The 133,220-nt window shown below is 42.0% G+C and overlaps 1 long non-coding RNA gene across 2 annotated transcripts; it reads left to right on the top strand.

Moving 5' to 3' along the window:
• The first annotated feature begins 11,757 nt into the window (after window positions 1-11,757).
• On the top strand, window positions 11,758-82,472 carry LOC124711548. Of its 2 annotated transcripts, none has more exons than XR_007005485.1 (2): window positions 11,758-12,227; window positions 82,290-82,472. It is a non-coding gene; the product is annotated as an uncharacterized LOC124711548 (long non-coding RNA). The 2 variants fall into 2 exon arrangements; XR_007005484.1 differs by lacking the exon at window positions 11,758-12,227 and adding an exon at window positions 43,243-43,577.
• Window positions 82,473-133,220: the final 50,748 nt, after the last annotated feature.

Below are 133,220 nucleotides of genomic sequence, written 5' to 3'. Positions count from 1 at the left end.
GCCCATCGTCTCCACAGAGAATTTCGTCATCCTTCTGACCCAGACACTGCCACACGCCGCTGGTGGCTCTAATGACATGTTCGCAGATACTTACAGGTTAAACGACGTCAGGATTCACACCTGACGTACACTAAACTAAACGAAACATCAATAAACTGTATGACGTACTGGAAAGCACTCCATAGGCTTCTTGGAGACAACCCCACTCCCACGTATATTATTCTACACAACAACAGACCCCTTCCTAATAACATCGGCAGAGCCAACTACTTCGCATGCTACCTAGAGAACACTCTGACCATCCCACATCTGCCCAACTTGATAAATGATTGGATCACTACATGTATGAACGTACAAACAGATATCCCAGCTTTCACGCCAAGCTTACTTACAGAGCATTTCACGAACAGGCCTAAACACCCCAGTAACAGCTGAAGATAATAAACAAACACATGCTAAGAAGAGAAACTCTGTCGTTGTCACGATACCATTACATACTCTACTACCTCAAGGAAAGTTCTCGACTCTACCACGAATCTTTTGCTATTATTTCAATACCATCCTCTACACAGGTCATTACCCAGAGCTGTGGAAAACATCCTAAATATTGCTCTTCCTGAACCTGGAAAACCATCCTGACAGACCTCATCCAATCGTCCTATTGGTCTAATATCAGTTTTCATCACAATCCTTGTAATCATCCGTACTCAACGGATCCATCAGAACCATGTAACACACGTCCCCATCTCCAGCACCCAGTCTGGCTGGCACGTAGACTTCACCTTACACAACTAACCTCCCATCAAAGAAATAAACGAGAATCCACCACATTTTTCTCCTTTCATACCCAAAAGGCTTTCGCGTTGGGGTGGTATCCGGGACTGCCCTTCAAGCTACAAATCTGTGCAGTCGCATTGAACTACGTCCACCTTATAACATCTTTCCTTCACCATCTTCCTGCATACGTCAAAACTAACCGTACATGCTCCCACATATTTCACCCCTCCGCACGTGTGCCTCAAGGCTCTGTCCTGTCCTCCCTACTTTGCATCATGTATACAGCAAACATTACCAAACCACCATCACCCACTTATCTCCTGCAACGTTTTGAGGACACTGACTACTAGTTACCCAAAACACTTACCAACTCTCCCACGCGAAAACTGGACGTAAAATACAGTTAGTAAAATCAGTATCTTTTGTAACAAATTGATTTGAGGTCTAGAAAGCAATCTAATTGCAAATACTATTTAATGAAAGCTGTGATAATGTTTCATATTAATAAAAATACTCGTCTTTTGTATTTACAAGGAGAGATTTAATATGCTGTTAACACATAATATGTTTAATATGTCATCAGCCTTTTTGTAAAGAACCTTTCGGCGCACTGACAAAACCCTTACAGTACATTCAGTGCGTTGCGAAGAATGTTGTCAACAATCAATCGCAGTTCGAAAAACAGTAGCACTTATCAACACTCGAACGAGATGTAATTTTACCGTTCAAATGGCTCTGAGCACTATGGAACTTAACATTTGAGGTCATCAGTCCCCTATAACTTAGAGCTACTTAAACCTAACTAACCTAAGGACATCTCACACATCCATGCCCGAGGCAGGATTCGAACCTGCGACCGTAGCGGTCGCGCGGTTCCAGACTGATGCACCTAGAACCGCTCGGCCACATAGGCCGGCTTACTGTTGAAAGGTGGCTACACTGAGCCACAGCGCCAGAGATTGCGCCAAAGAGTATTATTCAGCCGCCTCCACTGGCAGTGCTTATCGAGAAGTCGTGGTGGCAGTGCTTATTGAGAAGTAGCAGTAGGCAGTTCTTGTCGAAAAGTCGTGGTGGAGAGTGCTTATTGAGAAGTAGCAGTAGGCAGTGCTATTGAGATGTAGCAGTGGTGAGTCGTTGTTGAGAAGTTCCCATGGAGAGTGCTTGTTTAGAACTTGTAGTATTGTTTTGATGGGCTAGACACCAGATGTTGTTGGATTGGGGATGCTGTAATGATCAGAGTGCGACACGTGCATGGGGGCTTAATTAAATAAGGAATGCAAATACTTTTTTTAATCTTTAGTCGCTGTCTGTCCGGTTGCGCAGTCTCGTAAACGGTTGGCCCTGACTGGTATTTGTACGCAATCTGACTGCATAGCATAACAACAAAGAATGAAAGGAAATTTCCGTTAACACAATTAATTAATTAAGTCCCCAGCAACTATAAAACCTAGGAAACAATAAAGCACAAGTGTAGCTGTTCTGTGTGTGGAAGTGTGATTCAACGTACACATTTGGTATGGTTCTTCCTCAATAAGACCAGATATTTTACACACCATTTATACTGAAGTAATTAAAAAAACATAAATACTATAATTGACATATAAACCAGAAATACAGTCCAATACAAGAACACGAGCCAGATGCTTTGTTGACTGAACCTGTGACCAAGAGGCATTATTGTTTAAGACATTGAAATAATGAAAAACAAAGGATTTTTTTACCTTCATACATATTGACGAAAAGCACACTCTGACATTACAGCATCCCCAATCCAACAACATCTGGTGTCTAGCCCATCAAAACAATACTACAAGTTCCAAACAAGCACTCTCCATGGGAACTTCTCAACAACGACTCACCACTGCTACATCTCAATAGCACTGCCTACTGCTACTTCTCAATAAGCACTCTCCACCACGACTTCTCGACAAGAACTGCCTACTGCTACTTCTCAGTAAGCACTGCCACCACGACTTCTCGATAAGCACTGCCAGTGGAGGTGGCTGAATAATACTCTTTGGCGCAATCTCTGGCGCTGTGGCTCAGTGTAGCCACCTTTCATATGCCCCTCCTCCACGGGCTAGAATTTGATGGTATTTTTGCCAGCATTGGTGGTGAAAATACCACCAAATTCGTCCAAAAAATACAGACAAAAATTAAAAAGTAATATCAATAAGTAAATATCACATAACTAAATAAATTTTGGCATTGCACTGACCCTTCAAGTCCATCAGTGGCACCCAGCAATGTTGAGCAGGTGCAGACACCAACAAGTGACATTATTTCAGAAGAAGCAGTTCCATCAGTGGCACCCAGTAATGTTGAACAGGTGCAGAGACCAACAAGTGACATTTCAGTAGAAGCAGTCCATCAGTGGCACCCAGTAATGTTGAGCAGGTGCAGACACCAACAAGTGACATCATTTCAGTAGAAGCAGTCCATCAGTGGCACCCAGTAATGTTGAGCAGGTGCAGACACCAACAAGTGACATTATTTCAATAGATGCAGTCCATCAGTGACACCCAGTAATGTTGAACAGGTGCAGACACCAACAAGTGACATCATTTCAGTAGAAGCAGTCCATCAGTGGCACCCAGTAATGTTGAGCAGGTGCAGACACCAACAAGTGACATCATTTCAGTAGAAGCAGTCCATCAGTGGCACCCAGTAATGTTGAGCAGGTGCAGACACCAACAAGTGACATCATTTCAGTAGAAGCAGTCCATCAGTGGCACCCAGTAATGTTGAGCAGGTGCAGACACCAACAAGTGACATTATTTCAATAGATGCAGTCCATCAGTGGCACCCAGTAATGTTGAACAGGTGCAGACACCAACAAGTGACATCATTTCAGTAGAAGCAGTCCATCAGTGGCACCCAGTAATGTTGAGCAGGTGCAGACACCAACAAGTGACATCATTTCAGTAGAAGCAGTCCATCAGTGGCACCCAGTAATGTTGAGCAGGTGCAGACACCAACAAGTGACATTATTTCAATAGATGCAATCCATCAGTGGCACCCAGTAATTTTGAACAGGTGCAGACACCAACAAGTGACATCATTTCAGTAGAAGCAGTCCATCAGTGGCACCAGCATTGTGGAACAGGTGCAGACACCAACAAGTGACATTTCAGTAGAAGCAGTTCCATCAGTGGCACCCAGCATTGTGGAACAGGTTCAAGTAACAGCCCATAATATTCACTATCACTAATCAGACAGTTCATCAAAGTTTATCAGCAGAAATTAAATATTTCCAAGTGGCACCCAGCAATGTTGAATAGGTGCAAGCACGAACAACAGTTTGAATGCACACACAATTGCTTTTACAAAATTATTATTAATGCTCTTACACTAAACATACAAATTATAACAAACACACAAATGATATCAGATAATTGTCATATTAACTATTACAAACACACAAATATCAGTAAACCTATAATATTCATGGGTGTCAGTGCAAGGTCGGTACCAATTATTTGGGATTAGGAAAGGAAAACACCCAAAACACATTCACTCACCTTTCATCCACATTAAGTACTACTGTGTAATTGAATAGTGTTAACTGTGTAAATGCAATTCTGTCCAAAATTTTATGTTCAACTTGTGTACCAAGTAGTAGTGGCAGCAATGTATAACAGTCAATAATAGTTAGTCAACGTCATAGTCATCATGTCAAGACCAATGTTTGCCAAGCCAAATCAAAAGGTATGGTTTCTGAACAACTGTCAGTGTGCCAAGATATGCAAATGTTTTCTCTCTCCAAAAAAAAGTATATACTGCTTAGTGATTTAACAAAGTGTGTGTGTAGACAATCTTCCTTCTACTTGACTGTTCTAGTCTGCTATCTTCATCCTCCTTGTTCCATATAAACCAACAAAAAAAATATGCTCCTCACTTACTTTACCTCTTATCCACCAATACTCCAATAATCATTAGCATCACATAATCTTAATACTTCAATAATACTTCTTACATCGATACATATAAACCTTATCATCAATATCATTTACCTTACCTCTTGTCCACTAATAATCATCAGCATCACATAATCTCTATACCTCAATAATACCTCTTCAATACGTCGATACATATAAACCTTATCGCCAATATCATTTCACTTCCATAACAACTCTTTCCTCTAGTCAGTCTCCTCGAACAAGTACAGAGAAAATCCTAGTGCAAACTTCAATTCATCATCCCATACAATCCGAAGACACAACGTCCACACACAACCTCTGTGTAATCCATCTGACCCAAATCTTCTACTCATTATGAATTATAAAATACATTTTGGTTACCTTGTCCATCATTAAATAAAAGAAATGCATACATGACCTCTAACACCCTTTACTTCGAATAACTTTCAGTAAGTAAGTACGAGTACGGAGTGTTAATGATCGTAATATTTCACAGTGTGTACACCGCTTCAAGAATCATGGCAAAACAGAAGCAAACACGTGGAGTATATCTTGTGTCAAGTGTCACTTACTATTTGAGTTGCTCACGAAGAATGCAGTGTAATAACTGTCAATGGTCTAAACCTAGTGTTGGTATGTCATGTCGTTAGCTTCCTTTCTATTAGCATAAATTTATACAGCTTCCAGAAAACCTCCAGCTCATGGCAGTTCATTTTCTTATCTTAAAATATAAAGCACTGAGAGTAAGCAAAACATGCAATAGCGAGTAAATATACCAGTGGAGAACAGAATGTCAACAAGTGTGGATGCAGCACAATTCCTACAACGAGGCTCTGCCAAGTGAACAATCTATAATTAACACCATACTGTGGCCTAAACTCCATGTTCGTACACAGTATATCAGCATTTCTATATACCAAATTAAAGAGTAGTTATGACAACAAACAGCAATGTGTAAATATGCAATCCATACGCAAAGCAGCAAATATGTATCTTACATAATAAACAGGCCATTAGCATCATATCAGCATAAGCAAATAAATGTTCATATGTAATCTTAATAAGTAAACATGAGGCCGCAAGCAGATAAATCACAAAGGATAACTTACATACATAACCATATCAGCACAACTAATCAGGTGACAATTATAATTTAAATAAATAAGCACAGCAGACACATAATAAAAAAATACGACATCAGTGGAAAAGCAGTGCAGCCAAGCGATGCATAATATACACAAGTAACAACCCTGTTCATTAATCAATCACTGTCAAATCAGTTAATGTACGCAAGCACGTCGCTTCACAAGTAAATTAATAGAACATGAAATTTAGCACAAAGTATGAATCACGTAATCGCGAGCAGCAAATTACGTCTAAAGTACGTACCTAAGTGGAAATATGTTACCTGAAAAAGAAACTCAATTAATAGTTACCTTTTTAGTTTATTAGTTTCTTCTTCGAAATTACATTCTTCCTGAAAATTTCTCGATAGCAAGTCCTCTTAACGTCGGACACACAGAATTTACCTGAAGTTCCTAAATATTTTATACAATCGTATCCTGAAAAATACTGAACGTTAAAAACATAATTTATCAGGTCACTATAGCTTTATACCGAATTTAATCAGAGAAATCAGACTGTGTATTTGTTTACGGCTGTCAGTGCATTCGCACTGAGCCCTCGATCAGCTGTAGGCGCGTGACGTAGGAAGTGATTGTTTGCGGTCAACGACTGCCTTGTGCGGCGCGCAGACTTGACTGTTGCTTTGAGTATGTGCCGCCGCCAAAACACAGCGCGGTATCCTTGTATTCTCTGCATGTTTACGTATAACTGTTGGTTTCTCGAAAGTATGTCATTCCACAAAAATTTTAACATTAGATATATGATGTACTCCCTTAGAGCGCCGAGATTTAAGAGTTTCTACTTCGACAGTGTTATCATGAACAATTTTGCGAACTCTATATGGACCGTTATAAAGCAGAAAAAATTTGCGACACAAGCCTTTTCCTTTGTGAGACAAACGATGAGAATTAACACCTTTTGACCAACTGACAAGGTTTTTAAACGACCAGGATGTTTAGCTGATTTCTCTCTTCTAGCAGCCGCAAATGAAATATTTTGTAGAGCCATGTTGACTTCAGAATGCCGCAGTTTCCGTGTAGGCGGAAAAGGAACGATTTCAGAAAAATGCGATTTGTCGGTGCTTTGTTTTTTAATATCAATATAGGCGGTAAAGAAGTTGAATCATCCAGAATGTTTTGAAAAATATGAAGATACTGATCCCAAGTTCTGTGATTCTGATGACAATAAAGTCGACACAATTTATTGATTTCCTTCATCCATCTCTCTGAAGCGTTAGATTGAGGGTGAAAAAGTGAAATGAAAATTGGTTTAATCTTACGACGCTGTAGAGTACGAAGCCAAATTTTAGAACGAAACTGTGATCCATTATCTGATATAACTTTATCAACATGACCCACTTCTTTAAGAAAATGTTTGATGAAAGCATTAGATACTGAATGAGCTGTTGCTTTGCGTAACGGTGTAACACACATATTTTGATGTCAATTCCACTGTTACCAAAATGTACGCAAAACCATTAGTAAAACCACTGGACCGAACAAATCGACTGCAGCCATCTCCTTTAATTTCGCTGGAATGATAGGAAACAACGGTGCACTGTGAGAAATAGTTGGCGGCTTAGCCTTTTGACATAATTTGCATTTGGCAAGAACAGATCGGCAATAGTTTTCTGCACTACAACGCCGTTATCTTCTCACTCTTGAAGTAAGTGTGCACCTAGGCCTTTGTATGATGAGTCCGTCACCAAACAAAAATCTTTAGATAAATCCGGATGTGAAAGAAGTGGAGCAGCAACTAAAGCATCACGAAGCTGTTCAAATTCTGACTGAGCTTCCTCATCCCAACACCAATTAGATTTCTTTCCAGATAGTTCACATAAACGAGGTGTGCCCAAATTGTCCAATCTAACAAAGCGTCTAAGAAAATTACAGACACCAAGGAAACTACGAACATCACGTTTTGTAGTAGGAACAACATAATTACGAATAGCGTCTAGCTTCTCTGGATCAGGAAGAATACCTTCTGTAGAAATAATATGACCAAGAAATTTCACCTGAGAATGACCAAATTCAGATTTTTTCAAGTTCACTGTAATGCCAACTCTTGCAAAAATACGTAATAATGAATCCAAAATTTTTGTTGTGCTCACTCCAAGAACGTTTAGCAATAAGAATATCGTCAACATATGAAGTGATATTGTCTCGAAGATAAACTGGTAAAATTTCGTTTAAACTACGAATGAATGCTGCTGAAGATATACTAAGTCCAAACGGTAATTTTCGAAATCACTTTTGGGTAAAATAGTCATATCTGGTTATTCTTTACCGACTCTCTAGATAGATTGATAGTCGAAGAGTTGTTTTGATAGATGCAAAGAATAGTAAAAGAGTAGGCAGCGGTGCAGAAAACTAAAAGGGAAATAGCACCACTACAGCTCGGGGCCCTGTGCACGCTACGGCACATATTCACTTAGTGTAGTGAATCCCCTGAGGACCTAAATAGCCGCACATAAATTCTAGTTTGTGACTTAGTAGCCAATTTGGTGGAAGTGCGTACATAAATTGATCTAACCATGAACATGGATGTATGTCATTCTTAGAATTGCGAAAGATCTTAAATTTCCGAACAGTTAAGAAGTGTTTATAGTCAAAGTTTTCTCCTCGTGGCGACAAAGACCTACCGCGTCTGTCCCTGTCCCAATGTCGATTATTGTCAAGTTCGCGCGCCTGGCGCTCTCTTGTTGCATCTCGTAAATGAAACAAATTATTTTCTTCAAGCCCCTCTGCTATCTGTGATTCTAAATTTCTTCTACTGTCTTTTCCTACGATTTCGCCTTCAATTTGTTTGACTTGCTTTCGTAATGCATCAAATTTCCTTTTAATGCGTTCATTAAATTTTCCCTGTTTTTCAACATGCTTATTTATGTTCTGGTACTCTTCGGTTTCTGCAAATGGTAATGGAGCTGTATCATCCGAATCTCTGTCCCCATTTAAAGTAAGATTTGTCAATTTATCTGAAATCTCCTCAACTCTTTCCGATAAGTCACCTATTTTTTCTTTCTGTTTATTTATGTCTTTCGTAAGTGTCGCGACTCGGGTTTCAGCATTGAGACATTTAGTAGTTAATTCTTCATACCGTTGTGTTAGGTTATTTATTCTGTCATTTGGTACGGATTCCTCGATTCTTTCAAGTATTTCTTCCTTATCGTGTGCACGTTGTAAATTTAGCTCTGAAAATTTTTGTACTGTCACGCGATCTCTTTCTTCCTGTTCTCTGTCCTGTTTCTCTTGTCTAATTTCTATTGAAATTAAACTATTATTATGAGCATTCAAAATCGGTTGTACTTCTTCTCTAATTTCTTTCTTTGATTTATCTTTCGTATTTTTGAAACATGTCCCTATTCGCGAGTCTAATCGTGCTGTCAAAGTTTCCATCTTCGTTTTAATTCTTCGTATTTCTGTTTTAAATTCAGATCGTATCCGTGATCCCACTATTTTTAATTCAGATCTTAACTGTGATCCCAAATTTAATATTGCACCCATCAACTGCTCCATATCTACTGTCGTTAATCTCGTATTCTGAAAATTTTTTGATTGTGAAAAATTTTGAACTGGTTCTGGACTATTTTCCATGCTTATTAAACTGTTTTCAACTCCATTATCATCATCCTGTTCTCCTGTGTTGGCGAGTTCGCCATGTCAACAATTTCGTTATTCTGACTATTCATCATTTTTGCCTTTTTCATCGATCGCGTAATCATTTACAAAACATACAAAACTCGTCACTATACGAAAATTACACACAATGACACTTTATCACCAACAATACCATTCACACGAAATGCTTCCCGACAAACACGATTAACGAACAATTGAAATCTTCATAATTGCACAAAATTGTCAAACCCATATACAAGACAACAAAAATTAAATTCTGCCAATATACCATTAAAAGAATGACACTTACCAAATCTACACATGCAATACAGACTACATTTACTAAACTACAAATTACTACAACAATACTACTGTCTGCTATTTATACAATCAGAAGAATTCCAAGGGACGATCCGAAGCAGCGGTCGCCACGTGCATGGGGGCTTAATTAATTTTTATGCAAATACTTTTAAATTTTTAGTAGCTGACTGTCCGGTTACGCAGTCTCGTAAACGGTTGGCCCTGACTAGTATTAGTACGCAATCTGACTGCGTAGAATAATAACAAGGACTGAAAGGAAACTTCCGTTAACACATACTTAAGAAGGACAATCGATTATCGCAACTCAGTCTTTCTTTCCATATCTGAATGCTGTGTGCTGCTCTTGTGAGTAGTATGATGTGTTCTTCACCCCAATTCGATGTTAATGATGTTATTTATTATTACTGGACGTTGTGTTATTGTGGTGATATCCCTTGTTCAGTGCGCGAGCTATCCATACAAAAATGTTATTTCCATTTTTAACTTCTTACGTAATAGAAGCCAGAATGTTGTCCTCGACGCCTAGTTTTGATAAGGGACAACATATCGCCAGGTGTGTCCCAGGGAAGTGTGATAGGCCTGCTGTTACTTTCTGTATACATATGTGATTGGCGGACAGGGTGGGACGCAAACTGCGATTGTTTACCTATGATGCTGTGGTGTACAGGAGGGTGTCGAAGCTGAGTGACTGTGAGAGAATACAAGGTCTTTTAGACAACTTTGTAGTTGGTCTCGCTCCTGTTCACGATTGATCAATTAAGTTTAATCAAAAGGGTGCTGTAGCTACTGTTTGGCTGTGTTAAACATTCTACATCTACATCTAACAGTATTATGAAAATGGTACTTGCTACTCACGCTTTTGCGTTAGTGTGTGTGTGGTGTGTCTGTTGTCTATATTTGACAAAGGCCTTGTTGGCCGAAAGCTTATTGTGTGACTTTTTGTAGTGCCTATCTGCGACTCAGCATCTCCGCTATATGGTGAGTAGCAACTACCCTTTTTATAATATTGTTGCATTCCATCCTGGATTTTCCTTCATCTACATCTACCTACACACTTCACAAACCACAATACGGTGCGTGGCGGGGAGTACCCTGTACCACTATTAGTCATTTCCTTTCATGTTCCACTTCCAAATAGAGCTCCCATACAGGCACATATGACGTGTGACAATAAAGTAATGAGACTGACTTTCTTTGCAAGATGTGGCAACCCTGCAGGCTCGCGTAGGCACAATATCTTTGACCTTGGTCTATAAGCTGCTTCAGTCCAAGCGGCACATCGATACAACAGCTCAGTCGTGAATTGTGCTGTAATAAGTTAACACGTGTTTATGTCTCTCGTCACAATAATAATTCAGATCTCAGACAAATGTTGTCCAGTATCAGCAGATAGGCCAGCATTGCACTAAGCTGTGCCATTCACGAGCAGATATATAGACAGCGTTATCCCAAACCACCATGATGAGGTAAAAATTTTTTCAGTTTATTCAAATTGATTTCACAGGGCCATGGCATAGTGCTGCTTGCGTCAAAATTTATCAGTTTTCATGAGTTAAGATATTATCAGAAAAAAAATTATTTTTATTTTCATACGGGAAGGTTACAACATGCTGTTAGCCCCAGGTAGCATGCTTTATCCAGGCTTTATCCATGTCGCGTTTCTTCAAAATGTTCAAATGTGTGTGAATTCTTATGGGACTTAACTGCTAAGGTCATCAGTCCCTAAGCTGACACACTACTTAATTTAAATTATCCTAAGGACAAACATACACACCCATGCCTGAGGGAGGACTCGAACCTCCGCCGGGACCAGCGGCACAGCCCATGACTGCAGCGCCCCTGACCGCTCGGCTAATCCCGCGCGGCAGCGTTTCTTCCAGTTAACTGAATTGCTAAGTGGCTTCCTTATCGTTCCGGTTTCTCACGTAATCTCACTAGTTAAGGCGGGCTACTTGCAACTTTACAAAAGTTTCCATCTTAAGTGTCTGTAACGAACGTGCTTGAAGCTTAGGGAACGACGCGCCGACGCGGCTCTTACGTAGGGCAGCGGAGTGAACCGGGCGGCACTGCTTATATCTGCGACACGAGCGCTGCGGTTCACCTAACAGCTGGAAAACGCTCTTAGGAAACATCTGACTCCCTCCAGGAGGCCCGAGCCGCTTGCGTAATACCGGAGTCTGCCAAGCGCAGTTGGACTGCAGTCTCGTGTAACACACGCACACGAAAGCAGTGCAGATGGGCAGCAAGGTCCTCTTGTTGTTGCTGGTGGCAGTGGTCGCCGCAGAAGAGCCGAACGGGCTGGCCGCTTTCGGCTGGCCGGACATCGTCGTCAAGCAGCCGGAGGAGCTGCCGGGCGGCTACGCGGTTTCGGCATCGGCGGTCCCGGGGTCGGCGCTCGCCTTGGCCGCAGCAGCAGCCGCCGTGGTGCGCTACCTGCTGCGCGCGTAGCGCGAAGACAGAGGTCCAGGTGAGCAGCGCTCTCCCACTCGCCAGCGGTGGTGCTTGTTCACGGGGTAAAGAGGAGGGGGAATGGCGGGAGCCTACAAGCAGAGCAGGTTGGGGAAACAGGTCTCAATAAATATACACTACTGGCCATTAAAATTGCTACACCAAGAAGAAACGCAGATGATAAACGGGTATTCATTGGACAAATATATTATATTAGAATTGACATGTGATTACATTTTCACGCAATTTGGGTGCATACATCCTGAGAAATCAGTACCCAGAGCAACCACCTCTGGCCGTAATAACGGCCTTGATACGCCTGGGCATTCAGTCAAACAAGGCTTGGATGGCGTGTACAGGTACAGCTGCCCATGCAGCTTCAACACGATACCACAGTTCAACAAGAGTAGTGAGTGGCGTATTGTGACGAGCCAGTTGCTTGGCCACCATTGACCAAACGTTTTCAATTGGTGAGAGATCTGGAGAATGTCCTGGCCAGGGCAGCAGTCGAACATTTTCTGTATCCAGAAAGGCCCGTACAGGACCTGCAACATGCGGTCGCGCATTATCTTGCTGAAATGTAGGGTCTCGCAGGGATCGAATGAAGGGTAGAGCCACGGGTCGTAACACATCTGAAATGTAACGTCCACTGTTCAAAGTGCCGTCAATGGGAACAAGAGGTGACCGAGACGTGTAACCAATGGCACCCCATACCATCACGTCGGGTGATACGCCAGTATGGCGATGACGAATACACGCCTCCAATGTGCGTTCACCGCAATGTCGCCAATCACGGATGCGACCATCATTATGCTGTAAACAGGACCTGGATTCATCCGAAAAAATGACGTTTTGCCATTCGTGCACCCAGTTTCGTCGTTGAGTACACCATCGCAGGCGCTCCTGTCTGTGATGCAGCGACACGATAAACCGCAATCGTGATAGCCTACAATCCGACCTTTATCAAAGTCGGAAACGTGATGGTACGCATTTCTCCTCCTTACACGAGGCATCACAACAACGTTTCACCAGGCAACGCTGGTCAACTGCTGTTTGTGTGTGAGAAATCGGTTGGAAACTTTCCTCATGTCAGCACGTTGTAGGTGTCGCCACGGGCGCCAACCTTGTGTGAATGCTCTGAAAAGCTAATCATTTGCATATCGCAACATCTTCCTCCTGTCGGTTAAATTTCGCGTCTGTAGCACGTCATCTTCGTGGTGTAGCAATTTTAATGGCTAGTAGTGTAGAAGTGACGACGACCCGTCTGGATTGATTTAGAGAAGAATCCAGAAGTCTAGACGAGGTTTCATCGTGACTGTCACAGAATGGAAATACCTCAGTTATCAACGTAACGGAGAGAAAATACTGAGGAAAGCCGAAATACTACTGAGAACCGTATATTTCTGCGTGTGCGTGTGTATATGTGTGTGTCAGTGTGTGCATCGTCGAAGGAGGAGGGAAACGAGAGAAGAAAACAGATGCACACATTTGTTTCAGGAATGGTTCAGCAAACCGAAATGACGTTCTAGTTAAAAACTAGTGCGAAGCAGTGCACTTTATGTTGTTTCATTTTCAATCGCTTCAACCCTCGTATGAATCGAGAAATTAAAGCACTTTGTTTGATGGAACGGTGTACTTATTTTAACGGCATTCGAAAGCTCCTGAAAAGACGAATATAGTGATGTGCGTTTAAACGTTTCGCAATAGTGTTTAGTAATATGCTCAGACTGAAAGACGAGACTGCCGGAAACGGCTATTAACGGTCGACTATTACCTGTATCCTCCTTTTACTTCTCTCCCAAAATCATTTCATTAATTCACTGTTTCTTTTCTTCCTTCGTCTGTCCAGTTTTTGTCTGTTACTTGTATCGCTGAGAAGTGTTTAATTTCTTTGTTTTTTATTTTAATTCTGGATTGTTGTCTGTCTTCAATTTCTTATTCTGAAATTTTCAGTTTTACAGGTGATCTAGGGTTTCTTTCATCCAGCTGGTTATTTCCATTAACTTTTTTTAAATGAGTGTTTCTTTTGGTGAGTGTATTTCCATCCACCGCACATACGTGTCCGTAGAGCTGTAGCTATCTTTTCCTAAATTCATCTGTGACGTCTGTATGTTCGTAGAATTCCTTTGTAGGTGGTCTGACCCAAGTTCCGCTTCGGAAAACAGCGCTGTAAAATTTTCGTTCCTGTTTCTCTATGTTATGAATTTTTCACATCCCTGTAATTACTGTGGTTTGTCTCACATACAAACCTTCCGGTAGAACTATCGTGATGTAGTAGCGCATATTTTCGTTACGAGATGTTGCTCATTTTGTTGCAGTGATCAAATATCAGTTTATACACCTTTTACAGTCTGAATATTCTCTCTGTGTGGGTTGGGTGGTTTCTCCTAAGTAGTTGGGGAACAAACATTGTACCTGTGAGATTTTTCCATACGTGTTTTCAGTGGGAGTTTTCTGATTGATTTAGTGTCCATACACTGAATTTTTTCATGGGAAATTTACATTCGGTTTTACAGGAGATTTCATGTAGTTTATCTAGTTCTGCTTTGCGTTGCTTTTTAATATAGACAGGTCATCTCCACATGTCAAGGATATCACAGAGACCCCTTTTCCTTTCTCTTTTCCTATTTTGATATCTTTGACGTGTCTTGTTTGATTATTTGTTCCAACATGAGGTTGAACAAGAGTGACGATATGCTAGCTTCTTGTCGGACTCATATGTGAATTTCCAGTGAGTTTGAAATTTCTCACACGAGTTTCACTTTCCAGATAATATTTGATGGAGTACGTCTGTGATATTACAATCGACTGCTAATTCTTCTAGTCTGTTAAACAGAGTTTGTCTGTCAACAGAATCGTAAGTTCTTTTGAAATCCACAAACGTGAGTGTGGTGTCGGCATCGCTGATGTGTAGAACGGTTTTGAACTTCCACAACTCTTCAGCACAGGATCCCCCTTTTCTGAATCTCGCCTAATACGTTTGCGGCTCAAGTCGGCCCAGCAAAGCTTTAGAGAAAATTTTATAAGTTACGCGAAAAAGTGAATTCGTCTGTAATTGTTCGGAGCTGTTTTGTCATCTGTTCATCTGTTATTGATTCGTTGCATCAAGGTGCTCCTCCATTTTTTGGGGGATTTTTTTCTGTTTTTCATACTCCTGATATTATTCTGTGAATTTTTTGTGTTATGTTTTTGTGGTTCAGTTCCCATAATTCTACAATAATTCCATCTCCTCCAGGTACTCTATTGTCTTTCAGTGATTTGATTTTCACTATTTCTTCCTGTGAGGATCGAAACGAGTCAAGATTTGCTGCTAGTTTTGAAAATCGGAGTTACTCAGATGGCTTCTCGCAGTTGTGAGTTGTGGAGTGTAGAGAAATGCTTGGCTACAATTTCACACTTGCTTCTGTACTACTTTCCAGAGATCCCTCAAGTCGTTGGAAGAAAAGACTGAATGGTTAGTAGCCGGCTAAATTTTCTCTGAATGTCTTGTAAAAGTTACAGGTATTCTTGGTAAAGTCTCATGTGTGAATTTCCAAATGGCTCTGAGCACTACGGGACTTAGCATCAGAGATCATCAGTGCCCTAGAACTTAGAACAACTTAAACCTAACTAACCAAAGGACATCACACACATCCATGCCCGAGACAGGATTCGAACCTGCGATCGTAGCAGTGACGCGGTTCCGTACTGGAGCGCCTAGAACCGCTCGGCCACCATTGGCCAGCGTGAATTTCCAATGAGTCTGAGATTTCTCCCACGAATTTCACTTTACATGTCTTTCCTGGAGTACGTCTGTGATCTTCCAATCGACTCCTAATTCTTCTAGTCTGTTAAACAGCGTTTGTCTGTCAACAGAATCGTCAGTTCTTTTGAAATCCACGAATGTAAGTGTAGTGTTCCGCCATCGCTGAAGTGTTCAACCTCTTATTGGCGAAGTTGAGGTTTTACCTTCGAATGATTTCAGAGGCTGTATGTACATAAAACACGAAACAAAAAATTCCGCTTAGTTTTTATCGTTCCGTACCTCAATCGGAAAAATGGAACCCTTGTAGACTAACTTTGTCTGTCTGTCTGTCCGTCCGTTAGGACTCTTTAACAATAAAAGTTGAGATTAAATGTTTCTATTTTTGAGCGCAGTATGTTCGGGCCAGACAGATAAAGTACGATAACAGCTAAGGATGAAGGAAGACGCCATACTGCCTGTCTGGCTGAAATGATCTAGATGTCAGACTGCTCCCGTATCAGAAAACTTACAGCTTGAAAGTGCAAAGGAACTTGCAAAAGAGATGGTTAGTGAATTTTCTGCAAGCCACTGCTGGTTGAAGCGCTCAAGAGAGGAAAAAGTACAGAATCGAAATACATTTGTAGTGAAATTAACCAAGTTTACCGACTGTAACTACAGGCTGATTTGCCGTTTTGCATACAGTACTTGAATAACGTGACGCCAGAGATGTCTTCAGCACAGACGAAACAGGATTATTTCATCGCTGCGTACCCAAGAAAGTTTTCACGTGGGTCACGGGAGGGGATTACTGTAAGCATGCTGAAGTGGATGTACGAGTAGGTTGCAGTAACTGCCCAGACGTGAAGCAGCTTGTACAGGATAGACTTACGTTGAGAGTTCTACATCTACATACATGTTCCGCAAGCTACCGTAAGGTGTGTGGCGGAGGGTACTCTGTATCACAATTAGTCGTTTCCTTTCCTGTTCCACTGCCAAACAAAGCGAGGGAAATGCCTCTATATGAGACCTAATTTCTTGTACTGTATCTTCGTGGTCCCTACGCGAAATAGTATATGTTGGCGGCAGTAGGACCGTTCTGCAGTCAGCTCCAAATGTCGGTTCTCTAAATTTTCTCGGTAGTGTTCTTTCAAACGAATATCTTCTTTCCTCCAGGGTTTCCCACTTAAGCTCCCAAAACATTTCCGTAACACTTGCATACTGATCGAACCTGGCGGTAACAAATCTAGCAGCTCGCCTCTGAATTGCTTCGATGCCTACTTTCAATCCGACCTGGCGCGTATTCCAAACACTTGAGCAGTACTCAGGAATAGATCGCACTAACGTTCTGAATGCGGCCTCCTTTACAGATGAACTATTCTTTCCTAAAATTCTCCCAATAAGCCAAAGTCGATCACTCGCCTTCCCTCCCATAAACCTCACAAGCTCGTTCCATTTCAAATCGCTTCGCAACGTTACGCCCAGGTATTTAAACGATGTGAGTGTGTTAACTGGGACACTACTAATGCGGTATCCGAACATTTCGGGTTTGTTTATCCTACTCATCCGCATTAACTTACATTTTTCTGCATTAAAAGCCAGCTGCCATTCGTCACAGCAACTAGAAATTTTGTCTAGATCATCTTGTATCAACCTACAGTCACTTATCTTCGACACCTTGCTGTACGCCACAGCATTATCAGCGAACAACCGCAGATTGCTGTCCACCCTCTCTGCCGTATCAGTTACGTGTATAGCCGGCCGCGGTGGCCTAGCGGTTCTAGGCGCTCAGTCCGGAGCCGCGCGACTGCTACGGTCGCAGGTTCGAATCCTGCCTCTGGCATGGATGTGTGTGATGTCCTTAGTTAGGTTTAAGTAGTTCTCAGTTCTAGGGGACTGATGACCACAGATGTTAAGTCCCATAGTGCTAAGAGCCATTTGAACCATTTTGAAGTTATGTGTATAGAAGATAGCAACTGTCCCATCCCACTTCTCTGGGGCACTCCTGAGCTTACACCTGTCTCCGGTGAACACTTGCCGTCGAGGACAATATACTGGGTTCTATTGCTTAATAAGTCTTCGACCTAGTGACATATTTGGGAGTCGAACCCGTATGCACGTACTTTTATCAAGTCAGCAATGGGGTACCATGTCGAACGCTTTTCGGAAATATAGAAACATGGAATCTGCCTGTTGCCCTTCATCCGTATTTCTCAGCGTATCATGTGAGAAGCTAGCAAGCTGGGTTTCGCACGAGCGATGCTCTGTAAAGCCGTGCTGACTCGTGGACATGAGCTTTTCGGTCTCTAGCAAATTTATGATATTCAAACTCAGAATATGCTCTAGAATTCTGCAGTAGACCGGTGTTAAGGATATTGGTCGGTAATTCTGCGGGTCGGTTTTACTCTTCTTATATACAGGAGTCATCTGTGCTTTTTTCCAGCCGCTTGGCACATTGTGCTGGTCGAGAGATTCGCGATAAATGCAGACTAAGTAATGGGCCAATGACTTAGACTCCCCTTTATAAAACCGAATTGTGATTCCAACAGAACTGAAACACTCTTCGGACTGAAGACTGCAACAACCATTTTTCTGTAAGTACAGCGTGTAATGATTCATTCATGACCGCTAAAAATGGCTCTGAGCACCATGGGCAGGATTCGAACCTGCGACCGCCGGCCGCGGTGGCCGAGCGGGTCTAGGAGCTTCATTCAGTCTGGAACCGCGCTACCGCTACGGTCGCAGGTTCGAATCCTGCCTCGGGCATGGTTGTGTTTGATATCTTTAGGTTAGTTAGGTTTAAGTAGTCCTAAGTTCTAGGGGACTGATGACCTCAGATGTTAAGTCCCATAGTGCTCAGAACCATTTGAACCATTTGAACGTGCGACCGTAGCAGCAGCGCGGTTCCGGACTGAAGCGCCTAGAACCGCTCGTCCAGAACATTCATGACCGCATAACATGTCCACAAGTAACATTGTTTCCATAGATAAATAAACATACAAGGCGTGTTTTTTAAGTAAGTACCGTTTTGAAATTTAAAAAAGACGTGCTAAGATGTCTAAATAATTTTATTTTTACATCAAAGCCTGTACCTTAATCTATGCATTGACGCCATTACAGTCTTGATTCTTCCTTGTTTTCGTTGTTTGCTGAATGTTTAAGATGCCTCCGATAATCGTGAGTCCCACCGACTGTGAAGTACGGGCTGTTATAAGATTTCTTAGTGCCAAAGGCCTAAAGGCGATCGATATTCATCGTGAGATCTGTGCAGTTTACGGAGAAAACATTATGAGTGATGGAATGGTAAGAAAGTGGGTGAGAGCATTTAAAGATGGCAGCACAAATGTGCATGATGAACAACGGAGTGGGCGTCCTTCAGTCGTTAATGAAAGTTTGGTGCAGGAAGTGGCAATAAGATGAGAGAAAACAGACGCCTTACGATTTCCTCCTTGTGCGATGACTTTCCTAATATTTCTCGTAGTGTTTTGTATGACATTGTGACCGAGCACTTGAATTACCGAAAATTGTGCGCACGTTGGGTACCGAAAATGTTGACGGATGTGCACAAAACCAAACGTTTACATAGTGCATTGACTTTCCTTGAGCGGTACCACAACGACGGTGATGATTTCTTAAGCCAAATTGTTACGGGCGATGAAACATGGGTGGCCTACGTCACACCAGAATCAAAGCAACAGTCCATGGAAGTTGAGCAAGGGCATCATTTTGCTGCAAGACAATGCCCGTCCGCATGTGGCGAATCACACCAAAGATCTCATCACATCTTTTCGATGGGAAACTCTAGATCATTCTCCGTAGAGCTCCGATCTTGCGCCCAGTGACTACCATCTGTTCCTGCACTTTGAAGAAACACCTGGGCGTTCAGCGTCTTCAAGACGATGATGAAGTCAAAAAATGACAAATGTGTGTGAAATCTTGTGGGACTTAACTGCTAAGGTCATCAGTCCCTAAGTTTACACACTACTTAATCTAAATTATCCTAAGGACAAACACACACCCATGCCCGAGGGAGGACTCGAACCTCCGCCGGGACCAGCTGCACAGTCCATGACTGCAGCGCCCAAGACCGCGCGGCTAATCCCGCGCGGCATGACGAAGTCAAAACAGTGGTGATACAGTGGTTAACAAGTCAGGCAGCAGACGTCTGTGACTAGGGTATCCAAAAACTGGTACAACGTTATGACAAGTGCCTCAACATCGTCGGAAATTATGTAGAAAAGTAGATTAAGGTACAGGCTTTCATGTAAAAATAAATTATTGAGATATCTTAGCACGTCTTTTTTTAATTTCAAAACGATACTTACTTAAAAAACACGCCTCGTACAATAGCATTAATAATAATCACGGATTATCTGCAGCAGTACTTTCCAGGGAAGCGTCATTCTACATTTTCCTCATCGCTACGTCACTCTGTGTGAGCGCGACGACGGGCAAGAGGGGAGACAGCTAACGCGCAGCATTTAAATGACAGTGCAGTCACACTGCATGTGACCTGGTCTTACATTTCGCATTTCTCAGCAACATAGATCGCAAACCAGACAAGTTTTCAGTATTAATTAATTTTTTCCTTTTGTCACTGAAGGCAAAATATAATTTTTATCTCGTGTAAACTAGAGGCATACGCACAGATTCAGACAATTTCACAGAGTCTCGCACTCAAGTTGCCACAAGATATTTCACACAAATATGTCGATCGAAATATTACAGCGCTTTTGCAACCTCATTATGGTACTTGGAAAATCACCTCAGGAAACCAATGTAGAGGTTCCGGACAGTTTTAACGTAAAAAGATTCGCCACTGAAACTGGAAATACCTTGCAGGTCATTCAGTTACGTCCGCACATGCGCAAGGCGCTTTCAGCTGAAACAACTAACGGTCCTGAAAAAAGCTCTAGAAGACGTGTAAGAGGTCAGTGTCCTCGAAACCTTTATCAAACTATCTTTTTAATTCTTGCTAGGCCACAATGAACTCTTTAGACTTAGCGCTTTCTTTAATGGCACTGAGCTTAGGGAACTGGAATGTCTTTGTCAGAAAGTGTCCCTTCTACAGCGCGATTTTATTTTTTAAAGGCATCCCCATCAAATCAGAAAGACCTTGTAATGTTTTACTTTGGGTGGCCGGCCTGGGTGGCCGAGCGGTTCTAGGCGCTACAGTCTTGAACCGTGCGACCGCTACGATCGCAAGTTCGAATCCTGCCTCGGGCATGGATATGTGTGATGTCCTTAGCTTAGTTAGGTTTCAGTAGTTCTAAGTTCTAGGGGACTGATGACCTCAGAAGTTAAGTCCCATAGTGTTCAGAGCCATTTGAACCATTTTTTACTTTGGGCAGTGTACAGTCAGGTCAGCTTTAAATGTGAATTCTGAAATCCATTCCCGACGTTTTAATTTTAGTGCTTGCACTTCTTTTCCTTTATAAATTCAACACCAGCGAGTTTTACATCGAAAAATCGTTCCAGGCATACCTCTTGACTTAGCGAACATACTTTGCGGTAGTATATGAAGTCTCCATTGGAAACTGTGAAACGTCCCCTTAGAAAAATTAATGAATGATTGTGCTGATAAACCTCTTACATTATTTGATTTTCAAACAGCTGAGCAGAACTGAACGTACTCAGACATTTCGCTCTTTACCTATTCTGATCAACACTAAACTGACACAATATTTTTAGCGCAACGCAATCTGACTTTCAATAATCCCTACAAAAGATTGGCACTGACTAACATTAACCTATACCTGTCATGAATCACTTACCTCATAAAAATCTTCATTACTCGAACTACTGCAATACAGCGAGAGCCACTACTGCCAGCTAAATAAAAGATTCTAACTGCTGAAGGGACTAACGACTGATAGGCATAGTTAGCAAATGAAAGATTTTGATAAAGAACAAACAATGTATTTACCTTAATAGCGTTCAAAAGTCATAATATATATATATATATCAGTTCATGACATCCAGTCTTACAAATTTACTGTCTCTGATGGACAGACGTCCAGATCATCCGCTCTCAAAACTCCGCCATCTCTCTCCCCACATCCACCACTGCTAGCGGCTCACCTCCAACTGCGCAACTCTACGCGCTGTTAACAGCCAACTGCCCAACGCTACAATAGCGACTACTGCAACAATGCCGACCAGCCTCAGACTGCACACAGCACAGCCAGTGATTTTCATACCGAGCGCTACGTGGCGTTACCAATATAAAAACCTAAACAGGCTACTTACAACTGTTGCAACTGACAATAGAAGAATGGCTGCGACGTCAGGAATTTTACTATTCGTACGACCAGTTTCTTCAAGCGCTCCATACCTGCAAATTTAGTACGAAGTACTTCTTGATGTACAGAACAGTGAATCCCGCCTATCAATCGTTGCAATTTTTTGCACTTTCATTGTCATCTAAATGTATAAATTCTCCCTGCATGGTACCGTAACGTCGTTTCATAGCAAATAAGCAGTACTCGTCGATTATGCAAATTGAAAATTCTCATCTCTCACTCAAACAGCTACTGCGTCTGTGAGCATAGTTCATACCACGAACAAATAGCGAAAGATAAACAGCGCTGACACCACAATTCTCCCGAACTCAGCGAATGGAACGACCGAAAACTTTCGTACCCATTTGACATTTACTCTCCTCCTCCTATAAAGGAAACAGTGGGGGAAGGCAACTGGTGACAACGACGAACTTCAGCGCCTAAAGCCTTTGCTTAACACATGTGAATCAGTATTCGTGGAGAGCCAATACCGAATAATGGAAAGCGCCGAGTGAGTGCGCAGTCAGTTTCTTATCAGCTTTCCGGCAACAAACAGGATGGAGTGGTTGTTATCAGTACACCGACCACAACACTCATATGGTATCACTCCTAGCAAGCGCCGCTGCGGAATATTTTCGCGGAAGTCGGTTTCCTTGGATTTATATTTGCACTGCTATCTCCGGAAATGTATGAGACAGACCCTGAGTAGCTACACGGAGGTCTAGATGTCATTGGTGTAGTGCGGTGCAACTCACAGACGAGAAAATGGCTTCCAGCGTCCTGTACATTACGCTGGTGTTCCGTGCGCTGCGTCTGGTCCTAGCGGAGGACGACGAAGAATGGAGCACCTTCTTTCGCTCCCTATGGCTCAACAGTTAATCAGCTGCCAGACGGCAGGTGGATAACGATAAGTGCGGCTTCACAGCTCGGCTTTCGAGCTACAGTGATGTTCACTAGCGTGGTCTCAGCTTTTCTTTCGGGTGCTTACCGTTTTAGTGGAAATTAAACAGGAAAGCAGTACTCACTGAAAGGTACTATGTGATTGTGAGTGAGTGACTGCTCACACCTGCTCTTTTTTTTATGCTGCGCATCGCCGAGCATGTAGGAAAAGGAATTTTCTTTGAAACAACTGCAATTTATATACAGCTGCTGCGAAAATGTCCACTACAAGAAACGTGAATGAATACATCTAGAACAATGCATCAGCGCATTGTCATTGCATGTGCGAACATTACGGAAGGCGAACTAATTCCTGTTGACAGGAATGTCGTTACACGTATTGCCAAATGCATCGAGGTTGACAGACCTCATTTTGAGCCTTTATTGCATTAATGTGGTATTTACAGGTAATCACGCTGTAACAGTATGCGTTCTCAGAAATGATAAGTTCACAAAGGTACATGTATCACATTGGAACAACCGAAGTAAAATGTTCAGACGTACCTACGTTCTGTTCAAAATGCCTCGGAGCACTATGGGACTTAACATCTGAGGTCATCAGTCCCGTACAACTTAGAACTACTTAAACCTAACTAACCTAAGGACATCACACACATCCATGACCGATGCAGGATTCGAACCTGCGACCGTAGCAGTCGCGCGGTTCCGGACTGAAGCGCCTAGAACCGCTTGGCCACCACGGCCGGCCTACGTTTGTATTTTAATTTATGAAACCTACCTGTTACCAACTGTTCGCCTAAAATTGTGAGCCATATGTTTGTGCCTATTACAGCGCCATCTATCACAACGCGGAAAAAGTGGTCCAACTAAAACATTCTTTACGTACTACATGAATATGTAATATTAAATAGGGGTTACAATTTTTAAAAAAAACGCAGTTGATATCCGTTTGACACATGGCAGCGCCATCTAGCGGGCCAACCATAGCGCCATCTGGTTCCCCCCCCCCTCAGGCTAGACGAGTTTCATTCTTTGTAGTTTTTTCGTTTGATGCTTGTTTCGTGAGATATTTGGCCCGGTCACTATCAATGGACCACCCTATATGTATATATGTGTGTGAATTTCTTAGGGACCTAACTGCTAAGGTCATCGGTCCCTAGACTTACGTGTTACTTTAACTTAAACTAACTTACGCTAAAGACAGCACACACACGCATGCCCGAGGGAGGACTCGAACCTCCGGCGCGAGGGGCCGCGCAATTAGTGACATGGCGCCCCAGACCGCGCGGCTCCTCAGTGCCGCTGTAGGAGAAATGAGAAAGACAAGTAGGGATAGAGGTAAGGAGAGGTAGAGAATAATTTACGATTTGAAAATGAAAGGTGTATAACAATTGGTAAAAAAAAAAAGATATTTCAAAAAATTACCGTATTTATGTGTCTCAGGTTCATAAAAACACCGTAGAGACGGTTACGAGAACAGGTGAAGAAACATGATTACCACTAAACCACGTTAACCAAGCCTGGGAAAAATGTTGGTACTTAATGAAGAATGATAAGGATCTTGCTGGAAGCTCAGCTGGTGTACTTTTACTATCATGGTTGGTACTTTGCTGGGTGGCGCGTTGTCAGGCTGAAAGAACTTTTCGTAAAGTGCGACATTGTCTAGCGATGGAAAAGCCTCTTCTCTTTTAGGTTTTTAGTGCTCCGTACCTCAGTCTGTGAAAACGGAACCTGTCCCATTTTAGAAAGCTGACTCTTTTAGAAACAGGTAAAGTATCAAGTTGAAATTTACGTCACGTACTAAGATCTGCAGTCCCTTGGCGGTGTAGAAACTGAAGCTTGTATGTCAACGAAATCAAAAGATATGACAATTTACGGCACATATTTTGATGCTTGCAAACTCACTCATCAAAATCTACAGGGATACTCTCCGTTGCCAAGAGTCATGAAATTTAGCAAGAAGCAAGGTTTCACCGTACACCTACAGGACTAAATCCGAAATCTTTCAAATTGTAATAATGTCACACGAAACGAATATTTTCTTTGTCATTTGTTATCCAGTTTCAAAATTAGAATTAAAGCATTCTCGAAAGACTTGCAATTCGGGGGACCGATATCTTGCCAATATCAATATCGATGAAAGACAAAAATCGTCGAGATTCTAGATTCCCGGGATGGGTGAGCTGTGAATGAATGAATATGTCTAGAACATTTTCTTGTCTTTCAGTCTGTCTTTTATCAATAAAATGATTTTTCAAAAGATTCTGTATTGGAGCATGGTGAGGCCAACTTAGAATTCTGATTTGTGCAAGCAATTTATCAGGGTTATGTATGGTGAAGCAGGTTTAAAAAAAAATCTGTTGACTCGTTAAAAGTATGGTGCATATGTTTTCAACAAAGCAAACAGACTAAAGCGATTCGCAAAACGATGAGCCACATAACATTGCTAACCAAGACGATAACAACATCAGTTTCTTTCTTTCTTTATTTCTAACTGTAAGCAGTGGAGTTAAAGGTTTAATATCCTGTCCTGCAAAATGTGATTAGAGATGGAACACACGCTCGATTGTGAGAAGAATGGCGAAGGAAATCGCCTGGGTCTTTTTCGAAGAAACTATCGAGTCCACTTTGGAGATGATTCATCAAAATTTAAACAGCTGCAAACTGTCCTATGACGAGGTGCTATCACAATTTACTCCCTACTGAATTTGTACATTAATTGTTTGGTCCTTCTATTAACTATGCACGGAGTAACTAAAGTTTTACTTTGCGCGAATGATCTGTTTGAATGTAGCCCTTACGAGAGGCGTCTCAAAATGTACTGCTCGCGGTATCACCAATACTCTCAGAAGTCTAGCCGTACTCACTAACGTTAGGGCATCCGATCTCATGAGAAACCCTGCCGTCGACTCACGGGACGGCTGCTTAACGTGATTTGCGCTCACAGCGGTCGCCAGCGGCGGTTTTCGGCTTTATTTGGCTCGCAGACCACACAGTTTCTTTACGAAAACAGACGCGAGCAAAATAACTGCTTTAACTATGTTAGCAGTTACCGGGGAAGTGCAAAGAAAATCGTTAAGAGGATTCTGGACACGTCGATGGCTTTAACAGCGAATTGGTGGCAGAGGGACAGTACATGATGTTGAACAACGATCTGAGACATCTACCAGTAGAAGTTATTAGTTAAATCAATTGCATTTTCATCCCATTTTCGATTTTAAATTGAATACAGTTCACATATAGTGTCTAATGTCAGTTTGTTCGTGTATAATATCCATATTCTCGATGTTGCATAGCCTACCAACTATCTGAAATAACGTAGTTTCAAGACAGATTCGTTTCGTAATTTCATTCAAATGGAAGACGAGATTTTTCGAACCTGTTCCCCATCACTGAAAAAGATATTTACCGGTAAATATATTTTAAAGAATGTTACACAATAGCAAAATTTTCCAGTGTGTGACTTTGCGAGTGACATTGTTTACATTCATAGACTGGCAGCCACGATAAGGCTCCTGGTCACTGGGGAATCAACCACGCTCTGGCCTTTGCAACAAGAATTGCAGTAGATACATTAATAACATCAACGTTTGAGATAATATTTATATTAAATGAAAAAGGGAGATCCACAGTTTCTTTGGAAAAAGCGTACGCGAATCTGCTACCTTGCTTTTCAGAACTGAGCGCACGACGCTGTCATCTGCGCTACAACTTCGGCCTGGCACGTAGGTGGCGTACATGTATGAAGAATGTATGTACAAATGGCATTGTTTGCTATTTAATACGCAAATTGTAACCAAAAGAGGATAGATTGGTTGTTTTGGGGGAAGAGACCAAACTGCGAGGTCATCGGTCTCATCGGATTAGGGAAGGACGGGGAAGGAAGTCGGCCGTGCCCTTGCAAAGGAACCATCCCGGCATTTGCCTGGAGCGATTTAGGGAAATCACGGAAAACCTAAATCAGGACGGCCAAAAAGAGGAGCTTCTGATACATCGTCATGGTGCAGTAGCATTGAAACACATATACTTTCGTAGCACACAAGTTATAACATTAAAAATATCAAAAATAAGGGAATTTTTCGTCTACCGATGTGTAAAATGTTCAGATGTTCAAACGTGTGTGAAATCTTATGGGACTTAACTGCTAATGTCATCAGTCCATAAGCTTACACACTACTTAACCTACAATTATCCCAAGGACAAACACACACACCCATGCCCGAGGGAGGACTTGAACCTCCGCCGGGACCAGCCGCACAGTCCATGACTGCAGCGCCCAAGACCGCTCGGCTAATCCCGCGCGGCCTTAGCGATGTGTAAGTCCCTGTCATTTTATTATAACAAATCGTAGCTGAAACGACACATTTTGGAGAGAACCTCAATTTTTTATGATTTGAAATATCCTTGTATCCGTACAACGTACTCTGTGAGAAAGAAAACCCAAAAAATATGGTGTTTAACGCCACTCAATATCGTGGCTCCCTTGTTGTGCTTGTAACGTAAAACGACGTCGCTCCTCATCTGTCACGTTCCTGTCGACGGGACACAACTCTGACGCACCACAATCTTTATGTCACGCTCCGCAGTGTATGGAACGCGGAATTCCACGCTGTGACGTCCGAGCTCATCGCCCACGCACGCTTACACGTCCCGTGAGAGGACGGCTTAAGCGAATGATGTAAGGAGAACTATTGTAAATCCAATCCAAACATCACGTCAAACTTTCTTTTTTGTTAACGTAAAAAAGCAACACCATTCATATTATTCAATAACACCCTACTAGAAGAAGGCTGCAGTTTTGAGTATCTGAATGTTACCTTTGGCACAAAGGATAATACCTTAAGACGCCATTAAACACTAAGTACCCTGCAGAGATTACCAGGCAGAAAATGGGGGCCCGCAACGTTAACATTTTGCTCTACGTGTAAAATACAGTGACGTAGAATCCTTAATAAAGTATAGCGGTGGAGGACTCATAGCCGTACCACAACGAGATATTAAGAAACTGGAATGTGTCCGCAATCAACCGATGACAATAAATAACCCAAAATGTCGACATAAAAGATTTCTGGGTATGGTACCGCGTCATAATGTATAAAACTACTGCTGATGGTTTTATACATTATGACGCGGTACCATACCCAGAAAATTTTTATGTCGACTGACTCTGGCCGCGGAAGACTACGCTATTATAACCCAAAATTTTCTGTAAAATTGCTCTGTAATTTTACGAACGCCAACTGGCTAAATAAGTTGCCAAACACTGCCTGAGACACACATAAATATAACTTAGTCCTGTGAAAATAAAATTGTCTGCGTGATAATAATAAGAATAATTTTTTTTTAATTTGTAATTATATCATACAAAAATATTTCTTTTGTAATTTGTTATCCTACTTCACACTTGAAATTAAAACAGTGAAATAAGTCTTGGAATCCCTGGGAGCAATGTCTTGCCAGTATCAATGTCTGTAACAAGCAACAATCACCGAGGTCCTAGATTCCTGGAATGGATGAACTGTGTATATACATAATTAAGTTTGTACGGAACCGTAAGTGTGCCAGATTTTTATTATTAGTACAGCACACAGTGGGCCAGAATCTTCAAAACGTGGCCAAAAACGAAAAAGAATAGGTTTCTACATGGGAATTTTGGAGTATCAAATTCGCTACAGTAGTGTTGGGACTACTGAATGCCAGTTGTGCACACGATCAGCTGTTCATTTCATCCGTTATATTTCAGATGAAACGTGGCAATTCATTGTTAGCAGCACAGGCAGCAGGCCAGGCTACAGAATAGTCTTGTCGTTATTCATAAATATTTGTAAACAGTTTTTGATGTTGCTGAGCAACAGTCATACAATAATTTTTACATGAACATACCGATATTTAACTGTATTGTTGTTTATTTAGTTACGACCCAGAGTTTCGGCCTTTTATGCCATTTTCAAGTGGCTGAGTTTATGTCATTAACATATATTGCATGACATCGAGCTCAAATTTGGCCATAAACTAAGAAATATATTCGTGCCCCATGAAGTGTCAGATTTTTCTTAATTTATGACCATTTCTGAGCTTGATGTTCTGTAATATATGTTAATGACATAAACTCAGTCACTTGAAAATGGCATAAAAGGCCGAAACTTGGGTCGTAATTAAATAAACAATACAATCAAATGGCTGTGCGCTCATTTAAAAATAAACAAATAGTTGTGTTCTGTGTAAGTGAAGCAAATATTTTGAATATGAAAGGTGTTCCAAGAGGTATGTACTAATTAAAAACATTTATATCATTATTAAATCATTAATTAAACATGTTTTTTTAAAATTAACTTAATACCATAAAATGCGCTAGCAAATTATTCAGATGGCTCTGAGCACTATGGGACTTAACTTGTGAGGTCATCAGTCCCCTAGAACTTAGAACTACTTAAACCTAAATAACCTAAGGACATCACACACACCCATGCCCGAGGCAGGATTCGAACCTGCGACCGTAGCGGTCCCGCGGTTCCAGACTGTACGCCTAGAACCGCTCGGCCACACGGGTGGCTAGCAAATTGTAAAATGTGCTTAAAAATAAAGTTACGAATTCGACGACATTCCTCTTTCATTTGCTCTGCGCCTTAAGTATATATTATTGCCTTTGTAAAGTAACCTTCAAATCTTGGAAAATGATAATAAATTAATTAATTATGAGCTACATTTGTACAACTTAAATTATAATCGATGCCTATAAACATTGCAAAGAATATAATAAATCGAAAAAGGACGAAAACAACGCTCTCTCCTTCACAGTGGAATAAATAACTTAGAAAATGGCAGAGGTCGCCGCCCCACGATTACTGTTATGCAGTTTTCAAGAAATGATTGCATTCCGATTTCATCCTTTAAAATGAATATTCTCGTTATTTTTTAAAAGAAATTATTAATATTAAGTAACTTTTTCGTTAATAATTATGAAAAAGGCATACGTTTATTGAAACACCAATATTGTACGTGTTTCACAGAGATGCTTTTAAATGGATGTCTAGGCGCTTCCGTCTGGAACCGCGCGACCGCTACGGTCTCAGGTTCGAATCCTCCCTCGGGCATGGATGTGTGTGATGTCGTTAGGTTAGTTAGGTTTAAGCAGTTCTAAGTTCTAGGGGACTGATGACCTCCGATGTTGAGTCCCATAGTGCTCAGAGCCATTTTTTCTAAATGGGTGTGAAGAAATAAGTATTGAAGAAATGAATAAATGAATGAATGAATAAATAAATAAGAAGTAAATAAAGCAGGAACTAATAATTAAAATTAAAAATTTGATATGTAAATAGGTACTAAATAAAGAATTAAATTACAAACAAATTTTTGAACTCATAATCTTCATCAGCAACCTCAATAATTCCCAAAAAATTACTTTTATACTGGATACATGTTTTGGTTTTCTTTTCACTTTTTTATATCATACTCTTAATCAGAAGCTTCGTTAACCTTTACATACTAACTTTGGTAGAAATTCAGAACTCTTTATATTTTGGCCAGAGTTTTGGGATTCTTAACCAATGTGCATCATCGTAATGAATCAAGACTACCACATAATTGGTGCTATTTGACTGCAAGTGAATAACTTTTGCGTCCGAATTACAATGTGTTTTTGTTTGAATCTTATTTATATAAGAAGAAATTACTTTGCACATTTCAGTTTTCATTTATGCAACAGTGGGGTGCTGACACGTTATTACAATTTCTTCTTTCCCCTTGAGATGGATTTGCAGGTAACTGTTTGGGATACTCCGCAGCAGCATTAACTGTAAGAAACAGGTGGTGGGCAGTCTCCAGCAAGCAAGTCACAAATATTGTTTATCTCATATTTAAGGACTTACGAATCATTCGAACCTCACTTCTCAGCGACCCTTAGCTACACTGAAAAGTGTTGTAGTGAAACTGTGACAGATACTTGGTGCTTGATTAATACCTAAAATCAGCGTTTCTTCGCATTATTTTAGTTTTCAAGGTTTTCTTAAACTGGCTAATCTTAATGACGACAAGTGTCCTACTCGATCATGGATGTCTTCTTCGTGTTGTTCTCTACAGACGGAGGCTCTAGTAACGTCACTGTTAATTCAGTGTTGTTCCAAAAGAAAGTAGCCATTGGGTCAGAATACCATAAGAAGTAGTCCGGCGTCTCTGCTTAGAAGTTCATGTGCATCAAATTTATTTTAAGACAAAAAAAGGGACGCTCTATCAAGGAACTGTCAGAATGGGACGGAAAAAGGTAGATATGATGTACAAACGATTACAGTTTCAAACAAATTTGCTTATTTATTCAAGAGAAATAGCTCTACAAATTGGGCAAGCCAGTAACGCGTCAGTCCATCTCTGGCACTTGTGCAAGAAAGTATTCGTCTTGGCATTGACTGATAGAGTTGTCGGATGTCCTCCTGAGGGATATCGTGCCAAATTCTGTCCAACTAGTGCGTTATATCGTCAAAATCCCGAGAAGGTTGGAGAGCCCTGCCTGTAATGTTTCACACGTTTTCCATTGAGGAGAGATCCGACTGCCTTAGTGGCATAGGTAGGGTTTGGCAAGTACGAAGACAAGCATTAGGAACTCTCGCCATATGCGCGTGGACGTTATCTTGCTGAAATGAAAGCCCAGGACGGCTTACCATGAGGGGCAACAAGACTGGCCGTACAACGTCGTCGGCGCACCGCGGTACTGTAAGAGGACCGAGGATGCCAACCAAATGGGCACTGCTATGAAAAGAAATGGCACCCCAGACCATCACTCTTGGCTGTCGGGAGGTATGGCGGGTGACAGCCACGTTGGTATCAGACTGCTGTCCGGAGCGTCTCTAGACACGTGTTCGCTCTGGAACCTCATTGACTGGAGCAGAATTGTCTTCAGTGATCAGTCCCGCTTCGAACTGAGCCTCGATAACCAGCGAAGACATGTGGCAGTTACGGTAAACAGTAAAATATACACTGACGCGACAAAGAAACTGGTATAGGCATGCATATTCAAAAACAGGCAGAATACGGCGCTGCGGTCGGCAACGCCTATAGAAGACAACAAGTGTTGGTTGTTAGATCGGTTACTGCTGCTGCAATCTCTGGTTGTCAAGATTTAAGTGAGTCTGAACGTGGCGTTATAATCAGTACACGAGCGGTGGAATACAGCATCTCCGTATGACCATTTCACGAGTGTGCCGTAAATATCAGGAATCCGGTAAAACATCACATCTCCGACATCACTGCGTGGAAAACGATCCTGCAAGAACGGGATCAAAGACGACTGAAGAGAATAGTTCAACGGGACAGAAGTGCATACCTTCCGCAAATTGTTGCAGATTTCAGTCCTGGACCACAAACAAGTTTCAGCGTGCGAACAATTCAACGAAACATAATCGATTTGGGTTTTCGGAGCCGAAGGCCCACTCGTATACCTTTGATGACTGCTCCACACAAAGCTTTACGCCTCTCCTGGGCCCGTTAACGACGACATTGGACTGTTGATGACTGGAAACGTGTTGCCTTGTCGGACGAGTCTCGTTTGGAATTGTATCGAGAGGATGGACGTACACGGGTACGGAGACAACCTCATCAATCCATGGACCCTGCATGTCAACAAGGGATTGTTCAAGCTGGTGAGGTTCTGTAATGGTGTGGGGCGTGTGCAGTTGAACTGATATGGCATCCCGTCTGATTATCTGCACTCATTCATGTCCATTGTGGATTCCGACGGACTTGGGCAATTCCGGCAGGACAATGCGACATCCCACACGCTCAGAATTGCTACATAGTGGCTCCAGGAACACTCTTCTGACTTTAAACACTTCCGCTGGCCACCAAACTCCCCAGACGTGAACATTATTCAGCATATCTGATGTGCCTTGCAACGTGCTGTTCAGAAGAGATCTCCATCTGCTCGTACTCTTACGGATTTATGGACAGCCTACAGGATTCATGGTGTCCTCTCCAGCATTACGCGATATTTGGCAGGTGTACCAGTTTCTTTGGCTCTTCAGTGTATATATGAGACAGATGAACCGCTAAATGGGACTGAAGAGGGTTTAGAGATGACACACGTAGCGAAGGAATTCACCGCGAGATAAATGAGATGAAGTACTTAATATACAAATTGGAAAGAGTGGTAACGCTTTCTTGAACAGGTTTATTGATCTTTCTTGAGGTTAGTAGCAATACGTTACATGTGGTCAGTTCGCATAGATGACTACTGGTATATTATTCGCATACCCTGTAACATGTTTGGGATGATATAAAATCTTTTATGCCTTAGTGCAGTCAGCTGGGTCATTACACTTCTTTACAGAACCAACCACTGCACGGAAAGGCAGCTAATTGGACTTGGAAGTGTATGTAACCGCTGTTACGACTAGAGGCAATGAAGCACTCCAGCAAATGGATGGTAATATGGAAAAGCGAAACGCTGAATCAGGTGGTGCTGATTTTAAAGTAAGACGCGGCCATTGTCTTCAAATATTTTCATTTTACCACTACCTCGCGTTTTTTACGTGCGTGCATATGAAGGGTTGAACACAGAAAACCAGATGATGGTAGTTCTGCTCCTGAAGCGCGTTGCTGTGGATTTCATTCATCACATTTGCGTGTTGTATGCTTAATAACAATAACGAGGATGGAATGAATTTAATGGTGAAACGATGTATTCTCCGTCATATGCTGAACACAGTCTTGCAGGGCATACAGGATCAAGATAAAAATTCCCCCTTGTCCACTAAGAGCACAAAAACGTCTCGAACAAACCTTTCGTCCCACGTAAATTAAAAAGGTGGAAAGTGAGCGTGAAAGAATGGCGATTATATACAGCAAATATCTACATTCAGGGCAGTGTAGTAGTTAGTGCAGTAGATAGAGAGTTCTGATTTAGAATAATCGAGGTGAAGAGTTGCATTGTTGGTCTATATATAATTTTGTTTGTTTGTTAATTTCAGTGTGTGTAGTATTGTACCTGGAACCAAAATCGCTATACAAGAATTACAGTAAGTGTTACGCAAAACATGCGCTATCATTTAATACTAGCACAGACATGAGAGTACAATCGTGTTTATTATTCCGCTTTTAAAGACGTATTTTAAGTTAAAATACACTGGGACCGCTTACCACGCACTGCACTACTTCACGCTTCGCGTTCCATTGACACCACTGCTTAACTCCATTTATAGCCCCTGCAATGAAGTACAGAAAAACGGAAATATTCCACGACGCTGTATTATATGGCAGAACTGTTCCGCTGTACATACCTGAGGCAATAAACTTGCCGAACTGTCATTCTTTGACGACCATTTCTACCGATAACATACATTCAGCTAAAAAATGAAACACCCTCAGGGACAAGGCCATACTACTGAAAAGTGAGGCGAGCGGTAGTTCATCATTGTAGGAGTATATTACGAGGCCAATCTGAAAGTAAGTTTCTCTATTTTTATTAAACAAAGACAAAATAGTTACATGAAAAGCTTTATCAGCAACAGGTAGAGAGCAATATTTGAGCCCTTTTTCGACATAGTTACCAAAAGAATTGAGACATCATATCGTGGTATCAACTTCTCTATACCTGTGTGGTAGAAGTCTGTCGCCTGTGAACGGAACCATCGTGTGACAGCCGTCTTCACCTCTTTGTCGTTGTCCAAAAGCTGGCCGAAGGACAGGGATTTCTTGAGGTGCTAGAAAATATGGAGAGCAAGATCAGGATACCGCTGCAGAAATTTCAGTGCTGCACCAAAATTTTGTGCTCTGGTGACAGATTTTTCGGCACCCATTTGGCACACAATTTCTTGATTGAACAGCAGCTGATTACTGATAGTTTCATGCAACCAGAATAGCGATACCTGCGGAAAATGGCTGCTGGGATCCGTAATCGTGAAGGTTCTCCAGCACGCGCTGCCGCATCAGTTCAACAAGGTGATCATTGATGAGAGACGATCGCCCACTGCGCCCTTTATCATTGCCACTTTGAGGATCTTCTGAAAAAAGCCTACACAAGCGACGTATCGTCTGTTTGTTGGGCTATCCGCAGTCCTGACAGATCTGATGCTGAATTTCGATGGGCGCTATGTTTTTTGCATTAAGGAACTTTACCACTGACCTAACCTCACAGGCGGCGAGAGAACGAATAACAGACGCCATTTCGGTGCACTGCTGCCGCGGTACTGGCAACAGACGGGATCTGTCCGGCCGCCATTTTATTGACACGTCATAGATCTGCTACCCATGCGCAATTTTCTCGGTTGGATGTTTTGGGGAAAAGGACCAAATAGCGAGGTCATCGGTCCCATCGGAATAGGAAAGGATGGGGAAGGAAGTCAGCCGTGCCCTTTCAAAGGAACCATCCCGGAATTTGCCTGAAGCGATTTAGGGAAATCATGGAAAACCTGAATCAGGATGGCCAGATCCAATTTTCCCTGCTCAATACATCTGCTTTCGAGGAAACTATATCGGGAAACTTACTTTCTGGATGCGCCTCTATAACAGATTCAGATCAAAAGGAAAACACTGGTCACCGGAAAGAGTGCCCAAACATTACTTCGCATCAATACATACCATACCCCTGTCTGGTGGGGTAGAGCAGGCGAATATCGTCGCATGCAAACGATGGTAAAAGAGCCGAAAGGCATTCTGTGATAGATTCTCCCAAGCACTTTACACATTTTCTTGCAATTCGGCAATGGTTCTTGCAGGCTGTGAAGAACGAGTACGTTCCGGCTTTTCCATGTCCCATATAGCTTCACTTGAATAGAGATCTACACTACTGGCCATTAAAATTACTACATCACGAAGATAGACCTGCTACAGACGCCAAATTTAACCGACATGAAGAAGATGCAGTGATATGAAATGATTAGCTTTTCAGAGCACTCACACAAGGTTGGCGCCGGTGGCGACACCTACAACGTGCTGACATGAGGAAAGTTTCCAACCAATGTCTCATACACAATCAGCAGTTGACCGGCTTTTGCTGGTGAAACGTTGTTGTGATGCCTCGTGTAAGGAGGAGAAATGCGTACCATCATGTTTCCGACTTTGATAAAGGTCGGATTGTAGCCTATAGCGATTGCGGTTTACCGTATCGTGCCATTGCTGCTCGCGTTGGTCGAGATCCAATGACTGTTAGCAGAATATGGAATCGGTGGGTTCACGAGGGTAATACGGAACGCCGTGCTGGATCCCAATGGCCTCGTATCACTAGCAGTCGAGACGACAGGCATCTTATCCGCATGGCTGTAACGGATCGTGCAGACACGTCTCGATCCCTGAGTCAACAGATGGGGACGTTTGCGAGACAACAACGATCTGCACGGACAGTTCGACGACGTTTGCAGCAGCATGGACTATCAGCTGCCGGCCGAAGTGGCCGAGAGGTTCTAGGCGCTTCAGTCTGGAACCGCGCGACCGCTACGGTCGCAGGTTCGAATCCTGCCTCGGGCATGGATGTGTGTGATGTCCTTAGTTTAGTTAAGTTTAAGTAGTTCTAAGTTCTAGGGGACTGATGACCTAAGATGTTAAGTCCCATAGTGCTCAGAGCCATTTGAACCATTTGACTATCAGCTCGGAGACCATGAGACCATAACATCACAGACAGGAGGGTCAGCGGTGCTGTACTCAACGACGAACGTGGGTGCATGAATGGCAAAATGTCATTTTTTCGGATGAATCCAGGTTCTGTTTACAGCATCATGTTGGTCGCATCCGTGTTTGGCGACATCGCGGTGAACGAACACTGGAGGCGAGTATTGGTTATCGCCATACTGGCGTATCACCGGCGTGATGGAATGGGGCGCCATTGGTTACACGTCTCGGTCAACTCTTGTTCGCATTGACGGCACTTTGAACAGTGGACGTTACATTTCAGATGTGTTACGACCCGTGGCTCTACCCTTCATTCGATCCCTGCGAAACCCTACATTTCAGCAGGTTAATGCGCGACCGCATGTAGCAGGTCCTGAACGGGCCTTTCTGGATACAGAAAACGTTCGACTGCTGCTCTGGCCAGCACATTCTCCAGATCTCTCACCAATTGAAAACGTCTGGTCAATGGTGGCCGAGCAACTGGCTCATCACAATACGCCAGTCACTATTCGTGATGAACTGTGGTATCGGGGTACAGCTGCCTGGGCAGCTGTACTTGTACACGCCATCCAAGCTCTGTTTGACTCAATGCCCAGGCGTACAAGGCCGTTATTACGGCCAGAGGTGGTTGTTCTGGGTACTGATTTATTAGGATCTATGCACCCAAACTGCGTGAAAATGTAATTACATGTCAGTTCTAGTATAATATACTTGTCCAATGAATACCCGTTTATCATCTGCATTTGTTCTTGATGTAGCAATTTTGATGGCCAGTAGTGTAGTTATTTTTCTTGCCAGGACAGCTGTTGTACATCACGGAGAGAACGTTGCGTCGCAGCAGCCGTTTGTGGACGTACATTATCGTTCTCTAGAGTCACATCACCATCCTGTCAAAGAAATGGCAGTAGCACGTGGACAACATCCTGTGCATTGTAGCGGACGCCGGCTACTTTGTACTGCAGAACACCAAATGTGCCCGCGAGCTGTAACTGATGGTCCTCGACACCATGAACCCCAATAGGCCGCTCACCAGGTCCACCCCGTACTCGTGTTCGTCCATCACTCACACACAGGCTGAACCCACTCCCATCACTGGAGACAATAGAATGCCATTTCACTCTTCAGTCGCGTTTTTCACAGTACCAGAGTAGTCGTTCTTGGTTATGTCAGGGTGTCAGTGGTAGTGTGCTAGAGGCCCACGTGATGTTAGTCCTGTTCCAAGAAGACGTTTCCCAATGATCCTTAGTGGCACGTCAGGTGCAGCTTGTATTCATCTTTCGTTTCTGAATGATGTTCGGTCGGCAACTGGTTCCCTCACAATGTGTCGATTTTGATGTGCGTCTGTACTACGCTGACGTCCATAACTTGGACCACAGATATGAGAATGTTCAACAGACCACTGGTGAAAGCAGTGACAACCACCGATACATTGTGCCCAACATGTGCAGCAAACTGTCGATATGTCCACCCAGATCCAGCAGGCCAAAAATGCAACCCTGTTCAAATTTCTGAAATTATTCTACACGAGTACGTACTCGTCGGTGGGGCATGGTTGCAGCCTTGAATGAATCTTGCACACACTGCTCACCTCTAAACTCAGCGCAGTTAATGCCTGCAGAGTGAAAACAGAGGGTGCACAGAGCGCCAGCTGGTCGCCTATGACCGAGATAAATGAATCACTAGCACCACAACTCTTCCCTATGCACATAATATACTCTGGTGCCATTTTTGTATTCCTAGTAGACATGGAATTACGCACTGAATTTGTAACGTTCTAGGTTTGTGCTTCTACATTCGTAATGTTTATGTTTGCGAGTATTTATAATTATGATTGTAATGTTCTAAATGAGTTAGCAGTGTAACCTGTGGACTGTAACTTCTGTGAATGGTCTATGCTACAACGTCCTCAAATCCAATGTGACAATTTAACTCGGTACTGAACTAATACTGGACAACTTAGTACCTGTTTGCTTGTTATATGTAACATTATTACGTTGAACTGGAAACGGTAAAGGGCGATCCGTTCCCTTACTTTAATAACTGGCGATGTGAGCATGAGTACGAACTATCTGAGAAACAATTACTCAACTGTTAGCCCTACAACAATCAAGAATATGTAAGGTTATATTATAGAACAAACGAGTGCAGCTACTGATGCTACATTGAAATTTGATAGAAATAGGTAAATTTTCACTGTTTTCGCAACACAGGAAACAATGATTTTTCATGGCTCTGATCTTAATCCTGCGTAACGAACTTCTCTGCTATAGCGCCTGTAGTAAGTTACTCTGCTCCATATAGACCTGAAATAAATCAGGTTGCTTTGTCCTTGCAATCACCATTAAATAAATCACATTGAGTACAACGTGTGCGTGAAGATTAAACTAATCAGGCGGCTATGCGACGCGTATTCAGAAAGCTCATGCTTAGTGAGTTTCTAGTCAGCTAAAGGAACTTTCGAAATCCTGCATAAAGTGGATCAAGCCCTGCCTCAGATCTAAGTTATATTATAGCTCAGAAAACACTGTTATAGAATCTGAGTTACTTTTGAATGAAAACTGCGTGGCTCTTTCAGGCATTGTAGATGCCAATCACGAAGAATATAGGTGTGAAACGGAAACTGTATTGCTGCATTAAATAATATTGGCAAGACTTTATTTCTACATTAAGTGCATGTGAAAGGGTGAAGAACGGTACAACAATTTCCTGAACACATGCATCATACCCAGATAAATTTTACCTAATCATGAATTTCACTGTTTATAATAACAACTCGCGAAACGAAAATATACCTTAAGCATGTTGCGCTAATCTTAGCGATCGCAACAGAATGCTAAATTTATTACAAATGTTAGCTCACTCCATGTAAACAAACGTGGAAAGACAGCGTACCAAAATCACCAACAATACTATGACATCCCAAAAGACAAACTAACGAGCTTCTCCGACTAGGAACAAGTCAAATCATGTAGCCTGCAGACGTATATTAAGGAGAGTATTCATGACTTGAAGTCGACGTATGCCATGTCAGATGCCCAAACATTGTGGTGAAAGTGTTTTGATCAAAGGTGGCAGCTTGCGTCATTTACGGTTGTATTGCTCATTCTGATTATAGGCTGAAGTATAAAGGGATCACATTACAGTCGTCAGTGGATTCCTTTGATGAATTTTGGTTGCGTTGTTTATTTTTTCTGTAGTAGTTTTATTTCTGCCATTTGACTTTAGCTCACCTATCAGTCCAACTCAGAAAGCTCTCTGGATGAACGCTGTGGGAAGAAACATTGGAAACCGACCAAACATAGCAAACGATGTTCTCAATTTTCGCTACGTCATGAAAATGTTTACTAACATTGCACTTAAATCAAATGCTGAACAATATGGCACAATTTGTATTCCATTAAAGTTGCGTTTTTCAGAATAAATATGAAACATGATAAAATCACATTAAAATTCTGATAGTACTACAAAAATACCACCTCAGACCATGCAATATTTCCGTCATTTTGAATTTTATTTGGAGAATTTTACTTGGAACAGAGTCTGAGCTAAGACTCTCAGATTCTCGCGATTTTATTTAAGTACGAGCCGTAAACAATCCCGAAAGGGCTTTTGTATCACAACTGTAATTTTGCAAAAGATACTAGCTTAACGTCTACTTTATATCACATAAAATCGAGCCCCCACAAAAATTGCAAGATCTCCTGCTGTCCAAATCGGAATAGGACAGCACAGAGAGGATATAAACCGAACCTAACTTTCGTCAGTCCATTTTAAGGATAATGTTGGATTACGATTGCAGCGTTTTCACATTCTTCTCTTATTGGTTATTCGAAACGTATAACGGAAAGAAAGTTACATTAATGAGAAGTAATAGATTATATTACTGGGTTTAATACATATTTAAGGCAAGAGAAATGTCAGAAAATAAATTCCTTCGGGTGTATTATTGACAGAAGCACTCCAATATTTCATCCGAAATTTTACTAAATGCATTTCCTGAAAATTATTTCGAGCAGTTAGTTCATGAGCCCACGCGAATAGTGAACGGATTTGAAAACACGCTTGACCTCTTAGCAGCAAATAATCCTGAGCTATTAACAAGCATGAAAACCGGTACAGGTATTAGTGAACACAGGGTTTTCGAAGCGAGACTGGATATTGTAATCCCCAAATCCTCCAAAAATAAACGAAAAATATACCTGTTCAAAAAAGCAGACAAAAATTCACTTGACACTTTCCTGAGAGACAATCTCCACTCCTTCCAAATTAACAATGTAATTGTAGACCAGATAGGGCTTAAATTCATGCCAAATTCAAACGGACGCAAAATCACCAAGATTGGCCATCGTTTACAGAAGCTCGAAATTTAGGGCAGACTTCAATGCGAGATGCTTATAAAACTTTCCACAGCGAAACTTTGTCTCGAAACCTGGCGGAAAATCCAAAGAGATTCTGGTCGTACGTGAAGTTAGTTGTAGGAAAGAAATAATCAGTGCCTTCTCTGCGCGATAGCAATGGAAATACTATCGACGACAGTGCAGCCGAAGCAGAGTTATGAAACACAGTATTCCGAAATTCCTTCACCAAAGAAGACGAAGTCGATATTCCAGAATACGAATCAAGAACAGCTGCAAACATGTGTAACGTAGAAATAGATATCCTCGCAATAGTGAAGTAACATAAATCACTTCAAAAAAGCAAGTCTTCCGGTCCAGGCTGCATACCAATTAGGTTCCTTTAAGAGTAAGCTGATATAATAGCTCCACACTCAACAATCACATACAACCAACGCTCGATGAAAGATCCGCATCCAAAGACTGAAAGTTGCACAGATCACACCAATACTCAAAAAAAGGTAGTAGAAGAAATTCACTACATTACAGGCCCATATCATTAACGTCGATGTGGAGCAGGATTTTGGAGCATATATTGTATTCGAACATTATGCACTACCTTGAAGAGAACGGTCTATTGACACACAGTCAACATGGGTTTAGAAAACGTCGTTCTTGTGAAACACAACTAGCCCTTTACTCACACGAAGTGCTGGGTGCTATTGAGAAGGGATTTCAAATTGATTCTGTATTTCTCGATCTCCGGAAGGTTTTTGACACTGTACCACACAAGCGATTTGCAGTGAAACTGCGTTCTTATGGAATATCGACTCAGTTATGTAACTAGACAGAGAGGTCACAGTTCGCATTAATTGACGGGAAGTCATCGACTAAAACAGAAGTGAATTCTGGCGTTTCCCAAGGTAGTGTTATGGCCCTTTGCTGTTCCTTATCTACATAAACGATTTAGGAGGCAATCTAAGCAGCCGTCTTAGGTTTTTTGCACGTGATGCTGTCATTTATCGGCTAATAAAGTCATCAGAAGATCAAAAAAATTGCAAAACGATTTATAGAAGATTTTGTATGATACAAAAATTGGCAATTGACCCTAAATAACGAAAAGTGTGAGGTCATGCATCCACATGAGTGCTAAAACGAATCCGTTAATCTTCGATTACACGATAAATTAGTCAACTATAAAGGCCGTAAGTTCAACTAAATACCTAGAAATTACAATTACGAACAATTTAAATTGGAAGAACACACAGAAATTGTTGTGGGGAAGGCGTTTTATTGGCACGACCCTTAGAAAATGTAACAGATCTACTAAAGAAACTGCTTACACTACGATTGTCCGTCCTATTTTAGAATACTGGTGCGCGGTGTGGGATCATTACCAGATAGGACTGACGGAATACATCGAGATTGTTTAAAGAAGGGCAGCACGTTTTGTGTTGTCACGAAATGATGGAGAGAGTCTAACTGAAATGATACAGGGTTGGGGGTGGTTATCATTAAAACAAAGGCATTTTCCGTGCGGCGGAATCTTCTCACGAAGCTTCGATCACCAACTTTCTCCTCCGAATACGAAAATATTTTGTTGACACCGACCTAGATAGGGAGAAATGGCCATCATAATAAAATAAGGCAAATCAGAGATCGCACGGAAAGATATTACTGTTCGTTTTTTTCCGCACGCGGATTCGAATAATAGAGAATTATTGTGAAAGTGGTTCGATGAACCCTGTGTCAGGCACTTGGATTTGATTTGCAGAGCATCGATGTAGATGTAGACACAGCGTAAGTCTGTAGCAACAACCCCCGTTATTACATTCGTCATCTACATGTAACAACAGTAACTCTGGTTACGAAAGATGTATAGAACTCCTTGTGGCATAGATTACAAAAACTACTGCCACTTATCAAACAGACACCTGACAAATTTTTCTTCATTATGTATATGAATACGTAGAGTAGGTGCAGAGACCGCGGCGAGCTGGTCGCTAATACAGAAAAGCCCTGACTTTGAGAGCATTGTGCTGATTATCTGCTTTTCGGCTGTAAACAGGAAGACGCGACTTATCAGCAGGCACCACGCATTGCCCTAGCTACTGAGATACGAACAGCATGAAACGTCTGTACAGAATATTCCACGGAAGTCAAGTTCCTGGGGCTTATTTTTGCAGAGTAATCTGCGGATGTCTGTGAGATTAATTGAGATCGGTTACACCATAGCCTGGACTAGGCGCGCATAGTCCGCTCCAGTTCACAGACGGGAAAATGGCTTCCAGAATCTTGTTCGCTGCATTCATATTGTGCAACATGTCTCTGGCCGTGGCACAGGACGATGCAGGACAAGCGTCCGTTGTTGCCGACGGCACGATTGATTCACAGTGGAATGAGCTGTAGCTTGTGACTGATGGGAGCTATGCAACTGAATGTGTTTGCATCTGCTGTAGCCACAGGGGTGGCCGCGGTTTTCGTAACGGGCCGTCTGCTGTCTAAATAGTACAGGAAACTGTTGCGGCATAGACTGAAAGGTATGACTACCATATATATATATATATATATATATATATATATATATATATATATATATATATATATATATATATATGTGTGTGTGTGTGTGTGTGTGTGTGTGTGTGTGTGCTTGTGTGTTAGAGAGAGAGAGAGAGAGACAGAGGAGATGTATCAATCTTCTGATAAATCGTCTAATATTGATACTGACGATACATTGGATGTAAAATATCGTAACTTTCGATATACAGGACTTGTAATATATCAACAAGAGTATTTCTCATATGAAAATAGTTATTAAAGTGTAGGATTCTATGGCCGGAGTCTGTTAACAACGAAGTTTTCTGGGTACAGAGCAGCCTCATGTTATAAAATGTTGTTTTACAGAATGACACGACTCGGTACCCAAGGAAATTTTATGTTAATAGTTACTGAGTTCGAAACAGTAATGTTAAAAGAGAAACACTTTCCTTACGTTACGCAAATATTTACAGAACAGCACAAAATTGTATCGCTTCTAACATTATTTTCGTGATGTATCAAGCACCGACGGAGAATTCACTTAATGGCTGAAACATGAAATTTCTTTCTGAATTTGATGTAAGGTAGCCCTGCAAACGTATACGAGTTTCATCAAGAAATTTCTTTACTTTTTATTTTCATTACTCTTGAATTATACAAACCCGGTTAATTACACTAAACCCATATCAATAAAAAGAACAGACAGAAATAGAGAAATTCTAAATTTAAAATATTATTATTTGGAAACCAGCAATAGCAACATGTCGTAAAGTTCTTCTTAATATCTTACTTCAGTACTGGGTCAAAGAAATTATACTCAAAAGCGGATTCATTTACAACGCTAAATAAATTTTAATTCTGAGAGTAGGCTCACTCTTAATAAAAGGCGGAACCTATAACCAAAATTGCTCTTAATATCCAATAATTACTCTTAATAAAGTTTGGATAGGTGCGAAATCTTGTAACATAAACCTATGTCATTAGGAGGTCAATTTTTCTCCGTTGTAAAAGCGGGGTTGGATCATTAGTCATTATATCTCTTTACGTACTAAGTTAGTTTAATAGTTTTGACAAAAATATCTGAACATTTTTTATGAAACAGTACTCTATACCTCATCATTGTGACCTTCCACGAGTAGTTCAGTAAGTTTCCTGACCATGTAAAAGAATGTTTCTTTCCCAGAATTTCCAGGAATCTTCCGATTATGTGGCGATCATTTGTTTGATTGAATGTTCGTCGCACGATGTCAAATATTGTACAGTTCACTGCGTAACGTCGTAGTGTGCGCATCGTATGTTTACTTTCAGGGTATGCGATCTTCCCATGTACCGCGCCGTGACAAATTTGTGATAGTGCGGCGCAACTTACAACAGTCAGTGAAGTAACGAGTTTATTATTATTTGGCAGTACCCATCCCCCAAACACTCACCATGTTTGGTGGGAATAATGCTGAGGGTGAGAACGAGAAAGTGGTGAAGCAGAAAACCAGCTCAAGTCGACTATAAATAGTGCGCAGATATCAGAAACGCCGCTCGGCTCTGTCTTATCCACTGCAGTGGTACCACAATCGGGATAGATTCTTTAAAGGTGGCATACGACGTTGAGATAGAGCTCGATATTGACAAAGGAACAACGAACATAAAAAAAATTAGCTGAGGCAGATGAGGAAAGACGACAAATGAAAACCCCAGTGAAGACTATAGCGGAGACAAAGACAGAGCAGCTTCCTGAGCCAAGAACAGGTTGCAGGTGGGAGAAAAACAAGGCTAGAACATACCGGAAACGTCACAGCCAACTTTGACACAATGAACATCTCATAGCATTTATTGTATTGTATTGTATGTTAACCGGGGACCTAGAAACGACGGAGAGGCTCCGTCCCCGCCGCAGCCGCAGTGGTCCACAACCCCACGACGACTACTGCAGTCCACTTCACCCCTCCGCTCTCCACACCGAACACAGGGTGATTGACCGCATCTGCCCCCGGTGGACCCCCCCAGGGAACGTCTCACACCAGACAATTGTAACCCCTATGTTTGCGTGGTAGAGTAATGGTGGTGTACGCGTACGTGGAGAACTTGTTTGCGCAGCAATCGCCGACATAGTGTAACTGAGGCGGAATAAGGGGAACCAGCCCGCATTCAGCGAGGCAGATGGAAAACCGCCTAAAAACAATTCACAGACTGGCCTGCTCACCGGACCTCGACACAAATCCGCCGGGCGGATTCGTGCCGGGGACCAGGCGCTCCTTCCCGCCCGGAAACCCGTGCGTTAGACCGTACGACCAACCGGGCGGGCCCATAGCGTATACAAGAAGACAGATCTGGGCTCATAAGTGGTGTATATTGAAAGTCCCGACAGAAATGTTGGCAAACTCCACACAGTGGACGTGGGTAAACTAATCGATTCACAAGTACCGATCACGAAGAATAATATTGTGAACGTGTGTGTTATTGGCAAGAACCGTGTCAAAAGAGTTCTTACAAAAAATGAGCTACCGTATCAGTTGGTAAAGGGAAACGATCGGCAGCGGTAGATCTAACCACATCCTCTCCAGAATTGGGTACTGTACCTCAGAGAACAGTCCGTTATGAGACACTGGTATCAGATCACTTCCCAATGGAAATTAAACTAGGAATAATTACTACATCAGAGAATGAAGTACAAATAGATGGTAAATGAAGAATAAAATAAGCGCAATGGGAAGAATTCCAGACACGGACTCAGTACCTAATTTCTGACCTCGTAATATGCCACAACGTAGAGGACAATCATAAAGCATTTGACGAACTAATAAACAATCGCCGTGAAGAAAATACCGTAGAAACAAAAAAGGATCTGACCATTTCGTCAGATGCAGAATGTTCCAGAGCAGTTGTGGCAAAGAAAATGCAATGAGAGAATATCTGCAAACCAGTCACACAATAACTTCTTTCAAGACGAGAAAATAGATTCCTAAGTGAAGGATGTTTCGCTGCCGGTCGAGGTGGCCGAGCGGTTCTAGGCGCTACAGTCTGGAACCGCGCGACCGCTGCGGTCGCAGGTTCGAATCCTGCCTCGGGCATGGATGTCTTTGATGTCCTTAGGTTAGTTAGGTTTAAGTAGTTCTAAGTTCTAAGGGACTGATGACCTTAGAAGTTGAGTCCCATAGTGCTCAGGGCCATTTGAGCGATTTTGATGTTTCGCTGGAAAAAAAAAGAAAGAGACAGCTTTCTGTAGAAAATACCGTAAAAATGCTAATGTTGTAGGTATATGAAGATGTATCAAGGCTCTAGGGCATAATAATCAAGGAACTATCGCTTTGAAAAGAATGCGCGACTCATTCGCACACATCTTCCTAGATAAAACTGTGCGCTCCTCAGTGTCAACAGAACCTCTGAGCGCTGCAGGGGAAGCATCGTAATCATTTCTTATTATCTAAGTTTTAGGATGGTGCAAATGTCGATTCCCATATCCCGCACAGCGAATATAGCGCAGGGATTGGACAAGAATACTATTATTATGCAATGCTGCAGAACACATCTCAACCTCCAAAAGAATGGCTGCTGGAAATTAACAATCGAATATGTCTATGCAACTCATTTCTTGAGGACAGGACTACCCAGATAATTACAATAATTCTGAAACGGTCTGCCTCCTCCTACAGACCCATAGCACTCTCGTTGTGCATTGCGATAACATTGCAACGATTAATTAAAAATCGTTTCGAGTGGAGATTCCAACGATATACTGTCTGTCTATCAAACTGATTTTTGCAAAAAACGGTCTCATACACTGGATAATTTGGCAACACACTTTGGACATACGAAATGCATCTGGGGAAAGATACTATGTTATTTTCACGTTTGTGGATATTGAAGGAGCATACGATAATGGTATCATTCCTTTATTATCGCCAAGAGACTGAACTGCCCAACAACTTCGTTTATTTTATAAGCAACTTTCACGTTAAAATCACTGTCCTCTTACCTATGAAAAATAAAACTGCAGGTCCAAGGTATACCGTCCACAGGGATCGATATAAAGCCCACTGCTGTTTAGACATCTACATACATACTTCGAAAGCCACCGTAGATGCATGGTAAGGGGTACCCTGTACCACTACTAATCATTTCCTGTCCTGTTCCACTCGCAAATAGTGCGAGGCGGAAACGACTGTCTACATGCCTCCTTATGCGCCCTAATTTCTCGTATCTTATTTTCGTCGTCATTACGCGAAATGTATGTTGGCGACGCTAGGATCGTTCTGCAGTCAGCTTCAAATCCCGGCTCTGTCAATTTTCTCAATCGATTTCCTCGAAAAGAGCGTTGCCGTCGATCCATGGATCCCCGTTTGAGTTCCCGAAATATTTCCGTAACACACAAGTGTTGTTCGAACCTACCGGCAACAAATCTAGGAGCCTATCTCTGAATCGCTTCGACGCCTTCCTTTAATCCGGCCTGGTGCGGATCCCAAACACTCGAGTAGTACTCAAGAATTTGTCGCACTAGAGTCTGATATGCAGTCTCCTTTACAGATGAACCACACTTTCCCAAATTCTCCCAGTAAACCGAAGTCGACCATTCGCTTTGACAACCACAATCCTGGCGTGCCCGTTCCATTTTATATTGCTTTGCAACGTCACGCCCAGATGTTTAAACGACGTGACTGTGTCAAGCAGTACACTAATAACCCTGTATCTTACCATTATGGTTTTCTTTTTCCTACTCATTCGCGTTAACTTTCATTTTGGAGAACCGTGCTACCAACAACTATTCAAGTTGTTGAGTACTCTGATAAGGTATGCATAGCATACTTGTACTACTACCCTTGATGAAACAAGAAGAGTAATGAGTTTAGTAACGTCGCAGATGGAAACCTGTTTCATTTTACAAGATGGTTAGTGTTGGCTTTGGCAGGTGAACGATTTAACGTGGACTAACGCGTATGAGATTAAACGATAAGCTTTTCCCAGTGAAGGAATGGTAGTGGACTCTCATGCTCATTGACGGGGCATATTGAATATCTCATAGAGAGCACCCAGTCTTCTCTCAACGTGCTGCGCTCAGTTACAAGACAATGACGAGGATCATATTTTTCTGCTGAGGCTATTCGACGGGCGTCCAATAAGTAATACAACACATTTCTATCTCGGCCAGTTTCATCTGAAAACACGCAGAATTTTCTGTGAGACATCGTGGAATATTCCCGCTTCATCCCCTGTAGTTTCATGAAATTCCGATAGATGGTGGTGCCATACGCTGCCATCAAAATGTCGTCTGTAAAGGACGTGCTTTCCAAGTAGAGCGCTGTCATCGAGTTTCTGTCGGTGGAAAACCAGAGCATCGCAGATATTTACAGGCGCTTGCAGAATGTCTAAGGAGACTTGGTAGTGAACAAAAGCACGGTGAGTCGTTGGGTGAGGTGTCTGTCATCATCGCAACAAGGTCGCGCAAACCTGTCCGATCTCCCGCGTGCCGGTCGGCCGCACACGGCTGTGACTCCTGTAATACTGGAGCGTGTGGACACTCTCATTCGAGGTGATCGACGGAGCACAATCAATCACCTCACTGCCCAAATGTACGCCTCTGTTGGTAGTGAATGCTCCACTCAATGGTGTGTTCCGTTTGGGTTCCTCGCCGCCTAATGGAATATCATAAAGATCAGTGAAGGACCGTCTACGAGGAATTGCTTGCACGCTACGAGGCTTATTGTGGAAATTTTTTTTTTGAACATCGTTACAGGTTGTCACTTAGAACCGGAAACAAAATGGCAATGCAGGAGTGACGCCTCATTGCCCTTGCTCGTAAGAAGAAGTTCAAAGCAGCACCCTCAGCCAGTTAACTCCTGACGTAACTCTTATGCGACTCTGAAGGGGTTATTCTGTCTGATGTCCTCCATCATGGTGCAACGATCTACTCTGAAGTGTACTGTGCTACCCTCAGGGAACTGGTGAAACGACTTCAGCTTGTTCATCGCTACACGAATGGAAACGACTTAGCCTTCTCCATGACAACGTAAAGTCCCACACAAGTCTGTGCATCCGGGAGGAGCTCACAAAACTTCATTGGACTGTTCTTCCTCATCCAGCCTACAGACTTCATTAGACTGTTCTCCCTCATCCGTCCTACAGCACGGATCTCGTACCTTCCGACTACCATCGGTTTGGTCCAATGAAGGATGCACTCTGCGGGAAGCAAGAACGCGGACGATGGGGAGGTTACTGATGCAGCAAATTGCTGGCTCCGACGTCGAGAAGTGGCGTGGTACCATGCGTGCATACAGGTCCTCCCAATAAGATGACGTAAGGCTGTCGCATTCAACGGAGACTATGCTGAAAAATAGATTTTGAAGGGCATGTCTTCTGCGGTGGTTATTACAGCTGGGCTGCTAGTGATCTGGAGTGCCTTCAGCTCTCCACCAAGGCGTGGTTACAATGGTGTACCTGGTGGTTACGAGTTGGTTCATAGACGTTCCGTCATGAAAACTGCAATGGTAAGTATTACGTTCATTCGATAAGAAACTATGTCAGTGGTGGCGGTCTAGAAGACAGTAAACGTCCCTCTCTCACCTCCCCAAGGGGCAAACTGGACTGGGTGGTGACGTAAGCAAGGAGACTCCCACCGTGCGTGTGGAGTCGCCAGTGTCGGCCGTCATATTCAGCAGCGCAGCCTGGCGCGGTTATACATCTTGGTGTGGGCGCGCCCGCCGTGCAGAATCCGACTGTAGACCCCAGTGCAGGCAGCAGCGGCTCGCAGCTGTGACTTGTGCCAGCACAAGCGGCGACGGCCGGGGACAGCCTGTGTCTGTACGGGTGGTGGCGGACAGAGAAATGTGATGGCCCAGACTCGAACCGTGACATCCGTGGCCGGTGACCAACAACAGCTGGAAGTTAGCCAGCAGACGGCCCGCCGAATGGTAGGCACCAAGTCAGCATCGTTTACACTTACAAGTGGGCCATCAGACCTGTTGATGATAGATTTTAATGATTCTTAGGTATAACTCTTCAGGCTTTCCCGGCGAGATCTTGACATGTGGAACAATCGGGTCTACTGCCGGATGTTTGTGTCTCTCTGGCACAATATTTCGGCCACGTAACTCGTTGCCTTCTTCAGGGGAAGAGGCAACACATTACAAACAGCGCCAGGCGGGCGCGGACGACAAAGACAGCACTCAGCGCCCTCTGGGCATAAATACTGGACAAGATCCTCCAACACGTCAGTCTCAGGTAGCACCTGAAGAAGGCAACGAGTTACGTGGCCGAAATATTGTGCCAGAGAGACACAAACATCCGGCAGTAGACCCGATTGTTCCACATGTCAGTCTTAGGTACGTTGTAGAGAGACCGGTCCTGGGCGTATGGATGCCGGCTTTTCGTGCGACAGTCCGTAGTTTAGGAGAAAATCGATGCAGGCGTTTTACGTGTGCCTCCTGTAGCGAAATGTTAGTTCCAATTCGACTTAGTGATTGCAGCAACTAGGGGCCGTCGCATGGAAAGTCGCTAGCCAAGTACTCAGTGAAGGTCCCTCTACAACATACCTATAACTCAGCCATGATTAGCAGGTCTCTGACAGTCCCCATGATAGTGCAGACAGAAGGCCCGCAGCTAATGCAGCCAGAGTCTGGCATCGCAGGTTGTTGGCTCGTTTCGAATCGTAGACTAGCGTAAACCTCCGTTCGAATCTGACTCCTGGTGACGATTGCATGCTGCTGGTCTAGAACTGGCGGTGCACTGTACGCAAGCCTAGTCCGACCTGTTTCTACACTCCTGGAAATTGAAATAAGAACACCGGGAATTCATTGTCCCAGGAAGGGGAAACTTTATTGACACATTCCTGGGGTCAGATACATCACATGATCACACTGACAGAACCACAGGCACATAGACACAGGCAACAGAGCATGCACAATGTCGGCACTAGTACAGTGTATATCCACCTTTCGCAGCAATGCAGGCTGTTATTCTCCCATGGAGACGATCGTAGAGATGCTGGATGTAGTCCTGTGGAACGGCTTGCCATGCCATTTCCACCTGGCGCCTCACTTGGACCAGCGTTCGTGCTGGACGTGCAGACCACGTGAGACGACGCTTCATCCAGTCCCAAACATGCTCAATGGGGGACAGATCCGGAGATCTTGCTGGCCAGGGTAGTTGACTTACACCTTCTAGAGAACGTTGGGTGGCACGGGATACATGCGGACGTGCATTGTCCTGTTGGAACAGCAAGTTCCCTTGCCGGTCTAGGAATGGTAGAACGATGGGTTCGATGACGGTTTGGATGTACCGTGCACTATTCAGTGTCCCCTCGACGATCACCAGTGGTGTACGGCCAGTGTAGGAGATCGCGCCCCACACCATGATGCCGGGTGTTGGCCCTGTGTGCCTCGGTCGTATGCAGTCCTGATTGTGGCGCTCACCTGCACGGCGCCAAACACGCATACGACCATCATTGGCACCAAGGCAGAAGCGACTCTCATCGCTGAAGACGACACGTCTCCATTCGTCCCTCCATTCACGCCTGTCGCGACACCACTGGAGGCGGGCTGCACGATGTTGGGGCGTGAGCGGAAGACGGCCTAACGGTGTGCGGGACCGTAGCCCAGCTTCATGGAGACGGTTGCGAATGGTCCTCGCCGATACCCCAGGAGCAACAGTGTCCCTAATTTGCTGGGAAGTGGCGGTGCGGTCCCCTACGGCACTGCGTAGGATCCTACGGTCTTGGCGTGCATCCGTGCGTCGCTGCGGTCCGGTCCCAGGTCGACGGGCACGTGCACCTTCCGCCGACCACTGGCGACAACATCGATGTACTGTGGAGACCTCACGCCCCACGTGTTGAGCAATTCGGCGGTACGTCCACCCGGCCTCCCGCATGCCCACTATACGCCCTCGCTCAAAGTCCGTCAACTGCACATACGGTTCACGTCCACGCTGTCGCGGCATGCTACCAGTGTTAAAGACTGCGATGGAGCTCCGTATGCCACGGCAAACTGGCTGACACTGACGGCGGCGGTGCACAAATGCTGCGCAGCTAGCGCCATTCGACGGCCAACACGGCAGTTCCTAGTGTGTCCGCTGTGCCGTGCGTGTGATCATTGCTTGTACAGCCCTCTCGCAGTGTCCGGAGCAAGTATGGTGGGTCTGACACACCGGTGTCAATGTGTTCTTTTTTCCATTTCCAGGAGTGTATAAAGGTAGCGGTTGTGCCATCTAACAAGGGGATGACACGGTGCGTAAAGTTCAGAACTCATATATCAGTCAACGAAGTGTAATTCTCGAGAAAATCGAGTTTGAAATTTTCTGAACGCCTTCAGTACCCTAAAACAAGGTCAAATTTTATGAACCCAAACTGGCTCTCTTGTAGAATTTTTGTCTGCATGTTGGGGGGCTAGGGTTCGATTCCTGGCTGATGCAAAATTGTGAACAAAGGTGAATGTTCCATTTTTCTGTGAAGTATAAAATATGTACAGATGGAAAACAATCGGTAGCGCTCGAAACTGGTAAACGATGGATTTCTGATTCGAGCCTCCCTTCATTTTTTTTTATCAATTCGAATACGTACATTATTTAAAAATAAAATTCATAAAATATTTGCTTATTATCCTCTATCTAATCGTAATTTTTTACTAAAAAATGCACGTCTTCTTTTCTTTAATGACATATCACACGCACACAAATCCAGTTTTTATTGCAAATGCAAGTTCTTATTTACTGATCTTTTATAAGAGATTATTAATAAAGATTGTTTAAACATAAAAAACTGGACAAGTGCGAGTGGGACTGGCTTCGAGCGCTCCGTTCAAGCTTAACTGTGTAGGTTTAGCTATTTAATCCACCAGAGAATCGAGATTCTCCGCGCTTTTTTTTTGGTATAGATTTCGACATTGTCAAGATATCCGTCAGCGGAATTCCAAGACAATCGAGAACGTAATGACTTTTAGTTTGGGGATTAAATTTTTTAAGCGATTTCTCATTTGCTTATGTAATTTTTCACTTAATGGAATATATTAACGTGCTTTGATAATAGGCAGTTCCAGATACTACGACGTCGTCTGCTCTCGTCCCTTTAGCGATAACTGACAAGATTTGAAAGAAGTCTCCAGAGATGAAAACGGTACAGCCGGCCACAGGACTGTTGTTGTTACGGAAATGTCTGTCTGTTCTGTGGAACATGTCGATGGATATTTTATGGGATACTGGAGCCTCATTCCAATCCATGGAAGAGCAATTGTGCATCAGTTACGAGTATTACTTTGTTTTTAAACATTAGAATGATGAACGTGTCGTAAATACAGACTGTCAGGGAATGTTAAGTAGAATGAGCTGGTGTGGCCCGGGAGTCGAGCGACCTTACTACGCCTGTCATAGGTAGATGGCAAACGCATCGTTTGCAAAAGCGGCAGAGGACTTCACTTCACCGTAGCTCAGCCAGTTATTAGGAAAGACTTGTAAATTATATTCACAAAGCGTCCTCGTGTATCACTGTACCTCTTACTATATACCAGATCAAAACTCCTGCAGTAGTTCCTGAGATTTCTGGCGGATTACGAAAGCAATGTAAGTTGTAATCACAAATGAACCATTTTCGCCTATTTTCCTTTACTTGTACTTTAAAACATTGCTTCTTGTCGAATTTCATGATTCAAGATCTACGGGAAGTACCCTATAGGTTTTGATGAGTAAGTTTGCGAGCATCAAAAAAGGGACGTATCTTTTTATTGCACTGACTTAGTTAGAAACTTAAATTCTTTACGTCGCCAAGGAACCGATGACTTAGTATGTGACTCTGATATCAGCTAGATACTTCTAGCTGTTCCCAAGGAAAAAGAGTCTTAGCAGTGGGACGGACTGAGAAACGTACGAACAACGAAATGATCCTTTAAGGGTTCCTTTTTCACAGACAGATGTATGGGAACCTTAAAAATCATTAAAAATTAAATTCCTTTTATCTTTCTGTGGTTTGCGCTTCACAGAAATATTCGTAGAAGATGCACTTTTGTTTAAAAATCAGCATCGGCCCTCCCTGACAGGCAAGCATTCTACCAAAGAGCCACTCTGCATTTAGAAAATCAGTTCTTGCTTTAGGACATTGAAGACGCTCCGAAAATTTCGAAGTCGGTTTTATCAGCTATTGAGAATTGTGTGGAACTGCTCTGGAGGACTGATATTTCAGCTCTGAATTTCGAGTACCATGGACATAAAAAAATACAAAAATTCGATTGCCGTGTGGCCTCCTTGTAAGTCACAACATCGAGGCACAAGCAACAATGACATCATTGTCCCTGGTTTCCCATCGTGTCAGCAACTTCACAGCCCTGACTGTGCTCCGATGCTGTCGCAACTTCTCCTTTCCGAAGCTCTGGTGGACAACTTCTGCAATGTCAGCGCACCGAACATATCTTCTTTTGCAAGAATACATAACTATTGAGGTGTGTTGCGCCACCCTTTCTATCGTGTCTCTTTGCTGCGAGTACGCAGCTCGAGGTCTCGCGGTGGCGTTCTCGCTTCCCGCCCACGGGGTCCTGGGTTCGATTCCCTGTGGGGCCATGGATTTTTCACCTGCCTCCAGATGCCTGGGTGTTTGCGCTGTCCTCATCATCATTCATGAAAGTGGCGAGACTGGACTGAGCAAAGGTTGGGAATTTGTACGGGCGCTGACAACCGCGCAGTTGAGCGCCCCACAGGCCGAACACCATCATCATCTTTGCTGCGACGATCACGGGTGTTTGCTGCTTCGCGAGACGGGACCGCAGCGCAACAATGTTGTTCTGCAGAGCTAACATGAAATAAACTTCGAAACTAGATAGAATCTAATTCAATGGCACCAAAACATGCCTAGGAGCTTTGTGGTCCACGCCAAAAATTGAAGTGTTAACGGAAACAACGTAACTGCCTAGCGACTTACGATGTGAAATCAACACTGCCCAAAAATCAGAATTATTTTTAACATTTGTAGATTTCAAGGAAATTTCACCTCATCTCCGAAGAACGGCAACATATCCTAATTCTGATTGCTAGTACAGCGAAATAACTTCAGCAGCCAATATTTTTTACTTTCCAATAATAATTTTCGCCAGAATAGAACAATTGGTAAACGTCTGCATTGCTGATAATTTCCCAGAATATTTCGATCCCTACTCTGATATGTCCAAAACCACAGGAAACGGCAGAGTGAGATACGCGCTCTTGTGTCCAGGTAAACTTTGTAGTGAAACTCCTACATTTTCCGCAGAAGCGACAGCTATACTTGCAATTTTACGTTACTTCCACAATCTCATAGGAAAAGACACTTCGATTTTAACGGATTTTACAAGATTGCTCCTAGATATGCAGACACCACCGCTTCTCAAGAAAATTAATTCACTGGTAATGAACATTATGAAGGCTAACAAGGGAAAGGAAAAATCAGGAAGAACGTAATATTTATACGGATCAAGGAACACGCTCATGTTACATATAATGAAATAGTCGACGACTTAGCGAAGACCGCCCATCGAAACAGCACATTTAAAAACATCTTATTACCATCACCATACCTAAAGACTACATTTGAAGAACAACGAGAGGCCACTGGCAAGACGAATATCACTCATCAGTACGTAGTGAAGTATTATGGACGAATGCAGGCAACTTTGATTCCACGCAACTAAGGTGGATAAATATAATTAAATAATTCGCATGAAATTTAATCATGGAATATTCTCTACCCACTTTCACCGAACATACATTATTTACGAATGTAAACTTCATGCATACAAGCAATTTACTTCATACAACAGTTAATGAGACCTCATCAACCACTACCAAATAATACAGTAGATCACCTTTATCAACATAAGACATTAACTTCAAAAGTAATTATGAAATTCTTAAATAAATAATACCTTGCCCTGTAAAATCATGGAAAAACCCTAAAAACAGAGATTGCTGTGTGATCTTCCAGCCACAAACCAATAATAATAATAATAATAATAATAATAATAGATCAGATATTCGAGATAAGAAAACAGGAAGAAACCATTGGGAGCTAGGTGGGGAAAATAGGATGGAATAGGAACCAGGGTTCATTACAACTAACACCTTTTCGCTATTGTAGCTGGTGTTCTGTGGACTGAAACGTTAATACTGTCCCGTACGCTAATCCCAGCTGTTTTTAATCAGTTCATGTTTCAAATTATCCAGTAAGGCAGCATAATCTGAGACAGACATGTTTCTGCCAGCCTTACACATTTCTGTTTCATTCTAAGTACCGTTTGTCCATTGTACTTTTTTCTTCTCGATCTCTTTCCGTGATATAAAATGTTCGTTGGCATCCCATTTCTGTCAACAGTTGTAAATGCAACAATGTACAGTTTTTATTGCTGCATGTAATAATTATACTCGCATATGCAAGGTAACTAGAATGTCTGTACGTCACACACCGCCAAACAGTAGAAAAGCAGCTAGCTTCCTCTTCGGTTATCAATCGTTAAGCTGTCCACACATTAAAATTAAAATGACTAATTTTGATACTAAATTGGTTTTTCCCCATGCACTACATCACCACTGTCAAAGGACAGTTCATGTTGCTCCCAACAAAAATCTTCACGTTATAGTCCTCTAATACCTTGAATGTAAGTGTTACCAAAAGTGGAATTGAAGCTGGCTTCCCAAGCTGCCATTGCAATTCGATAAATCAGAAGAAGGGGAAAAATGAGGATGGATTGTAAGATATCACTGAACTAGATTTTCTTTAAGTTCTATAGAGTTTTACGTAATATTACTAGTGTCAAAGTTGTAAAGACATCTACCATGGTAGCTTTCAGTGAGTTTTTATAGATTTCCGATCTGTAATGCTTTACTTGTACAAAACCATTGCCCACTCGTTGGTGTACTAACGGCTAATGCGGGGGTCTTCAAGTTGGGAACATTATCTCTATTTCTTGGGCAATACGTATCAGGAAGTTTGACGCAGAGCTACGCTAAAACGAACTGAAGCACAAAAATCGTTTTGCAGCTACACTGAGTCCCTTCTTAACTTCTGCATCAATTGCACACATACATACCTCTTTTAGCTGCAGCTTGCACCATCAGCACACCCTTTAAGAAAACATGAGCATGTCATCATTTTCAGTACCACCATCTAGCATCACCACTTACTGTAAAGTAGGCACCAACAAATGGCTGACAAAAGCTGTGTGCCAGCTTAGACCTTAAGCCATGGGACGCAATGCAATGGTCATTCCAGCTGAGCTGTCCACACACACTGTTCCATAGCAGGTGGCTAGGTCTACGGGCTCTATCGATTAGTACGATTTTTCTCCCGAAGAAGACTACTAACTCACTCATACATCAATAATGGGACGATACTTGTAAGCTGCGTTTGAATTCTGCTCATGTGATATGAAGCAATACCGAAACTTTACACTAAGGAATGCACTATATAACGTGCCCTTTAACAATATTGCGAGTCAGAAAATGTAATTTGTATCTCTGTCTTCAAAATTGCAGTGCATATTTAGTCGTAATCAACCAGTGACTTTTTTTTCAATAAGAGCAGCCGATTTTGTAGAAAAGGTCACAATATTGTGTTTTGTTTACCTGTTCATGTAAAATTCAAATCCTTCTCCTGTTACTTTTTAGGTACACAACGTGTTTCAGACATTTGTGCCGTCATCAGTTTTACAGAGTTCAATAAAATACGAACACACTTAAGGTGTCTCAAACGTGATGAAAAATATTTTGATAAGAAGTGAAACAGAAGAGAACTGAGATTTTGTATAAACAGACAGAACCCAGAACTTCAGTTAGTAATGCGGTTCAAATCCTGAAGTATTCAGGTGACACCACGAATGCTATCCCTAATTTAATAACCGGTATTTTGAACAAGCGGGTGATGTCGCTATGGGAAGGCACCTTGATCCCATGGTGTCTTCCGTGGTGGCCAAGTATTTTATGGGAGACTTTGAGGAGAAAGCATAGCGATTGGCAACTCTGCAACCTTCCTCTTTTTACCGATATGTTGACGACACACCCGCGGTGTGGTCCATATGAATTCGCTCCATTCAAATATGGCAGCTTAGCGTTTCTGGATGTAATGGTCAGAGGTAAAGCCGAACGAATTCTTGGACACATTGTCTATCGCAAACCGTCTCGCACAGATTTATGCTTGTAGGTCAAAGTCTGTGCATAGCGCTTGCAAAGTGTTAGTGTTTCATGATACCTTGTACATAGAGCACATATGTTACTAGATTCTGACTGTCAGGTGCGCTACAAGAATGCTCTTCCAACAGAACGGTTTAACTGATAAACACATACGCAATGCGTCTATGGTTCTGGGATGTACTGGCAGGATATTTCGGTGGGATAACGGTTCCATCGGCGCCGCCTGACGATGATGAAACGGTTGTCTGCCGAAATACCGTGGATTTCCGACAATGGGATCCGGCGGTACACCTGAGAACCATTGAAGCTAGCAAAGCCTCAGATCACAGATACGTAACGATAAATGCGAATTTAGTGCATCGACGTAGTTTAAGAAGCGGAGGCACCCACTGGTATAGGCTTTATGCTGTATTTTGGAGTCATGTCTTCTGGAATCGAAATGGTCCTCAAGAACCACGACAGTAAATGCGTTTGAAGAGTTTATATTCGGTCGAAGACTACTGGTACAGGGCCCCTTTAATACGACCTTGCACAATGCATACCACAACTATTATCAGGGCGGGAAACGGGATGGCTAATCATGGCTGGTAGTCATACTTTGATTTACACAAAAAATGGCTCTGAGCACTATGGGACTTAACATCTCTGGTCATCAGTCCCCTAGAACTTAGAACTACTTAAACCTAACTAACCTAAGGACATCACACACATCCATGCCCGAGGCAGGATTCGAACCTGCGACCGTAGCAGTCGCGCGGTTCCGTACTGAGCGCCTAGAACCGCTAGACCACCGCAGCCGGCTTTGATTTACACATACTTAATTTATTAACATAATGTTGCTTCAGATAATTCCCCACAATCTTCAGTACAATGCAGCAGTTACTTAGTATAAGTTCTTATTGAAACAAGACAGTTATCAGAACCCAACAAGTATAATTACAAAATGCATATGAAATCAGTTAAGAAACAACTAGCAAACACAGGCTTCGCCACACTTAATAAAAGCTTACAAATGACAGTGTGGGCCAGCCACTTAATTGCATTTGATTACTACACGGCCCAAACAACACTGAAAATTCACGTGGTTAACCACAATTCACTAGAACGTGGATATGTAACAGAAACAAGAAAGATTGCCATGAAATAAACCCAGATTACACTTTACGTGGCTACACACTGTAACATAAATAGAGATGTGACATCGACTCAACAAGCACTACAGAGACAGATCACTGCAGTTAGTCCAAAATAACATGACAATCGATAGAGAGAATTTAATTACTTTACATCTGCTCTGTTTGCTAACGTTTACTTAGTTGCAGGTCTATCTTTATGTAACCCAAAAAAAGTTTAAACATCAGAAAATCACAATGAAATTACTAAACGCGTCTTACCCGCCTTGGCGGAAAGGAAAGATATACTATTGGTATGACGTCTTCGCGCAAACCAATCTAGCCGTGGCAGGGTTACGTAAACACAGCAGGACCTAGGCTGCGGGTTACACCTCACTCCCCGCCAAGGCGTTGGCACTTACAGCAGCTTTTGACAAACACAGGAGAATTGCAACTCTCTGAAACCCACACAAAAATACAGGGCAGAATCCTTGCACCAGACATACGTGCATCAGTCTACAAAATTTTCCGTCCACAGCAGTCATTGACCTTTAAATTGAAACCATTTAAGGACGGTTCACCGATAATAGTAATATCACTTAATACCCTTAAGGGGATACGGAATCACCTATCCCCGCAATGTTAATATATGCCTACTATAGGGAACATTTTCTCACAAACTACTGGAGACAGAGAGGTAAAAATTTTACTGTATGTGCATTTATATGTTACAACAATACTGAAACAACAGTTTATTGTCAAAGTATTTTCTTACAGAGATATTGTACATTTATTTTTAAGTAAATTTTTTCCATCGCTTTTTACTAGACTATCACCCCTAAGTCTTTTGTAAATCAAGTAATTAAAAAATCGTTGTTTCAGTATGTAATAGGGACCTATGTCACTACGTCATAAAAATTTCAGACTTCTAGGTTGACCAGTACCTGAGATAATGTTCCTAGATGAAGTAAAAAGTAAACTTACGGGAAACGGAGAAAGAAGATTAAAACATTCCTGATCCGTAGCTAATACCCCCTTCACAGTCTTCATAATCATCTTCAAGTCTTCTTTTGGCACCCCTCTGCACCTGTCTTGCTTTTTTCACTAATGTCTTGATTATATTATCAGCATGCCTTAGTCTGTGCTGATCTAAAAAGAACATAGCACGTACCGTACGGGAACCAACACACATACCCAACTTTTGAAGGACCTGGCATTTAGTTATATTTCCAAGATTGAAGGTTGCCACAGCATCATACACACCAAAATGTAGTGTATTAATTCCGACAAACACTGTTTTTGGGAGACGATGCCATATCACACTATTCAAGCACTCGTTGGGGTTCTGCGTTTTTCCGTGAAGACATTTCATCAGAAGACTTCTGTCAGCCAGATCTCTGAAAATGGGCTTTATTTCTGCCATGATGGCTGATGGTAGACTGTGGTGGTGAATGTATTTCTCTCCTGTTGTTAGTCCCCTATTGTATTTACACCAGCTGTTTTCACCTTTGGGGCACAAACCATGTTGTGGATGCTCATCCGTGGATGCGGTGTGGAAATATAAAGCCCATATAGCTCTCCTCATTTCTTCAAGATTGCCTGTATTTTGCCTGATTGCAAGGCCATAGCAGTTCTGAATGTGGTCTATTATGGAATCAGTCAATCTTCCTCTGCCATCCAAGGTTTTCCCATCATCTAGTTTTTTCCCTTTCATAACTGATTTTAACCTTCTCAGCCTGGCACCCATTCTCTTCTGCACATGTCCTATACATTCAAGTTTGCTTATATTTACACTGTTCCCGTATGGTTTGCTTTCCAAAACTTCTTTGAATGCTTTAGAGTCACCATCTCCCAGATATTTGACATAGCGAACATTATACCACTGTGAAGAGCGATGAAAAATTTTCTTCACCCCAGCAACCTCCATGCCACCACTACTACCATAATAATTAGCAATACAGTCATCACTGTGTTCATTTTTCAGCCTGCCTGTGCACCTACAGTATTTAGACATTATTGCAACATCAATAACCTTGCCAGTATCAACACTAGTTGCTGTTACAACACCACTGTTGGAGGTGTGGCCCCTTTTCTGCCACGTGCCATCAAACGCCACTGTGAGGTCACGACTGCCGTCATTTTCTTCCACTGCTTCTTCCACAGCAACCTGCATTGACTTCTGTGCTACATCTTCAACTGCAGATCCTAGTACATAATTGTAAGCTTCAAACTTTGAAGGTGCACTTGGAAGATTTAGAACACCACATAGCATATCACCAGCTGCTTTGCCCTTACCAATTGCTCGCAATCCATAAACTAACCTAATATTTACACTATAAAGTTCAGTTTTCTTGTATCCATTATTTACAGTTACTGAAACCGAACTTGGAAACTTACAGCTGTATTTACAAACACTGCATATTAAATTAAACTGGGCAGCCAGGCCAACATGGGATTCTACTTTCAGAGAAACGTTTCCATGACATTTTTTGCAGCACAAACTGTTTTCAAGAGCTTCACACAATATATTCGTATCAATGAGTTCAAAAACTTCATTCCCTCTATCAAGTAAATTATATTTCTCTTCCAAATCTCTTAGTGTTTTATGAGAAGCACTGTTTTCATTTGGTGTAAGTTCGTTCGGCAAATCAGTAATAAGTGGATTCACATTTTCCAACAGTGATGATGATGAACTGCTTTGCTTTGCTAATGAATCATTATTTCTTTTCTTTTGCCAGTTCACACGCTTTTTAAATACTTTTGCTTTAGCTCTAGGCATTTTCACTGCGAAAAATGAAGCACTAAATACGAAATAACTCAACAACAACTACTTTCTTATATCACACTGTTTACAAAACAGTCCCGCCACAAAGTCAAAGAGTAACTTGAGGAAACCAGAGAGAAACATTTTCGGGCAATTAGTGTATAAATAGTCGCTGGAAACCGGGATATTTGAATTCATGTCACTTTAAAGGTACTGCCAAAAAGTTCATGGTCAGCCACGAGAGACGTGTATAACTAAAGCGCAATACCCGATCTCACAAATATATAAAAATAAAATAGTTATAATTGTAGTAGAGCTATGTATGATACGTCATTTTAAAGAGGAAACATGGCAGAATATAATACGCCAATAAAAAAAAATTCGATTTTTTAACCCAAAATCCGATTCCGTATCCCCTTAATAGTCAATTAGAGAACAACCAGTACAGTTATAACTAAGACTTCATTGCGAAGCCAACATTTAACCCACTCACACATAGCTCATCCACATAATTTTCGATTGACGACTGTGTGAGTTCCACAATCATCTAACGAGTGAAACGCCTCTTAACACGTCTCTCAGCCACATACACTAACGGCCAACTTACTTGATGTTTACACACAGCACAACTCAGCGGCTCAAGCAGCTTAACCACTTTACTTCAGGGACCTTTCCCTTGATAGAAATCACAAAACTTGGATCTCCGAGCTGCTTCAAAACAGACTTGCCGACCAATACAATTGCGCGGTATATCACGCTGATAGGGCACAACCGGTCGCAGTCGACACTCCTTTCTCTGGAGACGTCCCAAGTCTCTCAGTGTATTTCTTTCGAAAGCTGACGGCCGACAATTGAAGCCCGCCAACCCGGAAGAAACCCACACGCTATCCAAAGATCACATATAACCTCCAAAATCGATCGCAACGATATAACGAGAGTACCCGATGCTGGCGCCAGTCCGCCACGGCTCAACTGCTTTTACCGTAAGAAACCCGGCCTGTATAGAAACCCATTACAGTCCGGGAAATCGTATATTGGGCAGACAAGTCACACCGTACAAGATCGTTGCGTTGAACACTGTATTCATAAGCGACTGAGGCGACCTTGTAAATCAGCAATCAAGCAACACTACCTGAACAAGGGGGCATTTCTTGACTGAAGTTTTATCCTCAGCATAATCGTTCAGAGACTGTTTCATTAGGGAGGCCATACATACTAAACACTGCTTGGAGCCCAGTACCGGCTAACATGAAACTAAAACGGGAAAAACTAGAGGCCCCGACTTCTGACCCTAGGCAGCGAACGATAATTCAGTGTCAACCAGAGCAGTGTCCGGTAGCACCATCACCGCTCTCTGCACAGCTGCAGAAGGCCTATCTTCGGCTCCCGGCATCAGGGACCACAACATCACTTCCGACCAACTGTGAATGATTTTCCGTGCATGCATATTTTGTGCTTGGGGCCCCGATAAATTTCGACGCCGCCTCTCAACTATCACCAGTCGCATCTTGTAGCAGTGACGACAGCAACTACCATCCCTAATGACGTCGACTAGTTGTTTTGATGAAATATTGTGTGACTTGGACAGTCTTAACCGGTGACAACGCGAGAAGTGTACTTGTGCCAATGAATTATTGCTCAATAGCACCTCAGCTGTCAAAAAAATTCATTATAACTCTCAGTACATTCAATTTGTACGCTCAGCAACGGCGGCCGAAGACTTCCGGCGTAAGAAGTCACCCTCATTCTGCCAACGGCCTTGTAAAAGAGGGGGGAAGGAGCGAACAGAGATTCAGGGCACTCTCTTGCTTTTGGGGTGCGAAACGGAAGAATCAGCAATGATCAACGGCACGAGGATGCGGACGGCAATCGAAAGCACAGCATTAAAGACACGTAATTCGTATTCACAGGATATGTGGCCTGTAGTTGAAAAGTGGCATGATGATTTCTCCATTGGCAAAAGATTCCGGAATAGTTCCCCTTCTCATCTTTAGGAGGGGACTGCCAAAGGGCGTGTGTCTATAAGAAAAAGACTGAATAGCCAACGAAGGCATAACGTTTTACTAGTCGGGGCGTGAAATGGCAGAAGTTTTAACGTGGTATGGAAGCTAGAAAGAAAATGCAAAGGCTCAATCGAGATGTAGTTGGGGTCAGTGAAGTGAAATGGGAAGAAGACAAGAATTTCTGGTCCTGTAAGTATAGCGTAATATCAACGGCAGCAGAAAATGATATTACAGGAGAAGGATTCCTTATGAATAGAAAGGTAGAGCAAGAGTGTGTTATAGCGAACAGTTCAGTGGTAGTATTGTTATCATCGGAATCGACAGCAAACCAACACCAACAACGATAGTTCAGGTATACATGCCGACGTCGCAAGGCGGACATGAAGAGAGAGAGAAATTATATGAGGATAATGATTGGGTAGTTCAGTACGTAAAGGGAGATAAAAATCTAATAGTCAAGGGGATTTGAAGGCGGTTGTAGGGGAAGGAATAGAAGAAACGGTTACGGGAGAACACGGTCTCGGTACTAGGAATGATAGAGAACAAAGACAGATTGAGTTCTGCAATAGATTTCAATAAGTAATAGCGAATACTTTGTTCAAGAATCGCAAGGGTTATAGCTGGAAAATGCCGGGAGATGCGAGAATATTTCACTTAGATTACATCATGGTGAGGCAGAGATTCGGAATTCAGGTACTGGATTGTAAGGCATACCGTGCAGAAGATACAGAATCAAATCACAATTTAGTAGTGATGAAGAGTACCCTGAAGTTCAAGAGGCTAGTCAGGAAGAATCAATGATCAAAAAGAAGTGGGATACAGAAGTACTAAGAATGAAGACATACGCTTGAAGTTCTCCAAAGTGATAGATACTGAGATAAAGAATAATTTAGTAGGCAGTTCGGTTGAAGAGGAATGGACATCTCTAAAAAGGACATCACAGAAGTTGGAAAGAGAAACGTATGTTTGAAGAAAGTAACTGCAAATGAACCATGGGTAACAGAAGAAATACTTCAGTTAATCAGTGAAAGACGGAAAGACAAAAATTTCCTGGAAGTTCAGCAATACAGAAATACAAGTCACCTAGGAGGGAAATCGATGAAATGTAAGGGAAACTAAGAAATCGAAAATGAAAATATTGATGGAAGGGCTCACTTAGGATACAGAAAAGTTAAACAACCTTCGGTGAAATTAAAAGCAATTGTGGTAGCATTAAGACTGCTACGGGAATTCCACAGTTAAATGCAGAGGAGAGAGAGCGGATAGTGGAAAGAGTACTCTTAATGCCTCTATGAGGGGGAAGATTTGTCTGATGCGATAGAACAGGGACAGCAGAGAACGCGGCACGTGTGCATGCACGCGTGCCGAGCTTTCACACGCGTGCGGATCGCTCCCTTCTGACGTCACACGTCCCCCACTACCACACCAGCTGACTGCGCGCGCATGCGCAGAACTACGAACACGCTGCACGCGACAGTGCATTCGCGTAAGGTTGGTTAAAATGGCTCTGAGCACTATGGGACTTAACTGCTGTGGTCATCAGTCCCCTAGAAATTAGAACTACTTAAACGTAACTAACCTAAGGACATCACACACATCCATGCCCGAGGCAGGATTCGAACCTGCGACCGTAGTGTCACGCGGTTCCAGACTGTAGCGCCTAGAACCGCAGGGCCACTAGGGCCGACTCGCGTAAGGAACACCGCCCTGTTAGCATGTGGCTTAGTTCCATATTACGACATTCGATAATATTAAGCTCTGTACAACACATCATGTTGAGCAATACTGAATCTTTGTTGGCTGTTCGTACACCTACAGAAAAATAACAATAACGCTGGGTTTGAAACTGCATTACACCAATAATATCGTGCTTCTCACACCGTCACTCGTAAAATTCTTACAAAATTTAAGCTGAGATATAGAAACCGACTTGAAAGTAGTCTACAGCATGCAGTATGATGTGGAATAAGTGATTCCAACTACATGTGAAACAAGCAAATTTTATATTCTGGAACTACTGTACAAAATTTGCAATAACTACAATTCTCAACAAAACATATGACAAATACAACAAAATTATCACCATTCATTTAATTATTTTTCGTTCACTGTAGACATTATAAAGAACATATACGGCACAAACTGATGGTACATGGACAAACGCAGACAGTTTCTCATATTTTCGTCACTCAGATTGCCACGTAATCCTGACTTATTTAGTTTCATAATCGTAATAAACCTTTCGCACACGTATGTCGATCGAAACACTGATATAACTTTTGCAGCCTCATTGTGGAGACAGGGAAACTCTTCCCGAGGAAAACCTTCGTAAAATTCCTGGGCACTTTTTACGTAAAAAAATTTGTGCTTTAAACGAAAATTACACTGCAGATCGATCAATTCCATTTGCAAATGCACTGGAGTACTTTCAACTGAAACGGCAAAGGGTCTAGGAAATAGTTCAAAAACAGATGGCAGACTGGCAGTGTCCTGAAAACGTTTAGAAAATTGTGCCTGTAGTTCCTCCAACACAGAAACAAATTCGTCAGAAGTTGCGTTCTCTCTCACTTTAGAGAGCGTAGGGCAATGCGCGGTATTCATTTTCATGAGTTGTTCCTTCCACAATGCGAGTTTCTTATTAAATGCCACTTTTTTCATCAGATCAGAAATAAGCTGCTACTCACCTTGCAAAGTCTTATTGAGAGCGTTCAAGAGTGCAGTCAGATCAACTAAAAAGGCGAGGTCTGCAATCCATTTTGGATCTCCTAATTTTGGCTCTGCCTTTCCTTTTTCCTTCAGGAACTCAACAATAGCGAGTCTTAAATTGAAAAATCTTTCGAGGCATGATCCTCGACTTAACCAACGTATTTCCCAGTGGTAAATAACATCTCCGTACTCTTCGTTCAGTTCCATGAGAAACTGTTGAAACTAACGGTGTACTAAGCCATGCGACTTCAAAAAATGTACAACTTCATCACGTGCTCCAAATTTGCATACTTAGCACAAAGAGCTTCTTGGTGTACAAAACAATGAATTCCGTGCAAATCTTCCGTCGATCGTCCTAGATTTTTACGCAACAATGCTACAAGCCCATTTTGAGCACCTCGAATTGCTGGCGCTCCATCTGTGGTGACTGAAACTAACATTTTCCACTTCAGGCCAACGGCTTCAACTGCCTCTTCAACTGCTTTTAGCAAGTCGGTACCCCTCGTTGTGTGTTTCATTGGTACTAAATCTAACAGTTCTTCCGTCATGTGCAAATATGTGTCGACTCCACCAACATAAATCGTTACTTGTGATGTGTCCGATATGTCAGTCGACTCGTCCAAAGCAATCGAGAATGCAATAAACTTGCAGGCACTATCAATTAACTGCCTGTAGACATCCGCTGCCATACCAGCTATGTGGCGAGCTATTGTCTGTCTGGAAAGATTAATTTCACTAAACTTCTTTACTTCCAGTGGCGTCAAGAGTTCCGCCGCCTCAACAATACATTCCTTGATAAAATCACCATCACTGAAAGGCTTATTCGCTCTTGCAATTTTGAGCGCTATTTTGTAGCTTGCTCTTAAAGACAGGTCCCCACGTTCGGTTGCAGGCTAAAAAAAGGAAACAAAAATTGAGTGTACTCTAAATTCGAATTCTAACGACAAATATGTACAAATACCAACATCAGAAACACAAAGATTTGTAAGTGGTACTCGCGTTCGGTCCGTCTCGCTGCATAACGCTACGTCTTCTTCATTCCGCCAACTTATTTGATCTATCAACCCAACTAAATCATTAAGTCCTTTGTGTGTGGTGTTATAATGTCGTTCTATTGCAAATTTGCGGTGCCTGGCGAGTATGAGACTGCGTAATAGACATTGAGAATTTTCATCCTTCTCTTCGAAAAAATATTGCAATTCCCATTCACTCTGAAGGCTCGTGACGTTGTGTTACTACCCCGCCTCTTTGTGTGCGTGTGTTCCATTGCAACAACCACTGTACAGTACTTATAGACTTCCTCTGAATCGCTAACAAATAGCGAGGAATAAACATGGCTGACACTACGAATCAACTAATACATCCTATGCCGGATGAAAAGATGTCGCATCGCACAACTAGTCTAATGTCGCGCCGTGCCGAGCAGTGTCGCGAAAGACCGAGTAAAGCCGAGTAGTGGCGAGGCGGACCAAGCCCTGGACAGCACGTGTGCAGCACATCTGTACACGCGCGGAGTTTGGCATGCCGTGTCCGTCCCTGATGTATACCCATGTAAATGACTTCTTTGGGTATCAGTTACTGCGGACGTTGTTTTTGATCTTGATATTGTGATCATGCAATTTACAGGAATGCGTCATATTAATAATTGTAAAGGATATTAATGAGTGTATGCATAGTGAAAGAGTTGTCGAAGTAGCAGTTTTCTTAGAGAGAGCTATACAGACTGTTTAATGGCTAACACCAGTTATAATCATTATAAAATGTTTTACTATCCCGAAGATATTATCTCTGTAACTCGAGTTTAATACTAAATGATCCCTTAACTTTTTGGTGAATGGAAATAACTACAATACAATAAATTCTTCACTGTTAGATCACGAATAGCTGTACTCATGGGTACTGAAAATGTACCGGAACTATTGCGTTTCAGTATGTCTGACATCTGCGTTTTTCAATGCATGCTGTGATGTAACCCCAAAAACTGAACCCTGCTGAATCCGTGTAATTCCACGTGTTTCTGTATTGTAGTTAATACATTGTGGTGTTGCAGGAGAAGCACTAAGCGTTGAGCCTTTAAATACAATCGAATATTTGGAGAAAACACCTCTGTTAACACCGAAATTTTCACAAATTTTATTGTGACTTCGAAACCACACTGGTCAAACGTCTTGCGCTTCAGGGAACGGTATCTTCTTTTGAGGTTAAGTGATGTGCCTGTATCATTGAGGCTTCGTATAATGATAGAGCAACGAACTAAGAAAAAATATCATTACAAGTGGTAAAATAATGGAAACGGAAGTCTAGTGCAGTACTTATAAACTTTCTACGAATCGCTAACAAATAGCGAGGAATAAACATGGTTGCCACTACGAATGAACTAATGCACCCTATGCCAGATGAAAAGATGTCGCATCGCACAGGAAGTCTAATGTCGCGCCATGCCGCGCAGTGCCGTGAAAGACCGTGGAAAGCCGAGTAGTGGCGAGGCGGACCGAGCCCTTGAAGGCATGCATGCAGCACATCTGTACACGCGTGGAGTTTGGCACGCCGTGGTGGTCCTGCGATAGAAGAAGAAACAGGCCTCGATGTAGAAGAGATAGGGGATCCATTATCAGAATTTAAAAGAGCTTTGAATCACTTAAGATCGAATAAGGCAGAAGGGATAGACAAAGTTCCAACAGAATTTGCAAAATAATTGGGGGAATTTGCAACAAAACGGCTATTCAAGTTGGTGTGTAGATTGTATGAGTTTGGCGCTATACCAGTTGACTTTCGGGAAAACATCATGTACACAATTTCCAAGACTGCAAGAGCCGACAAGTGCAAGACTTATTGGCCAGTCAACTTAACTGTTCACACATCCAAGTTGCTGACAAGGATAATACACAAAAGAATGGAAAAGAAAATTGAGGATGTGTTAGACGAGTCTCAGTTTGGCTTCAGGAAAGCTAAAAGCATCAGATAGGCAGTTTTGACGTTACGGTTCATAAATGAAGAAAGACTAAATAAAAATCAAGACCGTCCACAGAATTTGTCGACCTGGAAAAAGCGTTCGACAGTAGAAAATGGTGCAAGATGGTTGATAATCTGAGAAAAATAAGGGTGATTTATAACGAATGACCGGTAACATAGAACATGTACAAGAACCAAGAGAGATCACTAAGAGTGGGAGATCAAGAACGGAGTACTCAGATTAAAAAGGTTGCAAGATAGGTATGTAGTATTTCGCCCCTACTGTTCAATCTCTAAATAGAAGAAACATCGACGGAAATAAAAGAAAGATTCAAGACTGCGTTTAAAATTCAAGGCGAAAGGATAGCAATGACAACATTCGCTGATGACATTGCTATCCTTAGTGAAAATGAAGAATCATTGCAGGATTTGCAACAGTCTAATGAGCACAGAATATGTTTTGATAGTAAATCGAAGAAATATGAATGACAACAGCAAGAAATTTAACATCAGGATTGATGATGAAGTAGATGAAGTTAAGGAATTCTTCTACAGCCGGTCGGTGTGGCCATGCGGTTCTAGGCGGTTCAGTCTGGAACCGCGTGACCGCTACGGTCGCAGGTTCGAATCCTGCCTCGGGCATGGATGTGTGTGATGTCCTTAGGTTGGTTAGGTTTAAGTAGTTCTAAGTTCTAGGGGACTGATGACCTCAGATGTTAAGTCCCATAGTGCTCAGAGCCATTTGAACCAATTCTTCTACATATGCAGCAGAATCACCCATGATGGACATAGGAGGAAAGATGTAAAAAGGAGAATGGCATTGGCAAAAAGGGCATTCCCGACCAAGAGAAGTCTACTAATATCCAACATAGCCCTTGATTCGAGAAAAAAATTTCTGAGAATGTACGTTAGAAGCACAGCATTGTATGGTAGTCAAACATGCACTTTGAGAATGTGTGTTTGGAGCAGAGCATTGTGTGGTAGTCAAACATGCGCTTTGGGAAAACTGGAACAGAAGTGAATCGAAACATTTGAGATGTGGTGCGACAGAATAATGTTGAAAATTAGATGGAGTGATTGGGTAAGGAATAAGGTTCTCCGCAGAATCGGCGAGGTAAGAAAACTGTGGAAAACAGTAGCGGCATGATGGTAGGACATCTGTTAAGGCATCAGGGAATATCTTCCAAGTTACTATAGGGAGCTGTAGAGGATGAAAACTGTAGATGAAGACAGAGATTGGAATATATCTACCAAATAACTGACGACGTAGGTTTCAAGTGCTATTCTGAGATGAACAGGTTGGCACAGGAGAATAATTCATGGCGGGTTGCATCAAATCAGTGAGGAGATAGATGACTCAAAAATAAGCAAATAAATAAATTCCTACGTAACTCCTTTCAATACCAAACATTCATATATGATGTAAGGATCTAATTCTTTTCTTTCTTTCAATTGCAGTAAGTTATCAGGGTGTGTTACATTCAAATGAAGGACCTCATGAAAACACGAATTCATTTCTTAGTAAGCTTGCTTGCTTGCTTGCTGTTACCTTTAGAAACTAAACATGGCAAATGACTGAGAACACAGAAATGTCAATAAGTGGTTCGAGATTACATCATCCATTTCAATAGATTTTTCAACTTTGCTCTTAGTAATTCAAGTTTCGCACTTTTCAATTATCTCTTACGTAAGATAATAGTTCGAAGAGTATTTCGCCTCTTGTCTGGAATGCTCAGTCATAGACTTCCGTTTTCATTATTTTTATACTTCCGTTTCCATTATTTTACCACTTGTAATGATATTTTTTCTTAGTTCGTTGCTCTATCATTATACGAAGCCTCAAAGATACAGGCACATCACTTAACCTCAAAAGAAGATACCGTTCCCTGAAGCACAAGACGTTTGACCAGTGTGGTTTCGAAGTCACAATAAAATTTGTGAAAATTTCGGTGTTAACAGAAGTGTTTTCTCCAAATATTCGATTGTATTTAAAGGCTCAACGCTTAGTGCTTCTCCTGCAACACCACAATGTATTAACTACAATACAGAAACACGTGGAATTACACGGATTCAGCAGGGTTCAGTTTTTGGGGTTACATCACAGCATGCATTGAATAACGCAGATGTCAGACATACTGAAACGCAATAGTTCCGGTACATTTTCAGTACCCATGAGTACAGCTATTCGTGATCTGCCGGCCGTGGTGACCAAGCGGTTAAAGGCGCTGCAGTCTGGAACCGCGCGACCGCTACGGTCGCAGGTTCGAATCCTGCCTCGGGCATGGGTGTGTGTGATGTCCTTAGGTTAGTTAGGTTTAAGTAGTTCTAAGTTCTAGGGGACTGATGACCTTAGAAGTTAAGTCCCATAGTGCTCAGAGCCATTTGAACCATTCGTGATCTAACAGTGAAGAATTTATTGTATTGTAGTTATTTCCATTCACCAAAAAGTTAAGGAATCATTTAGTATTAAACTCGAGTTACAGAGATAATATCTTTGGGATAGTAAAACATTTTATAATGATTATAACTGGTGTTAGCCATTAAACAGTCTGTATAGCTCTCTCTAAGAAAACTGCTACTTCGACAACTCTTTCACTATGCATACACTCATTAATATCCTTTACAATTATTAATATGACGCATTCCGGTAAATTGCATGATCACAATATCAAGGTCAAAAACAACGTCCGCAGTAACTGATACCCAAAGAAGTCATTTACATGGGTATACATCAGGGACGGACACGGCATGCCAAACTCCGCGCGTGTACAGATGTGCTGCACACGTGCTGTCCAGGGCTTGGTCCGCCTCGCCACTACTCGGCTTTACTCGGTCTTTCGCGACACTGCTCGGCACGGCGCGACATTAGACTAGTTGTGCGATGCGACATCTTTTCATCCGGCATAGGATGTATTAGTTGATTCGTAGTGTCAGCCATGTTTATTCCTCGCTATTTGTTAGCGATTCAGAGGAAGTCTATAAGTACTGTACAGTGGTTGTTGCAATGGAACGCACGCACACAAAGAGGCGGGGTAGTAACACAACGTCACGAGCCTTCAGAGTGAATGGGAATTGCAATATTTTTTCGAAGAGAAGGATGAAAATTCTCAGTGTCTATTACCCAGTCTCATACTCGCCAGGCACCGCAAATTTGCAATAGAACGACATTATAACACCACACACAAAGGACTTAATGATTTAGTTGGGTTGATAGATCAAATAAGTTGGCGGAATGAAGAAGACGTAGCGTTATGCAGCGAGACGGACCGAACGCGAGTACCACTTACAAATCTTTGTGTTTCTGATGTTGGTATTTGTACATATTTGTCGTTAGAATTCGAATTTAGAGTACACTCAATTTTTGTTTCCTTTTTTTAGCCTGCAACCGAACGTAGCGACCTGTCTTTAAGAGCAAGCTACAAAATAGCGCTCAAAATTGCAAGAGCGAATAAGCCTTTCAGTGATGGTGATTTCATCAAGGAGTGTATTTTTGAGGCGGCGGATCTCTTGACGCCACTGGAAGTAAAGAAGTTTAGTGAAATTAATCTTTCCAGACAGACAATAGCTCGCCACATAGCTGGCATGGCAGCGGATGTCTACAGGCAGTTAATTGAAAGTGCCTGCAAGTTTATTGCATTCTCGATTGCTTTGGACGAGTCGACCGATATTTCAGACACAGCACAAGTAGCGATTTATGTTGGTGGAGTCGACACAAATTTGCACATGACAGAAGAACTGTTAGATTTAGTACCAATGAAACACACAACGAGGGGTACCGACTTGCTAAAAGCAGTTGAAGAGGCAGTTGAAGCCGTTGGCCTGGAGTGGAAAATGTTAGTTTCAGTCACCACGGATGGAGCGCCAGCAATTCGAGGTGCTTAAAATGGGCTTGTGGCATTGTTGCGTAAAAATCTAGGACGATCGACAGAAGATTTGTACGGAATTCATTATTTTGTACGCCAAGAAGCTCTTTGTGCTAAGTATGCAAATTTGGAGCACGTGATGAAGTTGGTAGTCACCATAGTACATTTTTTGAAGTCGCATGGCTTAGCATACCGTCAGTTTCAACAGTTTCTCGTGGAACTGAACGAAGAGTACGGACATGTTATTTACCACTGGGAAATACGTTGGTTAAGTCGAGGATCATGCCTCGAAAGATTTTTCAATTTAAGACTCGCTACTGTTGAGTTCCTGAAGGAAAAAGGAAAGGCAGCGCCAAAATTAGAAGATCCAAAATGGATTGCAGACCTCGCCTTTTTAGTTGATCTGACTGCACACTTGAACGCTCTCAATAAGACTTTGCAAGGTGAGTAGCAGCTTATTTCTGATCTGATGAAAAAAGTGGATGCATTTAATAAGAAACTCGCATTGTGGAAGGAACAACTCATGAAAATGAGTACCGCGCATTGCCCTACACTCTCTAAAGTCAGAGAGAACACTTCTGACTCATTCGTTACTGTGTTGGAGGAACTACAGGCACAATTTTCTAAACGTTTTCAGGACACTGCCAGTCTGACATCTGTTTCTGAACTATTTTCTAGACCCTTTGCCGTTTCAGTTGAAAGTACTCCAGTGCATTTGCAAATGGAATTGATCGATCTGCAGTGTAATTCCCATTTAAAGCACAAATTTTTTTACGTAAAAACTGTCCAGGAATTTTATGAAGGTTTTCCTCGGGAAGAGTTTCCCCGTCTCCACAATGAGGCTGCAAAAGTTATATCAGTGTTTGGATCATAATCGATACAAACCTTTCGCACACGATTGTGCGAAAGGTTTATTTCGATTATGAAACTAAATAAGTCAGGATTACGTGGCAATCTGAGTGACGAAAATATGAGAAACTGGCTGCGTTTGTCCGTGTACCATCAGTTTGTGCTGGATATGTACTTTATAATGTCTACAGTGAACCAAAGATAATTAAATTAATGGTGATAATTTTGTTGTATTTGTCATATGTTTTGTTGAGAATTGTAGTTATTGCAAATTTTGTACAGTAGTTCCAGAATATAAAATTTGCTTGTTTCACATGTAGTTGGAATCACTTATTCCACATCATACTGCATGCTGTAGACTACATTCAAGTCTGTTTCTATGTCTCAGCTTAAATTTTGTAAGAATTTTACGAGTGACGATGTGAGAAGCACGATATTGTTGGTGTAATGCAGATTCAAACTCAGCGTTATTGTTATTTTTCTGTAGGTGTACGAACAGCCAACAAAGATTAGGTATTGGTCAACATGATGTGTTGTACAGAGCTTAATATTATCGAATGTCGTAATATGAAACTAAGCCACATGCTAGCAGGGCGGTGTTCCTTATGCGAATGCACTGTCGCGTGCAGCGTGTTCATAGTTCCGCGCATGCGCGCGCAGTCAGCTGGTGTGTTGGTGGGGGACGTGTGACGTCAGAAGGGCGCGATCCGCACGCGTGTGAAAGCTCGGCACGCGTGCATGCACACGTGCCGCGTTCTTGGCCGTCCCTGGTAGACATGCTTTCTGCAATTAAGTAGATTCTCTACTCTACTGAAGAACTTTTTCACAGGGATTTTGAAAACTAATTTATTGTTGCAAAACAATGCATATCGTTCCAGTAATATTGTAATACTTGAAACTTTTAATTCAGTTTAACATACTGCAGTTAAATACAGGGGTTTGTTGAAATAATGACTCAGAATTTCTGTGAAAACTCTTAAAAGCTTTTAAAACAAAACAAACATAGTGAACATTTTACAAGTTCAGTCTTCATTTGTAAGTACACTCCTGGAAATTGAAATAAGAACACCGTGAATTCATTGTCCCAGGAAGGGGAAACTTTATTGACACATTCCTGGGGTCAGATACATCACATGATCACACTGACAGAACCACAGGCACATAGACACAGGCAACAGAGCATGCACAATGTCGGCACTAGTACAGTGTATATCCACCTTTCGCAGCAATGCAGGCTGCTATTCTCCCATGGAGACGATCGTAGAGATGCTGGATGTAGTCCTGTGGAACGGCTTGCCATGCCATTTCCACCTGGCGCCTCAGTTGGACCAGCGTTCGTGCTGGACGTGCAGACCGCGTGAGACGACGCTTCATCCAGTCCCAAACATGCTCAATGGGGGACAGATCCGGAGATCTTGCTGGCCAGGGTAGTTGACTTACACCTTCTAGAGCACGTTGGGTGGCACGGGATACATGCGGACGTGCATTGTCCTGTTGGAACAGCAAGTTCCCTTGCCGGTCTAGGAATGGTAGAACGATGGGTTCGATGACGGTTTGGATGTACCGTGCACTATTCAGTGTCCCCTCGACGATCACCAGTGGTGTACGGCCAGTGTAGGAGATCGCTCCCCACACCATGATGCCGGGTGTTGGCCCTGTGTGCCTCGGTCGTATGCAGTCCTGATTGTGGCGCTCACCTGCACGGCGCCAAACACGCATACGACCATCATTGGCACCAAGGCAGAAGCGACTCTCATCGCTGAAGACGACACGTCTCCATTCGTCCCTCCATTCACGCCTGTCGCGACACCACTGGAGGCGGGCTGCACGATGTTGGGGCGTGAGCGGAAGACGGCCTAACGGTGTGCGGGACTGTAGCCCAGCTTCATGGAGACGGTTGCGAATGGTGCTCGCCGATACCCCAGGAGCAACAGTGTCCCTAATTTGCTGGGAAGTGGCGGTGCGGTCCCCTACGGCACTGCGTAGGATCCTACGGTCTTGGCGTGCATCCGTGCGTCGCTGCGGTCCGGTCCCAGGTCGACGGGCACGTGCAGCTTCCGCCGATCACTGGCGACAACATCGATGTACTGTGGAGACCTCACGCCCTACGTGTTGAGCAATTCGGCGGTATGTCCACCCGGCCTCCCGCATGCCCACTATACGCCCTCGCTCAAAGTCCGTCAACTGCACATACGGTTCACGTCCACTCTGTCGCGGCATGCTACCAGTGTTAAAGACTGCGATGGAGCTCCGTATGCCACGGCAAACTGGCTGACACTGACGGCGGCGGTGCACAAATGCTGCGCAGCTAGCGCCATTCGACGGCCAACACCGCGGTTCCTGGTGTGTCCGCTGTGCCGTGCGTGTGATCATTGCTTGTACAGCCCTCTCGCAGTGTCCGGAGCAAGTATGGTGGGTCTGACACACCGGTGTCAATGTGTTCTTTTTTCCAATTCCAGGAGTGTATTTACAGCCCCCTGCCGCTAGAGGGCTCCGAATTGAAGCTTGTGCCATTTCGATCTTTAACATAATTATGTCGGTGCGTCAGAAAGCGAAGATCTCGTCCACACATGGAGTGCCCTCTCCTTTAGCTTGACAGTGTCGGACCACACACAAGCGCAGCAGTCCACCACCTTGGGATCACTGTCATTGCTCGTCCTCCATACAGTCAAGACTTGGCCCCATCCGATTTTCATCTGTTTTCAAAACTTAAAGAACTTCAAGGACTTCACTTTGATAGCGATGAAGCGGTGCAAGCTAAGTTTGTGGCCCCGTCAACAAGTCACCCATACATGAAGACATCAGCAAACTGACCTCTCATTGGGAGAAATGTGTTCGTCGCCAGGATGACTATGTTGAGAAACAAATACAGGGTGTTTATAAATGAATATCGGAATTTTAACGCTTTATGATATTTATTATATTAAACTTACAGTTATAAATGATATGTCAAATGAAAGAGCAACTCAAACAGTTTTACCAAGAACCTTATAAATGTTCAATGTGAGCACCATTTGCAGCCGAGTTCATCCCAAACGTTGATAAGTGTGTCTTTAGTGATTGTAGCGACAGCTGCTTCAATCCGGTTTCTTATTTCAGGGAGTTCTGCTGGTTGCGGAGGCACGTACACATGATCCTTGATGAATACCCTGTATGTAGACATGAAGAATAAAACTGTAGAATGTTAACAATGCTTGTCTTACCAGAAAAGCTGTAAAGATTTTCCGCATAAAAAAAATTCAGGGGCATTGGTTTTCAGCACGTCCTAGTAGAATTAACTTTGATTTCTTACCACACCCCAGACATCTCTCGTATCATGATGGAAAATTCTTCAAGTAGCGTAATAGACTGCGTGGTGAAAGGTGTGTGGAGATGGGCAGAATTAATTAACGTTTGTTTGTTGTTTGCACATTGCAGTGTTACACTATAGACACTATAGAAAAGCTATGCTAACCACATAATAGTAGAAAACAAATTACCTGGACTATATCATCCTCCTACTGACAGCTCTAAATGTTGTACTGTAAAAAAAAAAAAAAAAAAAAAAAAAAAAAAAAAAAAAAAAGCTGTTTTGGCCTTATTATGTGTAGAAATACTAACTGATGCACAGAAACCTTAAAATTATTTTCTAGAAATAATCGGATAATATTGTTTAAAATACACTGCTTGAGGCATGTCACGGACCTAGCGGCCACTCCCGCCGGAGGTTCTAGTCCTCCCTTGGGCATGGGTGTGTGTGTTGTTCTTAGTATAAGTTAGTTTAAACATAAGTAGTATGTAAGTCTAGGGACCGATGACCTCAGCAGTTTGGTCCCTTAGGAATTCACACATACACACACACACACATACACACACACACACACAGACATACACACACACACACACACACACACACACACACACACTGCTTGACAAAAAGTCAGACATCCAGAAGACGTGGTCGGATATCAATATCACTTCGTACATCTACATACCACAGGCGACTATAGTTAATCTGAGTTGTAACAGGTAGAACGGCCATCAGAGTGCATTAGTGTTGTTCGTGTATAACGTTTTTACCAGGCCTAGTAGTATACAGAAGGGGCATGAGTAGCGTCAAATGCCAAGAAGGTGAAACTATCTTTAATTTTTTTTTTTTTAAACAGTGACCTACAGAATTTTCCCTGACAAAGACAACTCATCCTTAACCTATTCATTTATTACGCACAATATACAAGCAATCTGACTTCTATACATTGACAACGTGACTTCCAATTATTAACACAAAATAATGGCCCTGAATTGCAAGAAATCCTAATAATAATACAGATCCAAAAAATACGTAATTAAGGAAATATGGAACTACCTCAAACTACCTCACATTGCCTTAACTCATTTCGATCGCAAATCCCGATAGTGGAAACCCTATTCTTTTTCATAAGTCACTAACCTCAGAGAAAATCTTCATAACACGAATTACAGCAATTACAGAAAATAGCTACAACGCCAACTAAATAAAAAGATTCTAACTACTATAGACTCTAACAACTAGGAGCCATGTGTTTAACAAAAGAAAGATTTTGTTGAAATGCAAACAATGTTTTTAGAAAATTTTTTTCTGTGACATCCAGTTCCAAAAATTATATAGTAGTCAATAATTCCACTGCCCAAACATTATACATTTCCTTCCGTATTTTCTTATAAACACATAATTTCATCTCACTTTACAATCCACTAAGAAAATCATGTCTATACACTTTTCTATACACTCGCTAACTGCTAGTCCGTCCAACCACAGAATCTATTTCCGAGGACACAGTCTACAGTACTGGCAACATACAAACAGGCTACTTACAAAAGGCACGCAGGAGCCGCAAACTCATCTCATTTGAGACAGCGTCATCAGCACCTGACGGAGTCTGAAAGAGGCCTCATTGTTGGTCTCCATCTGGTCGGCTGGTCGAATAGTGCAGCATGTTGATTTGTGGGGCTTTCGAATGTGACAGCCGATGGTAGACTACTACATGGTAAAATGACGGCTGACAAACGCGTCGTCAAGGATCCAGTCGATCACGTCTGACCACGACGAGGAAGGATCGGCGTATTGTGCACCAGGCACACCGTAATCCATTCACATATTCGGCTGCTATCCAAGGAAAGTAATGGTCCTTGCTACATTCTGTGTCATCCCGCACCATTAGTCGGAAACTAGCAGCAGCGAGACGGGAATTATCGTGCGAAGGCTGCCATTGATACCACATTACAGACGGCTGCTAGAATGAAATTTCCACTCTGCACTGATATGATACTTCCTGGCAGGTTAAAACAGTGTGCCAGACCGAGACTCGAACTCGGAACCTTTGCATTTCGCGGTAGAGCACTTGACCGCGAAAGGCAAAGATCCCGAGTTCGAGTCTCTGTCCGACACACAGTTTTAATCTGCCAGGAAGTTTCATATCAGCGCACACTACGCTGCAGAGTGAAAACCTCATTCTGGAAACATCCACCAGGCTGTGGCTAAGCCATGTCTCTGCAATATCCTTTCTTCCAGGAGTGCTAGATCTGCAAGGTATCCAGGAGAACTTCTGTGAAGTTTGGAAGGTAGGAGAGGAGGTACTGGCGGAATTAAAGCTGTGAGGACGGGTCGTGAGTCGTGCTTGGGTAGCTCAGTTGGTAGAGCACTTGCCCGCGAAAGGCAAAGGTCCCGAGTTCGAGTCTCGGTCCGGCACAAAGTTTTAATCTGCCAGGAAATTTCACAGACGGCTGGTTTTCGAGTGGACCCGTGACCTGGGTGCATGAACTGCTGATGAATGGCGTCGCACTGAGGGGATGACTTCCACGGTATTAGAGGTATCTGTAGAGGGCAAAATCTGTAGGGGAAGATAGAGATTGGAATACATCCATCAAATAATAGGGGACGTCGGTTGCAAGAGCTACTCTGAGATGAAGAGCAGCTTTGACAAAGGGCAGATTATTATTACGCAGTGGCTCTGAACGAGTATCGCGGTAACGGCGAAGTGATTGAATGTTAACCTCCTACTGTTGTGAGGGTGGTAAATGGCTGAACGTCCACGACTCTTCACAGAATATGGGGTTCGGAGGCTTGTCTGCTCTGTAAAGTAGGATAGATGGTGATCTCTGCCATCTTTTCTGAAGGAGCATAATGCTGGTGCACGTACAAATGTTTCGGAGAACGCCGTTCATTGTACATTGTTGCACATGGAGCTCCGCAGCAGACCACCCCTACGTGTTCACATGTTGGCCCAACGACATCGTCAATTACGATTGCAGCGTGCTCGGGACCATCGGGATTCGACCGTCAATGAATGGAGCGTGTCGGCTCTTCGAGTGAAACACGTTTTTGCTACGCTAGGTCGATGGTCGTCCCCACAAATGTGGTCTTCGAGGTGAACGGTGGCTCCTCGAAATGCGCAGCCTGATGGAAGCAGTATTATGCTATGGGAGACATTCTCCTGCGCTTGCATGGGACCTGCGTAGTAATCGAATATACGCTGCGAACCACCTGCATCCCCCTTAATGCTTTATGTCTTCCCCGACGAATATGTCATCTTTCAGCGGTATGATTGTCCGTGTCTCGGATCCAGAACCGTGCTACAGTAGTTTGAGGAGCATTATAGTGAACTCACGTTCACATCTCGGAGACCAAATTCGCCCGATTTAAATACCTTGGAAGCCATGTGGGTCGCTATCGGGCAACCTCACCGCGTACACAAATCAGCGGAGCATTATCTATACGAATTACATGACCTATGGGTAGACCTCCAATGTTACATGCCTCCACAAAGCCACCAATGAAGTTTTCACTCTGTATCGGAGTGTGGGCTGATACAAAAATTACTGGTAGATTAAAACTGTGTGCCGGACCAAGACTCGAACTCGAGACCTTTGCCTTTCATGGACAATTGCTCTACCGTCCGAGCTACCCAAGCACCGTTGGATCACTGATACGAAGAATAAGTTACGTATTTCTTTCCAAAGTCGGACAAACAAGCCATTAAGAAGGTTGTAATAATGTTTTGGGTACCAGTGTATACAGTACATGTAGATACTCTATAATTACAAACATATCCTGCAGACGTTTTCCTGTAGAATTTTTTTCTCTTGAGCCTTACTGTTATTACAAGTAATATGATTATCATGTAATCGAGAATTGCCCTCTTTGACGTCTTTCATTTTCAAATTCGAGTTGATACTGTCAACAGTTCATTAATATAATGTTCCATTTTCGATATCATCTTCATACATTCATGTCACTTGGTGTTACAGAAATTATTTGGCTGAGAAGCATTTCTTTATCCAGTCAACTGTAACAATGTAATTCTGTTTGATTTTGTTACAGGATAATGCATATACCACTGCATCGGACATCAAAGCATGACGGTGGAGTCCTACCAACGTACGGGCACCCAACTGCCACTAAAGAGATAATATAACGATACTCAATACTTTTACCGCTCTACTTTTGTTTACATTGTAATTGTTTAATAACAGTAATTTTTGTGACTAAACTATTGGATACGTATTTACTGAGTATTGTTTCTCATTTTCCTTATTTTTCCCTCAGTTCCCTCTGAAACACCGAAGCTTCTTTCAGGAAAAAATATTCTCCTTTGTCAAAGTCAATCGATTATGAAGAGATATACTTATCAGTCCTAAGTTGGAGTGCTCCTCGCTATTTTGTGCTACACCCTTTACAAAGGATTATGCAACAGGTAGTTTGAGAGGGCTGAGAAAGTGTGTTAGAATACCTGTCTGACTTATTTGAAATTGGTACGAAATATTTCGAAGAATAAACGGAGGTACTCTTAACTAACAGCCATCAATTATAGACATCTAAAAGTCACTTGCCGAAGAAGTAATGGTAGAAGTACATACAACGAAAAACGTAGCTCCCTTTAATTTCTTACTGTACGGTTATTCAAACATTCATGACATTACATAACCGACAATCAATCAAATCACAACCAAATAAAATGATTGAAATAACGCCGCGGGACGTTGGAATGAAGTATTAAAAAGAACCGTGTTCTTCAAATATAAAATATCACTAGATAGCACACAGCAATCGTCGGCGAAAATTTGAACCACTAACTGGATGGACCTGATATTTCTGTGACCTAAGCTATTTTCTTTTGTAATTGGCTGTTCTTAGATTCAAGAGCCCTCTTGACAATTGGATTCGTGTTTACATTCGGTTCCTTATTAGTAGCAAACCATACAATGCCGGATTAAAATTCAAGGTTAATGGAAATCAATGATAGGATACACTAATAACACCCAAAATGTGTAGGAAAGAGACATCACGATTCTGGCAGTCTTATCTGGTCACTACTTTCCGAAAAAGGCTTCATGTAGGTCAGTGATACAAAGGGCAACCAAAAGACCTTTCAGCAAAGGAAGTATCCCACTGGAGGCAAACACAGTAATAAAGATCACACCATCCAACGACTTCTCTTCCTCCATCTCTAACGCATTACTGAACAAAATTACACAGTAGCAAAACAGAAGTATGTGAATAACTAGTATCACTAACATTGGCGGTGTATCACAAAAGATTCCAAACTACTCGATAAGACACCATATTATAATAGTATTCTTTGCAGTAGAAACGAATATACAGTGTAAATCGTGATAATGACCCATATCCAGATGCAGTAATATGTAATGTGACAGAATGTTCCATTTTACACCTAGTAAAAACTGGTATACTCTATCGTAATAGATATTCAGAACAAATAACAAACACACAATAACGACAGTAATATATGCTGACAACACAGGATATGTTTGGAAAACACTTAGACTACACCCATAACACAAAGGCCATAAAATGGATTTCACTGCAGAACAGGAGTTATATTGTCCTTTGATAAAACATGAAGACAATGTACTAAACGACAGGGTCGAAAGTAAGGCAGTGGATTTGTTCAGGCGTTCCCACACTATTCTTAAATGAAACATTACTACTAAATAGACCATCTAATCAAAGGTCTCCGGTCATCTATTGGTGTTGACTCTATGCTTGAACTCTCTGGGAACACTTTCAGTTATATATATATATATATATATATATATATATATATATATATATATATAAAATTAGTCGTAAAGCTCCCAACATGGAAGACGCTAAGTAAAGATGGTTCACTTCTGGGGCTTCTTATTCTTCTTGTTTGCCCACCAGGTCTTCATTCTTTGCGAGAATTCAGCTTTTCTTTCTTCGCTCCATTTTGTTCCAGTTCTCGGCGCTTTTGTCTCTGGTTTGACCTCCCATTTGTCAACTTTAAGTTTGAAATTGTTTCTTTTGTTCATGTCTTCAGTAGTAATGTTGGCTAATTCCAGATCTTTCTTTGCATTTTTGATCCATTCTCCTCCATTAACAAGGGATGCTACGTATCTTACTATTTTTTTTGTAAGTCTGTGATCGGGAAGTCTCATTATGTGGCCATAGAATTTTAGACGCCTCTTCCTCATGTCTATCTCTATGTTAGAATATTCTTCAATTTTAGAATTTTTCTGTAATCTATACCCCTCTTTGGTCCATCTTGGTCCCAGAATTTTCCTAATGATTTTCCTTTCCTCTTTCTTCAGGTTTTCCATATCTGTTTTCCTTTTAAGTGTCAAGGTTTCGCTGGCATATAGCATTATTGGTTTAATTACCGACTTATAATGTTTAATTTTTGTATTTATAGATAGACATTTTTTATTGTAAATGTTTTGGACCAGCCCTAGACCCCTACGAGCTTTTAATATTCTTTCTTGTTGTGAGTATTTTTCAGAAATTATCTCTCCTAAATATTTAAAGTATGGTACCCTCTTAATTTCTCCATATTTGGTTTGTAACTTAGAAATTTCTAGGTTTGTTGTTGTAAACACCGTTTTCTCAAAAGATATTTGTAGGCCAACTTTTCCTGCACACTCTTTTAAGGTTTCTATCTGTTTGACTGCCATTTCACTAGAATCTGCCATTATTGCAAGATCGTCTGCGTAGGCTAAGTAGGGGATTTGTAGGTCATCTTTTTTGGTTCCCAGCGATATTGGTTTCCAGTACTTTTCTTTTTTGAGTTCTTTTTCCCATTCTGCCATGACTCTATCCAGAACTAAGTTAAATAACAGAGGTGATAATCCATCACCTTGTCTAACCCCAGTTTTTATCTCAAATGATTTTGAAAGTTTTCCCATGAATTTCACTTTGCATTTTGTATTTGTTAATGTCTGCTCTATGATGTTCCGTGTCTTCTTATCCAGTTCTTGTTCTTCAAGAATTTTAAATAGTGTGGGTCTGTGAATTGAATCATATGCCTTTTTAAAGTCGACAAAGACATATACTGTAGGCTTCCTTCGCATTTGTCTCATCCTTGTAATCAATTTCAAGTTTAAAATTTGTTCTGGACATGATCTGTTTGGTCTGAAACCAGCTTGGAAATCTGAGATTTTGGGTTCTAGCAGTTTTTGTGTTCTTTCAAGAAGACAAGCTGATAATATCTTGTATGTGACGGCAAGTAAGGAGATTCCTCTATAGTTGTTCACATCCGATTTATCCCCTTTTTTATGTAACGGATGTATTAGGGCACATTTCCAATCTTCTGGTATTTCTTCAGTAACCCATATGTTTTGAATAATTTTAACTAGCTCATTTCTTGAGTTAGACCCTAGACTTTTGAGAAATTCGGCTACAATTCCATCTTCTCCTGATGCTTTGTTATTTTTGAGTTTGTTTATGTGTTTGATAATTTCTTCTTCAGTTGGCGGTACAGAGTCTTGCTGTTGCGGGGCTTTAGTGCTGAATATTGGAAGAGCTTCTGTTGGTTCTGGACAGTTTAGTAGCGTTTCAAAATATTTGGCTAATTCTTCACAGTTTTCTTCGTCGCTTAGTGCCAGATTCCCATCTGATTTCCGAAAACAGACATTTTGAGGGATATACCCTTTAATTTGGTTTGCAAAAGTTTTGTAGAATCCATGCGTATTATAATTTTTAAAATCTGCTCTATTGATTCCAGTTGCTGAGTTACATACTTTCTCTTCTCTTGTCTAATAAGTTTATTTGAAAGTTTCCGTGTTTCTAAAAAGTTTTGAAGAGTTTTCTCATTTTTATTTGAACTGTACTTCGCAAAGGCTTCTGTACGAACTTGAATTGCCTTTTCGCATTCCATATTCCACCATGGATGTTTGTGCTTCTTCTTCAGTGGTATTTGCTCCTTCGCTATTTTTGTGATTTTTTCCTTGAATGTTTCCCAGTTGTTTGCGGGAGAATTTTCCCATTTTTTAATTGTTTCTGATTCTGTTAGTTTTTGTAAGTCAAATTTTGGGATTGCTGGTGGAATTCTTGGTGTTTTCCTTCTTGGGGTGAATTGGACCCGAACTCTTGTGAGATAATGATCTGAGTCAATATTTGCACCTCTCCTAACCTGGATATCTCTGATCTCTTTTTGGAAGTTATATGAGATAGCCACATGGTCAATTTGAAATTCTCCCAATTGGCTTATAGGGGATCTCCAGGTCTTCTGTTTTCTTGGTTTCTTATTGAACGACGTTGAGCTGATTTTCATGTTGAATTGTTGACAAAGTTGGATTAGTCGCATGCCATTTTTGTTGGTCAATTTGTGTGCTGGGTATAGCCCAACCGTCTTCCTGTATTTCTTTTCTCTGCCAATCTGTGCATTGAAATCTCCAAGAAGTATTTTGACATCATTCCTCGGTATCTTTGACATTTCAAGTTCTAATCGTTCCCAAAATTTATCCACATTGTCTAGGTCCTTTCTATTGTCAACGTTGCAGGGTGCATGAACATTAATTAGGGTGTAATATTTATTCTTGTGTTTCAACCTAAGAAACATTAGTCTATTGCTAATAGTTTTTACAGATTTTACAAATTTAACTGAGGATTTTTCGACCATAAAGGCCAAACCAAGCATGTTTGCCCCTTTACCAATTTTTCTATCCGTTCCACTTTTGAAAATTCTGAAGCCATTGTAGTCAGTGATTTGATTATCAGGAAATCTGGTCTCTTGTACTGCTAGGATTTGGATTTTCAGCTTCTTTAATTCTTCTGTTAATGTGTATAATTTTCCGGTTTGTATTAGTGTCCGTATGTTTACTGTTCCAATGTAATCTTCATTATTGGGAAGTTTTCCAGAGTGCTCCGATCCACTCACAAGTCGTGTAGGTCCGGTCTCCCCAGAATCCGGTAGACTGGTTGCCACCTTTCTGCTAGGTGGGTGGATTTCACCACCTGGGGTACTTTTGTTATTACATACACGAACCATGATTTTACTTGTAATTGTATTTTGGTCTGACATGTGCTAGTTGGTAGGAGCCTTGAAACACAAATCAGCCGCCACTAACATGTGGAACAGACGCTGTCTGGAAACCGCCACTGACATGTGGAACCGTCGTGCCTAGTTTGCTAGTTTTGGTCCACCCCGGGTATTTTATTTCCCCGGTACCCACCATATCTGGTGAGCATTCTCCTATCCGCCACCTGGGGAGGCGCCTGGTAGGAGACTAGCAACTCCCCACTGACTGCCAAAGCAAAGAACAACGGATTCCTTCCATGCATGATGGAACCAGACGGTTTCAGGGTTCTTAGCGCACTAGATCACGGACTGCACAGAGGTTCATTCAAATACCTGAGTACTCCACCTGACAACCCTACTACACTAACTGGAAGGAAAAAACGACATTCAGCAATCGTGGATTCGTCGAAGCGTTTCAAAGAAGCTGAGAGGTGCTGGGAAAAGGAACCTACCGCTGGATAATAACACAGCTTTCCCTATCCTGTGGCAGTAAAAAGTGCCGAGAAGAATGCCTTACTTGACTTGTGACAATATATCCTAGGTGAAAAACGGAATTTGTATTAGCAAGTACCAACTGAATAGAGGATTTGCACCTCTCTCCGGCAAAACCCAGTGACTAAGAACAAAAAATGTAATATTGACTGTACATGTTCAGTGTAGCTGTAACAGGAATACCGTTAAATTTCTCGGTATCTTCTGCTGCTGCTTGTGCAGATTTCTATTGCAGTAAACTGTGTTGTACATCCTCAAAATAAGTTTTTTTTTTAATTTCTGCAATAAGTGACACAGAAAAACCAGAGTCTTTCCTAAGTACATCGTTATAACTGCACAGATTCAATATTGTTCGTCCAGAAAAATAGGAAGCTAGTGCTATTTTTAAAATATAGCATAACTAATTATGTAGCAAACATGCAGAGTGCCTACACCAAGAAAGGCCAAATAAGTATAAACAGGTAAGCAAGCAGGCAAGCATAAAAATCCAGGACGCAGAATAGTTTAGTTATGTCAATAGTAAAATCCCGTTTCTCATTCATTGTTCGCTGGAACGAACGCCATTTATTCGAGAACATTTGACGGTAAACAGTTATTGAATGTTTAGAGACTAAAACTTGTGGTGTAGAAAAAAATTACGTAGGCAGCGTGTAGCTAACTCTGCTGCTGTATCTGCATTGTCCACGTCTAGGTTTAAAACGAAAATAAATCTTAAAGCAATATTAACTTAAAATGTAATTGTAAATGACTTCATAAATCAGTTACGAAAGAGAAACACGAGCCACACATCCGCGTAGCATGCGGTCATAACGTTGAGTGTTGCACGTCGTAGCTGGTTGTGGCTAAATATCAAAATAATTCAGTTATTTACTCCGGACTGTAAAGACATAACGTTCTCCTTCCACCATTAAAACCAACTTCGATATGTCAGTTACATTTCGTACACAGTAGCTTAGGTCCTAAAATTAACCAAATATAATTGGTCAGCCACTACATTCTTCATTGCAAACTTTTCAAAATATGCCCAATGATTTCCTTACTTGGGAAGTTGGGAAGTGCACTGAAGAGCCAAACAAACTGGTACACCTGCCTAACATCGTGTAGCGCCCCGTGAACACGCAAAAGTGCTGCAATACGACGTTTCATGGACTCGACTAATGTCTGAAGTAGTGCTGGAGGCAATTGACACCATGAATCCTGCAGAGCTGTCCATAAATCCGTAAGAGTATGAGGGGGTGGACCACAGCACGTTGCAAGGCATCCCAGATATGCTCAATAATATTCATATCGGGGGAGTCTGGTAGCCAGCGTAAGTATTTAAACTCAGAAAAGTATTCCTGGAGATACTCTGTAACAATTCTAGACTTGTGTGGTGTCGCATTGTCCTGCCGGAATTTCCCAAGGCCGTCGGAACACACAAACATATGAATGGATGCAGGTGATCAGACAGGATGCTTATGTACTTGTCACCTGTGAGAGTAGTATCTAGACGTATCATGGGTCCCAAATCACTCCAACTGCACACGCCCCACACCATTACAGAGCCTCTGCCAGACTGAACAGTCCCTTGCTGGAATGCACGGTCCATGGATTCATGAGATTGTCTCCATACCCATACACGTCCATCCGCTCGATAAATTTGAAACGAGACTCGTCCGACCGATCATTAACAGTCCAACGTCGGTGCTGATGGGCCCAGGTGAGACATAAATCATGGGTACACGAATGGGCCTTCGGCTCCGAAAACCTTTGTCCATTATGTTTCGTTGAATAGTTCGTACGCTGACACTTGTTGATGGTCAATCACTGAAATCTGCAGCAATTTGCGAAAGTGTTGTACTTCTGTCCCGTTGAACGATTATCTTCATTCGTCGTTGGTCCCGTTCTTGCAGGATCTTTTTCCGGCCGCAGCAACGCCGGAGATTTGATGTTTTACCGCATTCCTGATATTTACCGGAAATTCACTTTTCCATCGCTACCTCCGAGATGCTGTGTCCCATCCCTCATGCGCCGACTATAGCACCATGTTCAAACTCACTTATATCTTGATAACCTGCCTTTGTAGCAGCAGTAACCGATTTAACAACTGTCTTATATAGGCCTTACCAATCGCAGCGCCGTATTCTGCCGGTTTACATATCTCTGTATTTGAATACACATGCCTGTACCATTTCCTTTGTCGCTTCAGTGCATAATAACTATGAGCTATATGTAAGATAAAACGAGCTCACTATCAAGCTGTGATGTCAAACTGTAAGAAGTCGAGGACTTTTTTTTCAGAATAATTTCCTCAAAATCGAATGAGAAAGACCGCATAGCTTTGAACATGCGCGAATCCCGAAACAGTGGTTTTTGATTTATTACGCGAAGAGTAAAAGTGTTTAAAAGTTTTACTGAGAAGCTATTTACAGAGACGGATGTATCTTTGCTCCACATTCATAAATTAATTAATGTTTTTAGGTCCATCGGATGACTTCAAATTAATAGCTGGCAGCCCGATGCAGAACGTACACGCTTGAATACTGAGCTCGTGAAGATAAGTAGTTAACGCTAAAATAACTTTCAACATCGTAATGAAGCTAATTAGAGTCTATTTCATATTATCTATCGAAGGTTTCACTCGTTTCAAAACATTCCCCGACGGAAAAAATATAAACTAAGGGCCGGTTTCCGCATACTGTAGACGTAGGTATACATACAAATTTAAGACGTTTGCGTAAGTATTAAGTGAAGAATTTAGGTTGTTTTCATTAGACATATATTTAGTGGTGCCGTATCTACTCGGGGAATTAAAGGTTTTAATTTCCATCTTTCATTTTCTTTCAAAACGCGTAAAGTCCATATCGCGCATACGCGATCTTAGGCCTAATTTTGCGGGTAGACAAGTCCCGAGTTTCAACGTTAGTCTAAGTGCATTACGTTACTATGTTAGCGGTATACGAGTATATTAGTGTTCCACATAACTTTAGTGACTCTTTTGATCTGTAGTTAACAGAATACTACTGTTATTGCCTAGATAAATATTGATGAAGGTCTCTCGCGTCTCCAGCCGGGTGGTAGCGTTGGTATCTCGCGACGTTTCGGGAAGTGTCATACTACCCATCTTCTGGCGAAGTGTCGAGATTCGCGGAGAGCGGGCTATTTATATGCGCGGTCACCCCCCTCCACTAGACCTCGGGTGGCTGCGGTGGACCAGCGGCGTGCGCGCGGTGGTGGGGATGGCGGGCGCCCCCGGCGGCCGCGATCGGTTCTCGGTGTAAGCATTATGTTTGCGTCAGCGGCGGAGGACATTGACGGGCGCGCTCCCGACGGATTGCCGCTATCGCCGGGTTCCATGCTCCGCTAAGTTGGTATCCCTCGTCTCTGTTGACCAGATTCTCGTGAATCCTTATTTCTATGGATTCTTTGATCACGCTTTTCCCAAAAGCCAAAAGCTCGGCACAGTACCGTCGTGTTTTCGAAGTTGAAGGTGTGTTCTTCATTGATGCTGTGTTCTGCTATGGCTGATTTTTCTGTGTGGCCTAGTCGCACACATCTGATATGTTCTTTGCAGCGTTTAGATATGCAGCGCTGTGTTTGCCCAATGTATTGCTTTCCGCATTCGCATGGTATACTGTATACTCCTGGTGTGTTAAGGTTCAGCGCGTCTTTGGTAGAACCTAGGAGCTCCCTCGTCTTCGGTGGTGGTCGGAGAACGGTTTTGATCTTGTATTTTCCCAGACGTCGTGCAATTTTGGCCGAGAGTGGACCCACGTACGGAAGGAAAGCGTTTATCTTCTTCTTCTCCTTCATTATTTCCTTCTGGGGTTCTCACTGCTTCTTTCTTCCTTTTAAGCACCCTGGTAATCTGCGTTCTACTGTAGCCATTTTGTTGGAAGACTTCTCTCAGGTGTTGCAGCTCGGATGGTACGCTGTCTGTCGCAGACGGCGCGCGCCCTATGTACCAGGGTGGTCAGTACTGTTTGTCTTTGTGCTGGATGGTGGCAGCTTGTTGCATGAAGGTATAGATCCGTATGTGTCTTCTTCCTATGTACTGCATGGCCTAATGATCCATCTGCCTTCCTCTTAATTAAAATCTCAAGGAAGGGGAGGCATCCATTTTCTTCCATTTCCATTGAAAATTTTATGTTCGGATGGATGCTGTTGAGGTGTTCAAGAAACTCATCTAGTGCCTGTTTGCCATGTCCCCATACGACAAAAGTGTCGTCGACATAGCGTAAGAAGTGCTTCGGTTTCTGTCTAGCAGTTTGAAGGGCCACCTCCTCGAAATGTTCCATATAGAGGTTTGCAATGCAGGAGCCAATGGGGAGCCCATCGCTACACCGTCGATCTGCTCGAAGAATTCCCCGTTGCAGTGAAAGTACGTGGTTGTTAGTGCGTGTTCGAAGAGGCTGACTGTTTGTGGTTCAAAGTGCTGGGTTAAAAGTGCCAAGGAGTCTTGAAGAGGCACTTTCGTGAAAAGCGACGTCACGTCGAAGCTCACGAGTATGTCCTCCCTTTGCAGTCGCATGTCCCTGAGTATTTTTACGAATTCGGCTGAGTTTCTCACATGGTGGCTGCAGTGTGCCACAAGGGGTTTGAGCAGTGTCGCTAGGTATTTAGCAAGTTCGTAACTGTGAGAGTTGATGGAGTCCACAATCGGTCTCAGAGGTACCCCTTCCTTATGGATCTTGGGGAGACCATAGAGGCGTGGTATCGCTGGAGCTCTGGGGTACAGTCGCTTCTTCATTTGCTCTGGTAAGTCCGATTTCTTCAGCAGAGCTATCGTCTTTCTACTCATCGTCGGGGTTGGATCCTTCTTCAGCCTCTTGTAGGCCTCGTCTTGTAGCAGAAGGTTTATTTTCTGTCGGTACTCGGCAGTACTTAACAGCACTGTAGCGTTCCCTTTGTCCGCTGGTAGGATCGTTATATCAGGGTCATCTCGAAGGGACCGGAGAGCTGCTCGTTCTTCCGCAGAAATGTTATTTTTAGGCAATCGAGATCTGTCGATTATTCTGCAAGTTTCCCGTCTTACTTCCTCGGCTTCCTCCTTTGGAAGCCCTCGTACTGCTTCTTCCAAGCCACTGATAATGTCTCGTTTCGGGAATGTTCTGGGGACGGGGGCGAAATTCAGTCCTTTTTTGAGGACTGCGATTGTGCCAGCGTCCATTTCTTTTCCAGTCAAATTGACCACGGCTCTGGTATCATTCACCTCATTTTTTGTCGTCTGAGTCCCGGCTAATCTGCCGAATTTCCCGAGTTGTTTAGATGTAGAGCCCCGTTTTTGCACCTCACTGTTGCAGTAAGTGCTGCAGTCGACCCATTCCCACAGGCTGGTAATGTCCCTGCCAGTTGTAGGTGGCATGTGAAGAGGGTGTGCGCATTCCTATCAAGCTCGTTCCGAGTGAAATGAATGCGCTCCCTTACTAAGGCCATGCCTGCTCTTCGTAATATCAGGTCGGTCTTCTTAGATTTTACTGGATGTCGAATCACCGCAAACCTTGGTAAGATGTTCTCGTCTCGACAGCGTTGTAGGAAAGCCAGTGTGCTGAGAAGTTTCGCTTTCCTGGTGCGTTCTTTCTGTAGCCGTTTGAAGCTGCTGACTATTTCCTCCCCGTAGAGGTGTCGTATATGTGACTGTAGGCTTTCCCGGCGTAAACTATTGATGAAGGTCTCTCGGGTCTCCAGCCGGGTGCTAGGGGAGGAAATAGTCTGGTATTGAGAGTACGTTCAAGGGATAGGAAAATAGCTGAACTGGAAGGGATTATTACAGCCCTTAAGACTGAACTGGGTAGTGCTAGCGAGGAGCTGATGAGGTCATGGGGAGAGAAGGATAAAGACAGGTGGGAAGTGGTAGCAAGGAACAGGGGTTACAGAAAGAGAACAGTATCTGACAGTTTCATCAATGCCACAAACAATAGATTTGCCTTGCTATCTCCGTTAACTATGAGAGAGACTCAGGTAGATGTACGTGTAGTCTGCACTCAATAGACTTTCACAAGGAAACCAAATGTTTCAAAAAAAATCTGAAAGTAGGAGGTAAGTTCTGTTGTTAGGTAGTAATCATGGAAGAGATATGGGCCAGATGTTGCAGGAAAAATTAGGTGACAAGTACCAGACCACAAGTTTTTTCAAGCCCAGTGCATATCTTAGCCTAGTGATAGAGGATGTATGATCATTATGGAAGGGTTTTACAAAGCAAAATCATGTTGTGTTAGTTGGTGGAGTGGGAAACAGTATTGAGAGGGACTACAGCTTCAAAATTGAGTGTGACCTAGTAAAACCAGCATCTGCAACGAACCGTGCAAATGTTGGCTTGGTTCCTTCTTTCATGCAGTATGATTGGCCCCAATTGAACGTCTCTGTCAGGAGGGTCAACATGCAGCTACATAAGCTGCTTTGGACGGTTACTTTGCCACGTATGGGTTTGGTTCCTGTTGATGGTATTGGTTGGTGTGACTTCACAAGACATGGCCTGCATCTCAGTGAGAAAGGGAAGGGCAAATTGATTGGGATGATAGCAAAAAGGAGGAGAGGCACTGAAATTCATGGGAGTGCCTCTTTTTTAGGCTAAGATCAGCGTCCAGTGATTCAACAGTGAATGAAATTAAGCTTAATGACAAGTTCAGACACGCAGATAATAGAGATGTTAAAATATCACAAGATTGTTATAAAAGTACAGTGAAAAATAATGTTAGAATACTGCATCATAATATCAAAATAGATGAGCTTCTTGTTTGTGTAGAAAATTTAGAAACTGAGGGTGGAATAGATATAGTATCCCTGTCTGAACATCATACCTGTGTAGTCACAGATATGGAAAAGGTAAATGTAGGAGGATATAACCTTTCAGCACATGTAAATAAACACTCTATGGAGAGAGGAGCTGCCATATATTTAAAAATCTGTCATAGTGAAAAATTTAGAAACTAATAAATTTTCTGTAGAGCAACATATAGAAGTATGTGCATGTCAGTTTAAATTAAATAATGGAACTTATATAATTGTTGTCGTATATAGGTCCCCACCGGGAAATTTTCAGCTATTTTTGAAAAACTTGGATTCTTTGTTGTATTATCTGTCGGACAGAGGGGAGCAAATTATTGTTCATGGGGATTTCAATGTAGAGCTGCTGAAAGAATCCGATAGAAAGCTTGACCTTGAAATATTACTTCGTTCTTTCAATTTGATGTCAGATAATTATTTTCCTACTCAAGTAGTGCAGTAAGGTTGCACACTGATAGATAATGTTTTTATAGACCATGATAAATTTAATAAAATAAAAACTTTTCCTGTTAAGAATGGCCTGTCTGATCATGATGAACAGCTAGTTAGAGTATATGACATAGCTCCAAACAGGAATGCAAAACAGTCCACTAAAAGAGTGCATTCAGTTAACGATTTAACAATTGAAAATCTTAGGGAAAGCTTGCAACAGTTAGACTAGGATGAGTTGTACAGGGAATGTGATGTTAATTTAAAATTTAACATACTTCATGATACTTTTGTGAGTATGTTTGAAAACAGTTTTCCTAAGAAAACAGTAAAATAGAATTGTAAAAAACCATCTAAATCGCCATAGCTTACTAAAGAGATAAAAATATCTTGTAAACAGAAATGGGAAATATATCTTATAGTTATTGGAGTAATGATCCAGAAACATTGAAACATTATACAATTATTACACATTATTAAAATGTCCCAACATATGTGCAGTTAGTCTGAGATTAGCACATGTGATAACAAAATTAAAAGAATCTAGAATATTGTTAAAAGGCAAACATGGTAACTGAGGCCTCAGGAAGACTGTATTTCTATCAAACTCAACGAAAAGCAGGTTAAAAAGAAGTCACAAGTAGAAAACATTTTTAATAATCATTTTTAAGTGTTGTAGAGAAACTAGGGTTCAGTTCTTCATTAGAAAATCCACGGCAGTATATAGAAGAGGCAATATCTATGCAATTTAATAAAAATTGAAATTCAACCCACCTCTTCTACTGAAATTAGGAAAATAATAAATTCACTAAAAAGTAAAAGCACACATGGAATTGATGGCACTTCCAACAGAGTACTAAAAGCTTGTTGATAAGCAAGATTCTCAACCACATATGTAGCAGCTCACTTAAACAGGGCACTTTTCCAGATAGACTGAAAGACACTACTGTTAAACCATAGCTTAAGAAAGGGGATAGGTTGGATGCTAACATCTACCACCCAATGTCACTTCTGACAGCTTTATCAAAAATTCCTGAAAAAGTAATGAATTCAAGAGTAGCATCACATGCCAAAACGTCAATCTGGCTTCAGAAAAGCTTTTCAACAGAAAATACCATATGTTCTTCCACTGATCAAATATTAAATGCTTTGAATAAGCTAATATCATTCATTGAGATATTTTGTGAGCTCACAAAGCCTTTTGACTGTGTGAATCATGAAATTCTTCTAGATAAGCTTTAGTATTGTGGTATAAGTGGGACAATGCACAAATAGTTCAATTCATATTTAACTGGAAGAATGCAGAAGGTTGAAATTAACAGTACAGACAGACTGCAAAAATCATCAGAGCCCTCAAACTGGGGAGGTATGAAGAATGGTGTCCCACAGAGTTCAGTCTTGCGTCCCTTATTGCTCTTAATATATATTAATGACCTGCAACTCTATATTCATGAAGATGCAAAGCTAGTTCTTTTTGCTGATGATACAAGTGTAGTAGTCACACCCAACAAACAAGAATCAGCTAAGGAAATTGTAAATAATGTCTTTCAGAAAATTATTAAGTGGTTCTCTGCAACTGGACTCTCAGTAAATTTTGAGAAAACACAGTATATACGGTTCTGTACAGTAAATGGCATAACACAGTTGATAAACATAGACTTTCAACAGAAGTCTGTTGCTAAGGCAGAATATTCAAAATTCGGGGTGTGTGCATTGAATTAGAAGAAACACACTGCTGAAATAGGTTGAGCTACTTATGCTATTAGAGTTATTGAACATTTTGGTGATAAACATATCACCAAATTAGCCTACTATGCCAATTTTCATTCACTGCTTTCATATGGCATCATATTTTGGGGTAATTCATCACTAAGGGGAAAAGTATTCATTGCATTAAAGCATGTAAGATGAATAATATATATATATATATATATATACACTTATGAAATTTGTTATTAATAACCCATCTGAATTCAAAAATAATAGAGAAGTGCATAGTTCAATACTAGAAGAAAGTATGATCTCCATTATTCTGGATTAAACCTGACATTGGCACAGAGAGGGGTGAATTATGCTGCCACAGAAATCTTTGGTCATTTGCATATACATATATATATATATATATATATATATATATATATATATATGTATATATATACACACTTATGAAATTTGTTATTAATAACGCATCTGAATTCAAAAACAATAGAGAAGTGCATAGTTCAATACTAGAAGAAAGTATGATCTTCACTATTCTGGATTAAATCTGACATTGGCAGAGAGAGGGGTGAATTATGCTGCCACAGAAATCTTTGGTCATTTGCCAAATAGCATTAAGAGTCTAACAGATAGCCAACCAACATTTAAATATAAATTAAAAGAATTTCTGAATGAAAACTTCTTCTACTCAAAAGATGAATTTTTAGATATGAAGTAGTAGCTGTAAATATATGTATAAATATATTGATTATATTGTGTAAAGAAAACTTATATTAGACTGACACATTCCACGTCATTCAATTACGCAATGTCGTATTCATGATCTATGGAACAAGTATTAATGTAATGTAATGCAGACAGCAGGGCGCCACTTGGACGTCTCCGCCACGCGTCTGTTAGGTGCGCTACGCATGACGTCAAATGGAGGTGCGACGGACCATGAAGCGACGCGTCCGTGGAAGACCATCTCTGTGTGAAACACGGTATAACCCTGGTTAACGGATCTAAAGGGTGGGAAGCCACTTCGGAAAACAATTTTGTCAGTTAAGCCGCAAACATATAAATACTGCAGTATTTTGTATTGCACGTATTTTTAAAGGTTTTGAAGGTCAAATTCTTTCTAGGATACACTTATATATAAAAGTTAAAATAACAGTTTTAGGACTACAGTACAGTAATATATAGTATGATCGTACTCTGTAGCATATCACAAAAATACGCACGCAATGTAAAGAAACAACCACTCGAATTCACTATTGTTGGCAGTGTAGTTCTGTTTAGACTGGTGAATCGGTAGGTGAGGAAGCAACTGAAAGCCAGGTATTCAACTCCACCCGCTAACCGCAGCCCGGCACTAACTCGCCACTACTGCTTGGGCCATTCCTTCTTTTTTTTCGATTTTCGGTGTCGTTTCGGATGACCCAGGTTCTGGCTGACACGAGTTCGGTTAATCAGGGTTCTACTGCACTACAGATATTGACGCCCATTTTACTGAAGTTTGAAGCTCGTTCTTCCGTGTTTGCGATTTAAAAACTGGGTTATTTTGAAAATCAGCCTTACGCAAACACAATAAGTTTATTTTTATATTTCCAGAGACATGTGCCATCTTCTGTGGGTTAAATTTTTAATTTCTCTTAAGTACAATATCACATTTGTGTAGGCCTAAGAAATACATTTGCAATTTGCTTAGTTTTGTTTGGACACTCACCTTAAAGTTACATCGCTAATTGAACTGTATTATTAAACATCGAGTTTAGTGTTCGTTTTCGTCGTTTTTTTTGTTTTTTTTTTTTTTTTTTTTTGACAGCATGTCATCTGCAAACTAGCCATGAAGAAAAAGTATTGCGTATTTGTGGTGACCTGTTTCGAGGTTAGAGGTTATGTACGTTTCTGTACTTACATTTTCCATCCCGTTTCGTGTCCCTGGTTGGTGTCTCAATCAGCTACATCTAATACAAGAAAACCACCACCCACAAAACATGGCGACTGATCTTAAGATCCTCAGAGAAAGCAACAGTCTCTATCAAACACTCACAATAGAGGAGAACTACCACATACAAAAAGCAATAATACAGGGAAAGAGTCCTGAATGAAAATACAACACTGTGCAACAAAACACTGTTTCGAACATTCAGTGAGCTATACAAAGGTGACTCCCTACAAAAAACATAAAACTTCTGTTTTCTTGGTTCTCTCCCCAGCCCTCTTTCCATCTCTTCCTCCCTCCCTCTCTCTCTCTCTCTCTCTCTCTCTCTCTTTCTCTCTCTCTCTCTCTCACACACACACACACACACACATTCAAAATCAGCGCCATAACCCACACAAGACCAACGATAAACAAGTGAGTAACGACAATAACATGGCACTTCTCACTGAGTGTATTGCCGGAAGTGTCTGCTCAGATCACATTTCACCACATCTGGTGTACATGCATGTGAGGTGAAGTAGTAAGCGGAAATTTATGAAGAACTGAGTGAAAGGAATGCATTAAATAGTAGCTGATTGAGACACCAACCAGGGACACGAAAGAGGACGGAAAATGTAAGTACACAAACGTACATAATCTCTAACCTCGAAACCACTCTCCACAAATACGCAATAATTTTTCTTCATGTGTAGTTTGCAGATGACATGCTGTCAAAAAAACGACGAGACAGTTATCAATGTAAAAACAGAATACATAACAAACTTAAGCAATATCAATAAGATCAAGTAATACCAATAAGATCAGTAAGTTGTATCATCATTCACTGCTCCATCTTACAAACTAGCCAGTAAACTGGATGTCCTTATTAAGAGCAAGACTAAATTCAAACCAAAGCATGGTATTTCACAACATGTTAAAAGGTCTATCTGTCTCACACAGTGATAAATTAGTATCCTTTGAAGTTAGCAGTTTGTTTTCCAACATACCAGTAGTAGAATGCATTGATATTCTGACAGAGCTGATGCACAAGTCTAATGTCAATCCTGTGGAATTCCAAGGGACTCTTTATAAACAATTAGATGGCTTAGCTATGGGTTCCCCTCTTAGTCCACTGAAATATTTGTGGACCATTTTGAACAAAATTTTCTAAAAATAGAACCTTTGAGTGCAAACATCAAATACTGGTTTAGATATGTAGACGATGTCCTGTGTATGTGGACTGGTACTACAAGACAACTCAACACATTCTTGTAAAATCTAAACAGTCAACATAAAAATATCCAGTTCACTATGTAAATTGGCAACAAATCCATAAACTTCTTAGATCTCACCACTGACATCAGTACACACACACATTGTTTCAAAATTTACAGAAAAACAACAACTACAGACACAGTAATACCTTCTTTCTCACAACACCCCATAGTTCACAAATATGCAGCTTTCTACTCAATGGTACACTATCTCATATCTACGTCCAGAGATGATTTTAAAGCAGAGTTAGATACAATATAATTTATTGCCACAGCCACTGGCTACAATCCAGTTTTTATAGACCACATCTTGCACAGGAAACAAAAACGGAAAATTATACCCCTCCTCTATGCCCCACCTGCTTCCCCATCCACTGTCTGCAAGAAATGGTGTACACTACCATTTCTAGGTCAGGTATCACAGATTCTAGCCAAAGCACTGAAATCCTGCAAGTATAGGCTTTCCTACTATGTCAGGAACACTACAGCTCAGTGTGTTTTTAATAGCAAAGACAAGATCCAGTTATTAGCCAACAGTGGGGTATACAAAATTACCTGTTCTGATTGTGACAAATTTTACATTGGCCAGTCAGGCACAGACATATCAATTAGGCTTGCTGAACATGAACGCAGCTGGAGGTTGCAGAATTCAGACTCTGCATTTGCTGAGCATGTACTGAGTGAGGGTCACAACTACCAGCCAGTGTCCCATGCACTTCACACAGCAAACAAAGGCCAGAAACTTAACCTGCTGGAAGCCATGGAAATTAACAAACATCTTGCTCACAGTCCAGATTTCATCCTAAATGACCAGACACAGCACAACACTTCCCCTCCCCTAAACTTCATATAATCATCTTTGTTGTTCATTACTTCCCACACTCTCTCTTCCTACATATTCCCATTTTCATGTATTCATTATGTTGTTTTGTTTGTTGAAGTTATCTTCGTACTCCACATAGACAGTAGTTTCAATAGTTAAGGCTTTCTTTTAACTGGTACTTGTATTACTGTCCATGTTTAACACCCCTTGTAGTTGTCTCATCAAATACTGTTCATATTTTACTTTGTTCATTTATTTAATGAAAACTGGTACACAGCCACTGCTTTGATTATAATGTTAATGTTAAAATGCACTACCACCACACTCTCAAACTGTAGGTTCCCTCAGACACCTCCATTTTCCTGCATTTATTAATTTCTGTTTATCTTATTGATCCTGCTTAAGTTCCTTACGTATTCTATATTTACATTGATAACTGTCTCTTCTTTTAATTGGTTGTGTATCACTCTCCATGTTTCATACCTCCTGATACAGCCTTGTCTAGTACTAATTTTATTTTATTTCATTAGTTTTGTTTATTAATAGAAACTGTTATGTAGGCATGCTATTCCTATTTTGTGCTAAAGGTTTTCCTGTCTACTCCATTGTTATTTATGTACTGTTCAGTTTTTACCGTTTCATTGCAAAGATGTTACTTACTCTATGTTTCTACTTCAGTCTACGTGTGTTACTTCTCTTCCAATGTTGTCTGCTAACATTTATCTTCTTTGTTGATAATACTCAGTACATGTCTGAAGATGGCCTTGTAAGGCGAAAACCGGTTAACAATAAAAGTAATATTGTAGAACAAAAGCAAACTGGTGTTTTCATTTATTATAATGTTGTTCTACAAGAACCGATGGAAGATTCTGTTAATATACTAATTGTGTTTGCAAAAGACTGATTTCCAAAATAACCCAATTTTTAGATGTTAACGTTTAACTCAGGAGGTGACTTCCTGTAACGTATACTATGAAATGAGGTCTCTGCGACCCTTGTGTTTGAACCAAAATTTAAGACACAAAATAATTAGAAATTTTTAATTTTTATTGTGTAACGTTTATTTTTCAATTATTTAATTGTTTTCTAAATTCTCATTGTCTATTTTATTGCAGTAAATAAAGCCTACAGCATTTTAGAATTTCCACAAAGAATCACGACCATTTTCTGTGGTTGTCTGAATTGTGCACATTAACGGACTATTAGAGAATTGAATTTTACTTTCTGAAAAATGTCACTACCTTTGTAGCAAGTACATTTCCTCATAGAACAAAATTCCAGGGTTTAAATTTGCACATAAAAACTCCACGTGATAGATACAAAAAGAAAGTCTGCAAATTTGACATTCAGTGCTGCAATCTATATTTTTCTAATCACTGCTCAGAACACATTTGATTTTAACTAACACTTCAAGCATTCTAATGCAGAAATAGATAGAGCCCCGTCACAACTGTCCTGAAGTTCTTCATCTGAACGTCGTTCTTGTTCAGTGGGAAAACTGCCCTCACTGGCTGTTGTAAAGTGGTCGTCTATCTCGTCTGTTACTTGATCTATATCAGTGACACCTTTCTCCATCCACCGATTAACAATTTGATAAAACCCGTGAAAGTTAAAACTGCCACTTTCCTGCGAACACATTTTGTGCTATACTGTATTAAGAGACCAGATAGGTAGTTCACGAGGCGCAATCTAGGAGAGACTAACATGTATCAGTAACACGTGTCAACAAAATACAAAGACGGCGAAAATGCAACCGACAGCAAAACATTGTGGGGTTGACAATTTAAAGATGGTAGGGGCAGTACAGAATCGTTCAATTATAGGAGTTCGAAAATTTTCGTACATTGTGAGAGACAACGCCCCGTGAGTTGAGGGTTCATGAAGGTGGATCGAAACATCTCCATGTTTCCATAAGACGTCCGCGCAAAGCGATTTCCTTGTAAATTGGACCTATCTATTTTCCTGACGTTTCACCATTACCAAAGTTTCACCCTCCACTGCTAGTGCTGGACTGGAGTCGAGTCCGCGGCCGGAGATTGTATTACGTACCTGTCCCTGCTCATTACCGCTGTGATTCTAGCCTTGATACTTCAATGGTTGTTCGCTACAGCGCGAGAATACAACATTGGTTTACCTTGGGGCTTTCACTGACGGACAGCAGCCTTTTCCATAGTTGCAGAGGCAACAGTCTGGATGATTGACTGATCTGATTTTATAGCATCAACCAAAACAGCCTTGCCGTGCTGATGATACTGCGAACGGCTGAAAGCAAAGAGAAACTACTGCCGTAATTTTTTGCGAGAGCATACAGCTCTGCCGTATGGTTAAATGATGATGGCGGCTTCTAGCATAATGTGTTCCGGAAGCAAAATAGTCTTCCATTCGGATCTCCGGGCAGGGAGTACTGAGGAGAATGTCGTCATCAGTAGAAACAAAAATGTCGTTCTACGGATTGGAGCGTGGAATGTGGCAACACACAATCTGGCAGGTAGATTAGAAAATTTAAACATGCATATGGGTAGATTGAAGTTAGATACAGGGTGGATTAGTGAAGTTTGGTGGCACTAGGAAAAAGCTCGGGCCAGGTTAATACAGGGTTATAAATACAATATCAAACAAGGGTAATGCACGAGTACGTTTCATAACGAATAAGAAAATAGGAATGTGATAAGCATCTGTGAACAGCACCAGAACGCATTATCGTAGCCAAGATAGATACGAAGACCGTTCGCACCACTATTGTGCAGGTTTATACACCATTCAGCTCGGCAGATGATGAAGAGATACGAGAAAAATATGATGAGATAATGCAAATTATTCAGATAGTTAAGGGAAAGAAATATTTAATAGTGATGGAGAACTGGAATTAGGTAGTAAGAAAAGGAAGAGAAGGAAAAGTAATGAATGTGTAAAGCATGAAAGAGGAAGCCACCTGGTAGAACTTTCAACAGACCGTAATTTAATCATCGGTAATATATGGGTGCAACCACAACGGAGGGGAATCTGTTGAGAGGCCAGACAAACGTGTGGTTCCTGAAGAGGGGCAGCAGCCTTTTCAGTAGTTGCAAGGGCAACAGTCTGGATGATTGACTGATCTGGCCTTGTAACAATAACCAAAACGGCCTTGCTGTGCTGGTACTGCGAACGGCTGAAAGCAAGGGGAAACTACAGCTGTAATTTTTCCCGAGGGCATGCAGCTTTACTGTATGATTACATGATGATGGCGTCCTCTTGGGTAAAATATTCCGGAGGTAAAATAGTCCCCCATTCGGATCTCCGGGCGGGGACTACTCAAGAGGATGTCGTTATCAGGAGAAAGAAAACTAGCATTCTACGGATTGGAGCGTGGAATGTCAGATCCCTTAATCGGGCAGGTAGGTTAGAAAATTTAAAAAGGGAAATGGATAGGTTGAAGTTAGACATAGTGGGAATTAGTGAAGTTCGGTGGCAGGAGGAACAAGACTTCTGGTCAGGTGACTACAGGGTTATAAACACTAAATCAAATAGGGGTAATGCAGGAGTAGGTTTAATAATGAATAGGAAAATAGGAATGCGGGTAAGCTACTACAAACAGCATAGTGAACGCATTATTGTGGCCAAGATAGATACGAAGCCCATGCCTACTACAGTAGTACAAGTTTATATGCCAACTAGCTCTGCAGATGTCGAAGAAATTGAAGAAATGTATGATGAAATAAAAGAAATTATTCAGATTGTGAAGGGAGACGAAAATTTAATAGTCATGGGTGACTGGAATTCGAGTGTAGGAAAAGGGAGAGAAGGAAACATAGTAGGTGAATATGGATTGGGGGACAGAAATGAAAGAGGAAGCTGCCTGGTAGAATTTTGCACAGAGCACAACATAATCATAACTAACACTTGGTTTAAGAATCATGAAAGAAGGTTGTATACATGGAAGAACCCTGGAGATACTAAAAGGTATCAGATAGATTATATAATGGTAAGACAGAGATTTAGGAACCAGGTTTTAAATTGTAAGACATTTCCAGGGGCAGATGTGGACTCTGACCACAATCTATTGGTTATGACCTGTAGATTAAAACTGAAGAAACTGCAAAAAGGTGGGAATTTAAGGAGATGGGACCTGGATAAACTAAAAGAACCAGAGATTGTACAGAGATTTAGGGAGAGCATAAGGGAGCAATTGACAGGAATGGGGGAAATAAATACAGTAGAAGAAGAATGGGTAGCTTTGAGGGATGAAGTAGTAAAGGCAGCAGAGGATCAAGTAGGTAAAAAGACGAGGGCTAGTAGAAATCCTTGGGTAACAGAAGAAATATTGAATTTAATTGATGAAAGGAGAAAATATAAAAATGCAGTAAGTGTAACAGGCAAAAAGGAATACAAACGTCTCAAAAATGATATCGACAGGAAGTGCAAAATGGCTAAGCAGGGATGGCTAGAGGACAAATGTAAGGATGTAGAAGCCTATCTCACTAGGGGTAAGATAGATACCGCCTACAGGAAAATTAAAGAGACCTTCGGAGATAAGAGAACAACTTGTATGAATATCAAGAGCTCAGATGGAAACCCAGTTCTAAACAAAGAAGGGAAAGCACAAAGGTGGAAGGAGTATATAGAGGGTCTACACAAGGGCGATGTACTTGAGGACAATATTATGGAAATGGAAGAGGATGTAGATGAAGATGAAATGGGAGATATGATACTGCGTGAAGAGTTTGACAGAGCACTGAAAGACCTGAGTCGAAACAAGGCCCCCGGAGTAGACAATATTCCATTGGAACTACTGACGGCTGTGGGAGAGCCAGTCCTGACAAAACTCTACCATCTGGTGAGCAAGATGTATGAAACAGGCGAAATACCCTCAGACTTCAAGAAGAATATAATAATTCCAATCCCAAAGAAAGCAGGTGTTGACAGATGTGAAAATTACCGAACTATCAGCTTAATAAGTCACAGCTGCAAAATACAAACACGAATTCTTTACAGACGAATGGAAAAACTAGTAGAAGCGAACCTCGGGGAAGATCAGTTTGGATTCCGTAGAAACACTGGAACACGTGAGGCAATACTGACCTTACGACTTATCTTAGAAGAAAGATTAAGGAAAGGCAAACCTACGTTTCTAGCATTTGTAGACTTAGAGAAAGCTTTTGACAATGTTGACTGGAATACTCTCTTTCAAATTCTAAAGGTGGCAGGGGTAAAATACAGGGAGCGAAAGGCTATTTACAATTTGTACAGAAACCAGATGGCAGTTATAAGAGTCGAGGGACATGAAAGGGAAGCAGTGGTTGGGAAGGCAGTAAGACAGGGTTGTAGCCTCTCCCCGATGTTGTTCAATCTGTATATTGAGCAAGCAGTAAAGGAAACAAAAGAAAAATTCGGAGTAGGTATTAAAATTCATGGAGAAGAAATAAAAACTTTGAGGTTCGCCGATGACATTGTAATTCTGTCAGAGACAGCAAAGGACTTGGAAGAGCAGTTGAATGGAATGGACAGTGTCTTGAAAGGAGGATATAAGATGAACATCAACAAAAGCAAAACGAGGATAATGGAATGTAGTCTATTTAAGTCGGGTGATGCTGAGGGAATTAGATTAGGAAATGAGGCACTTAAAGTAGTAAAGGAGTTTTGCTATTTGGGGAGCAAAATAACTGATGATGGTCGAAGTAGAGAGGATATAAAATGTAGGCTGGCAATGGCAAGGAAAGCGTTTCTGAAGAAGAGAAATTTGTTAACATCGAGTATTGATTTAAGTGTCAGGAAGTCATTTCTGAAAGTATTCGTATGGAGTGTAGCCATGTATGGAAGTGAAACATGGACGATAAATCGTTTGGACAAGAAGAGAATAGAAGCTTTCGAAATGTGGTGCTACAGAAGACAGCTGAAGATTAGATGGGTAGATCACATAACTAATGAGGAAGTATTGAATAGGATTGGGGAGAAGAGAAGTTTGTGGCACAACTTGACCAGAAGAAGGGATCGGTTGGTAGGACATGTTCTGAGGCATCAAGGGATCACCAATTTAGTATTGGAGGGCAGCGTGGAGGGTAAAAATCGTAGAGGGAGACCAAGAGATGAATACACTAAGCAGATTCAGAAGGATGTAGGTTGCAGTAGGTACTGGGAGATGAAAAAGCTTGCACAGGATAGAGTAGCATGGAGAGCTGCATCAAACCAGTCTCAGGACTGAAGACCACAACAACAATATATGGGTTAAGAATCGTGAAAGGAGGTGGTATACGTGGAAGAGACAGGAGACACTGGGTGGTTTCAGACTGATTATATCGCGGAAAGACAGAGATTTCAGAACAAGATTTGCATTTGTTTGACATTATCAGGGGCAGATACGTACTCTGACCACAATTGATTGGTTACACACTGTAGATTAAAACTTACGGCATTGTATCAATGTAGGGAATTAAGGAGATATGACCTCGATAAGTTGAAAGAACCAGAGGTTGTTGAGAGTTTCAGTGGGATTATTAGCAAACGATTGACTAGAACAGAGGAAAGAAATACAGTAGAAAATTAATGGGTAGCTTTGAGAGTTGAAATAGTGAAGGCAGCAGAGAATCAAATAGGTAAAAAGACAAGGCCTATTAGAAAAAACCGTTGGATAACACAAGAGGTACTGAACTTAAGATGAAAGGAGAAAAAATAAAAATGCAGCAAATGAAGTACACAAAATGGAATCTAAATGTCTAAAAATGAGATTGACAAGGAGTCCAAAATGGCTAGAGGACAAATCGAAGAAGCGCGCACCACTAGGTGAGAGATAGTACCCTCTACAGGAAAAGGCCTTCGGAGAAAAGAGAAGCAGCTGTAAGAATATCGAAAGCTCACATCCAAAGCCAGTCCTAAGCAAAGAAGGGAAAGCTGAGAGATGGAAGAAGTATGTAGAGGGTCTATACAAGAAAAATGAACTTTAATGTAACATTGTAGGGTTCGAGGAGGACGTAGATGAAGATGAGATGGGAGGTATGATACTAAGAGAATAATTTGATAGTGCATTGAAAGAACAAGTCGAAACAAGGTTACAGCACTAGACAACATTCCATCAGAACTACTGGTAGTCTTTGGAGGGCTGGACATGGCAGAACTCTTCCATCTGGTATACAACACGTATGACAAAGGCGAAATACCTGCAGACTTCAAGAAGAATATAATAATTCCAATTCCAAGGAAAGCAGGTGCCAACAGTTTTGAATATTACTGACTGTCAGTTTAATAATTCATGGTTGCAAAAGAATAACACGAATTCTATGCAGAATAATGGCAAAGCTGATACAGACCAACCTCGTAAAAGATCAGTTTAGATTCCAGAGAAATGTAGGAACAGATGAGGTATGACTGACCCCACGACTTATCTTAGAAGTTAGGTTAAGAAAAGACAGATGTACGTTTATAGCGTTTGTAGACTTAGAGAAAGCGTTTGAGAATGTTGTCTGGTTACTCGCTTTGAAATTCTGAAGATAGTAGGGGAAAAATACGGGGAGCAAAAGGCTGTTTACAACTTGAACAGGAATCAGATGATAGTCACAAGAGTTGAGGGGCATGAAAAGGCACCAGTGGTTGAAATGGGAGTGAGACAATGTTGTGGCCTATCGCCAATGCTATTCAACCTGTACATTGAGGAAGCAGTAAAGGAAAACAGTTAAATTCAGGGAGAAGAAATAAAAACACTGATGTTTGCCTATGACACCGTAATTCTGTCAGAGGCAGTAAAGGACTTTGAAGAGCATTTGAACTGAATGGACAGAGCATCGAAAGGATGATATAAGATCAACATCAACAAAAGCGAAACAAGGATAATGAAAGGTGGTCGTGTTAAATCAGGTGATGCTGAGGCAATCGAAAATCGTGAAGTAGTAGAGGGATTTTGCCAATTTGGGCAGCAAAATAAATTATGATGGCCAAAGTAGGAAGGAGATAAAATGTAGACCGGCAATGGCAAGAAAAGTGTTCCTGTAGAACAGAAATTTGCTAATATCATATATAGACATAAGTGTTAGGAAGTATTTTCTGAAGGTGAGTGTAGCCATGTGTGAAAGTAAAACATGGACAGTAAACAGTTTAGACAAGAAGAAAATAGAAGCATTTGAAATGTAGTGCTACAGAAGAATGCTAAAGATTAGATGGGTATATCACATAAGGATATATGAGGTGATATATTTGTAAATAGTATATAATCTGTTGATGGATCAAATTCTTGTTTGCTTGGAAATCTAGGTTAATGTAATCCTGTAATTCCATTTCTTTTAGCTTATTTTATAAGAAAATGTTTCCTTTAATATTTTGTCTGCACAATTTAAAAAATCTAAAAAATCTATAATATGATTGCCAGCTCCTGTACTTGCTATTTAACAAAAAAAATTGCTGAATATTTTTACTCTAGAAAAAGATTTTAGGGTTGGGGTTGAGTTGTTTGAGGGAAGAGACCAAACAGCGAGGTCATCAGTCTCATCGGATTAGGGAAGGACAGGGAAGGAAGTCAGCTATGCCCTTTCAAACAACCATCCCGGCATTTGCCTGGCGCCATTTAGGGAAATCACAGAAAACCTAAATCGGGATGGGAGGACGTGGGATTGAACCGTCGTCCTCTCGAATGCGAGTCCGGTGTCCTAACCACTGCGCCACCTCGTTCGGTAACTAGATTTTATCCAATTTAAACAGTTTTTTCCTACAGAGTTATTATTAACTGTTATATCACATATTTTTATATTTGTCTTGTATTCAAAAACTATAATTATTTGGTAAATATTCACTAATTTCTTCTGTGTTAAAATAACTGCAAAATTTTGTGTTATGTCTAAACGTAATAAATATTAATGTTCTTTTTTAAGTTCTTTTAAAATTTCTGGTAACTTTCTTAAACATGTATCTAATTTAACATCAGCTGATTCTGCATTGTAAGGAATTGCAAAACGGTTTTTATATTTTGCTCTTAAAATTTTTATATCTTTGCTAGTAATTTGTTTAATATTGTTAACTGTTTGAAAATCAGAATCCTCTAAATAAATGATTTTTGCTTTAACTACATAACCTGCTAAATTAAATTTAGAAAATCTAGATCTTAAAAAATTGTTAAAACTTATACAAGCTTTTTCTTTTTGCAAGAAATTGCCTATTTCTCATTTTTCCTACACAATCGGTAAAATCTGTTATTTTTACACTCATAATGGTTCTATAATTGCTTTAAATTCTTCTATTTTTTTCGTTTTGCATCGATATCATATCCAACATTTGTAAGAAGATTATTATTATTTAATTTTTTCTGTAAGTATCCATAAACCAGGTCTTTCATTGGTTGCTTAGTTTTAATACCAAGAACTTCTATTGTAAAATACTTTTTCTTTTTAGTACATATTTTATTTTCTACTGCCATTTAGGTTATTTTTTTATTAGTGTAAAAGTAGTTTGAATTAGAATTAAATTAATATTAAAAGAGATAAAAAGTCATAAAATTCAATTTTTTTTCAAAAGTAAGTTGAAATCAGGTAGTTGAAAGCATAGTGATGAGATTTTCTTACCTATATGAACTGTAGTGTCTAAGTCACAGAACTGAGTGCTAAAAAGAATTTTCAGTTAAATATTATGAATTTCTATAACTCGGCAGAATTTGATGCGCCTTAAATCACATTCGTTACATTTCAGGCAAATCGAAAAAAAGTAATTGTTTGGTTCATCATTATTTGATCAAGTTAAGGTATGCACACTTTATCTTAAGAATAGAAGAAATGAAGATTGTCCACAAGAAATGTAGTACTTAGATCCATCAAATAACTATTTGAAGGCTTATATTTCTTTTCTGGATTTTAAATGAATTACGCAATTCAGTTGTGATGTTGATATAAATAAATATAATTTCATATTGAATTAGCCAAATTACATCATAACTATGACTCATAGAAAGGGTGCACGAAGGCTGTTCGGAAAGCAAGGAAAGATAGATAGCGAAATAGAAACCACAGTGAAAATCAAAACTATTTTATTTGGAACGGCTAGCTACACCTTCCAGCTACTTCTCTACACAGTTACCGCTCAAACTTAGACATCTGTCGTAGCTTTGTACCAAGTTTTCAATTCCCTCGTTACAGAAGACAGCCGCCAGTTCTATTCAACAGTTTTCTACTCTGGACTGCAACTCGTTGTCTGTGTCAAAATATTGTCTTCATAGCCAGCTGTTCATTTGAGCAGAGATGAACCTCAGGGTAGCCAATTACAGGCTGTATTGTGGGTGATCAAACACTTCCCATCTAAAACGCTGGAGGAGCATCTTCTTTACCTATGCAGAATGCGGCCGAGAATTGTCGTGTAGGACAAACTGCATGACAGTTATGTGGATTACATAGCTTCATGTGAAATCTTTCGACAGGCCCTCATACTTGGCGGGAGAGGCTAATTTCTAGCTCAGGACTGAAAAGAGCAACATGATGCGATCGAGAGACGTACTAGACATAGTGCGCAATGTATCTGTGCAAAGCTTCATCAGATTTTCACTTTATTTTCCATTTCGCGACCAATCGTTCCTTACTTTCCAAATAACCCTCGTAGTTACCATTCAAAAGACAACGATGAAACATTGTGCAATCTTTAATCATAAAATTCCTGCAGATACCTCTGGCGCTGTAATAACATATGGTAAAAGGGATCTGATATATGATGCACAGCACAGAATATTAACTGAAAATTTTCTATTACATTTCCTTTGCAAAGCTAGATAGGTGAAAAAATTTATTATGTCAATTAGGAGATGATTTCTCTGCATAGTCTCTTTCATGCACATTATGTTAGGTTTTTGGATTTTTATAATCGCTTAATATTTTGCTGAGAAATAAACAAAAATCGGTCTATTTGGATGCTAGCAGGCAACAGCTGTTGCATTATTAATGTATCTCACAGCTGACTGATAGCACTATGTGCTGCCTTTGGATATCAGAAATGCAACTTCTGTTTGCTCTGTTCATGCTGCTTTAGGTATAAAAATAAAGCAGCTTCATTTCATTTAATGGTTCGAATCCTGATGAAATACTGGGATATTTTTTTAAAAAGTTCCTAAGTAGTGTAGCACAGGGTTTCTTCACACAAGACGGGAGTTTTGCGGAAAAGAACTATGTTTGGAGTAGTAAGTTTTCCACTAAAATTTAAGATTCATTAGTAATTTTTTTCTGTATAAATTGAGCCCCTACTCAAGAAGCTCAATAATGCAAGCAATCCTAATCAGTTTCAAAAAAATTGTGAGCTAGAAGTATATTTTTTGTATAACATTACTAGATGTGAATATTTCCCTACTATATATAGAGAAAAAGTTTATATGTAGCTTAACAAGTTTAAGATCCTTTTGCCAGACAGTTATTTGAAATTAATAACTAACTTGGATTTTAAATTTTTGAAAGATGGGAAGTTTAACTTGAGATGCAGTAGATTGAGTAAAATAAACAATAAATTATTTGGAATTCTTCTATAATTGATATATATATATATATATATATATATATATATATATATTATAAACATTCTAAGAAATTCACTTCAATCGCTACTTTCTTCCAACCCAGTCACATCAATCAAAGAATAATAAAAAAAGTAAATAAATTTACCTATATATATACTGTAAAGGTGCCCGATTTCAGTTTGTGGAATGAAGTTCCATTCCTGTTCCACTTGGTCTGTTAATAGAGGGACGGTTAATGCAGTTTGTGGATGATGCTGGCGTTGTTCTCCGATAATGTTCTATATGTGCTCGATTGGAGACAGAACTGGTGATCGAGGACGCCAATCCAACATGTCGACACTATGTAGAGCATTTTGGGTTACAACAGCGGTATGTGGGCGAGCGTTATCCTATCACCCCCTGGACTGTTGTTCATGAATGGCAGCACAACAGGTAGAATCACCAGACTAAGGTACAGTTTTGCAGTCAGGATCAGGATGCATGGTATAACCTTGAGAGTGCTCCTGCTGTCATACGAAATCACACACCAAACCATAACTCCAAGTATAGGTCCATTATGTCTAGCACGCAGAGAGGCTGGTGCAGACTCTCAACTGGTCTCCTTCTAAGAAACACGCGGCCATTACTATCATCGAGGCAGAACCATCTTCTCTCCAGTGAGCTTTCGCTTGACACCACTGAAGTTGCAAATGGCTGTGGTTTGGGGTTAGTGGAACGCACGCTACCGAGCGTCTGGCTCGGAGCTGTCAGTGAAATAATCAACTTGTAAGAGTTCGTTGTGTCACAGTGGTGCCAACTGCTGCTCACTTTGCTGCTGCAGGTGCGATACGATGCATCTGTCATACACCGAAGACGAGGATCTTCCCTCTCGGTATTGCCAAGTGCCCTCTGAAGTCCGGTCTTCTTACGACCGGACATTCATGTAACCACCACTGCCACCAATCATGTACCGCGGCTACATGCCTGCCAAGCCCTTCCGTAATATCGCAAAAGGAACACCATGCTACTGGCGTCACTCGTACACGAATGGCGCGAAATTTTAAGAGACATCATGTTTCATATGTAGAAACATTCTTGGTGTTCCTATTATTCTCCCGCCAGTACTTTTCGTTCTCTCAGCTAGTTACAGCCTTTCTCTTTATTCTCTGCACAGTATTCCAGTACTTTTTAGATAACAATGATTTAAACGTTCGTTGAATTTTTATTCTTGTTGGATATCGTCTGCCGAGATATCTTTTGTACGTACGAACCGCCTGTTCTTTTCTCGTTCCTTCTGCATTCTCCATAAGGAAGCAGCATGTGTTATTCCTCTTGGTCTGTGAAGGACGTTTACTATTTCAAAGCAATGAGCACTCGACACAGGTGAACGATATAGAAAGATACACTTGACACGTAACCTGTGTGCCCCTGTTATGCCAGTATAGCGGCGGTTTGTTCCCTTATTATCCGACTTGATGCGTCTCCTTGTTTGGGAATGGAAAACGAATTTCCGCATCGAAAGACAATCATTTCATGCTCCAAACCGATAAATCCTACTTTCTAAATATTGTAATTCCTCCGAAACTACTAATAGGATTTCAAAGAGGTAAACACCTTTGAATTTGTCTCCATGTTAGCAACATAAAAACCATACGTTGTTAGGAATTTCTCATAATTCATCAGGACGAAAACTGAATTGCTGTAGCTTAAACGGTTCCATAAATAGTTAAGGGGAACAGCTTAAGTGAATCTAGTTTACGTTTTTGTTGTTTACGTGTGCAGAAGTCATGCTTACTGTATGTGAGTTTTGGCACTATAGGGCTCTCAAAATTTTGTAAATAACGTTATTATCACATTTCTCATGGAATGTGCTGTTCGAATCCAAAGGGATAACAGATTTGAATGTGTGCAAAATTTACTCTAGTTAAAAATCTAACATCTCACCTCCAGTGAAGAAGATGCCATAGTTAGAGAATACTTGGTGTTTGTTTCTTTGTTAGTGTGAGCATGAAGCGAAGAAAACAGCAGCGGAGACGTATATGTCAATGCAGATATTATTCATTAATTAACGAAACCCCTTCTCATATCCAATTAGCACGAGCAGAACTTTCCGTCGTCTCTATCCTAAAGCACTTCACAGTTTCTCGCATGCTGTATATCTCGGTACCGCGCAGCAAACAGCCGATTCATAATGAAAACTAAGCGGGTTTTGTAATATCAGGCAATCTCTCCGCTGAACACGAAATTACCATCAGACCTAGGCCACGGACCTGCTCTGTGTTTCCCATTTTGAAGCACTTTTTTCCAGAAAAGCGGCATGATTAATGTACCCATGTTAACAGCGATAAACACTCTCTATCTCGAGTCAACAGAGCATATGCTAAGCTTAATCATAGGTCTGGATAGCAGAGCTTGCGTATAAATGCGTTGGGCGCTCGCTGAGAGGATTTACTACGGGGTTCCCGCCACGCCGTTACGAATGTAATGTTTACCACAGCAGACCGTGCAGTTTTGATTCTCTTCCTCCTACTGCCTCATTTTGGCTTCGTCCTAACTTACGGCCCTAGGCCACATCCTTGTGAAGACGATTCCAATTGCACTATATCAATTGGAGACACAGGCACGTAAGTATGGCGCTCTTTGCAAAAGTACGCTTATTTACTCACTACTAGAGTTGTTCTCTACCAAAACTACAGTCCGCAATACCTAAGGAAGCAAAAAATGGTTGGATTACTAGTAGTATTGTTAGCATTCGTAGGGAAAGAAACATAAATGAACGTGTGAGAGAGAGAAACTGCGAACCAATGACTTCTCTTTGTTCTTTGTTTGTTTGTTTTGTAAATAATTAGACCCTCACAGCGTTTAACGCCCGTCCATTGTGTATTTTATATGCTTGCAAAATATAAATTGAAATTTATTAATAATAAAAATTAGTTGACTGCCTAACGTCTGCGCTTCTATGTAATGAAAGCAATTACTTTCGATGCATGCACAGTTTACAAGCACAAACATAAAAAACTATATAATAGAATCTTTTTCATCACCATCAAAGGAAACAGTCCCCCGTTATTACTGATAAGTACTGAACTATGACAGTAACGTGTTTTATATAAGTTCGCCCAATTACGGAAACTACACTACTGGCCATTAAAATTGCTACACCAAAAAGAAATGCAGATGATAAACGGGTATTCATTGGACAAATATATTATACTAGAACTGACATGTGATTACATTTTCACGCAATTCGTGTGCATAGATCCTGAGAAATCAGTACCCCAAACAACCACCTCTGGCCGTAATAGCCGGCCGGTATGGCCGAGTGGCTCTAGGCGCTTCAGTCTGGAACCGCGCGACCGCTACGGCCGCAGGTTCGAATCCTGCCTCCGGCATGGATGTGTGTGATGTCCTTAGGTTAGGTTTGAGTAGTTATAAGTTCTAGGGGACTGATGACCTCAGATGTTAAGTCCCATAGTGCTCAGAGCCATTGGCCGTAATAATGGCCTTGATACGCCTGCGCATTGAGTCAAACAGAGCTTGGATGGCGTGTACAGGTACAGCTGCCTATGCAGCTCTAACACGATATCACAGTTCATCAAGAGTAGTGACTGACCTATTGTGGCGAGCCAGTTGCTCGGTCACCATTGACCAGACGTTATCAATTCGTGAGAGATCTGGAGAATGTGCTGGCCAGGCCAGCAGTCGAACATTTTCTGTATCCAGAAAGGCCCGTACAGGACCTGCAACATGCGGTCGTGTATTATCCTGCTGAAAGGTAGGGTTTCGCAGGGATCGAATGAAGGGTAGGGCCACGGACCGTTAACACATCTGAAATGTAACGTCCACTGTTCAAAGTGCCGTCAATGGAACAAGAGGTGACCGAGACGTGTAACCAGTGGCACCCCATACCATCACGCCGGGTGATATGACAGTATGGCGATGACGAATACACGCTTCCAATGTGCGTTCACCGCGATGTCGCCAAACACGGATGCGACCATCATGATGCTGTAAAGAGAACCTGGATTAATCCGAAAAAATGTCGTTTTGCCATTCGTGCATCCAGGTACGTCGTTGAGTACACCATCGTAGGCGCTCCAGTCTGTGATGCAGTGTCAAGGGTAACCGCAGCCATAGTCTCCGAGCTGATAGTCCATGCTGCTGCAAACGTCGTCGAACCGTTCGTGCAAATGGTTGTTGTCTTTCAAACGTCCCCATCTGTTGACTCAGGGATCGAGACGTGGCTGCACAATCCGTTACAGCCATGCGGATGAGGTGCCTGTCATGTCGACTGCTAGTGATTCCTGTCGGTTAAATTTCGCTTCTGTAGCACGTCATCTTCGTGGTGTAGCGATTTTAATGCCCAGAAGTGTATGTTTGGTATGTTTCCCCTTTGCGTTTTTTTAAAAAAAGTTTTCCTATTTTTGAAAACTTCGCGTTTTTGGCGCTGTACGATAAACCTGCATTGTTTCCTTTTATTTTTACAACATCCCTCCGTCTCACGTGAAAAATCAACAGTTTTCGAATAAAACGTGAATTAAAATTGGCAGTTTCAATTTTGCTAAAAGTAGTAGTTGCTTTGAAGGAGCAGACAGCGGGATAACTATATAGAACAAAAATTCTGCTTGGGTTACTCAGCCCTTTACACAGGGTGATTCACGAAGATATGCACATATTTTAATAAGTTATTGTACAAGTAAAACTAAAGAAAAAAGTTCATGTAAACATAGGTCCGCATATGTTTAGTTACGGAGTTACGGCTAATAAAAGGTTTTGCCTGAAATTTAACAACTTCTCTGATATGAAGCCATCGCAAAACTGTACGAGGTTGGAGTAAAGCACGATTTCCATTTATTTTGTTGTTATTGGTCTAGTGAATCTAATAAAACATGTCCCAGACGTGTATCTGCAGTAGTTTTCCAGATCATCCAGAGAAGCAAAGATTATTATACAATTAAATTTGTTTACTTTCCATTAAGAATGTAGAAACGTTTATGTCATTGCTGGCAACCATTGAGTTGTTTCAGTCGCTTCTTAACCTTAAAACGAGTTAGTTTTCTGTATTGTTCACTGAAAGAACGTCATAACAACAGTGTATTTAAGTGACACCACACAGTAACTGTTGTAGTTTGTGCATTATTTGTGAAAAAGGGATGCCTTTCAAATATACGACAGAGGAATACGCCGATATGGTCTTTATTTATGGCAAATGTCTGGAAGGTAAAAAAACAAGTTGGCCAAGGAGTTAACAAATTGAAAATTTTACGAAATTATTTCTTTGCTTCTCTGGATCTTCTGGAAAACTATCGCAGATTTACGTCTGGGACATGTTTCATTAGATTTACCAGATCAATAACAACAAAATAAATGGAAATCGTGCTTTACTTTAACCTCCTACAGTTTTGCGATGGCTTCATGTTAGCGAATTTCAGGCAAAATCTTTTATTAGCCGTAACTCCGAAACTAAACATTTGCGGACCTATGTTTATATGAACCTTTTTCTTTAGTTTTACTTGTAGAATAGCATATTAAAGTATTTGCCTATCTTCGTGAATCACCCTGTATACTCTCACTCATTTCCTAGACGGTCTAGAGAAATCTAGTAAGATACTGTTCGCATACTCAAAGAAAACTATCGAAATGAGATAAAGCTCGGTGGTATTTAACACACGTAGCGTACAGGTAACGCGGTTTCGATCGGACCAAGGCTACGAGGAAAACTACCCTAGTCTGCTCTTACGATAGTCTACTACAGCCTACGGTAGTTTTACAGCTCTACTCAGCAGCAGTCGCCGCATTTCTCCTTTTTGCAGTTTTAACTCTTTCGATTAACTCAGTGTCGGGCCTTCTACTTTTCTTATTTTGGTCAATGTCTACTACGTGCTACTTCCTCTATAATGTTTTATATGTAGCAACTTTTGTTTTTCCTCTCTTTCAATCTGATTCCAGTCACGTATTAACTATTACAGATTAGATGAGTGGGTGAACTTTAGAGGAGATGTTTCCTCTGGTAACAATTTTCTTTATTATTTCTCATATGTTTACATTTCACACATCATGTGTCATATTATTCACAAAGTCATTCTCATTTCAAGTCTTACTTCTTTATAATAGTCTCCCATAAACGTGCTGTATCGGGAACTACTTCCTCTGTCCCACATCATTCCCTGATACCAGTAAAGCTTTTTTTGTTAAAGATAGCTTTCTGATATCTCCCATAGCTTTCGTCATTTAATCCCGCATTCCTTCCGAAATAGGAAAACTATCATTGTTTCTGAACTTGCATCTTCTACAAACTGCAATGATTATCAGATCACAATTATCCCTCATATTTCAAATAAGTGATGTCTTGGAGAACGATTTTTAGACAGGTGATCACCCTCTCTCTTTTAAGTCACAAATGGAATGACGGGTCACTGCGCAAGGTAATTTAAAACCTCGGTGTCCAGTGTAAAACTAAAGGTGATGCGAAGATATCGACAACCAATGAGCGAGTTATCATTAACTATGTCTCTCTCTTGATTAACAAGGGACAGAGTAGGTTTCACGCAGGATTTAAGAAAATATCTGGATTTATAAGGCCACTTGCTAATTTCATTTTAACTGGTGTCTTAATAGCACTATCCTAATAGGTTGAATTGCGTGCTAGAATCTCCGTGTTATTAAATTCGAAAGGATGATAGTGCCAAGACAATGGTCCGCTATAGCAGATATACTCGGCTGTTGTAGGTGTGTGTGACGCTTATGCTCAAAACACAGTTCCTCCACGGCCCTGATAGTCTGACCGATGTATGACATGCACACGTGCAAGGAATACGGTAGACACCCGCCTCACGCAAACCAAGATCATCCTGTACAGGTCCTAAATTAGGCCATTTGCTGGTCGAAAATTTCACATCATATTTCCGCCGGGAACGACCAATCCTGTTGGAAATGTATCCTACGTCAGGCAAGAAGCATTTGGTGCCACCTTCTTATCATCATCACTTACGTGATTCACGGTTGGTCGAAAGCGTAGCGCGCTTATGATCTGCCTTTCGCTATAACCATTCTGCCGAAATTTGTCTTCGAGATAGGCTGACTCAGCTGACAAACTTTGAGGGGCTGAAATGACGTGGGCCCTGTGAACCAAGGTACGATGTACTCACTTCCGCTGAGGTGAATCAGCTACTAGATACAGATCACAGTGAGTTAGCTCCCCGTAAACGGCAACTCCCAACGAGTCATCAGCCTTCCTGCTGGCCAGTCAGTCAAAGACGGGAAGAGAAAAATCCTTTAGAGTGGGCTCAGATGTTCTAAACAGTCATTGAAGTTCTCACTTCCACGAGGTTAAACAACTACAGTTTCGTCTACCCATCCGAAAAAACAAACAGGTTGCAACGCTTAGGACTCCAAGCCTCGTTGCTTGAAATATTCTATAAATAAATTGACAATCATAGGTGACCACGGACTGACCATTGCCACTCCATATGTCTGTTCATAGCATCAGTCACTGTATTAAAAGTGAGAGTTAATACATGTCAAAATATTAATTTTAATAACCAGCAGCCTTAGTTGCACTGTTTACCTAGAATTTACATAGGTTTCAGTCGGGATAACCCAACCTTCTTCAGAATAACAGTAACTACCGCTTGTGCATAGCGGGCATCGTCAAGCTAAAACTACAAATCCATAAATTATCGTCAGACTGTAAAAACTTATCTGAAACTGCCTCGGCCCCACTTCGCGACCGCGATGCGGCAGCCACGAATGCTGTACTGGAACAGTACAGCTACAAAAGTTAATGCACTTCGTTTGCTTTTTGCTCCAATTAGCGTTGTATCTTCATTGCACTGAAAATAGTGCACAGTTGTGCAAATGTCGATGATATGTTCGGAAACCTAGTTGATCCATTCACTCACGGTACCTGCTCTTGACAACTGTAAAGCGCAGTTCACTATACGCAAGTGGCCGTCAAACTGCGGCCCGCTGGCCGCATGAGGCGTGAACAAGTACTCGTACGGCCTGCGGTTCTCAGCCGTATTTTATAGTAACGTAAACAGGCACTGGACTGGACTCGACTCCCCGTCGCTAGATTCTAACGTGGGTTCTCCGCTAGGCGTTAGGAAAAGGATGGTGGGGATGTGTCCACGGATGGGTCCTGAGGACAGAATAACAACATTTATTGGTCAACTGTAATGCATTGGTTGTTGGCCCTCCGGGCGAAGTTTGCTCCTGCCCATCATACTCTCGGCGGCCACGAAGGTGGCTCACACGTGTGGCCGCTGCTGCGACTCTAGCTGCTCTGGCGTAACTGGAATCCGCTGCGTCGGCAGCTGCTCTATGGCCTTTGTGGGTCGTACCGAGCCGCAGGCCTTTGACCTGATCGCGGCTAGGAGGCGGTCACAGAGTTTATGGAGGTAGCGTCCCAGGACGATGGCAACAGTGCATTACCACGGCCCACACGAGGCGATGACTGCTATTACACTGACAATAGTGACGGTGGTCACCACAGCTGCGGCGTCACTCTGGCGCCGCCGGCCGGGGTGGCCGAGCGGTTCTAGGCGCTACAGTCTCGAACTGCGCGACCGCTACGGTCGCAGGTTCGAGTCCTGCCTCGGGCATTGATGAGTGTGATGTCCTTAGGTTGGTTAGGTTTATGTAGTTCTAAGTTCTAGGGGACTGATGACTTCAGAAGTTAAGTCCCATAGTGCTCAGAGCCATTTGAACCATTTTTGAACTCTGGCGCCTCCTAGGCGATGACCTGCATTTCGATGGTTGCTATTACGATGGTGGCGGCACTGAGTGAAACAGTCTTTGACTCACTCCAGCACCTCACGACGGTTGATGGAGAGAAGCTGGCTACCGGTCCTTAAATACGTCTCTCTGACGCTGAAGTTTGCGGTTCTTCCTCCCCAGTAGGTTGGTGGAATATTCTGGCGTTGCTCAGCTTGCATAACTGACCCTATTACCGGCCTCGATGTTGCCACCTGGCGTGCAGCGAGCTGCTTCTGGTCACACCCTGCACTGGTCACTGACACAGCTCAGGCACCCACCTGTGCCACTGTACATTAGCGAGCTGGGCAACAGAATCTAACGCACATACGACTTCTGGCTCCCAGTATTCCTTAACATTTTTAATTAACCTCATTAACTTACTTAACTTACTTAACTTACTTAATCGCTCTAACCATTCGATCCTCTACAATAATATGCATCTGTCAATTACCAGCAGAATGCTATAACGTCAACTAAAGTTAAGAGTTTCTTAAGAGTGTAGTTTTCCTGCTCATTGCCAACAAAAACACCTACAGCAACAGTAATATTTTAAGATGTACTTAATTTTAATTGATGTTGGTGAATTCGGTCGTGAGATAAGTAATGTGTATGTACAGAGGTAACTTCTAAATGAACAAAACTGTTCTCGCTCTATGCCTAGCGATACTAGATGTACTCGTGTCCGTTTCTAAGCTACGCTACAGATCAGTTTGAATACTAATCGATAGATTATCATGTCGTAGAATTGACAGAGTTACATGCAGTTGCCTGTGCAGCAGCAGCAGTTTAATGAAATAAATGTATTGTAAGGGCAACGTGGCGGCGTTCAATGCAGTTGCCTGTGCAGCAGCAGCAGCGCAAAACACCCGCTACGCGGGGATCGCTCGCTGAAGTCCGTGACCTTGATTCTGACTTAGAATATTTCACAGTGCCAGCGGGCGGGAGCACAGGTTCATTTACGTCTTATTTGTTATATTTATAAATATGGTACTGCATGTAGGCGATGCATAAGCTTTACATTTAGTGTGCTGTACACCAATAGATTAAAGGAGCTGCGGCAGAGCATGTAAACCTGAAAACATGTGTGACCTTGATTCGGACTTAGAATATTTTCGCTCTGCCGGCGGAGCGTTATCCCGGACGGGTGGGGGTAGAGGAGCAAGTAGAGTGGCCACTAAAGGGTTTGAGGATGTGACAGGGAAAATGTTTTGTTGTCTGTCTTCCAGTATTGACAATTCACGGGAATATGCGGTGCTTTCCGATCACCTGCTGTCGTGTAAATATTGACACGGTCATAGAGACAGTCATTTTCAAATGAGGTACTTTTTTTGTTCCAAGGAATATTAATTAAGGCTATTGTAGTAGAGTGCAGTGAGAAGAAGACAACTGACATTTGAAAGACGTAGTAAACATCTGTGATTGTGTCTCATACCGCATAACGCATTTAAATTTATGTACTGTTATTAACCAGTTAATGATACACCCACACAGACAACACTGGGACACTTCGCCAGGCAACTGCAGTGGAACATATTTCGGGTTAGTTCAAAATGGTTCAAATGGCTCTGAGCACTATGGGACTTAACATCTGACGTGATCAGTCCCCTAGAACTTAGAACTACTTAAACCTAACTAACCTAAGGAAGCTCACACATCCATGCCCGAGGCAGGATTCGAACCTGCGACCATAGCAGTCGCGCGGTGCCTGACTGAAGCGCCTAGAACCGCTCGGCCACCGCGGCCGGCAGTTCGGGTTAGTGAATGTGGCAGCAACCTGAGACAGAGGTCGGCATGAAGTGTTTCTAATGGTGAAGGCTTTAACTATCAGTACTTTGGGGTCGACGGCCAGCTTACCGCGCCTTTACTGTATCTCGTCTACTGGACTCTCACAACATGCTAATTTATGTATGTTACCTATTAAGGATTGGAAGAGCAGTTGAATGGAATGGACAGTGTCTCGAAAGGAGGATAGAAGACCAACAAAAGCAGAACGAGGATAATGGAGTGTAGTCAAGTTAATCAGGTGATGCTTTCAGGAAATGAGACACTTAAAGTAGCAGATGAGTTTTGCTATTTGGGAAGCAAAATAACTGATGATGGTCGAAGTAGGGAGGATATAAAATGTAGACGGGTACTGGCAAGAGCGGCATTTCTGAAAAAGAGAAATTTGTTAACGTCGAGTATAGATTTAAGTATCAGGAAGTCTTTTTTGAGAGTATTTGATTGGAGTGTAGCCATGTGTGGAAGTGAAACATGGAATATAAAAAGTTCCGACAAGAAGAAATAGAAGCTTTTGAAATGTGGTGCCATCGAAGAATGCTTAAAGTTAGATGGATAGCTCGCTTAACTGGGTACTGAATATAATTGGGGAGAAAAGAAATATGTGGCAGAGCCTGACTAGAAGAAGGGATTGGTTGGTAGGACACATTCTAAGACATCAAGGGATTTTTTTTTGGGGGGTGGGTTAAAATCGTAGAGGGAGGCCAGGAGATGAACACGGTCAGGAGATTCAGAAGGGTGTAGGTTGCAGTAGTTAATCGGAGATGAAGAGGCTTGCACAGGATAGAGTAACATGGAGAGCTGAATCAAATCAGTACGAGCGAAGAACACAACAAACACAACCAATTAATAATAAAATCTGAGCATATGCCGTTTGAGGTGCCACCCCACGGTACCAGTATTGGCTCTTGAACAAAGAGCTTCGACTATCATTAGGCTATCCCGTTAAGCTTGCGTTGAGCACTGATCGGATATGTCAGTTGCTGTACTGTAACAACTATACGCAGTGGTAGGGAGAGATTTAGTGATGAAGTGAAGGCTTCGTCGGTGAGTTCACGAACGTAATGGAAGAACGACACGACGACGCTATGCTGTGATGTTCCTGCAGAGACAGGAACCTCATCACACTATGTTTGCTTCTGTACATAGTCGCCTACGAGATACCGGGTCCTTCCGTGTTAGAATGATAGCGCGTTACAATCATTTTCGTTGATATGGAGCTATTTTCGCAGAACCAAATGTCATTGGGATAACAGACACATAAATTATAATTACAGTGTTAGTCTGAAACGAGTAGCCGGAGACAGTGGGTCCCTGGTGCCAAAATACTCAGATCATATCCCTGGACAACGTCTGAAAGTTTATCGGTGGAATTCTGTTTCACCCTGTACACAGGCTATCATATACACTACATGATATACCCGCTTTACAGTTCGCTACAGCCAGTCATGTAATTACAGGTACCATAAACATAAGCAACAAGATCGATGAGGTTTTTCTCTCATCTTTAATTTAAATCGGCATAATGGGTGCAGGGGTTTGGTAATAATATGGGAACACCGCGAGAAATGCATCCTTGAACATAAATGCAGATGCTAGCCACGCCTGTAGATTACGCTATCGTATTTGGCGACGAATGGTACCTGTGCCATGCCTTACAAGTGTCAGTCGTCAAAACAGTATTCTGCGTAGTTGTGACTGCGCTATGTCGGAACTAAACTGTGGCATCAAAAGCATCCGGACACTCGGCTGAAAATTACTTACAAGTTCGTGGCGCCCTCCGGTGGTAATGCTGAAATTCAGTATTGTATTGGCCCACCCTTAGCCTTGATGACAGCTTTCATTCTCGCAGGCATACGTTCAATCGGGTGCTGGAAGTTTTCTTGGGGAATGGGAGCTCATTATTCACGGAGTGCTGCACTGAGAAGAGATACCGATGTCGGTCGGTGAGGACTGGCACGAAGTCGGCGTTCCAAAACATCCCAAAGGTAGCCTGTAGGATTCAGATCAGGACTCTGTGGAGGCCAGTCCATTACAGGGCTGTTATTGTCGTGTAACCACTCCGACACAGACCGAGCATTATGAACAGGTGCTCGATCGTTTAGAAATTGCTTGCTCTTCAACAGTGGGAAGCAAGAAGGTGCTTAAAACATCCATGTAAGACTGTGTTGTGATAGTGACACGCAAACAAACAAGGGGTGCAAGCCCCGTGCATGAAAATCACGACCACACCATAACACCACCGCCTCCGAATTTTACTGTTGGCACTACACACGCTGGCTGATGACGTGCACTGGGCATTCGCCATACGCACACACTGCCATCGGATCGCAACATTGTATAACATGATTCGTCACTCAATACAAAGTTTACCACTGTTCAGTCGTACAATGTTTACCCTTCTTACACCAAGCGAGGCGTCGTGTGACATTTACCGGCGTGATGTGTGGCTTACGAGCAGACGCTCGACCATGAAATGCACGTTTTCTCACCTCCTGCCTAACTGTCATAGTACTTGCAGTGGATCCTGATGCAGTTTGGAATTCCTGTCTGCCTATTACACATTACGACCCTCTTCAATTGTCGGCGATCTCTGTCGTTCAACAGCTGAGGTCGGCCTGTGCGCTTTTGTACTATAGGTGTCCCTTCACGTTTCCACTTCACTATAACGTCGGAAACAGTGGACCTAGGAATGTCTGGAAGTGTGGGTATCTCGCGTACAGACGTATGACACAAGTGACACCCAATCATCTGACCACGTTGGAAGTTCTTGAGTTCCGCGGAGCGCCCCATTCTGCTCTCTCACGATGTCTAATGACTACTGACGTCGCTGATATGGAATACCTGGCAGGAGGTGGCAGCACAAAGCACCTAATATGAAAAACGTATGTTTTTGAGGGGGTCCGGATACTTTTGATCACATAGTGTAAGTAAATTCTAACGTGCAGAAATTGTTTTTGCCTGTGTGATGGTGCTTCCGTAACCAAGGAACCAAAGTGTTTGGTGTCTCAAGAGGCGCCATTTGGAAAGTGTCAACCGCATACATCGAAAGCGGAAAGACATCATCCGCTAAGTAACAAAGTGGTGGTAACTGTGTATCGAGTTATCGTGACGGAGAGTCATTGAAGTGGGTTGTGACGAAAAATAAGGATTATGAGACTATTTTGGGTGATCACGTCCATCCTGTCATATAGTGTTTGTTCCTCATTGGTGATGCTGTGTCCCAAAACGACAGAGCTCACATCGTCCACAACCGGTTTTCTGGGCACGACAGCGAATTTTCCCATCTCCCCTGGGTACCACTGCCACCAAATCTCAATATTGTTGAGCCTTTGTCGTCTAATTTGGTGAATAGGGTGTATGATCTCTTTCCATCTCCAACATCAACACCTTAAATTACCACTGCAGGAAGATTGGTATAAGATTCCCTTGCCAACCATACAGGACCTTTAGTTACCCATTGCGAGAAGCCGGCCGTAGTGGCCGAGCGGTTCTAGGCGCTACAGTCTGGAACCACGTGCCCGCTACGGTCGCAGGTTCGAATCCTGCCTCGGGCATGGATGTGTGTGATGTCCTTAGGTTAGTTAGGTTTAAGTAGTTCTAAGTTATAGGGAACTGATGACTTCAGAAGTTAAGTCCCATAGTGCTCAGAGCCATTTGAATCATTGCGAAACGACTGGAAGTTATTTTGAATGCCAACGGTTTCCCTACACGATATTAGGCACATGAATATATCGTGTTCATGATGTTCCCATATTTTTGTCCATTCCTCGCAAATATTCGTATTTGTTTACTTTAAAGTAAATTTGTGGTGCCATTCCTTTTTAAGAAAACGCAACATGGAAGTTGTGCTTCTTCAGTCCATTTCTGGTTGACAGAAGTGCCCAATGAGATTATCGTCTTCCTCAAATCCCCCGTGGGACCACTGAGTGCTTTGGAAATTTTCTACCAATTACATTTCTTTTTCTTTAGCATTTATACTGCTTATCTCTTGGCTTCCAGAAATACCTATGACATATATACTCTCCTGTCATCAATATTACATTCTTTTCAGACCATACAATACCGCACGCAGCTCATGTCATAACAAAAATACTTCTCACGCAACGAAGCAGACGAATCCTGTCTGTACTGCAAGCATCGAGACCGGGAGAACGCAAACTTCCCTGGATGGTTCGCTAAACGACCGACGACCATAGGAGACGATCGAGCACAAGTGAATGCGAAGTGAACAAACCGAATGCTATTCTCTGGCTCTCGGCTACTGTGTACACAAAAGAATCTGGTTCAGTGATACCCGTTCGATTGCGTTCGTTCCATTGTATGCCAGGTTTGACTAGCCAGTTGCTACAAGCACAACATTTTATTATACGAGTGTCAGTAGCAATCTCAGTAGCTTGTAGACATGTCATCTGCTGCTGACGCTACAGACTGAACTGAAAACATTCCCCTCTTACCACGCTAACCATTACATGACATGTTTGCCGCTAGTACTTCGCTCCTCGTCTGGCGCATGCGCGCAGCGCACTTTCCTGCCAGCCTCTGACGGCGGACGCGTCGTGCAGCGACTATAGTCTCTCAGAGAGCTTTCTTTGAACACAGGACGCCGGGTCACGATGCCGACGGGCAGGAGCCGCCGCTTGCCTGCGCTTCACCAGCCGCCAAGCCGAGAAGCTCCAGCTGGGCCTCCGTGCTCGGAGGCGTTTTCGCCATCGGGATGTATGCAACCGCCTAACTTCTGGGCACCCTCAATGCATTTCTTCTCTCCGCCGATGCTTCTCCTTATGCTTCTTCTCGGTAAGTTCCTAGTCAATTAAATTGATCTTTCTGAAAGTACACTCCTGGAAATGGAAAAAAGAACACATTGACACCGGTGTGTCAGACCCACCATACTTGCTCCGGACACTGCGAGTGGGCTGTACAAGCAATGATCACACGCACGGCACAGCGGACACACCAGGAACCGCGGTGTTGGCCGTCGAATGGCGCTAGCTGCGCAGCATTTGTGCACCGCCGCCGTCAGTGTCAGCCAGTTTGCCGTGGCATACGGAGCTCCATCGCAGTCTTTAACACTGGTAGCATGCCGCGACAGCGTGGACGTGAACCGTATGTGCAGTTGACGGACTTTGAGCGAGGGCGTATAGTGGGCATGCGGGAGGTCGGGTGGACGTACCGCCGAATTGCTCAAGACGTGGGGCGTGAGGTCTCCACAGTACATCGATGTTGTCGCCAGTGGTCGGCGGAAGGTGCACATGCCCGTCGACCAGGGACCGGACCGCAGCGACGCACGGATGCACGCCAAGACCGTAGGATCCTACGCAGTGCCGTAGGGGACCGCACCGCCACTTCCCAGCAAATTAGGGACACTGTTGCTCCTGGGGTATCGGCGAGGACCATTCGCAACCGTCTCCATGAAGCTGGGCTACGGTCCCGCACACCGTTAGGCCGTCTTCCGCTCACGCCCCAACATCGTGCAGCCCGCCTCCAGTGGTGTCGCGACAGGCGTGAATGGAGGGACGGATGGAGACGTGTCGTCTTCAGCGATGAGAGTCGCTTCTGCCTTGGTGCCAATGATGGTCGTATGCGTGTTTGGCGCCGTGCAGGTGAGCGCCACAACCAGGACTGCATACGACCGAGGCACACAGGGCCAACACCCGGCATCATGGTGTGGGGAGCGATCTCCTACACTGGCCGTACACCACTGGTGATCGTCGAGGGGACACTGAATAGTGCACGGTACATCCAAACCGTCATCGAACCCATCGTTCTACCATTCCTAGACCGGCAAGGGAACTTGCTGTTCCAACAGGACAATGCACGTCCGCATGTATCCCGTGCCACCCAACGTGCTCTAGAAGGTGTAAGTCAACTACCCTGGCCAGCAAGATCTCCGGATCTGTCCCCCATTGAGCATGTTTGGGACTGGATGAAGCGTCGTCTCACGTGGTCTGCACGTCCAGCACGAACGCTGGTCCAACTGAGGCGCCAGGTGGAAATGGCATGGCAAGCCGTTCCACAGGACTACATTTCAGCATCTCTACGATCGTCTCCATGGGAGAATAGCAGCCTGCATTGCTGCGAAAGGTGGATATACACTGTACTAGTGCCGACATTGTGCATGCTCTGTTGCCTGTGTCTATGTGCCTGTGGTTCTGTCAGTGTGATCATGTGATGTATCTGACCCCAGGAATGTGTCAATAAAGTTTCCCCTTCCTGAGACAATGAATTCACGGTGTTCTTATTTCAATTTCCAGGAGTGTATTTTTTTCGTCGACTCTTGCAATTTACTGACACTACATATAGATTGGCTCCCAAATTCTGTTTTCCAGAAACCGGTTTCGCAGTTGTACATTTACATCCACATCTACAAGCGGTACGTGCTCGAATGTTAGCGGTATTCGAACCACTTTGAGAATGGCCAAGGGTTACTTTGTCATTTGTTTGTTGCTGTATAACGGGATGTCCTGTAAACTGTACACCGGCCGCTGTGGTCGAGCGGTTCTAGGCGTCTGAGTCCGTACCATGCGGCTGCTACGTTCGCAGGTCCGAATCCTGCATTGGACATGGATGTGTGTGATGTCCTTAGGTTAGTTCTATGTCTAGGGGCTGATGACCTCAGATGTTAAGTTCCATAGTGCTTAGAGCCATTTTTTTGTAAACTGTACGCACAGAAATTTGCGCCCAGAGGTGGTCGAGAAGAGGCCCAGTAATAACTCAGCCTGATCCGCAACTTGTCCGGCAGGTAGATGAGCCAAGGACTCTTACGTAGTGTGCTGATGAAAGAGAGCTGGATGTGCTCGAACAAGAACTATAATGGCAAAAATTTTAAAATTGGAAACGATAATAATTAATTTTATTTTCTGTCAGTCGCCGTGACAGAATTTTTAATTCTGACTGAATCTTCAGAAAGTGCAATGGAAAACATAAGAAACAAATTCCAGCAACGTAATTTAAAAATCGCGCGCGTCCTGTACTGCAAGTCATGAAAACAATATTCTTTATAACTATAACTTTATAATTATCAGTTATATGAGTCGAGGTACATGAAAGGGAAGCAGTGGTTGGCAAGGGAGAGACAGGGTTTTAGCCTCTCCCCGATGTTATTCAATCTGTATATTGAGCAAGCCGTAAAGGAAACAAAAGAAAAATTCGGAGTAGGTATTAAAATCCATGGAGAAGAAATAAAAACTTTGAGGTTAGCCGATGACATTGTAATTCTGACAGACACAGGAAAGGACTTGGAAGAGCTGTTGAACGGAATGGACAGTGTCTTGAAAGGAGGATATAAGATGAACATCAACAAAACCAAAACGAGGAAATGGAATGTAGTCGAATTAAGTCGGGTGATGCTGAGGGAATTAGATTAGGAAATGAGACACTTAAAGTAGTAAAGGAGTTTTGCTATTTGGGGAGCAAAATAACTGATGATGGTCGAAATAGAGAGGATATAAAATGTAGACTGACAATGGCAAGGAAAGCGTTTCTGAAGAAGAGAAATTTGTTAACATCGAGTATAGACTTAAGTGTCAGGAAGTCGTTTCTGAAAGTATTTATATGGAGTGTAGCCATGTATGGAAGTGAAACATGGACAATAAACCGTTTGGACAAGAAGAGAATCTTTCGAATTGTGGTGCTACAGAAGAATGCTGAAGATTCGATGGGTAGATCACATAACTAATGAGGAGGAATTGAATAGGATTGAGGAGGAGTTTGTGGCACAACTTGACTAGAAGAAGGGATCGGTTGGTAGGACATGTTCTGGGGCATCAAGGGATCACAAATTTAGTATTAGAGGGCAGCGTGGAGGGTAAAAATCGTAGAGGGAGACCAAGAGATGAATACACTAAGCAGATTCAGAAGGATGTAGGTTGCAGTAGGTACTGGGAGATGAAGAAGCTTGCACAGGATAGAGTAGCATGGGGAGCTGCATCAAACCAGTCTCAGGACTGAAGACCACAACAAAAACAACAATTACCATTATAATCGTCATTATTTTCAAGTGGTATATGACAATTATAAAATTGTATATTAATCAGATGCTCTTTAAAAGGAGAGGATATGCATCGCACAATAACTTACGTAATAACAAACACACAAGTTTTTAAGGTGCAACGCATAACTTATTCTTTCAACTTTGAACAGAGCGTGCATCATGAAAGGCGGGAAAGAAGGATTTAAACGTTAAAACAACTAGAACAAATAAAACGCGCGTATTTAAGGGGGGTCTGATGTACAACGTCATGTCGACCTTCTTCCGGGAGCAGGATGTTTACGTTGCTATCATTTGCATGGCTACTTCGACGCGGTTCGGAGAGGAAGGAACAGCACCTTATTGTGTTTCCAGTGGACGAGGTCTCTCGGCATACATCTAGGTCTTGACTTAGGGTGCAGGTATAAGGGCGTTGCAGTAGCGTATATGCAACGTAACACGACTCGGCTAGCAATTTACTTACACTACGTTTAGATTGGCTTCAAAATCCTGTTTTTCAGAACAGAACAGAACAGAAAATTTCGACGATCTGCCACGAATAGAAATTATACAAGTAGCCATCCCCAAAATTGGTACTTTTCGTACCCAAAATTCAGGGTTTTCGGGATTTCCTCAGGAACCATCCATGAACACATGGTACTTTTGTAAGCTGTGAAAGGTCCACCGGAGACCACACCCACCGGCCGTTGTTGGCTAGCGGTTCTAGGCGCTTCAGTCTGGAACCGCGCGACCGCTACGGTCGCAAGTTCGAGTCTTGCCTCGGGAATTGATGTGTGTGATGTCATTGGGTTGGTTAGGTTTAAGTAGTTCTAAGTCCTAGGGGACTGATGGCCGCAGATTTAAGTCTCATAGTCTTCAGAGCCATTTAGACCACACCCAATACAAAAGAACCAACCGATTTGCTCAATTTGCCTGGGCTGGAGGAAGTTTGTAATGTTTAAATTTTGATCCTGTACTGTAGGTACACACTGTGTGCTTGTTCTTCCGACAGATACACAAATAGTCGCTAGGCCCTGGGCTATACAAAACACTTGATATTATCAACAAAACCCCGATGTATGACCCCCTTAAAAAACCCATTTTGACGTGTGGCTTTCTGGAACATACTGGTACCGTGCACTGCCGTCATCGCACCGATTTATTCCCCAGTTTATGCTCAATACGTTACATTAGTTAACGTTTACTTTCAGCTGTCAGTTTTTTCACACATCGTCGATTTCCCACAGACCTTCCTGCACTTCGCTACTGTCTGCTGGTCTTGCAGAAGTAGTACCGTGGCTTACTTTTCGAGATTTTTGCTCACTATATTTCCCCTTTCTAAATTAAATATATATTTACATATTATATACATTTAAAAAATGTTTAACCTACGTCCGTCTCAATGTTTATATATTGCGTAAAAATTTGAAATAAATTAGTGAAGAACTTTTCAAGATTTTTGTTAATAACGTTAAACAACGATTTGCCTTTATATATTAAAAAAAAAGGTGCCTAATAATTTGAGAGGTGGCAGCACTCATCGAAAGAAGAAAAATAAATCCAGTAAACATGGGTCTGGAAACGCTATTTTCTGAGATCAATACGTGTTTATAGGAAGGGCTGTGAGACAGTTGATTGCGGATATTAGCACAGGCATACCATTGGCGCTCCGTCAAATGTGTTGGCAAGATATTATGATCTCTTGCAGTACTCCAGCTATCATTACGTGGTCTGCAGTCAGTCGTGTTGTGGGGCACATTAGTTTTCGTCATGTTTGTGTGACCTATTATACAGTACTGTCGACCCTCGTGTTTTGATTTCTTACAAACGCTGATTCATTTAGGTGTTTACTGTTATTGCGTTGTTTGTACGTACAATTGGTGTAGCACATCTACATTTTCTCTCTTCCACCATTTCCTAGCAATGGAAGCCTACTACTAGACAAGGGGAATGGTGAATATGCCATTCTACTATGGTTTAGCAAACGGACGTAGCCTGTGCCTTCTACGCCGAAAAATTTCCACAGCGCAAAGTGCCCTCTGATAAGCTGTTCGGTAGCTCAGCATCTAAGGGACGCAGGTACCTTTGCACCTTGGAAGACCTACAATGGAAGGCCTCAACAGTCCTCACTCCTGACATGGAGGAGCGTGTGCTACGTTCATTGTGGAACCAGTGTGTGACGATCAGCAGCAGCAGCAGAATGCGTGTCTCACTCTCTTATCTGGTGGGTACTTCATGGACAACTGCTGTACCCATATCATCCACAGCGTGTTCAGTCCCTAAGGCCACAGGATCATCATGGCAGACGGCGGATCTGTCAATGGCTGTTGCAAAAGCGTGCCACAGATCCACTGCTCACATCTAAAATCTTATTTACCGATGACGCAACGTTCACAAGAGGTGGTTTTGTGAATTTCCATAAATAACATGTATGGGCGGACGTAAATCTCCAATCAGTTCAGGAAAGAGGGCATCAACAGCGATTCTCAGTCAACGTATGGGCAGGCGTACTTGGCGATAGGTTAATAGGATCATATATGCTACGACAAAGGTTAACTGGAGCTCATTTTCTGAACTTTCTAATTAATGTATTGCCTACATTTCTGGAGGCTGTGCCATTGCAGCAACGAAAACAAATG

The sequence above is a fragment of the Schistocerca piceifrons genome, chromosome 8, assembly GCF_021461385.2.
Source record: "Schistocerca piceifrons isolate TAMUIC-IGC-003096 chromosome 8, iqSchPice1.1, whole genome shotgun sequence".
Taxonomy (NCBI): Eukaryota; Metazoa; Arthropoda; class Insecta; order Orthoptera; family Acrididae; genus Schistocerca; species Schistocerca piceifrons.
The sequence above is the reverse complement of the archived record's forward strand: the minus strand, read 5'-3'. Positions and strand labels throughout refer to the sequence as shown.